This window comes from Lupinus angustifolius, chromosome LG05 (genome assembly GCF_001865875.1).
Source record: "Lupinus angustifolius cultivar Tanjil chromosome LG05, LupAngTanjil_v1.0, whole genome shotgun sequence".
Taxonomy (NCBI): Eukaryota; Viridiplantae; Streptophyta; class Magnoliopsida; order Fabales; family Fabaceae; genus Lupinus; species Lupinus angustifolius.
Window position 1 is genome coordinate 22,719,841 of NC_032013.1, and position 144,179 is coordinate 22,864,019.

The 144,179-nt window shown below is 32.0% G+C and overlaps 14 protein-coding genes, 1 non-coding gene and 1 pseudogene across 22 annotated transcripts in view; 7 read left to right on the forward strand and 9 right to left on the reverse strand.

Moving 5' to 3' along the window:
* The window catches only part of LOC109348173 (probable ADP-ribosylation factor GTPase-activating protein AGD5), a 4,915-nt gene extending 1,199 nt beyond the window's left edge, over nt 1-3,716 (forward strand). Inside the window, exons 4-11 of one of the 2 annotated variants that reach the window (XM_019588440.1) lie at nt 536-590; nt 702-792; nt 885-1,110; nt 1,492-1,717; nt 1,878-2,056; nt 2,285-2,518; nt 2,607-2,665; nt 3,353-3,716. In XM_019588440.1, the coding sequence (XP_019443985.1) occupies nt 536-590; nt 702-792; nt 885-1,110; nt 1,492-1,717; nt 1,878-2,056; nt 2,285-2,518; nt 2,607-2,665; nt 3,353-3,506 (1,224 nt within the window). In that variant the 3' untranslated portion in view covers nt 3,507-3,716. The remainder of the gene's footprint in view (nt 1-535; nt 591-701; nt 793-884; nt 1,111-1,491; nt 1,718-1,877; nt 2,057-2,284; nt 2,519-2,606; nt 2,666-3,352) is intronic. The other variant, XM_019588441.1, reaches the window with a different exon arrangement.
* On the forward strand, nt 10,012-11,722 carry LOC109348174. 2 transcript variants are annotated; one of them, XM_019588443.1, is made up of 4 exons: nt 10,012-10,767; nt 11,026-11,475; nt 11,512-11,525; nt 11,560-11,722. In XM_019588443.1, the coding sequence occupies exons 1-2, from the start codon at nt 10,086-10,088 to the stop codon at nt 11,445-11,447; spliced, it is 1,104 nt and encodes a 367-aa protein (XP_019443988.1). In that variant the 5' UTR covers nt 10,012-10,085; the 3' UTR covers nt 11,448-11,475; nt 11,512-11,525; nt 11,560-11,722. The 2 variants fall into 2 exon arrangements, with proteins under 2 accessions (XP_019443988.1, XP_019443987.1); XM_019588442.1 differs by having other exon boundaries at nt 11,026-11,722.
* On the reverse strand, nt 13,478-32,752 carry LOC109348176. Of its 2 annotated transcripts, XM_019588445.1 has the most exons (6): nt 32,748-32,752; nt 23,581-23,586; nt 15,709-15,826; nt 15,525-15,579; nt 13,635-13,822; nt 13,487-13,594 (listed from the first exon to the last, which is right to left on the reverse strand). In XM_019588445.1, the coding sequence occupies exons 3-5, from the start codon at nt 15,791-15,793 to the stop codon at nt 13,660-13,662; spliced, it is 303 nt and encodes a 100-aa protein (XP_019443990.1). In that variant the 5' UTR covers nt 15,794-15,826; nt 23,581-23,586; nt 32,748-32,752; the 3' UTR covers nt 13,487-13,594; nt 13,635-13,659. The 2 variants fall into 2 exon arrangements, with proteins under 2 accessions (XP_019443989.1, XP_019443990.1); XM_019588444.1 differs by having other exon boundaries at nt 13,478-13,822.
* Nucleotides 24,873-26,889, reverse strand: LOC109347088 (LRR receptor-like serine/threonine-protein kinase GSO1). Its single transcript, XM_019586817.1, has 3 exons — nt 26,292-26,889; nt 25,812-25,930; nt 24,873-25,148 (listed from the first exon to the last, which is right to left on the reverse strand). The coding sequence occupies exons 1-3, from the start codon at nt 26,887-26,889 to the stop codon at nt 24,873-24,875; spliced, it is 993 nt and encodes a 330-aa protein (XP_019442362.1).
* Nucleotides 44,627-55,342, forward strand: LOC109348177 (myosin-2-like). Of its 2 annotated transcripts, none has more exons than XM_019588446.1 (24): nt 44,627-45,807; nt 46,514-46,615; nt 46,704-46,847; nt 46,931-47,081; nt 47,182-47,209; nt 47,358-47,526; nt 47,717-47,780; nt 47,910-47,923; nt 48,016-48,100; nt 49,086-49,189; nt 49,283-49,421; nt 49,729-49,847; nt 49,931-50,083; nt 50,166-50,255; nt 50,352-50,429; nt 50,628-50,786; nt 51,420-51,617; nt 51,854-52,059; nt 52,134-52,269; nt 52,557-52,686; nt 52,906-53,016; nt 53,103-53,215; nt 53,808-54,011; nt 54,501-55,342. In XM_019588446.1, exons 1-24 carry the CDS (start codon nt 45,424-45,426, stop codon nt 54,999-55,001), a joined length of 3,582 nt encoding a protein of 1,193 aa, XP_019443991.1. In that variant the 5' UTR covers nt 44,627-45,423; the 3' UTR covers nt 55,002-55,342. The 2 variants fall into 2 exon arrangements, with proteins under 2 accessions (XP_019443991.1, XP_019443992.1); XM_019588447.1 differs by having other exon boundaries at nt 44,628-45,807; nt 53,811-54,011; nt 54,501-55,341.
* Nucleotides 56,312-56,741, reverse strand: LOC109347089 (annotated as a pseudogene).
* Nucleotides 57,460-57,532, reverse strand: TRNAF-GAA. Its single transcript has one exon. It is a non-coding gene; the product is annotated as a tRNA-Phe (tRNA).
* Nucleotides 58,260-66,999, reverse strand: LOC109348178 (double-strand break repair protein MRE11). Of its 2 annotated transcripts, none has more exons than XM_019588449.1 (20): nt 66,579-66,999; nt 65,746-65,836; nt 64,427-64,546; nt 64,208-64,276; nt 64,030-64,121; nt 63,732-63,834; nt 63,545-63,652; nt 63,385-63,447; nt 63,153-63,224; nt 62,767-62,844; nt 62,199-62,261; nt 62,043-62,103; nt 61,046-61,128; nt 60,515-60,628; nt 60,241-60,318; nt 59,881-59,952; nt 59,545-59,759; nt 59,107-59,203; nt 58,698-58,889; nt 58,260-58,580 (listed from the first exon to the last, which is right to left on the reverse strand). In XM_019588449.1, exons 1-20 carry the CDS (start codon nt 66,887-66,889, stop codon nt 58,548-58,550), a joined length of 2,115 nt encoding a protein of 704 aa, XP_019443994.1. In that variant the 5' UTR covers nt 66,890-66,999; the 3' UTR covers nt 58,260-58,547. The 2 variants fall into 2 exon arrangements, with proteins under 2 accessions (XP_019443994.1, XP_019443993.1); XM_019588448.1 differs by having other exon boundaries at nt 59,545-59,768.
* On the forward strand, nt 79,782-86,931 carry LOC109347090 (cyclic nucleotide-gated ion channel 4-like). The gene is made up of 7 exons (XM_019586818.1): nt 79,782-80,279; nt 82,763-82,978; nt 84,315-84,628; nt 85,075-85,183; nt 85,376-85,612; nt 85,751-85,837; nt 86,388-86,931. Exons 1-7 carry the CDS (start codon nt 79,782-79,784, stop codon nt 86,913-86,915), a joined length of 1,989 nt encoding a protein of 662 aa, XP_019442363.1. The 3' UTR covers nt 86,916-86,931.
* On the forward strand, nt 88,877-90,993 carry LOC109347091. Its single transcript, XM_019586819.1, has 2 exons — nt 88,877-89,314; nt 90,448-90,993. The coding sequence occupies exons 1-2, from the start codon at nt 88,985-88,987 to the stop codon at nt 90,991-90,993; spliced, it is 876 nt and encodes a 291-aa protein (XP_019442364.1). The 5' UTR covers nt 88,877-88,984.
* Nucleotides 100,695-103,387, forward strand: LOC109348179. The gene is made up of 3 exons (XM_019588450.1): nt 100,695-101,639; nt 102,499-102,699; nt 103,000-103,387. The coding sequence occupies exons 1-3, from the start codon at nt 100,956-100,958 to the stop codon at nt 103,207-103,209; spliced, it is 1,095 nt and encodes a 364-aa protein (XP_019443995.1). The 5' UTR covers nt 100,695-100,955; the 3' UTR covers nt 103,210-103,387.
* LOC109348180 (50S ribosomal protein L19-1, chloroplastic-like) lies at nt 108,761-112,519 on the forward strand. 2 transcript variants are annotated; one of them, XR_002107708.1, is made up of 6 exons: nt 108,761-108,992; nt 110,382-110,633; nt 110,709-110,795; nt 110,890-111,023; nt 111,204-111,513; nt 112,493-112,519. XR_002107708.1 is itself a non-coding variant. In XM_019588451.1 (5 exons), the coding sequence occupies exons 1-5, from the start codon at nt 108,867-108,869 to the stop codon at nt 111,307-111,309; spliced, it is 705 nt and encodes a 234-aa protein (XP_019443996.1). In that variant the 5' UTR covers nt 108,761-108,866; the 3' UTR covers nt 111,310-111,611. The 2 variants fall into 2 exon arrangements, 1 of the variants encoding a protein (XP_019443996.1); XM_019588451.1 differs by lacking the exon at nt 112,493-112,519 and having other exon boundaries at nt 111,204-111,611.
* Nucleotides 113,102-115,072, reverse strand: LOC109348182 (cyclin-D1-1-like). The gene is made up of 6 exons (XM_019588453.1): nt 114,922-115,072; nt 114,686-114,778; nt 114,515-114,598; nt 114,251-114,440; nt 114,032-114,138; nt 113,102-113,871 (listed from the first exon to the last, which is right to left on the reverse strand). Exons 1-6 carry the CDS (start codon nt 115,066-115,068, stop codon nt 113,482-113,484), a joined length of 1,011 nt encoding a protein of 336 aa, XP_019443998.1. The 5' UTR covers nt 115,069-115,072; the 3' UTR covers nt 113,102-113,481.
* Nucleotides 121,451-128,274, reverse strand: LOC109348184. Of its 2 annotated transcripts, XM_019588454.1 has the most exons (5): nt 128,025-128,274; nt 127,138-127,459; nt 126,837-127,017; nt 126,642-126,733; nt 126,397-126,548 (listed from the first exon to the last, which is right to left on the reverse strand). In XM_019588454.1, the coding sequence occupies exons 2-5, from the start codon at nt 127,165-127,167 to the stop codon at nt 126,465-126,467; spliced, it is 387 nt and encodes a 128-aa protein (XP_019443999.1). In that variant the 5' UTR covers nt 127,168-127,459; nt 128,025-128,274; the 3' UTR covers nt 126,397-126,464. The 2 variants fall into 2 exon arrangements, with proteins under 2 accessions (XP_019444000.1, XP_019443999.1); XM_019588455.1 differs by lacking the exons at nt 126,397-126,548; nt 126,642-126,733 and adding an exon at nt 121,451-121,796.
* LOC109348181 (cystathionine beta-lyase, chloroplastic-like) lies at nt 128,962-134,472 on the reverse strand. The gene is made up of 13 exons (XM_019588452.1): nt 134,306-134,472; nt 133,771-133,939; nt 133,553-133,680; nt 133,287-133,357; nt 133,096-133,187; nt 132,438-132,525; nt 132,189-132,300; nt 131,834-131,930; nt 131,325-131,406; nt 130,613-130,730; nt 130,100-130,207; nt 129,910-130,012; nt 128,962-129,303 (listed from the first exon to the last, which is right to left on the reverse strand). Exons 1-13 carry the CDS (start codon nt 134,369-134,371, stop codon nt 129,128-129,130), a joined length of 1,410 nt encoding a protein of 469 aa, XP_019443997.1. The 5' UTR covers nt 134,372-134,472; the 3' UTR covers nt 128,962-129,127.
* LOC109347093 (cystathionine beta-lyase, chloroplastic-like) lies at nt 139,207-141,859 on the reverse strand. Its single transcript, XM_019586820.1, has 8 exons — nt 141,681-141,859; nt 141,146-141,314; nt 140,928-141,055; nt 140,662-140,732; nt 140,471-140,562; nt 139,813-139,900; nt 139,564-139,675; nt 139,207-139,305 (listed from the first exon to the last, which is right to left on the reverse strand). The coding sequence occupies exons 1-8, from the start codon at nt 141,744-141,746 to the stop codon at nt 139,207-139,209; spliced, it is 825 nt and encodes a 274-aa protein (XP_019442365.1). The 5' UTR covers nt 141,747-141,859.

Genomic DNA, 144,179 nt, shown 5'->3' on the forward strand with positions numbered 1-144,179 from the left:
TTTTTCTAGCTAATAACAAACAGAAGGTTTCTAAATGAGTATCATCGATATATTCCTTCTTTATATTGAAAGTTGCATCTACGTTTAGTTAGTCTCTCTCTCAGTCTTGCTCTTTTAAGATTGTATATTTTATAGCCAATCCCAAATAGTAAGAGAAGGCTTTTGTTATTGTTTTATATTTATATGTGCACACTGCTGCTATAAGGCATTTATTTCTCAAATAATAGTTGGACTGTTGTAATTTTTACACTGTAGCTTGGCCGTGTTAATGGAGATTAATTTTTACTGTGAATAGCGATAAGCTGATAAATACTTATTTTGCTCACAAAGAGTTTCAATATGGTTTTTTACTCTAATATTTAAAAAATCTCAAATATTCATACTTGCTCAATAATATGTGGGATTTGGTAATAACTGAATATGGCTCCTAAGCCCTAAATATTGTTTTTTTTACAATAATTAATGTTTGTTTATTAAAATTCAATCACTTGTGTCTATATTTTATCATATATTTACATAATTGCTTTTCTTGCAGGTTCGTTCTGCAACTCTGGACACTTGGCTTCCAGATCAAGTTGCATTCATTCAATGTAAGGGAGTATGAACAGTATCATGAGCTACTAGTTGATTTGAATTTTTTATGTGCATTAATTATATGCTCTACTCATGAAATTGGAATTTCTTGTTTTGGTCCTATATAGCATTGGGAAATGAGAAAGCAAATAGTTATTGGGAAGCAGAATTACCTCCACATTATGATAGAGTTGGAACTGAGAATTTTATTCGTGCGAAGTATGTCTGATGTTAAACATCTTGATTCTGGCTAAATTTTTATATGCATCTTCTTTTGTGCACCATGTTTCAATCACTGCTTTTATTTAAAGGTATGAAGAGAAGAGATGGGTTTCACGGGATGGGAAACCAAAATCACCTTCTAGACTGCAGGAAGAGAAAACCCATTCACATTGGCAAAGGCCTGTGGAAAGAAGTGGTCATGGTTATGTAGCTGCTTCTGAGAATACTTTTGAGGAAAGGAAGAAAATCCAACCATCAAATACAATTTCAGCTACAAGAGTTTGTGTTCCTGCTCCTCCCAAAGGACCTGATCATGTAATCATTTTTATTATCCCTATGTTATTTCTATTTTGTATGTTATCCTCCTTTTCCCTTATTATTTTCCCTCTTACGTCATATTGCATGTGGCATTGCAGTAGCAATTTCTTTTCTTCTGCGGTCAGTGTATTTTCTGGCAAAAAAAGGAACAATAGAAAGGGAAATGCATATAGTCTTATATAAAAAAGTTAACATGATATGCATTTGCAATAAATGATAAGTTATGATGTTCCGACTTATGGGGCTATTGACGTAGTGATTCCAGATTTTACAACTGTTTTGGTGATAAGGAAATCAAAACCAATTTTCTTCTTTATATTTGGAAATTATTACTGCTTTTGTAGTGGTATCTGTATGAAATGATCAACTTGTGAACAGGCAACTCCTGTTACCAAACCTCAGCATGTTGAGAAAGTGGAACAAGTAGCGCCACAACCACCAGCTGAAACTTCAAATCAGGCTACAGATACTGCTCAAAATACTCCTCCAAAAGTTGACTATGCTGTGGACCTTTTCAACATGTTGTCTATGGATAGCCCTAGTGTAAATGGCTCGCAGGCAGCTGCTGCTACTGCTGATGATAATAACTGGGCTGGTTTTCAGTGTATGTTTTGAGTGTCCTTTTTCTATTTGAAATTTTAAATACACTGTGGAACCTCAACAGAAAGTGTAGCTAGACATTTTATTTTGGAAGATTTGAAGATGCTTATCATGATTATGTTGCTTAACTCAGATTATAATTTTATTGCTTCAATCTTTTTCAGCTGCTCCAGAGGCATCAACAACTGAGAAGTCTAATCCGATAAAAGTATTTGAGAGTATTCCCCAGTCCGCATCTGGAATTGAGGATCTATTTAAAGATTCACCTTTAGTGACACCAAGTTTAGCACCAGCAAAACCAGATAAAGATGTAAAAAATGATATTATGAGCCTCTTTGAGAAGGTAATACTTATTGCGTCAATAGGTTTGATAAGCTTAGTCTAACTTGTTGAATATGTAAATTCTTTTGTTGTTATTTGAGCAATTGTTCTCCTTTTGTCCTGTGTGTGAGCTACTAACCAAGGACAATATTTCAGAAAGTGAATATATTTATTGCCTTTCATTTCAGACCTTTTATTTTGGGGGTATTTGAACATGCTTTTACCTGACCAGTAAATTGGATATCTGCAGAGCAATATGGTTTCTCCATTTTCTATGCATCAACAGCAGCTTGCCATGTTAGCACAGCAACAGTCTCTTCTAATGGCTGCTGCAGCTAAATCTACTGTTGGAGATCCCAAGTATACTGCTAATCCACAACAACCTAGATCCAATGTTCCTGGTCAGAGTTGGCCACCTGCGGGATACCCAGTTTCTGGATCAATGCCCATGGTTGGTCAGGGAGATCTGCAGAACCTTATGCAGGTAATAACTCAATTAAAGCCCAAAGTTAACTGATCAATGATTCTTTTCTGTGTCCAACAACTTATTTTTCTTCTTCTGTCTGGGTCAGACTAGGAACATGACTCCAGGACATCCACCACCGAGCTCTGTTTTGTATCCTTCGTCTGGGTATGTCATAAGTTGGTGTATTTCAAGCAAAGTTAATTTCAGTTTGGTTAATTACCTGTTGTTGCTCCATAGAACATATGATTAATAACAGGTTGATATTGGTGCCAATCAACTTTGGCTGCATAAGCCAAAATTAACGAGTTACTTGTAGACTGTTGTACCATAAGGATATTTTAGGTTTCCATTCCAACCATTATGACTTTCAATAGATCTCTGTATTTTCATTTCATAGTTTAGGCTGGTGCCATTAGCATTGGATTTCTTTTCACATAAATCAAATGCTAGTTTTGTTGCTGTATGTGCTGCTTTGATTTTGAATGTGAAGGCATACTATCCATCCTGAAATGGCACAGCAATCAGATATTATTTTAAAATCCCAACCAGATATCGATGTAGATCATGTTACAAATCAATCATTGATCAACAAACCACTTAATAAATGTCTTATATTTCATAAACTTAAAGCAAACTTTTATATATAGGCTATACTGTGTATTACTATATACTTAATCTTCAATGCCCTTATTCATCAAATAAACATACAAACATGTCTCTCACTCTTCATTCCTTTTATTCTTTTCTATACTTGTCCCTTTATCATGTTACCTCCCTCATACATCAAATCTACTACATTTGTTGTCAATCACATCTTTTAGATTGTGTTAACCAAGTTGCTATTTGTTGCAGTTTCTATCCTATGGGGCAAGTTGCTCCAGTTAATGGTACGATAACAACGGGAGAGAGTAAACCTCGGTCTGCTCCAGTGTCATCGACCACATTACAATCTGCGAAAGATTATGATTTTTCCTCCTTAACACAAGGGATGTTTGCCAAACAATGATTGGTCTCTTGTTGGACAATTTTGGCAACATCATATACCATAGAAGATTAGTTGAAATTACAGGTAAGTGCACTTTCTTTTTCAATTTTCCCCATGATCTGGGTTGTAAACCAATTGTAGAGCTAGTTCAGTTTTTACCTCTCATTATTTCTAGTGATTGCTTAACTTTTTTACTATTCAGTACTTGCAGTAAAAGTGATATTAATTATATATTCCTGATTTTGCTTCTATATTTTATTTGGTTGTGTGGAGAAATATTAAAATTTTAATATTGTATTTCAACTTCCTAATGTTTTGGAAAGTTTAAGTTTCTTAAGATGCCATTCGAAATTGTACTGAATCAGATTACTTATAAATGAAGCTTGTTAGTGCAGTTATGATTGTAATTGTTAATGGCATTGACATTACTACACCAATTCTGTACAAAGAAAAAACACTGATGTGAAAAACAATGCAACAATGTACAAATATATAGCAAAATAATCACTTTTGAGTGCAGAATGTGGAGATTAATGTTTACGCTGAAGAAGCTGTTCAGTAACTTGTGCATGTCATTTCTTAACTCATGACATTTTATCTTCAGAAGTTGGTGCATTATGGACAACCATAACCATTCTATATACTTTCAACTCTTAAATACTATATATCAAACAGTGGATTTGTATTAAAATATAAGAGTGTAATATCGATGTACTAATAATATAAAGATTTATATATAATCAGTGTATCACCTATCATTAATGATTGGAAATGAATGATTGATGATCCGGCGACAGTGTAAATAACTCTTTGCATTTTCCCTATCTTTTATGAATATCACTTTAGTTCATTTATTTTTACTTTATGACATTTAGTCATCTAACTTTCTAATTTGTGCTATGTAAATCCTCATATCCTTGTTTGGTCAAGTCATAGAACTTATTTATGTTGATAATGCTTGTATTATGTGGTTTAAGATGAGTGAAATAATTAATGGTGCAAAAGTTGAAATTCATAAATGGGGTGACAAAAGTCGACAATCTAAAAAAATGAGCGGCCAAAAGTGCAATTAAACCTAAGATGTTTTTTTAGAGATTAGTGTATCAACGACTTCACAAGTCACAACTCTACATATTTGAAGCATATTATAAGATTTTATGGGGGAGGACTATACACATTTAATATTCAACATAGTATTTTTTTTTTTTGGGTATTACCAAGGTATTCCCCCACCCTTTAGGGTAAGAAATTAATTACTTTCGGGTTGTATGACTACCATTCTCAACAAGTGTTGCTCCTAATAATTGAATTATTAATTTTTTAGTTATTTTGAAAATCTAGCAACATCTTACCCCATATACTGAACTTAGAATGTAAGTATTGGCTACCCAACAGTTATTAGTGGTCAAGGGTTTTTGGGTGGTGGGTTAGCTTTGGGTAAATAAAGTTGCTTGCAAGTATACAATGCAATTGGAAATAAGGCTGCAAGTCAAGCAGAAGCATCTGGCATCTTTCTATCCACATTTGGCCTCTCTTTTTTCACCCAAATAAAAAAATTAGTCAACTAACATAGCTCATAAATATATGGGTGGTTTGAGTAGGAATGAACTCAAGTAAGAACAATCAGAAATATGAATCATTCAATCTTATTATAAGAATTAACCTTTTTATGTCATTATGTGATCATTTACCTGCAATAAGATTCTGCCTCTTGGACATTTTTTTCTAAAAGAAAATGCAACTTTTCATACAATGTATGGATGGAGAAAAGGTGAGGGAAAAAAAATATAAATTCCACTTTTCATACAATGAGTTTAATTGGTTTGAACTTTAGTGTAAATTCATCAAATTATTTATCATTCAACTATATTATTTCTACTTAAAGACATTGATCATTAACACAAGAATGATAGATGATGTAATTATGGTATAAAAAAATACAATTTTAGTGTCAATATGTTTTCTTTGTCTTCAATGAATTTTAAAAAAATAATATTATGAAATAATTATTTGAAAAATTTATTCCTATTATATAAATATTTTAAAGTTCTAATGGGCAATATAAAAATATTCTAATATTCAAACAATAGAAAATACTAGATGTACCCTTGGTATCTCATTCCATTCCCTTTTCTATCCTCATTTCTTTTGATCCATTTCCTCTCAACTAAGTCTTCTTCAATTACATGGTTTTGCATTTTATTGACTAACATCATAAGTACCAATAATCTTTCTGCCCTCATTAAAATATAACATCAAGACATATCTCACATACTTATACATTGATTAGCAATGAAACCATCAAACATATGAATATGGAAAAAAGTTTAGTTTAAATTGTCATCATCATTACTATGTCTTGTTAGGCTAATAAATGATCCCATGCAATATAATTTCTGAATTAGAAAAAGACTCGTGTCGATACATATTTATGTAGAGACAATTAATAAAATCTTGACAACACAATAAAAATATAATTTTAATTAGATTTAATCCCAAATGATAATACTAAAAAAATATAAATATGTTTATCTCTAAATATATTTTTCTTTCAAGTACATTCTCCACGACAAGGTGAAATGTCTTTCATTGTATGACACTTGTCAAAAAAATAACCACTGGACGGTGCCATCTCAAGGAACAATTATATGGTACCCCATCTTGTTTGAATCATTGAGATGACAGCTTCTACCAACCAATGCTCATATTTTCATCATTGATCAACCAAATGGGTCCATATAATCTGCTCCTCTTGTAGGGTACCATAGTGCAAGTGAATGAACATGCCTCTAATTACAATAAAATATTGTGATATCATTTAAAATTTCAATTCACATTTAACATATCTAAGAAATTGATAAATTAACTGTGAAATTTTAAATGATATGACAATATTTTATTGAACGAGATAGAATTAGAGACATCAATATGGAATAGGTGCTCTTTATTAAGTGCAAGTGGAAAAATTATCATGCTCCTTGCCACTATAGCAGCATGTTGCTATCAAAAATTTGTTTCATTTTCCATTTGTTAATATGTTCTTAGTTCACATTTTCAATTGACTTTAGTATCTATATATTGAAACTTTGATAATAGTATAAGAATTTCTTACATTGTTGATATATTATTAACTAATCATTTATTAATTATAGTTGATTCTTACATAAAGTAATATACATAAATTTACCAATTATGTATAGTTTTTTGTACCGTATATAAATATTAAACTTTTTCAATTGTCTAAATCAATACCATAACAATATATGACTTTATGTATTAGAAATCAAATTCACAACCATAAAGTGATGATTGTGGACTTGTGGTGTTTGAGCTCCTACACTTGACTTTGGGTTATTTGAGTTCATTAGATTTTAATTATCTGGTTGTGGTTGGTGTTTGAATGTTGATTGATACCAAATTTATTGCAGCCACACATATATGAAGTGTGCCTATATATTACGCATTTGATAAAGTTGATCATTGTCTTGTTTTTGGTAGTGCATATTTAGTCACGGGTCCTGCATTATTTTTCTTTGGTAGAACATTCATGAACCAAAATGGGTACCTATATACTGTACCATTTTACTCAATGTGCACAATTTTCTTGCAATGGATAAGATTAGGAATGGTTTTGGTCGTCAACACAATTGTGTGTTCCAAAACTATGTCGATAGGTACTTTTTTTTTTAATATAAGTGTAAAATTTATGCATTGACATGTAAAGATTTATATATGGAAGAGAAGTTATTTATATTCATTATTTATTTGTATTATTTTTATTTAAGAATCAATGATGATTCAAAATAAATATGAATAATTCAATAATAGTGTAAAAACTCTTACATGGATGCATTTTTTTTTTCTCTTTTAATATATGGAAGAGAAGTTAAATTCTTGAGGCTAACAACTAAGTGATAAGCATAAAAAGCATAAGAGAGTTTATCAATGTGCATCATGAATGACGTCCTTATATTATATTGATTCATGGGATCGATATTTATTGGGAGAGATAATTACAAAATTCAAAATGGATTAATTCCTTACTGAAAAGTGATAGAACACCATTAGCAGTATAAAAAAAATATCAATCACATCCTTACTAATTAAATCAATTTTAGTTAATTTAATTAGGAAAATAAACTAAAATTATATGCATTGTCCACACAAAAATGTTTGCTATGTGGGTGGTGGTGAGAGCATTATTCGTTTTGCTATCATTAGTTGTGAAAAACAATATTTCATTCACTTAGATAATAAAAATTCATTTCAAAATATTTATCGACTTGTAAATTAATATATTATTAAATGTTTATTTTTCAATAATACCTTGAGGTAAAAATAAATGATAAAATACAATAACAATTTAAATGATAAAATAAGAAACCATATAAATTTAATAAAATTAATTGAATATCTTAATTTGTTCTTCTCCTTTCTCTACACAATTTTTTTTGTTTCTCATAGATGTCTTCACACATGAGACAATTCTGTTCGAGTTGAGAACATTTACAAGTATGTAAGACTAACTTTCTAATGAATATTTTTTCCATTCACACTATTCGAACCCAAGACTCTCTGCACAATTATTTTGAAATCAATGGATGTAAATTGTTGGGAAATGTTATTTAAATGTCAACTTGAACATATATTCTATAACACAAATAGTCAAAAAAAATTTAATAGTTATACTTTTAATTTAAATGTATTTTCTTTAATTAATCATAACTCATAATATATGGAGCGAACGATACACTATATTATCTATCCCATTCATTTATAATATTTTTCCCGGAAGAGTCAATAATAATTAAACATATATAATGAATGGTACCATACAATATATAAAACTTTTACATTTGGGATATGTTTTTTTTTCTTCTCTTTATTCGTTACTAGTGTTAATAGGCACTTCGTGTCTGCCGAACAATATCGCGTGATATTATATATTTCACTTTTTATAATTAAAATATATTTGTTCAGTGTATTTTATATTATAATTTTTGTGTGTTTATGATAATGTATAGTTTAAGGAGATCATGTGGTTAATTATTATGTTAGTGATGAATAATTAGGATTATATGGTTTTTTTATAAAAATTAAATAATGTGAATGGCAAAATAGAAATATATAAATTATGCCATGGTGGTGGTTACCCCATGTTTTGGCTGTAGTACAGAAGTATATATATATATATATATATATATCATGTAGTGTGGGAGTGGTCAAAAATATATGTGACGGTGGACCAATGTCTTAGGCATGTGGGAAATCCCCCAATAGTGGGATCCATATCTTCCACAATCGCCACCGCTCCGGGTTTAACGGTCATATATTTTTTAGCCGTTGAGCTTTCTCTATGCATTTAATTATCCCCCACTCAAATCACTCACACTAACTCTCTTTCAAAACCAATATAATTTCATTTTTCCAGCTAAACAAACATAGTAAAGAGAAAATAATCTATCCATCAGCGACCTAAAGGTTTTTTATTTAAATAACTCAAAATCTTTATTATTGAATATATATTAATAGATTTTAAAATTTATGTAATATCAATGCAAGTATTTTTTAAACTATTAGTATATCCTCTATGATTTTCGAAGTTAATTGCAAAGTTACAAAGTTAGTACAAGTTACAAAAACAGTGACGGCCTACAATAACACCCTTCCATGCATTGCCGACTTTGATTTCATACTCTTTTGTCGACCTTCAATTAGATATACTTTTCAACATACCACGTTTTCTTTTTTGTGAGATTTAAAATATTAAAAGTTTCTATTCTCTGTGTTACATATCCTTTCATCCTTGCCTTATCAAATATGTCACTTCATTTATCAATTATAATTTGTTAAAATAACTAAAGTAACCTATAAAACTAAATTTCTTAATCTAAAAAAAATAAATTGAAAAATAACATTAGTACCGAATACATAATTTCATCCGATCACAAATAAATAAAAAATGTAAAGTTAATATATATTTAATAAGAATCTTATTTCTCTACCCGAAACATAGACTACATGAAATAGTACAAAGATAGAATAATTACCGGAACAAAAATCATATCTATATCTATACTATATATAAAGCTAAAACATTGTGTAATTTTCACCATTGCGTACTTCCACTATTGTGTAGTTTTCACTTTCTATTTTGCCCTTCACATTATTTAAATTTTTACAAAAAAAAACCATATAATCCTACTTAATCACCACCAACCCATTAATTAATCACATCTCTCACCTTAAACTATACATTATCATAAACATACAAAAATTATAATATAAAGTATACTAAATGCAACATATTTCAACAAATATATTCTAATTATGAAAAATGAATATATAATATCATGCAATATTAATCGACAGATACAAAAAAATATCTCTACACACTAGTTGATAAGGAATAATATACTTAATTCGATTTTTTGATTGGGATGGGAGATGTTAACTCCTTCAAGTATGCACCCTTAGATGAGCTTATATATATATAAATACCCTCTCTCTTTCTCTCATTTCCCCTCTCTGAGAAAGAGTTCCTATGCTCTAACACACTTATACACACAGAACTGAGCCATATTCATATCAGAACAAAAAATGGGTTTTTTGAATATGAAAACAATTTTAATCTCAACCGGAATTCTATCTATGGCAATGGGATTAAAGCTTTCTTTCCCAATAATCACTCATTTCATAATCTCTGAATTAGTTCCTTCAATCTCATCATTTTTCTACACTTCCTTAACTCCTCCTTATCTTTATATACTTCTCAACTTCATCATTCTCACTATCCTCGCTTCCTCAAAATTTCACACCGAACCGGTTCTCTATACCACAACGGTTCAACCCGAACCGGTCAAAATCACACAAATAGATTATAATAACAACGTCTATAACGGCGTCGTTTCTGATGCGCCATTTTATAATTCAGAAACGACGCCGTTGAGCATCGATACGGTAGTAAATGTTAACGGTAATGATCGTTACGTTTATGACGTGGACTTACCGGAGGAAACGACGGTTAACAACGTCGTTTCCGGTTCTGAGGCTTATCAACCGGAAACGGCGCCGTTGAGGGATGATGCAGTGATGAATAGTGATGGTTACCTTTACGATGGGCACGCGCCGGTGGAAACGACGGTTGCAAGCGGAAACGACGCCGTTGCCACTCCGTATTTGCATAAAAAGGAGCCGTTGAAGTTTTCGAATGATGAGAATGAGAAACCTCCGTTTTCCGCTAGGTTCAGCCAAAGGAAAGCCGTTAGAACCACTCCAGAAGGTTCTACACCTATTCTCTCTCTTTTTAACGGTTATTTTCGTTTTCTCTCTCTATTGATTTTTGAAAATTAAAATTCTCTTATAATTAAAAGTGATATTCTCTAAGTTTTTGTAGCAGTAGTGTTTCTATGAGTAGTAATTAAAATATAATTTTGTTATAATTTGAAGGATAAATATATAATTAAAAATTGTATTCCCTTAGAGTTTTTCTTTTCGTTAATGTAGATGATCTTAACTCGGAAATTTCGATATATTGCAGGAGGGAAGGTAGTTGCGTTGGGAGTAGCAAAATCGAAGAAGCAGGATACGCTAGAGAGCACATGGAAGACGATAACTGAGGGGAGAGCCATGCCTCTGACGAGGCACCTGAAGAAGTCAGAAACATGGGAGCAGCAGAATCGCCGGAATGCAACTCCGTTCACGGATTTGAACGGCGGAGATGGCGGTGGAGGAAAGGCGGTGATGAAGAAATCTGAGACGTTTAGTGGAAGGGAGAATAAGAATACGGTGTCGTCGTCGCCGGGTTCAGGTGGGAAGTTGAGGAAAGAATCGTCGCTGAGTCAGGACGAGTTGCACCGGCGAGTTGAAGCGTTTATAAAGAAATTCAACACGGAGATGAGATTGCAGAGGCAAGAATCGTTGAGACAGTACAGTAATATGATCGATAGTGGGGCCCAATGAACAACGCTTGTTTTTTTGTTATAATACTTCGTTTTGCTTCTTTTGCTCTATAAATTTGGGGAAAACTATGGTTTTGTTTTGGAAGGTTGGTCAAATTTCAATAGTTTAAGTGAAGTTAAATCAGGTTTTGTAAAGGAAAGTTTTGTTATATTGCTTTGTTTGTTGTCAATACTTGGAACTGTTTGTGATATTACATTTATATGATCAAAATCTTAGTTTAGTGGGCATGATTCAGAAAATGTTGTGGGATATTCTTAATTTCATCGATTCCATTAGTATTTTGGTTTTATTAATTTTAACTGTGTAATGCTAAATAATATTTCGAAGTGTGGTGGAGATAGCATGAATACCTTGGAAGCAGACTGGTAACTATTGAGATTTCAAACCGTGACAGTCATTATCAACAAAGTGTTAGTTTAACGGTGTAAAGTTTCATTAAATTTCTATAATGGTCAAAATGTTAAATTCGATTTTTGATAGCAATATTGTTAGGATGAGTAATCATGTTTAGCTCCTTTCCCAAAATCGTGAGTAGATAAGTACAAAAAAACTATTCGCCTCGTTTGTTTAATATAATGCATTAATTAATAGGTGATAGAACTAATAACGTTACTTAGTAGAAGTGGACTTCGACTACTAACGGTAATATTTTTAATTTTCAAGCAAAGACATGGATTAAATGATATAGGGTTGTAGTGGATCATCCTATTGAGTGTAGAAGATGACATTAAAAATAAGGAATTTTTTTGTAGTTCATTGTCTCCCTTGAAGAATATGTATACTTTACTCTGGAAAACTCTTGTATTGGTGTATTTAATTGCTAAACAAATTTACTTTATAATAATTGACTTAAATCACTATTATACATAATTTACTTACAACTTTTAGAAAATAGGATTGATTTAGTGGACCAAGCTAAAATTCATGAGGCAAAAGTTAATACTCAGTCCCTAATCAAGCTATGTGGTCAAGAAGTGCAACCTCAAAATATTATAACAAGGATAAGAGTAAACATCACACTATCTTACATTTTTTAAAATGTTAAAATGAATTGTCTGATTCACTTCTTAGGTTATTCCGGTTTAACTAGATTTAAATAATCAGACCAAATTTTTTCAGTTCAAAGCGCTTCAATTACTCGATTAATTAAGAATACAAAAAACCGGAGTCATTTTCAAACCTGATTAACGAATAACCGGCTGGTCCAGTTCGGTTCTAACGAGTAACAACAGTAGTAACACTTCATCTAAATAGCGAGATAGGTAGACAATAAAACAAACAACATGCATCAAACTTAAACATTTTTAATGATTTTATTGAAAAATAATGTGAAATATGCACTTGTGACTATCATCTCCTTCTGATAAGGATGATATAACAATGGAAGATAGATACAACAATTTTGGATATTGGATAGTGTTGAAAATTAATGAAGCCTGGTTTAGACAAGATGTAAAGCGGTTACACAAAAACACAAGCAGGTACCGCTTCCTTTGTGTGAGATTAAAGAACATTCCACATTATTCCACTATATGAATCATTCTCATTAGTCAAAATTGTCATCACAGAACACCCACAACATTATTATGTCACATCATTCCACTATGGAAATTGAGAATTTGGGTTGGCAATAATGTGATCTTATCTACAGCTACACCTTTCAAGGAGTTTGGTTACTAACATTCTGAGTTCAACCGAATGGATCCAATTCTTGCATTTATTGAAGAATCCCAACTATCATTTTCACATAGGAAGATATATCATTACTTACTAATTCGAATTAGGTTAAAAGAAAGGGCAAAAATTCGATCTCTTCCATATAATTAATTAGCTTTATTTAATTACATTGTAAGATAAATGTCTCATAATACTTCATCATAGATCATTTTCGTTGACAAAACATTTATATCTAATCTGTCCTAATCATTTCCCCTATGATTTTCACATCCTACTTTTTCTACAAATTAGACTAACATCAATATGATAGTGGATTAGTGGTCGAGTTGATGCAGAGAGTGAAAAAAAGAACAAGCTCAAAAATCATAATTGCCATAAGGATGCAAAAAAATGGAGCTTCATTCTTACAAAACACTTGGCCTATATAATAATTGAATTTAGCTTAAACTAGATGACAAAACACACATATATTCAGTGCTTACAACATAAATTATCAAAAATAAGTTAAGTAATGATATGAGCTATAAGCTATTAGCTATTCATAAAGTGTTTTGGCAGATTGAACTCTTGTTTTCTTGTTTTCATTCTTGGATATTTTCTCAACAGATTTCTCATTTGCTGATATAGCTTTTTCTATTGCCTTCATTTTTCTGACATTTTTTGTTCTCTTCATAGGCCTTCCTTTCTGCTTCACTTTCCTGTTTCAGAGGAGGTGCATAATTAGAGGTGCTAGTGTAGAACAAGTAAAGAAATAAGATTAAAAGACCAAGCAGATGAATTTGAAAAAACAAATAGAACATTGTCTTAATGATCTAGGAGTAATTTTAACATAACTTATTGGCTTATAAGTGTGGGATGGTAGAAATTTAAGCATAAAAGTTTGCATAAGGCGCTTAGTCTACTCCAAGATTATTGTGTCACGAACTCGCGATGTTAAATAAACTATTACAACAACAACAACCAAAGCCTTTTCCCGGAACTTAGACAAACTAATTTGAAGGGAGGGAGCACTCATTGGGTGCCTTACCTAAAGGAAAGGGGCACAAAGATCATCCCCTATAACACATTGTGAATAAGTGTGTCATCATATTCAAGAGGAAATTTGAATTGTTTGCACTGCTAGAAGGATGAATGTAAATGATTTGATGCTGAAACTGAAAATTATCACACCCTAACAAGCCTAGGTTATTTCCTACCACCAACTCTCTATGTAAAAACCGGCATACTGGATCACGAGGAGAGAAATTGTAATTAAAAGATCCAGGGTGCTCTGATTATAGAAAGAAAAAACATGACTAAACCCTCCTCTTTGGTTATTTTACCAAAAGCGGAGAGGGAGAAAGTTGTATTTTAAGATTAATACTTTTTCATTCAGTAAGTATCCATGATTTTGTTCTAAAATTCTGAAATATTTCATATCTAAAGTAATCTACTGTGACTGATTCTTAGATTAAACACAAAATGTACTCCAAAATGTACTCCAACTTTATAAACCAACAACCATAAAAAAGGAACTCTGCATTATGCAACTGAAGATGCTATTGCTTTGCCTATCTAGAACAAAATCAATTATCATCAAAATGCTACCAAATCCAGAAATTCCTAAACCAGCATTTGCATCATTGCTAGACAATAGAATCAGTAATAACATGTTCTTCAACCCAATTCACCAGTTGAATGCAAAGTGAGTGGAAGTGAAGGACTGATAAAATTGAAACACTGTGTATGTGTGCGTCTTCTCGATTAGCTTATTGTGTTAAAAACTTCAAAATAATTTATAATCAAAATCTAAACATGCATCATGTTGTTCAAAACCTTATATGATGTAAAATGCAATAATTTAGGGAAAATGTGGACAATATTGACAAGGTTCGTCAAAATAAAGCCATTTTTGGGTATAATATGATTAAATAACAAAAAAGCTATTTCAAGCTTATTTAAAAACCTTTTAGATTATTTTGAAACCAAGCACATTTTTTTCCATTCACCCCTCCAAAATTAAGTACCAAACAAGTATTACTAATTAATAAAAACAACCTCATACCCTTTTTCCTAATTCACCGAATAAAAACAATTTTTTCTAACACAATCATAACAAAATAGGTTGTCTACTTGTCTTAGAACCACTCATACTCTATATTAACACTATAATCGATCATCAATAATAGATAGAACAATCGATTATTGAAATAATCTAATTTTCATACCTATCCCAAACAATGTATCTGGCATGACCCTCAAATGAGTTACATACAAACCAACAAGGTGTTGGTCTAGTGGTTTAAGGCACTGTTATTTCTCATTCGATTTCTGTGAGTGACACTTGTAAGAAGATAGCCACGCTTTTCGGGATTATTTCGGGGATACTTTTGACAGTACAAAAAAAAATGAGTTACTTACAAATTAGTGGCAGAAGCAACCCTGTTTTGAGTTCCTGATTCTGATGTGTCCATTGCTGCAATTAATCAAACCCAATATCAATTTTCAGATCTAAAAAAGAATAATAAGAATTATTATTGTTTACACTTTGATTCCTTAATATAAGATGAAATAAATAAAGGGTAACGTAGTAAAACAAATGTACCTTGAGGTGTTTCGGAAACTAATGGTTCGGCTGTATCCATTGAAACGACACCGTTTTTGTTCTTCTTGTTCCTATTTTTCGCCATAGTCACTGGGTAGAGAAGAATGTTGTGGCGGCGCTTACTCGACCTTGTTTGGTTTATGATTATTCTTTTGGGTTTTTTATTTTTTTTATTAAAAATAAAAAACTGATTTGTTTTTTTTATACTTCATTTCTAATCTATTGCAGATTTAATGATTTTTTTATTTTGTTATAAATCATATCAACTCTGCTAAGTGGACCTTACATAATCTGTATCCAAAATATTTATCTTGGTAGATTAATGGCAACTTAATTAATTCACAAATAGCTCCTACCATCATCAAATAACATAGAAGGACAAACATGATTCTATAAAAAAAATTATAACTAATTGTCTTTTAGAGATGAAAAAATTATCCATAATCCAGAACTCATCTAAATTAAAATCATTTAAGTTCATCTATTAGAACTTGTGAATTTAAATGGATATAATCTAATAGATGATATTGATAATGAATGAATTCAAATCTATCAATTCTATTTAATAGTCATACATATATCAATTTGGATAAATACTCAATTTATTAAAAAAAACAAAAATTCAAAAATATCTTTCAATTTCATTTTATATTCGAGAAAACTAAATTCAAACAAATTCATCTACGATTTTCACACACTTTTAATATTTTTTATCAAAAATTATATTAATTATAGGACATGTGTATATAGTTAATATTAAAAGTTTATTCTTAAATACATAAAATATATATAAGTATGAGAAAAATATATACACCGATAATATATGAGTTTTATATAATATCACTATATCATCCACCAATTATATTTAAACAACATTGAGTCTTCAAAAAAGTAATTCAAATGAATGATGAATGAAACAATGATTATGTAGAAATCTTGTAGAATATTTAATTTTTAATTATAAAAGTTCAGAAAATCACTTTTAAAGAAAATGATTTTTAAAATATTTTTTAAATGATTTTAAAAGTGTTTTTATAAAAAGTGATTTAAAAAAACATTTTATTGAGATTATAGTTTTTAAAATAATAATTTTCTTCATTAAAGTTTTTAGTTTTAATTAAAAAAAGCAAATGAATTGGATATTTATATATCCAAATTCATGAAAATATAGTCATAAATGAGTTGGAACACATCAATTAAGTTTGATTATAAAGAAATTATATAACTTAAAATATAGTTTAAATGAATTAATATAGATTGATGAATGACTTTTCATTCATATGTTAGCATTCAAGTCTAGTCATTTGTCACCCTGCTCATAAACTTAGCCTAAGTTGTGATAGTTAATGTTTTTAATAGAGTAATAAAATCATCAATTATATATGTGAAAATGTTTCAACAAACTCTTACTCTATGTTTGGAGACCTTCTAAAATTATATTTTAATGTTGAAAATAATGTAAATCTTCTTATTATTTTGAAGTTAAAACAAAGGTGAAAGTTTTTGTAGCATATAGTTGTCAAACCAATCTATGCAAATAAAAGCCTCAATACTTAGCAATAAGTTCTATCAAGTATCAAACATACTTAGTATACTAATAATGTGTTTATCTAGTTGGGAGGGATAATCATATACTGTCTGGGAAAAAAATAATTTTGTATTCATTCATATGGTGAAAGAATATATTTAGTAGTACAAAAAAACACACTCAAGGTAAATAATTAAATAATCAATTAGAAAACATATTACATCTTGTTTGTATAGCCTTATTTTTTTATAACTTTCAAGAACAACCATTTTTCTATTGACTCACTATCCCTATTATCGCGCATCGATTTAGGCTACGCTACCTCTTAGAGTCGCCACTACATTTTATAGTTAAAAATGTAGAATTTTTTTAAAGCCCAATCACATTGGGCTTTTGGATTTTTGATATCCAGTTTTGAGAGTCGATCACGAATTGGGGAAGATATTAACACCTTGTTTGCCTGTAATAAAATTGTACCCTAACTAATTGCATAAATTGAATACCCTTACTTTATTTAAATTAGATTGTTTAAACAAAATATTTATTTTTTTATTTTTATTTGTGTCTGGCAAGTTCATATTGCTCCTACGTATCTCTGAGTACAATAGGGAAATCAAGACTTCGTAGTTTTGTTTTAAGAAAAAATGTAATTCGATTGGATTTAAAAAGAAAGTTAAAAATTGTTTGAATTTACTCGAAGTTGAACTAATAGGCGAATAGTCAACGTTGATTGCTTACCATTTTTCTCACTTCGATAGATAGTAGAAGTAGTACAAATGACTGTGACCGGTTCTCGCTCAAAGTGAGGAGAAAGATGCAATACGAATTGAAACATCGCTATTGAATCCCAAAATAATTAAAACTTATTATTATTATTCTTATTTTTTAAAATAGAGTTTAGAAATTTATTTGAGTTTAATTGGAGTGGAATTAATAGATGAAGAATCAACATTGATTAGTTACCCTCTTTCTACTTCGATAGATAGCAGAAGCAGTACAAATAATTGCGACCAGTTCTTATCTCGAAATCTGGAGAAAAATGCATTGTGAGTTGTAACCTCAATAATTAAGCTTCCAAAAAAGTTTGTGATTAACGTTAACTATTAGTAAAAAAAATTATTACTGTTGTTTGCAATGAGATTATTCTTATTAATTCACTAAGGCACTTCAAATGCTTAATAATAATTATTATTGGAGACGATAACTTTGTTACTCCTTTTCTATGGGTTAGCACTACTAATTCTGGAGTATAAATATTAGTAAGTATCCATATGATTAACAAGCAAACAACAACTAATGCATATTACTACTTCCATTTAGCATTTAAAATTTGTATATAGCATATACACCAATAGTATAACACTGAATAATAATTTTCTCTCTATTTATGGCTGTTAGTGTTATTATAGGATGAATATCATTGATATATGATACATGGTAGTGTATTATAATTAGTATGAATGAAATACACACTACTAATTTGAATTCGCTTACTGCAATAATTATGTGTCGGTAACTGCACTATGATTTTCTTCTCTGTGCGCTGACGCCCCGAAAAATACTTCTTAAAAACATTGCGAAAAAATGGGTACTTTTTTTTTAAATGAGTTATATAAAATTGCCTCATTTTCAAACCTTCCTTTTCCGGGACATCACTTTAAGTAACTCGAATGCAGAAAATCAACCTATCGTTATCGAATGATAACTTAACCTGATTCACAATTTCCTGAATAACATCATGCATATAATTGGTTAAGTCATAATTAATTCATACAAACTAAGTCAACAAAGACGGAAACTACCCCGCCACTAACATATACAAAATCAAAATAAACACAGCCCCCCATCAAAAACAAAAAGGGGACATCAACGACCACAAACTGACTCAAAAGATTCCAAGAATACTGGACCCCTCACTCGGGTCCTCCTCCTCTTCCGAGTTAGACACGAGGTTGATCACCTCTACCGAGCTCTCTACATTTACGAGCTCAACGACCTCGTCCTCCTCCTCCTCTTCCTCCACTTCGTTATACCATAACCCATCGGCATAATTCGGAGGGGATGACATTCTCAACACCGGAGTCTTCTTGCAGGGACCTCCTCCAAGAACCCGGCTCCTCGTGGCTCTACTGGATGACGGAGCACCCAAAATCCTCCGACCGTGGGAAGGAACAGCGCCATCACACCTGACTGGCGGGTATCGAAATCCAAACTCCGGAGACATCGGCCTCTTTGGCGGCAGGGGGAAGGAAGCATCAATGTAGGTGTCAGGTTGAGGAATCATCGTCGATGACCCGTTGCACATCATGTGCAACGACAGGCCGCAGGGGCCTGTGTATGTGTATCGTACCCATCACTATTCCATTATCCCATCGGGGACATGGTGAAGTGATAACCTCGAACGTGATTGTTGCTGCTGGACATCTGCATAGCGAATATACACAAACAAGAACAATACAACAGAGAGAGTAAGACATTTAATGAACATAAATTCATTGACAGCGTGAACTTACTCAGAATATCACCCTCAGACATAAAATACATTTAAACATATAATTCATCATTTATCATTGACATCATGAAGAATTCATAACTTACCATTTATTCCAATATTACCAAGATATCAAATAAGATGATCAACATTTTACTCATAACCATATCACATGTACAAACGTAGGAATACACAATATTTGTAGCTCACATGTGGGAATTCACATCCACAATAATGATGTATACATGATATGTCATGATTATCCACCTTACACCAATATCCATCCAACATCCTGATCGGAAATAATCGAGAGTACATGTCCCATACCAAGCCGCTTTGTACGCACCCGAAATAACATATCCTCGCAAGGAAGTAAAAATAGATCGATCGGTTCCCTTAGGAACAGTCCTACTCAGACCTAGGTCGTACAAACGCTTTATGGGCATCCCTCTAATCAATCTCGAATGCAATCCCGGGGTTGTCAGAGAGTGCCTAGTTTGGCCTGTGAGAATTGTCCGATCCAACAGGGTACCTCCCCAGGAATACAAGGGACTCGTCTCACCCAGACTCTCCCTCAAGACATTGTTGGCGAATCACCGTCCAATCAGTGCCGTNCATCACGGTGCTCTAAGTCGTCATGTCATTTCCTCTCCACTACTTCATGGTCACAATGCAATGCATTCCTAATCAGAATCAAATGCAAATGTATTAATCAAACACATGATCGACCCATCCTTAAGCCATCTCCCGACAATGAATGCTTCTCGTGGGACCCGATAGTACGTCAACCGTACATGTTCAAGGTAACATCTCAATCACAACAACCCATCACCGAATACTCCTGGACGGTCACATGACCAAGCCTCTTCCGGTCGGTCGATCGTTGTTCAGTGATATTGTGTATCCTTACTAGAGTACCCCCTTGTTCACGACCTCAAGTCGGATACTCGCCCAACAAGGCATAAACACAAACAATGCTTTCATACTTTGGTGGAGACATGCTTCTCATCTAAGCTATGATCTCATTCCACAACCTTTATATCATAATACACCCTACCCGGGTTCATCACATTGTTCACAACATCATTTCATTTCAATCTTTTCACCCTGTCCCTCGCCAAAGCAGGGACTAGTCGTTCAAGCGACAATTCATCTTTAAATCTCAAATAAACTGAAGCTTTCCTCGCCCAGGAGAAGGTACTATCGCCTAAGCGAGACCTCTTCTTGCTCAAGCGAGACATTTCTCGCCCAAGCGAGAGAGTTCCAAAGGCTTCTTAAAATCCTGGGATTTATCGCCCAAGCGAGGTCCTTATTCGCCCAAGCGAGGTCCTTATTCGCCCAAGCGAGACCTCTTCTCGCTCAAGCGAGACATCTTCACGCTCAAGCGAGAAAGTTACATAAACTCATGAAAATCCTGGGCGTTCTCGCCCAAGCGAGGCCCTTGCTCGCCCATGCGAGATTTTTTTGCTCGAGCGAGGGAGTTCCAGAACCAAAACTTCCCATCGCCCAGGCGAGAGTTTCTCGCCCAATCGACAGGGACTTGGACCGAATACCAGTTTTGCCCTTTTCGACAACCGAAACCCATTTAAATATGGTTTTTCAAACACCTGCACTCAGAAAAGTTCCCAACAACATTCATATACAATATTCAACACATTTCATCAACAATCATATATATTCAAAAGCATTCAAACATAAAAATATTGGGTTTCTTAAAACCCAAGTTAACTCCAAAACAAACACTTCCTAAAGGTTCCTTTGATTTTATCATCATCCCCTTTGGCTAAAACAACAAAAAGTATGTAATACAACATTATAACAACTCTATGAACACAAGTTGTTCATGGTTTCAACAAAATATTTTCATGAGTTCAAGAACAACACCATTTTCGGTTTTGAAGAGAAAATGAGTTAGAAAGCGTTTTAGAAAATTTCAACGGTTGAATATGTTCTTGACATGCTCATGAACAACATACTTAAATCTCATCAACATCCATCGGTTGAATGTTGAGATATCAAGGATTGAAGATGGAAGAAACAAGGAGAAATAAGAGAAAAAGATGAAGAGAGGATCTTTACCTTGTTTTGAAAATTTTGCAAATGAGAGAGTGTGAGAGTGAAGTGTGAAGTGTGAAGTGTGAGGGTTTAAGGAGACAAGGAAATCAAATTTCTCTCTAGGCAATGATGAAAAATCTCCTAGGGTGGCTAATGATGATCTCATAAGAGATTTGAGAAAGTGATGTGAGGTTTGCTTTATGGAAAGTCAAATCTCACATCCCAATGCGAAATGATCACCTCGCGGACACGTGTGATAAACATGCTCGAGTATTATTAGCCAATACTCAATCGGGTATTATAAATCCTCCGATCCTAATATCCGATTAGAATTTCGGATTTCGGCATTCCGAGTGAAAAATATTTAGAAAATAGGTATGGATGTACTCAGGATCTATAATGACTCGAAATGAAATTACAAAGCCAACGATGCAATCAGAATTCGATTCCGAGTTACAGAACTCAAAAATCACTTTTTGAGCCGTACCGGGTGAGATTCGGCCTTGACAGTGGTCCGAAACCGACTGTCTCCAAAAATTATGAAAATTTACCACCAAATTGGAAATAGAATTTCAAGACTAAAACTCTACTAGAGTTTCATCTAATTCTTTACCGAAAATTCCCAAAAATTCATTTTCGAAAATTATAATTAATAACAATATTAATAAAATCTTCTAATTTAAAATCGTAAAATTTGCGGTGTTACATGCGCGAGTTCCCCCTTAATTATATTTTTTGTTTGGATGTATTGGTGTTTTTTTGTTACTATTCCAGCCCCCTTTTGTGAAAACCTTCTTCTTTACTTAAAGCCAAAAAAACCCAAAAAATGTCTTTCCCTAAAAACTGGGTAACAACTCCTCACTTTCACAATCTGGTTCACCACTTCAGGCATTATCTTCCATTCAAATCAGTTTATTGTTTCAATGTAAACTTTTTTATATTTTCGGATTAAATATTTATATATATATATATATATATATAATATAATAGAAATCAGTTTATGTGTATTTACAATGACTTTTATTGCAATTCATAATAAATAAACAAAAAAGACTATATGTATATGAACAATGAAATGACTAAAAAAATGAAGAATTGATGATTAAATTTAAAGGCCTAAGCTCTAGCCCATCAAACTTTTTTTTCAAACAATGTTTAATATGATAAGCTATATACAAATTTTAATATCATACCTTGCAATATTTCACAAAGTAATTCTAACCTTAGGACACATTAAAGTTTTTATTTTAATAAATGTTAAACAGTGGAGCGGACAAAAATGACTATTCACACCTATATATAAGAAAATGGCTATGGTGATGCTATAACTTTTTTATATAGCAATATTTAAAAACTATTAAAATGAGACTCGAATAATTTTCATTCTTAATATTCTGTAAAAAAAACTAGAACATCAATGAAAATGTAATTATTTTTTAAAAACTATTTTAGTTGAAAAAATAAACAGTCATTTCAAAATAAATGCACTTGCCATCCATTGATCAAAATAAGCTAAAGAAATATAAAACAACTTCAAAATAGATTTTATTCATAAAAAATAGAGTACTAAAATTTAAAATAAGAATAACAACGCTGAATGAAGTTGCAAATTCACCAAATATAAAAATAAAGTACCTAATTTTAAAATAAGAACAAGAACAATAAATACAATACCAAATATAAAGAGAATCAGTAGAATAAGATGTTGGAACATAGTTTGTTGAAAACCATGAGTGAGTACTTTTGGGTGTAAAATATAAAAAACACTCAAGTCCCACATAGAAGAGTTTGAAAAAACAACTCTCTAAGTCCCACATGGAAGAGTTTTGAAAAAATAAAAATTAAGTTCCCAAGTCCCACATTGGAGAAATGAGGAACATGAGAAAAATTTCATGTTATAAATATAGGCTTTCTCCCTTCATTTTAATTTGCACCAAGTTGAAGGCGTTTCCTCTCAACTTTTCTTTCTCCCCCCTAATATTCCGCCGACGCATTTCTGGCAAACTTCTCCCCCTTTCTTTTTGTGGCACTAAGAAATGACACAAACAGTCATATTGTGAGAATTTCGAGAACTAACACTGCTAATCAGTATTGTGGAAAAGAATTGGCACAAATAGTCATATTCTGAAAATTTCGAGAACTGACATTGGTAGTCAGTATTGGGGGAAAGAATTGGCACAGGTAGCCATATTCTTAAGAATTCGATAACAGAGATCTGGACTGTTTTATCATGGGGACGACATGGTTGATAGTCTGCTTGCACATTTTGGGAAGTGCCACGAAATGTCTTAAAGAGAGCGACCTGATCGTGACTCAGCCACTAAGTATTATTTCGTGTCATTTAGAATTGCTGCAAGCTACGATAACAGCATAAGAAGAAGAAAAAAAGAATGCTAAATACAGTATAACAACACCTTTTGTTAAAAAAAATATCTAAAAAATTTGAAGACATACAGCAGGAAGTGTACGTGTGAACCTTATGTGGATCTACTTTATTTGAGAAGGAAACTTTATTAATTCCGAGATATAGAATAATATCTTACCTCTTGCTACATTCTTTTATGATTTGTTTGTGACTTGATTTTTATAGGGGGTAAAGAGAAATAGAAAGCTTAAAAATCGTGTATTCCATAGCTTCAAAGTCTATTCCTTCTCTTCCAAAAAAACAACTTATAAATAGAGTACCAGACGTTACTCATTATTAGTGTGCTTTCCATTATCTTACAATTCAAGGATATGAAACACTACTTTTTCCTTATCTATTTGTTATGTTGTCATTGTTCAATATAATAGTGAACTCACATACTTTTTCCTTAAACACGTAGAAGACATTGATAACAAATGGATAGAAATTGATGTATTGCTCTAGTATTATGATTAAATTGCAGTCCTACAATAGTAACATGCATTTATTTCAAGAAGTCTATCCCATTTTTTTGTAACCAATTACATAACATGAAATTATTAAATTCATAAATAACAAACTAGATTCCACACAACACAGAAATGATAAGAAGAAAGAAAATACAAGATGTAGCATAAACCACAGAAACATTCAAAAAATGGGAGACAAGAAAAGAAATAATATAATCAACCTTGAACATGGTTTTTCACCAACCACTTCTTTATCCTTGCCACTTTTATCACTACTTCCACATAAACCATGTCTGTTGCATCTTCCACCCATCTGAAGCAAGCATGCCTAAAACTCTTCTTGAGCACTAAAACCACAATAATTCCCCAAAACCCAGTTGCAAAGCCAGCTGCAATAACATAGTAGAATAACAAATTTTCCAACCTATCTTCTTTTTCATCATCTTCTTCAAATCCTCTTCCAGAAACATCATGAGAATCATCATTAGGACACTTAAGTAGTGGAGGACCACAAAGATTGGGTTGTCAGCATAAACATATGGATCATAAGTCTGAAAATTGGTAACCCTCAGTTATTGCATGACAAGTTCAAATGACTCATTGAAGTTAAAGAAATCATGTTATTTGGTATGTGGCCTGAAAGTTCGTTATGAGAGATGTCAAAGGATTCAAGTGATTTCATATCCCCTATCATCTTAGGGATTTCTCCTTCCAAGCAATTGTGTGATAAATTCAAGCCATGCAATCCAGTTAGCAATGTTATTCCGTTAGGAATTGTTGGAACATGGTTTGTTGAAAACCATTAGTGGAAACTTTTGGGTATTAAATCTAAAAAAATCTCAAGTCCCACATAGAAAAGTTAAAAAAAAACAACTTTCGAGTTCCACATTGGAGAGATGAGGAATATGGAAAAAAATCATATGTTATAAATAGAGTTTTTTTCCACTCATTATAACTCATCCCAAGTTGAATGCGCTTTCATTCAACTTTTTCTTTCTCTATCATATTTTTTGCCGATGCATTTTCGGCATTCTTCTATGACACTAAGAAATGGCATAGTTAGCCATATGAATCCAACCAATTGTTTTCTGACAAGTCCATGTTTACTAAAAACTTTAGGATTTTGAGGTAGTCAAATTCCCTTCCATTCATTACTTGTTTCACATCCTCATTTGACCATTCAGTGAATGAAGCATTAAACCCTAACAATTCAGGATCCAAATCGGATAATGACTTATTATTTGATTTGTCAATACTCATTCCCCTAAGATTACCTATGCACTTAGGTATTAAACCAACTAAATTGTTACATGAAAGGTCCAAAATTTTCAGTAATGCAAGTTGGCATAGTTGTGAAGTAATGCTACCACTCAACTTGTTTTTCACCAATCTAAGAATATGTAGTAAAGTGAAGATTGTTGTTGTTCAAATGTAACCATAACAATGAGGAAAGATTCCCAAATGAGGTTGGAAAAACACCTGATAAGTTGTTGGATGACAAATTTATTTCTTCCCAAAATGGATTATTCTTCCAGCAATTAGGAATTACGCAAGATATTTTTTTCTTTGAAAGATCAAGATTGTGCAACTCAGTTAGGCACAATGAGTTTGGTATTGAACTATTTATTAGGTTACTTCCAAGAAGCAAATACTCCAAGTGGGGCATTTTATTTCCAATGTTTTTAGGAAGTGAACCATTGATGTGGTTATAGGAGAGATTCATAAAGGACAATTCAGCCATTTCTAGAATCATTCCATCCAACTTGTTTAAAGAAAGATCCAAGTAATAAAGATGCACAAGATGATAAAAATTATCTGGAATGTTCCCATGTAATTGGTTTCTAGAAATGTGTGGGTAATTCAGATTGGTGAGTTGACCAAAACTTTGAGGAATGAATCCACCCAAATGGTTATTTGAAAGATTAAGATATTCCAAATTTACAAGTTTCCCAAGAGTTGGAGGAATTTTGTTATTCAAATTGTTATTTGAAAGATCAAGACGTTCCAAATTTACAAGTTCCCCAAGAGTTTGATGAATTTTGCCATTCAAATGGTTATTTGAAAGATCAAGATATTCCAAATTAACAAGTTTCCCAAGACTATGTGGAACAACACCATAAAATTTATTAAAAAAAACATCTAATACAGTTAGATTGGTAAGTTGTTCGATATTATTGGGAAGGTTACCATCCAACATATTGCTACCAAGATTTAATATCTCCAACTTGGACATCTTGCCTAGAGAAGAAGGTATAAACCCATAGAGAAAATTTGATTGAAGATCAAGTTAAATTAGATTTTCAAGTCTCCCCAACCAAGTTGGGAAGTGGCCGCTAAATTTGTTAGTGCTCAAATCTAGCACCTGAAAATCATATGTAATGCATCCAGATAATTTTGTGTCTCCTATTGGTTCTTTTCCTAGCTTGTTGTTTGAGAAATATAAGGTTTTAAGCTGACACAAGTTTGTTAAAATTATTGGTAGAGAACATTCCATAAGGGTGAAGTCATTCTAGGAAGATCAAGGTGTACAAGTCTCTTTAACTCACCAAACGAACATGGATCTGAAGTCAAATAGTTGTTAGAGAGATCAAGGAATTGGATGGAAGTCATGTTTCTGAAAACATCATGAATTGGACCATGAAGCGCGTTGTAAGAAAGATCAAGTTCAGCAAGTTTCTCAATGTTATCAAGCCGTAATGGAATGGGAGAAATTGTTGCGAGAAAGATAGAGGAATTGGATGGAAGTCATGCATCTGAAAACATCAGGAATTGGACCATGAAGACCATTTGATGAGAGATCAAGATACTTAATCTTATTAAAATTACTTAGCCATGACAGAACTAAATTAAGATAGTTGAGAGAAAGATCAAGATGCATAAGAGATGTCATGTTTTGGAAAGCATCAAAAATTGAATTTGTGAGCTTATTTCCTTTAAGATGGAGGAATTGAAGTTGTGGAGTACTTGTAAGGTTAACAAATGGAAATTTCATGTTACCAAGTTCACAATAATTCATGTAAATAGTTGACAAATAAGGAAGCATGCTAAGTATTCCATCAAGGTATTCCATCGATTGAGGTTGAGAAATCCAGATGATGTTATTGATATTTAGATGTATATAATAATTGGAACGAAGATTAAGATGACGCAGGTTCGTGAGGTTCCTGATAGTACTAGGAATCGTCCCACAAAATGAACCACAAGAGAGAGAGATAACTCAACTTTCCTATAGAACCAATGAACATATGTATTAGAGTGTAATTGAAATGATTTTCACTCAAGTCCAAATAACTTAAATATTCCAACCGCGAAAGAGATGGGTCCAGATTTTGAGCTTTCAAGGGAAATAAAATATCACCATATGCAACACTTTCCAAACATGGAATACTAATAAGATCAAGCTTGACAACATGTGAAGTAACATTGTCACATGTTATGCCTTCCCAGTGGCAACAATGGTTGTCTTTCCAAGAGGAAAGCCTGTTGAATGGGTCATCAAAGCTTGCTTTGAATTTTATAAGAGCTTTTCTCTCTCTATCTATGCATGGCTTGCTTGAATTTTCACACATGGATATTTCAGCCAACATGAAAAGGACTGCAAATGCATTACTTAGATATATTCTCATGTTTGTTAAAAAGAAATGTGGATTGCTATTTATGCCGAAGATGACAGGGTTCCTCCAGGAACAACATTTGTCCAGGGAGTCGGCGAGGGGTGAGGCGCAAAGTCCTCCGTCGCTACTGGTCGGGTGGATGATGCATCGACTGTTTTGATAGAATTTCTCATGATTTTCTCAACACATTTATTCTGTTTTTTGACTATGCATTTCAGTGTAAATCTTTTGCATATTTATTGAAAAGTTGGATTCCAAATGTGGTCCATTTTCTGTACATATTAAACCTATTATCTTAGTACGAGTTACGAAACGGTTATGTGGAGAGAAAAACTTGCACTCCCACTATCCATGACTTGTTCCACTCTGATGACCTTTATGATGGATAAAAGTCTATAAATTAGAACAAATTGCTCTTTGTTTGGGTCACTAATCCTACTCCTCTGTTCAGAAACAAATATCATCGAGTTGGGAGTGAGGAAAGGTTTAGAAAACCAAACTCAGAATTTATTACTGTAATCATAGTGTTTGATTGCAGGTCAAAGTGTTCATGAAAGACAATTGAGAATCAATTAGCAATGGCTGGAGGTTGGTATTCTTGATCTATTTTAGTTTCCGCTGCATATTGATCTAAATATGTTGTTTAATTAATTGTATAACATGTTTAGATAATTACAAAGATCTAACATTTGGTATCAGAGCCATGCTTTTGCCTTTGCCTTGCTTAATTGATTGAGAATGTATGAACTGAATATGCAATGCAATTTACACACTGTTAGTTAATTTATAACATCACATTTGGCATGAATTTATGTGTTGGTTAATGATTCAGTTTTACAATATATGTTATATGAGAATGATTCAGTTGTGCAATATGATTTATCGGAATGGCTTGCTAAATTGAAAACATTGCCTCATCATTTTCCCGTATGCACGCATGCTTCATGTTTGATAAAATGTCTATATGGGCTTGTGTTAAGCCATTACCAATATTGTTGTCAAAACCAAATTGGAGGATTAAAATTATTAGTAACCAGATGTGTAATACATCAATATGGATCATATGAATATTGGCTTATTGAGAAGCATATACATGTATTAGAATATTAAAGGTATTAACTTATATGTAAAACAACATTGAACTCGTTAATGTTTAATTGTGCATTGAGTTTTACAGCATACAAAACATATCAAAGCTTTCTTTCCAATTGAGGATATGCTACAGGTTATATGTTAGTGTGGTTTAAGTTCCAATCACATATGAGTTATATATTCTGTGTTGTTAATGTTTGAGTATGTTATACATTGATATTTTATGCAATGTCATTAAATGATTATATGTTTTATGATTAACTCATATATGTTTGTATATTATATATGGAGTGTTATTAAATGAATTTTCATTATTCAGATAATTATGCAAATGTTTAGTTTTTTATTAAGTGATTAATTATTCAGATAATTATTCTGATAATTATGCAAATGATATTAAGTGATTTATATAATTTTGATTAATTAGGGAGAAGCCACAACATCTTTAATTAATTACGATTATATATTAAGTTTTAAAATCACATTAAAATATTAATTGTAACTAATCATATGTAATGTAATAAGATCCACCCACAAGAATTTTATTATATTTGTATGATTAATTATGATAAAATGTTAAATTATATTTCTTAATATACCCACAGGAAGTAAAAAAAAAGGACATAATTTAATAGTTTTATCATGCAGTTAAATTATGAATTTGATCGAGTAGAACTTTAGCCCACAGGTAAATTTTATGTCACTAGATTCATATATTAAAAATGTTTTGCATTGGTAAAGCATTAACTTTATTTGTCTCAATTTTTTTTAATGAGTATGTATGTTTAAATTTGCAGTTATTCAACCTGCGAATATTTCTGATATTAAGTGTGATGTTCCTGAGTTGAGAGGTGACAACTATAAGGTTTGGAGGGAGAGAATCCTTCTCCATTTGGGTTGGATGGACGTCGACTATGCCATAAGGAAAGATGAACCAATGGCTATTACTGAAACTAGTCTTCCGGATGTTGTTGACCTTTATGAAAAATGGGAGAGATCTAACCGACTCTTTGTGATGTTCATAAAGACAAAAATTTCTGATAGTATTCGTGGTTCTATTGATAGGCATACTAAAGTTAAAGATCTACTGAAAGTCATTGATGCACAGTTTGTCACGTCTGATAAGGCACTTGCTAGCACCTTAATTATGCAATTCTCATCCATAAGGCTCACGGGGATAAGAGGTGTGTGTGATCACATCATGCACATGAGGGATATAGCGGCTCAGTTGACAACCTTAGAGGTTACTATGTCAGACTCTTACCTGGTTCACTATATTATGTGCTCTCTGCCTCACCAATATGCACCTTTTAAGATCTCTTATAACACATACAAGGATAAATGGTCAATCAATGAATTGTTGACTATGTGTGTTCAACAGGAGGAAAGATTGGTGATGGAAGAGGGAGAGAGAGTGAAATTGACCTTTGATGGAAAGAAGAATAAGGATTATGCCAAAAACAAGGACAATAATGCTCCCAAGCCAGTCATAAAGAAGGATTCAAAGTATTTCTTCTGCAAGAAGCCTGTACACATGAAGAAAGATTGCGCTAAGTTTAAGAATTGGCTCGACAAGAAAGGGATTCAAACTGCATTTGTTTGCTATGAATCTAATATGATTAATGTTAATCATAACACATGGTGGATTGACTCTGGTTTTACAATCCATGTTTCCAATACCTTGTAGGGTATAGAAAATCTAAGGAAGTCGATGGGAAGTGAACGATACATCTATTCAGGTGGAAAGTTAAGTTCACATGTGGAGGCTATTGGGACATGTAGTTTGGTTTTAAGCAGCAACTTTATTTTACGTTGAGAAAAGACATTTTATGTACCTAGTTTTTCTAAGAATTTAATTTCAGTTTCAAGACTTGAACCTTTGGGATTCACCTTTAATTTTTTAGGCTCTACTTTTTCATTATCAAATAAAACTGACATTGTTGGTTATGATGAATTGTGTGATGGTCTTTACAATATTAAATTACAAAATGATGCTCCTTATAACTCTATGCATGTAACTGCTGGTTTAAAAAGATGTATTGTGAATGAGGAATCCTCTATGTTGTGACATTGGAGATTAGGACACATCTCCATTAAGAGAATTAAACGATTAGTAAATGAAGGAGTACTCAATACTTTGGACTTTGCTAATTTTGAGACCTATGTTAGTTGTATTAAGGGTAAACAAACTAACAAGTCTAAAAAGGATGTCAAGATGTGCTAAAAAATATTAGAAATAATACATACAAATATTTGTTGTCCAGACATGGGCACAAGTAGTCCTAAGTACTTTATCACCTTCATAGATGATTATACACGATATATGCATCTCTACTTACTTCGTTCTAAGGATGAAGCTTTGAACCCCTTTAATATTTTTAAGGCTGAAGTAGAGAAACAATGTGAAAAACAAATTAAAATCGTGAGATCTGATAGGGGTGGGGAGTACTATGGTAGATACACGGAGAATGGACAAGCACCTGGTCCATTTGCGAAGTTGCTCAAGAAAATAATGATGCAACATTAAGAAGATCTACTAGAGTTAAAAGGTCAGCAATCCCTAGTGACTTTGTAGTGTATCTAAAAGAATCAGACTATAATGTATGAGCCGAAAATGATCTTGAGATGTTTTCACAAGCCATGAGTTGTAAGGAATCAAACTTATGGATCAATGCCATGAAAGTTGAGATGGATTCAATGACATCTAACAAAGTCTGGAATCTCGTTGACTTGCCTGATGGTGTTAAAGCCATTGGATGTAAATGGGTTTTTAAACTAGGAAAGACTCACAAGGAAACATTGAGAGACATAAGACAAGACTTGTTGCAAAAGGATTCACTCAAAGAGAAGGAATCGATTACAATGAGACTTTTTCTCCTGTGTCTAAAAATGATTCTCTTCGAATAATTTTGGCATTAGTAGCTCATTTTGACTTTGAGTTACATCAAATGGATGTGAAAACGACTTTCCTGAATGGTGATCTAGAGGAAAAGGTTTACATGAAACAACCTGAAGGATTCTCCTCTAGTGATGGTGAGCATTTAGTTTGCAAGCTTAATAAATTCATCTATGGATTAAAACAAGCCTCCCGCCAATGGTATTTTAAGTTCCATGAGGTCATCACCTCATTTGGTTTTGAAGAGAACATCAAGGATGAATGTATATACCAAAATGTTAGTGGGAGTAAGATTTGTTTTCGTGTGCTATATGTGGATGATATTTTGCTTGCAACTAATGATCAGGGTATGCTATATGAGGTGAAACAATTTCTCTCGATTTTTTTTATATGAAAGATATGGGAGAGGCATCTTATGTCATTGGCATTAAGATCCATAGAGAAAGATCTATAGGCATTTTGGGCTTGTCTCAAGAGACCTATATCAACAATGTTTTAGAGAGATTTAACATGAAGGATTGTTCACAAAGTGTAGCTCCCATTATGAAGGGAAACAAACTTGATTTGAGTCAGTGCCCCAAAAATGATTTTAAGCAGGAAAAGATGAAAAATATCTCATATGCTTCAGTTGTTGGAAGCCTTATGTATGCTCAGGTTTGCATCAGACCTGACATAGCATATGCTATTGGAGTTTTGGGAAGATATCAGATTAATCCAAGCATTGACCATTGGGGAGCTGCAAAGAAGGTAATGAGATACCTTCAAGGAACAAAGAACTTCATGATCATGTACAAACGAACTGATAATCTGGAAGTAATTGGCTACTCTGATTCAGACTATGCTGGCTACATTGATACCCGGGAATCAACATTCGATTATATTTTTATGCTAGCTGATGGAGTTGTGTCTTGGTCAAGTGTAAAGCAGACATTGACTGCTACTTCCACTATGGAAGCCGAGTTTGTTTCTTGTTTTGAGGCTACCTTGCATAGTGTATGGTTGAAAAGTTTCATATTTGGGCTTAGAATTGTGAACTCTATTTCTAGGCCATTGAAGATGTATGTATTATGACAAATCAATTGCGGTCTTTATGGCTAAAAACGATAAGAGTGGAAGTTGAAGTAAGCACATCGACATTAAATATCTAGCCATAAGAGAGCGTGTGAAGGAAAAGAAAGTGGTTATTGAACACTTAGTACTGAGTTGATGATTGCAGGTCTTTTGACTAAAGGCATGCCACCAAAGAATTTTAAGGATCATGTAGCACGAATGGGACTTGGTTCCATGATGTAATTTTCATTGTACGTACATTTATTGTTTTCAATGAAACTTTTATTGAGTTTGATGTTTTCTCATATGTTTTTGTGCACATATCTGTTTATTTTGAGAAATGTCATTTAGTTTTGACCTAGAATAAACATATGGTTTATTCATGAAGTAAAGAGCATATATTGAAATACTTGATATATTGTGATACATGATAGATAATACTCGTTATTAGAGGACTTATTGTCATGATTCATGTATTGTGTTTCTTGTTATAATTGATGGTGGGTTAAATGGACCAAGTGGGAGAATGATAGAATTTCTCATGATTTTCTCAACAGATTTATTCTGTTTTTTGAATATGCATTTCAGTATAAATCCTTTGCATATTTATTGGAAAATATGGTCCAAATGTGGTCCATTTTTTGTACATATTAAACTCATTATCTTAGTACCAGTTACAAAACGATTATGTGGAGGAAAAAAACTTGCACTCTCACTATTCATGACCTGTTCCACTCTGATGACCTTTATGATGGATAAAGGTCTATAAATTAGAACATGTTGCTCTCTGTTTGGGTCACTAATCCTACCCCTCTGTTCAGAAACAAACATCATCGCGTTGGGAGTGAGTAAAGGTTTAGAAAATCAAACTCATAATTTACTCATTGTAATCACAGTGTTTGATTGCAAGTCAAAGTGTTCGTGAAAGACAATTGAGAATCAATTAGCAATGGCTGAAGGTTGGTATTATTGATCTATTTTAGTTTCCACTGCATATTGATCTAAATATGTTGTTTAATTAATTGTATAACATGTTTAGATGATTACAAAGATATAACATGTTTAAATTGGATTGGGATAATCTATCACACTGGTGTCTCATTTCATGTCCCAAACTATTCATTTTTTGTTATTTTTTATTTTTAAAATTTTCCTTTTATTCCTATGTCAAAATGTGATAGGCTTGGAATATAAGATACGGTTGGGGACAAATTATTCTTTTCAATTTAAATCTTTATTGTCTCAATGTATCTATATTACACTCTTATAGGATTTCAAATGCAATGGTTAAAATACTTATTGAAATAGATAAATGGGAATGTTCAAATGGATAGAGGGTGGATGTATTGTTTTTCGTTACTTGAAATGGATTAGAGGATGATGACCCCCTTTTGATTGTTTCTCTGCCTTCTCTCTTTCCTTGTTCGATTACCCTTCTTTACAACTTTTTGCACCCACAACTCTTTACAACTATTAATTAAAATGACTCATACAAACTAGTGTTCGTTCAAGTAAGGATTCTCTCTATTATTAAAGAGAAAGTAACACATGATAATACTTTTATCCTTTTGTTTATCATCAAATTATATTTTTGTCATTAGAAATATGTGTAAAAGTAATCACTTACCTCTCTATAGTGGAGAGGATCCTTGTTCGTTCACATAATATAACTAAAGTTAACTCTTTATCATTTATCTTACAAATATATAAATAAATAAGGAAATATTTTTTTTGAAGTATATGATTGTTAATATTAATGAGTGTCATTCATACGAGTCTATTTCATATTATTATATTAAAAGTGATAAAAGTGCATATAACATAAAGTTATCATTATTGATTAATAGTGAAAGAGGAGATTCTTGTGTGGTCCAATAGTTTGATGGGTTACAAACACATCACGCCCAAGTCATATAAGCCTGTAATATAGCCCAGTGTTCACAATAAAAATATAGGTAGATTAATTCCTTTGAAATATTCATTATGAACCATCACCATATTTCCACAGTTCAAGTTCCATGTAATAATCAACCTGTATTATTTATATATTTATTCATTTGATGAACTAATCTACCTTTATTGTCGCAACCTCGATCATTCACCAAATGTATATGACACTTCATCCTAAAAGGTAGACAATATCCATAGGTCTATCGTTCAATCATGTCCCAAGATTACAATCACATGTGATTATTAGGCTATATACTTTAATGGTTTTTTTGTAATGGAAAGAGGAAACAAGCCTAAAAAATAAAAACAAAAACTAATCACAAACTATTTGTGGTATGACAACCCCAACTAAATAATCCATAGGTAGAAACTATATTCTAACTATAATTTACTAGTGTGATTCAAGCTTTGGTGTATCAACTAATTTTGAGACAAAGGTCATCATATATTTATATAGTGACGACTAACTTGTGAATTGTTAGTTCGCTTTTAAATAAACTTTCTTTTTAGTTGTTGGATCAAATAATCTACAATCTTATCTGTCAAATTTGTGATCGGCTACCATTGTTGTTTAGAAGTCGTGATATTAAAGTATGACTTCTGTGAGACTTTTGGTTATAGTTCATAAGTCGTGTTAACAAATTACGACTTCATTTCAGAAGTCATTATATACCATTGTGGTTTCTATACTGACTAGAAGTTGTATTACTCCATCTCGACTTCCATCTAGAAGTTGTTATATGTCATCATGACTTATATACTTAATAGAAGTTGTATTTCTCTATCATGACTTCCATGTAGAAGTCGTTATATGTCATCACGACTTCTATACTGACCAGAAGTTGTACTACTCCATCACAACTTCTATTAAGAAGTTGTTGTATGTCATCATGATTGTTTTACTGACCATAAATTGTATAACTCCATCACGACTTCTATACTGACTGTTACCACGACTTCTAAAAGGTACATAAAACAATAACCAATAACTAAATTTTTTCATCCAACAACTACAAAGCAGTTCGCAAACTATATGCACCTGACCTATTCATATTGTCTATTTTTCTTGAGGTTGTTTTTTATTTTATAAAAAAAGTTGGAATTCCGCATCAACTGAATAACATAAAGTCATGTAAGTTAGTGACCAAGGCTCTAGCTTAAGGCACTAGAGCAGTTGGAACTAGCAGCTGGGCCATGTTTAGGCGTAGGTTCATTTTCCACATTAGTACTTAAAGTAGATCTCTTAACAACCAAAACTTTTCAATATTTAATGGCCAGTCTAAAAAAATATATATGGAGCAAAATCAAAATACAATGAACTTTATCATATAACACATACTCGTATCACTTTAGACACATGTGACATTTTGTTAACCACGTAAATATTTAATGGATAATCTTTAACAATGTACAAAAATGAGGGGAGATCAAATCACTATATGTTTGGTTTTCAAGAGAAAAGTTAAGGAAAGAAAAGTCAAAGAGAGAAAAAATGTGATAATTTTTTAGTTGTTTGATGTAAGAGAAAATAGAAAGAAAAAATTTAGTTATTTTAATAATGACATTCACACCATTGTATTTTGTTTTTTTTTTAAATTTAGGGAATTAGTGAAACTTAGTTAATAGAAAATTCGATTTTTTTAATTATATAGGAAGTTATCGACGAGAAAATTTATCGTTAATCTTCTCCAATTAAGTTTTCATCTCAATATTGGAGAAAAACAAAAAGGTGTGAATCCCACCATTTTTTTTCTTTGCTTCCCTATATTCATCACAACCGAACATCTAAAAAAATTACTTTTCTTCATTTTTCATTCCTCTCACTTTCATTCTTTTGATTTTTCATTCCTTTTACTTTCATTCCCTACTGCCCTCTTGTCATGTGGTGAGATGTCTTCATCATCTAGATTTCTGAGACATGAAACTTCTGAATTGTCTCATAATGACATGGTTTTTTCCCTTCACACTTCCTTTACTTGTCTTTACTATTTGTAACGTAGAATTCCAAAGTGGTTGGCACTTAGCGTTGTGACTTAGCAACGAAGATGTGATTATTAAAGAGAAAAGGAGGTACGTATTCAACACACTCTAAGATTCACATATCATTTTTACACCAAGTATAAAAATTTATACACTTGCATTTGTATTATTATTTTGAAGAGTCAAAATTTCAATTTTCAAGACACTTACTGAAATAAAAGAAAATATCGAAGAACAATGTTGATTCATTTAGGGTATGTTTATAAATTGGATTTTAAAGGGGAAGAATAGAAAGGAAAAAAAAATGTTTGAGAGACATGAAATACACTTATGAGATGATTATGAAGTTTTCATTTTCTCTTCATTCTCCTCTAAAACTCAACTCGCGAATAAACTCATTGATATATGTATATTTCTTTATGGGCATGCTACCCCATATTCCTTGTTTGAGGCTTAATCTTAATAAGTAGATCTTGGACTATTTCTGATAGAAATATAGGGTTATAAGTAAAACTTGCATATATGACTCAGTAATAGGCTTATATCTTGATTAACAATAGCAGTTTTTGATATTTCTAATGATATGACCTAATAAGGGTAAGTAACCTCCATGCTACTGTAAGTAGGAGAAATTTCAATCAACATTCCTTAGATTTGTCACAACGATATAAGTTCACATATTTTACATTTTTTAAATGCATCATATTTATTTTGTCATCTATACTGTTAAAAATCAAAGAAAAATAAATTTATAGCATGGGTGTTATTGAGAGAGAAAAGAATGAGAGAAATAAATAATATTTTTAATTAAAATAGTTAATTACACTGACATCTCTGAGTTTTAGTGAAATTACACAAATCAATCTCATTTTTTCTACACATACACAAACCTTCCCTAATTTTTATACTTTCCTTACACTGCTCTGCATGAGAAATAAGTGTAATATTTTAAACAAAAAATATGATAATTGCAACTAAGTTAAACAAAACATGATATATTGTGAAGAAAAATCCAAATAATATACAAATTAATGTATCTTTATTATTTTTTGTTACAAAATGTATCAACAATTCTAAAAAGATATGGAAAATTTAGAATGCGTTGGTTTTTTAAATTAGAGATTTATATTTGATAGTTGATCTATTATGGACTATGGAAAATATTCACATAACTCCCACCCAAACTAGATGATACTATCGCTAATTGTATGAGCTAATTTTTATACCCTAAAATTGTTTGTTTATATTTATTTATAAACAAAAACATCTTTTTTATTTTTGTGTCTTACAATATTTGATTTTGCTCTTAGTTATCCTAATGAGTAATAGAAAATCAAAACTATATAATTAGAGATAGAAAATAATTGTTATCCCTATTATTGAAAAGATGAATTAAGGCAAACAAGTTAATATTGATGACACTTTCTCCTTGAATGATTTTTTACATTTTATTAATTAAGAAAATATTGATGTTTATGTTTTTTTAATATTTTATTGATTATTACAAATCCCTAATACATTATTTATATGTAGAAAAGTTATTATTTAATATTTTTTTTATAACTACATTTAATTAATAGAATTGGCATAATATGATAATTCTAAGAAGATATGCAGAAAAGAAGTGAAATCACCATCATTCATGTACCTTTATTTTAATTTATTTTTTAGATTTATATTCAGATTTGATTATTTTATTTTTTGAATACGATCATTTATTATAATTATAAAAAGTATAATTCCTACCATATTTTCTTTTACTAATTTAATCATTATTTTAACATTGTTTTTTATTATTAAAAGATGAATTAAAAGAGTATGGGTGCTAACACACACTATATCCTAATACGACTGAGGTTGCATCGCATTAATGAGCGGTAGAGACAGAATGGGACATTCTCGTGCTTCTTAGTGCCTTCTCAACTAAAGACAAAATTGTATATTCTTAAAAATATATCCACAATATTTTTAAGTGGCTGGATTTATTTCTTTAAAAAAATACCATGATATTAATTATTACCATGTAGGATTTATTTATATAAAAATTCAACTAATAATATTTATTATCTTGTGTAATTTAAAAAATGATCTTTTATTGAATATTTTTTATTTTTTATTTATTTTGGATCAAATAAAATTAGGCATTCACCCTAAGTCATAGACCTACATACTATTTCACTTTGTGTGTCACTTAGTAATTTATATTCTTGAAAAACTATTGTTATTAAGAAATTAGATTATGTTACTGTTTATATTTTCTACTAGTAAAAAATGGAACAATCATTATTATAGTGTGAGTTAGGGGTGAGCATGGATCGAATGAGATAAGATTTATATCTTATCTGACTTTAAATGTTTATCACTTTATTTTTTGAATCCACACTGAATCATATACCTGAAGCTAATTCGACTCCAATTGTTGACCGAGTAATCTTTAATCTCGACCCCGACCTAGACCAGATTAAATATAATGCATACTTTTTCATATAAAGTCTTGTAAATATTATTTATTATTATGAATACGTAATTTGACATGTGAAAAAATATATGTATATACATTGTTAATCATGTATATAATGAAAAACAATTAGAAATCAATGATATTCTCGACCAAAGATATGTTATTATTTTATACTCAATTAAATAGTCTCACAAATATGATGAATTAGTGACTGTGAGACAGTTAATGTCATGATTGTCCCTTACCTTACCCTAAACATTGATTGAGTCTAATTTTTGAACTCATGGAAAATTTAGAATGCGTTGGTTTTTTAAATTAGAGATTTATATTTGATAGTTGATCTATTATGGACTATGGAAAATATTCACATAACTCCCACCCAAACTAGATGATACTATCGCTAATTGTATGAGCTAATTTTTATACCCTAAAATTGTTTGTTTATATTTATTTATAAACAAAAACATCTTTTTTATTTTTGTGTCTTACAATATTTGATTTTGCTCTTAGTTATCCTAATGAGTAATAGAAAATCAAAACTATATAATTAGAGATAGAAAATAATTGTTATCCCTATTATTGAAAAGATGAATTAAGGCAAACAAGTTAATATTGATGACACTTTCTCCTTGAATGATTTTTTACATTTTATTAATTAAGAAAATATTGATGTTTATGTTTTTTTAATATTTTATTGATTATTACAAATCCCTAATACATTATTTATATGTAGAAAAGTTATTATTTAATATTTTTTTTATAACTACATTTAATTAATAGAATTGGCATAATATGATAATTCTAAGAAGATATGCAGAAAAGAAGTGAAATCACCATCATTCATGTACCTTTATTTTAATTTATTTTTTAGATTTATATTCAGATTTGATTATTTTATTTTTTGAATACGATCATTTATTATAATTATAAAAAGTATAATTCCTACCATATTTTCTTTTACTAATTTAATCATTATTTTAACATTGTTTTTTATTATTAAAAGATGAATTAAAAGAGTATGGGTGCTAACACACACTATATCCTAATACGACTGAGGTTGCATCGCATTAATGAGCGGTAGAGACAGAATGGGACATTCTCGTGCTTCTTAGTGCCTTCTCAACTAAAGACAAAATTGTATATTCTTAAAAATATATCCACAATATTTTTAAGTGGCTGGATTTATTTCTTTAAAAAAATACCATGATATTAATTATTACCATGTAGGATTTATTTATATAAAAATTCAACTAATAATATTTATTATCTTGTGTAATTTAAAAAATGATCTTTTATTGAATATTTTTTATTTTTTATTTATTTTGGATCAAATAAAATTAGGCATTCACCCTAAGTCATAGACCTACATACTATTTCACTTTGTGTGTCACTTAGTAATTTATATTCTTGAAAAACTATTGTTATTAAGAAATTAGATTATGTTACTGTTTATATTTTCTACTAGTAAAAAATGGAACAATCATTATTATAGTGTGAGTTAGGGGTGAGCATGGATCGAATGAGATAAGATTTATATCTTATCTGACTTTAAATGTTTATCACTTTATTTTTTGAATCCACACTGAATCATATACCTGAAGCTAATTCGACTCCAATTGTTGACCGAGTAATCTTTAATCTCGACCCCGACCTAGACCAGATTAAATATAATGCATACTTTTTCATATAAAGTCTTGTAAATATTATTTATTATTATGAATACGTAATTTGACATGTGAAAAAATATATGTATATACATTGTTAATCATGTATATAATGAAAAACAATTAGAAATCAATGATATTCTCGACCAAAGATATGTTATTATTTTATACTCAATTAAATAGTCTCACAAATATGATGAATTAGTGACTGTGAGACAGTTAATGTCATGATTGTCCCTTACCTTACCCTAAACATTGATTGAGTCTAATTTTTGAACTCATATCAATTTATACCAATAAAACTTAACCATATTCGGATTCGATCATGATCAGGCCAAATCAGATAAACAAGTATGATCATGGATATGGATGATAATGAAGTGGGGTGAACCCGAATGGTGTTTACCAATATTCATACCTATACCCATAGTATATGTAAGTACATATGCATGTCCTAGGTATTCATAAGTATCTAACTAGTTTTTAAGTTTAAATATATTTTTTAATAATCAATAAATAAATATATATATATATATATAAATTAATTATTACATGAATAATAATTTATCCACATGTTAAATTTAAAGTTTAGTTCAATCATTAAAACTCACTACATAAATAATAATAAAATAAATAATAATATATATTAAATAAAAAATATATAGAAATTAAACATTTAGTCAAAAAGTAATACTTTAAATATAAAGTATTCGTGTGACAAATATGGTGATACCCATCACCACCTATAAGCTGTAATTATATTAAATACTTTAAATATAAAGTATAAAAAAATAAAAATATAGAAATTAAACATTTAGTCAAAAGTTATACTTTAAATATAAAGTATCCCGGTGACAAATATGGTGATACCTATTACCACCTATAAGCTATAATTATAAATACATATATCATATATTTTTGTGAGTACTCACAAGTAAAATATTTTTATTGTTCCTAATTGTGGATTAAGAATTCAAGGAAGCGCCAAAAAAGAAAGAATTCAATGATGGTATTTATTTTGTTGACGACATTTGTTTCATAAATAAAGATAAATGAGTAGAAAAAGAAATTGTGAAAATTTCCTTTATATTTATTTCCATAATCATGTTTGTTGACGACATTCATTTCATATATTAAGATAAATGACTAGAAAAGGAATTTGCTAAAATTTCCTTTTATTTTTTCACAATAGAAATTTTGGACATTTATTATATAATTCAATAAGTAATTATTCTTGATTCCAATTTAGATATAATTTAATAAAGTATCTAGATTTATCATGAATGATTTATTATATTATCAACGAACGTTATTTCAAGTGATACATGCTTGATTTTCCTTAAATAAGGTCTCAGGTTCGAGTCTTGTGGATGAAAAAATGTTCGCTGTCAAAGTAAGCCCCACATATTTATGAATATTTCCGATTCGGACATAATTGTCTCCAATACAATGATACCTGTAGAAAACAAAAAAAAATGATTTATTATATTACTTTTTAATCCAAACAAGAAGCAAATAATATTCATAGTCTAGATATTAAAACTTAAAAGTCATACATATAAGATGGCACTATATACACAATCAAGTGATATATTAAGAGAGAAAAGATGTACATATTAATAATATAATAATTTTATATACTGTCAGAAATTTTCACACAAAAAGTATATTAAAAGGAGAGTCTTTAAAAATATTGTTTACATCTTACACATTATTTTATGGTTAGACTACTTTTATATCACAATAAATATTAATATCCTAATATCATAATTAATATATTCAATTATCTCCTAATTAGGTTATAGTATAATTATAAATAACTTAGCAATTTGGCATGGTGATTAGTTCCAATAAGAATATGATCTTTATTATACAAGTACATTATAACAATTATATCGTACATCCAAATAAATCGCTTAAAATTGTATCGTATTATACATGTCAAAATTAGTTCGCACATGATTTTTTTTCATATTTTTCAAAATGACATATTAAAAGGATTATAATGTTTCTTTGTAACATGGTTAGTCATTGAATTATTTAAATAAATGAATTATGTTTTAATAATAATATTTACATTATAAATTTATCACATATATTATAATATATAACTTAACCAATATTCAATATAATTAATGATCATACGGTACTTATTAAAATCAGTTTGCACATGTTTTTTCTTCATATTTTCCAATATGACATATTAAGGATTCAAAATGAGTAGGCGATTATTATTTTTCACGTGGTTAGTCATTCAACAATTGAGTTATATTATAAAATATAATATTATATCATAAATTTATATTATATCCATTATAATATATATAAAAACTGGTATACAATACAATTATTGAACCAAATGTTAAAGCATCATACTAGTAATTTCACCGATATAATTACCACTAAAGTATTAATAATGTCAAGTTATATATTTTTTTGTTGTTAATTAACGAGTGTATTCTCTTATCCTTTTTAAGTAAGGAAGATGTGATAAACTAAGTTTGGTAAGTATGATAGTATCAACAAAATAATAATATCTAACATGACATTATTGATACGTTAGTGATGTTGAGTTATATACTATTATTTTTTAGTGTAATACGTGACATTTAAAGACTTATATATAATTTATATATTATTTTTATTTAAAAATTATTGATAATTAAAAATAAATGATGAATGATGTAACGTTATTGCGAAAAACTATTATATTATCATTATTTTTGAAATATTCAATTACATCCCAAATGTTAATTTGATTTTGCTTTTGTATACAGTAAATCATTTATACTTATAAAAACCTTTTAATTATATTTGTGAGGGTCAAATTAATTAATATATAAAGTCAGGGTCAAATTGATTAACAATACTAACCTTACAAACTAAATAATGAAAAAAAAATATAAACTAATAGAGTAAAATATTTTTTTTATTTTATGTTAATCAACTTTTATTTAAATTAACTTGGTAACTTCTTCATTATGATTATGAGATGGAAACAGTTTCCTCAAACGTTTTTGTAGTGTTGAAAGTGTTATTGATGTTGTTACTTGCCAACTCACCAAATAAAGTTGAATTTATGGGCCAAAAAATGATGAGTGTGTCCCACATTTTATATCAATCATTGATTAGTTAAAAAACTTATTTAAATTAAAATTGTAATTATTATTATTATTTTTAAAATATATCATGGTATAATACATAGAGTGATACAAAGGAAATGAATGATACAACATATGTGTACCAAAAAAATCATATGCAAAAACCAGCGTCACCATCAACAACAAAATCAAATTTTTTATTCTGAGCATTGTTTGTTTTGAGGAAACAACATAGAGAAGAAGGAAAATTTGGTCTTTAGAAAAAACAGAGCATTGAAAAAACAGAACATTGTTTGCAACAAATATTTTTCATTCCAAATTGTTTGGTTTTCTGTTACCATTTCTCTCTCTGTGTCTTTGAGGGGGTTTGTTTTTTTGTGACAACCTCAACCTCCTCGGTTATTCTAAAACCTCGTATCTTTCCCTTTCTGGAATTCAGTTGTGAAAATTGTGTTGATTGTTGCAACGAGGAAAATAAATGATTTTTCAATATTTTCTAACCATTTTTTTCCACCCTTCAAGCTTATCCTACCCATAATACCATTTTTTAGCATTTTGCACGTTGAATCTCAAAGGGGGTCCTGGATTTCGGTATTTTCTGGAACGCTCTTGTGGAATCAGAAAATGGGGTGGTGAAATTTCGAGGTGGGTTTGAAAATTTGAGGAAAAAGTTGTGGAATTTGTAGTTGGGTTTGAGAATTTGTGAGAGAAGTTTTGAATATTTAGTGTATAAGAATTTGTGCGAAAAGTTGTGAAATTTGTAGCTGGGCATGAGAATTTAGGGGAAAAGGTGTGAATTTTGTAGTTGGGTATGAGATTTTGAGGGAAAAGGTGTGAATTTTGGAGTTGCTTTTGAAATTTTGAAGAAAATAAAAAAAGTTGTGAAACCTCTCCAAAGTTTAGTTTTGTGTTGTTTTGGGTGGAAGTAGCATCTGTTAGAATTTATTTCTAACAGCATCATGACGTTAACAGCTACGAAGAGCTCTCTAGAAGAGATGCTTGATTCCCTTCGCCGGAGGGATGGAGAGAAGCCGAAGGACTTACCACCATCATTGCCAACTCGGCCTACATCGAAGGCTCGGCTTCCCCGGGCCAGAAGGACATTGCCTGATAATTTAAAGGTTGCTGATGTGAATGTTAAGGGGCACAGGCGGAAAGGTAGTTTTGGGAACAAGAAGATGAAGATGGATGTGGAATCACCTTATATTGTCAAATCAGAAGAGAAAATAATGAGTGAAGAATTACCACAAGGTCCAGTTCCAAAATCTGCTAATTCTACTGCTTCAGTAACTCCTCCACCCGGAGAATTGGAAGATGACAATGTTGCTTATTACATCAAAAAGGTAAGTGTCGACTCGAAAAGTGTTATGATGTCTGTTAATTACCTGTTGGTATTTTGAATTTTTGACATATGATATTTTAATGATAAGGCTGTTTATGATTGAAGTTTTACAGTGTTTCTTAGTCTTTGAATCTCTCAGCTAAGTTTCATTTAACAGTTAGCTTAAATTTGGGGCGAAGTTATACAAATAAGCAATTATGTAGAATAAAATATCGAAGTTGCTGTTAAAATATTATAGTTGCACCACTAACCATTTCATAATTGATAATAAAGATAAACTCTATCCCTCTTAGTTAAATTAAAAAAATGTTTGGTTATTTTAATTCAAATTTTAAAGATGTCAGAATTCCTGTTATTTAATGTATGAAGCATCCATTATGGGTTTTTGTTTGATGTTTGATACCGACACCATGTTTTGGTAAATTGTCTGTGGCATGCGTACTTTCTGTTCCATTTTTTCGTTTTTGTTGCTTTCCCTGCGACTCATTATTGGTTGATCATATAAAATGCTATGTGATTGAAAGATATCAAAGCTTTTTAACATCTCACTCTAGAAGAACTTTTGTGTGTGGTTTTTTTATCTATTGAACTATATATCAGCCTATATTTGTCTGTTAATAATTGCCATAGCCCGAGAATTGAGACATTGTTAATGTCATGTGCATTTCTGTTAAAAGTTTCCTTTCTGTTTTTTACTGTTTCAACAGAAACTTAACGTTTGGTGTCGGCAACCAAAAGGGAAGTGGGAACGAGGAACGATACAGTCAACTTCAGGAGAAAAAGCATCCGTTTCACTCTTAAATGGAAACGTAAATTTCTAAGGCTTTTGTTTAAGATAATATCCAATATTGAGAATGCAAGGTAACATATTATTTGCGAATTGTGATGTTATTGCAGGTTATGAAAGTTTCCAGATTAGAACTCCTACCTGCTAATCCTGATATTTTAGAGGGTGTGGATGATCTTATACATCTCAGTTATTTAAACGAGCCCTCCGTTCTTCACAATCTTCAGTTTAGATATTCTCAAGATATAATTTATGTATGTTTGCTGTTACGGCTCGTTCTTCTAAATATTTGATAATCTATGTACTCTCATATGCTACTTCTGCTTTCTGTATTCAGAGTAAAGCAGGGCCAATTTTAATTGCACTCAATCCCTTCAAAGATGTTCATGTTTATGGAAATGATTTACTCTCAGCTTATAGGCAGAGAACTATCGATAGTCCTCATGTTTATGCTATGGCAGATGCGGCTTATAATGAGATGATAAGAGGTGAATAAAACTTTCCTTTCTTTCTCCTCCTTCAAAATCTTGTGCCGTAGTTACATGATATATTTGTGATGGTTCTCTGTTTACAAATTTTACATTGCAGATGAAGTAAATCAGTCCATTATCATAAGGTCAGCACTCAATACATTAGGGGCTCTCCCTTTGTGCATGACTTTTAATATCGGTTCCTGAACATAATAGCATTGAATTGTTATATTAGTAATAAGATAAAATCGTTAGTATACTTGTTAATAATAACTGATAGAAATTTGTTTACAGTGGTGAGAGTGGATCTGGGAAGACAGAAACAGCAAAAATTGCTATGCAATACTTAGCTGCTCTTGGAGGTGGCAGTTGCGGGATCGAAAATGAAGTTCTTCAAACGAATTTTATATTAGAAGCTTTTGGAAATGCAAAAACGTCTCGGAATGACAACTCTAGCAGATTTGTGAGTTTGAGTTTCTTTTCATTATAATGAAGCTTACTCCGCCTATTGTTCTTCCAGATTTCTATAGCTCTATAGGCTCTTTGTGAAATGTGTTTGTAAACTATCCCTTTTAATATTCCGAGGGCTGTGCAGCATGTTTGTATTTAACGACTACGCAGTTAATTGATATACGTTTTTTATTTTGGTGCAGGGGAAGTTGATTGAAATTCATTTCAGCACATTGGGAAAAATTTGTGGTGCTAAAATTCAAACCTGTAAGCATGTTCAATCATTTGCTCTTACTTGACATCCAAATATCCAATTCTCTTGCAATTTACTGACTTGACTTATTCTTATGGCCTTTTCTTTCTCATATGCCAATTCTCGTATGCTAACTCAAACAGTTCTGTTAGAAAAGGTAACCTGTGACACCATATTTGAACATAATTGTGGATAGGAATATTAATCTTTCTCCACATTCTGAAACGTTCTCGTCTCTCATGTGTGCAGTCAAGAGTTGTTCAACTGGCCAATGGCGAGAGGTCTTATCACATATTTTATCAACTATGTGCTGGATCTTCAGCTGATCTTAGAGGTATATTTTCTACGCAATTTATCTTTTTTTTTTTTTGAATATTTAAATATTTTTTTATGTTTCTTGTCTAATGTGTCGAAATGGCAATGTTCAGTGTTAACTTTAAGAGCTAAGCAGTCCACTATTTTGTTCGTTCTGAAATAACTAAGCATTTTGATGTTCTCAACTTGTAGTATCGTATTTTTTACAATAAAGAAACTTACTCTTATGTTACAATTGAAGCAGATGGCATGCCCATGTGATAAATTTGACACACCGTTAGATTTATTCTGTTTAGACATTGTCAACAACCAAAAGCTTTATCCCGTTAGGTAGGGTTGGTAACATAAATTATTGAGAAACTGAAATCTTAGTAAAACCATTTAGATAAAGGACTTTTTAAATAGTTGCTTTCTCGTAAGTCTTTGTAGGTTTTACTCTACATTTTTTTAATGCGACTATATTCCATTTAATCCAGCTTTCTCGCTAGAACTTTTATTGCTCTTCTCATACGACAAAGCAGTTTTTAAGTGAATTTTCATCACCTAATGCACAATAAGTGCTCGTACAATTTTTCTGACATACATTGGCTCTAAGTGTTATATTTTCCTGTATGGCCACTCACCCAGCATAGCGTTCTTATCATTATCATACTTTTTTTGCTCTTGTTGGCACTTCTCAGCCTAACAAATGTCAGAACTAGTTCAATTTGTTGGCCATCATGTCACTGTTTTGGGACAATTGAATCTCTTAAATGCCATCTTTAGATAACTCATTTTAAATATGAGTATTGAGTATGATGCTCCCCGTATCATTTCTATAGATCTCCCCGGCCCTTTAATCTTATTTACAAAATTTTAGTGCACATCTTGATTTTCTTTGCAAATTCATTGACACTGATTTCTGCATGTGAAGTTATATCTTACCTTCACATTGTCATTTCTTCATCAGCTTTATTGAGCTAGTAAATATTTTTACCGATTTTTATTTGTATCTTGTTGTGCAGAGAGATTGAATCTTAGAGTGGCCAGCGAATATAAATATCTTAATCAGAGTGACTGCATGACAATTGATGGCGTTGACGATGCTAAAAACTTTCACCAGCTGATGGTATATTATTTGACAGTTCATTCGTTGAACTAAACCTTCTATAAGTTTGTTTACGGACTCCTAATATCTTTTGGCATCTGTGTTTTCCCTCAGAAAGCGTTGGATGTTGTTCGAATGAGCATAGAGGATCAAAAACATGTCTTCAAGATGCTTGCTGCAATATTATGGCTGGGAAATATCTCATTCAACGCTGCTGACAATGAAAATCACATTGAAGTGGTGAAGGATGAAGGTAAGATTCATAGCTTATGCATGATTTCCTTTTGATGAGCTACTTAAATGGTACCATGTTTTGTGTTTGCCAAGTCTGTAACATTGAATTCTTAAAGATAGCTGGGACTCCAGTCGGATTCTTTTCAATGACATGTTCGGTACAGAAACAAATGTATCGTTTTAGTTGTGTAGAATTGGTCTGTTTAGTGGTTCATAATTCATATCGATTTTGCCTAACATAGTAGTAATACGAATTTATGAGGGTATATATGTAATTTCAGTTAGACCTTAATGGTGACTCTTATTTATATATTTTCTTCTGACAGCTGTAACCACCGCTGCCTTGCTGATGGGCTGCAGTTCCCAGGAGTTAATGACAGCATTATCTACCCGTAAAATCCAAGCCGGCAAGGATACTATTGCCAAAATGTTGACACTGCGGCAGGTCTGTTTATTACTTCAATATTTCAATCAATCGACTTTTTACAGCTCTTAAATGTATCTTATTCAAACTTTTGTTCTGTTCAGGCCATTGATACGAGAGATGCATTAGCAAAATTTATCTACGCAAACTTGTTTGACTGGCTTGTAGAACAAGTTAACAAGTCCCTTGAAGTGGGTAAACGACGTACTGGGAGATCCATTAGTATCCTTGATATTTACGGGTTTGAGTCTTTCCAGGTACACCATTTGTATTAATATGTTTAATTATGCTTCATAGACTCTGCATACGTTCTAATTGTTTCTTGCTTTTCTTTTCTAGAAAAATAGCTTTGAACAGTTTTGTATAAATTATGCCAACGAGAGGCTTCAACAACATTTCAATCGGCATCTGTTTAAACTTGAGCAGGAGGTTAGCACTTGAACGTGTGATACAATTCAAAGCATGTGTATTGTATATGCTTTTTATGCATGACAGTAACATTGCAATTTATATATATTGTTTCAGGACTACGAATTAGATGGCGTTGATTGGACCAAAGTAGATTTTGATGACAATCAAGAGTGTCTGGATCTCTTTGAGAAGGTACTCATGGTTTAAGCTTTCTAAACTCTTTTGAGCTATTCCTCTTCTGCCGGAAACTGGCCTATTATTTTGATTACCAATACATTAATTTTTTATCATTGTTTTTCTATAAAGTAGATTTTTTAACATTAGTATTTTGGTCAACATTATTCTTAGTGACTCGTATAATTATTATGCAATTTGTTGCATAATGTGCAGAAACCTCTAGGACTACTCTCTTTGTTGGACGAGGAATCGAATTTTCCCAGGGCCAGTGATCTAACACTTGCCAACAAACTTAAGCAGCACCTGAATGCTAATCCTTGCTTTAAAGAGGAAATGGGCAGGGCTTTCAGTGTTCGTCATTATGCCGGAGAGGTTAGTAGTTCCACAGTATTTAAGGAGCTCTGAAAGTTAGTTACTCCAAAATCTATTTCTTTGTAGTTCTTAAAGTCAAATTGATTTTAGAGTTGAATTAATCCTCAAAACTCGGTTTTATTTTTTTGGTAAACGAAACTCCTATGATTTTGATTTTAAGCTACTTTGAACACAAAATAAGCCAATTCAAGAACATGCTTTCTTGTTTTAGCTTTGCATTCATTTCCATAGTAGTGTTTTGTGTCTTGTATGAACTGTGATATGATCTTATACAGCATATGTTTTGAAAAGTCCCAAGTTTCTTAATATCATGATTTAGTTATTCCTAAACATGAAAGTATCTTTTTTCTTCCTACCTCCTAATTTATTTAAGAACCTTGCTTATTTAACTAAAATGTTGAGGTGTTCTTATATACACTAGAGACATTATGACATTAATAGCATTTTGATGTTAAACTTGAAATTTGGCTAACGGAAATGTTTTCGCTGGAGTTTTTATTTCTTAGTAACTATGAGAAATTCCTGCTTTCTACTTTGTTTTTATGAACCTTTAGGTATATCTAGAATTCGTACTATGGACGTCAAGTTCTTACTTTATGTTTGAGATTCTACTAACATCTAGTCCCGAATCAGGTTTTGTATGATACAAACGGATTTCTAGAAAAGAACAGAGATCCACTTCCTTCCGATTCCATTCAACTGCTGTCCTCATGTACTTGTGAACTGCTGCGGTTGTTCTCCAAAACACTTAACCACTCTCAGAAGCAATCAAATTCCTTCCATGCAGGTTCTCTGGACTCAAAGAAGCAGAGTGTTGGCACAAAGTTCAAGGTATTCTTGTAACGATACTTGAGCAGTTTCGGTTTTGGTTTCGACTTTAATATTTGTAAAGAAATAATTATGTTATGACATAATGAGTACTAGTGATGATTGTGGATAAGGAACTCTTGAAATTGACAATGATATGATATGGTAACATAGCACAGGGATTTTTGGAATATATTGAGAATAAGTAAAATGCATAATTTGTGGGATATAAGTGTAACGAGTCTCGTGCTTTCTTTTAGGGTCAATTGTTTAAGTTGATGAATCAGTTGGAGAGTACGACACCACACTTTATTCGCTGTATAAAGCCAAATACTAAGCAACTTCCTGGCATATATGATGAAGATCTTGTTCTTCAACAGCTTAAGTGTTGTGGAGTTTTGGAGGTTGTTAGGATTTCAAGGGCCGGATATCCTACTCGAATGATGCATCAAGAGTTTGCCAGAAGGTAGTGGAGAAACCTCCTACAGTTTTTAGATTATCTTTAATAATGGGTCGACTTATGTTCCTGCATATTTTTAGGTACGGGTTTCTTCTTTCTGAGGTCAACACATCTCAGGATCCATTGAGCATCTCAGTTTCTGTTTTGCAACAATTTAATATTCCTCCTGAAATGTACCAAGTTGGTTTCACCAAACTGTATCTTCGAACCGGACAGGTATGCTTAGTAATTTCGTACTTTCACTTCTCAAATCTGCTGTTGAGCATATATGTAGACTACTTATCGTGTTAAAAGGTAGAAAAAAAAGCCATAATATTAGGATTTCCGTTGTGGTTGACTTGTCATGAATGTTAATGTTCAGAAAATTATCAACTATTTGTTTTACTAAATTAGTATTTTGTTTCTGAAACATGACTTTATGTCTTGTTTGAGCATGATTTTGTATTAATTCATGTAACGGTTTCTGTGGTTTGATTACTTCCATGCTCTGGTTGGTTTTGTAGATTGGTGCACTGGAGGATAAAAGAAAACAGTTTTTGCGCGGAATTGTGGGGATTCAGAAATGCTTTCGTGGTCATCGAGCTCGCAGTTGTTACCATGAACTTAAGAATGGAGTGAAAACTATACAATCATGTAAGGCCAGGTTATAAATGTTGTTATTTTTAGATAACCAGGCTATTTATATTATCTTTTAGATAATTAGTCTATCAATATCATTTAGTTATTCTGTGCTTTATGCATTTTTCCCTTCACTTCTTTACAGATTTTTCTAGTAATTTTTGTTTGTGATTCTTCATAACCTTGGTTATTGTTTTTACCTGAGTCTTAATTGCTTGCTTGGTCATATTGTAGTTATTCGCGGAGAAATTGATAGAAGGAATTACGGTGTTATGGTGAAGTCTTCTATAACTATTTCTTCTGAAAAAATCGAGGAGATTAATGCAGTCATAGTATTACAATCTGGTTAGTGTCTTCTCCATATTGTCTAGTTTACCCCGGGGAGGGACATTGCTTATGATTTTTTTATTATTCATTTCCTTTTAATGTAGTAATTCGTGGGTGGCTGGTTCTAAGGCATATTAAAGGCAAAGATGGGTTTAAGATATATCCCGAAAATGCAAGACCTAGGCGTAAGTCACGTTCAAAGATTCCAGAAGTGAAGGTAATTTACTATACACATCTAATTTTTGAGATATTTGCTAAACTCGTGTCTTATTTTCTCAAAGTTTTAATTTGATAACTCATTGATTTGTTTTTTTAGTTTTTTATATATATCTAAGTATTAAAATAGTATTCTTCCTATTACTTTTTCTATCCAAGTAAAAATCGTGCAATATATATCTAAGTATAAAAAAGTTTCTTCGTACAATATTTTTAATAAAAAAACATTTTTTTGTTTGGGTTCTCTGGTGCAACCCTTGAGCTGCGATTGGACACTGACCCGGTGGCCCAGTCTTTTGACCGAGTCGACCTCTAGCCTGGGTTATACAACTGCGGTTATACTAATCATTATGGCTGCCTCTGGGCAGAAACGCTACCGAGTAACTATTTGCATGAAGGTGTGGACATGAACTTAAATCTGTCTACACCTTAAGCATGCTGTATTGCCTTCTTCTGAAGCATTCAGCGCATACGTCTTTCCATATTTACCTTTTGAATGAGTTTTAACTGCGGAGATATAAAGTTGAGCTTCATGATTTCGTAAAAGTTCCCAACTACTCAAGATGATATAAATGTCGTATTTTTTGGTTCAGCAGGATGTGGCACAGAACCTGCCTTCAGCTATATCAGAACTCCAAAGGCGGGTTATCAAGGCTGAAGCGACTGTAGAGCAAAAGGAAGGAGAAAATGCCGAGTTAAGGGAACAACTAAAACAATTTGAGAGAAGGTGGATTGAATATGAGACAAAGATGAAGTCAATGGAGGAAATGTGGCAAAAACAGATGTCGTCTTTGCAAGTAAGTTTTCATCAATCAGAGAATAGATCATCAACCCTTGACATACATCTGAATGTTATTGTAATGGATGCTAAATGTCTTACTTTTTCGATTCATGTGATCAAACCAAATTACTGCACTTGTGTCAGTTTTTTTGAAGAATTAGTAGAGAAGCTGTTATAATGGGCTAGTTTCATATTGATATGGATTTTAATAAGAAAAAAAATGATGCTGAGAAAACTAAATGATTAGTTGTGTTGATACTTGATTCTGTGTGTCACCATGAGTTTGTTGCAACATTATTCACTAAGTTCAACGCGGGTTCGTTCGCGAGTTAGGTTTTGGAGGGAAAAGGAAGGCTTTACAGACATTCTACAAGTATATTTCATGGCATCAAAGCCTTCTTTTACCTTTTCTTCCCCTCCCAAACTCAATTCGCAAACAAACCCTTATGGGTTTTAAATCAAATTCAAAATTCTATAGAAGATTCTAATTGCAATTTCAATTCAGATGAGCCTTGCTGCTGCTAGAAAGAGCCTTGCTTCGGATAATGGCACTAGTCACCCGATACGACATGAAGCTGCGTCACCTTCATGGTATGATTCTGAAGATAATACTTCCTTAGGATCACGAACACCTGGCCTGAACACACCAATGAAGTATACTAACAGTCCTTCAGTTGGAGCATGGAGGCAGCAGTCTAATGTTTCTTTCAATTCTTCCTTAAGCACTCTACTGAAGGAATTTGAGCACCGGAGACATACGTTTGATATCGATGCAAGATCTCTGGCTGATGTTAGACCAGCACAATCCGGTAGAACGAATCCCATTGAAGAATATCGAAAACTTAAACATAGGTTTGAGGCGTGGAAGAAAGAATACAAGGTTAGATTAAGGATGGCAAAAGCAACACTTCATAGAATAGGGAACTCAGAAGTGGAAAAAAGTTGGCGAACATGGTGGGAAAAGTTAAGTTCAAGAGCACTAGAGCAAAAAAAAAGTACTAGCTGAAGTGTATAAAAGCTGAAGTTTATGCAAAAAATGACAAGATTATTGTTTGTCATATACTTTTTGCTTCTTCTATAAACACATGCCACTGTTGTACTAGTTGGTGCATGGGAAAAAATTGTATATGAACCAATTTTGTTGCATGGTGGAAGTTGTGCATGTAGTTGTATCTAGATTTCTAGGATTGGATAGTTGTATTGACTAGTATAGTTTGGTCATTTATATTCTGTCACTGATGTAATATAAAACAAGGCCCCAAAGGTATTAATTAGAAACTTTTAATATCTCCAATGTAAGGAAAAAAAATCCTTATCTTTTTGTAGTATTTTGGTAAGTTTATGACCAAGTTCTTAAATATATAAAAGCTGCATTTGATTGAGGATTGTGACAGAAAAAAAAAACTCTGAATGAAGTTAGAAACTTGGGATGTGGTAGAGATATGTGACAATGCCATCATGCAGAAAACAAGCTAGAAACAATTACTATAATGAAATATTAAAAACTTATAGTGATGTTTGTGTTATTATATGTACTCATTTATGAATGTTCAAAACAATAATTAATTTAAATAATAGCTCCTATTTTTGTGGCATTGAGATGGACCAGAAGCACCAATAGTTACTGTGATGAATGGTGACAGTGGTAGTTGAATTGTAGATTAGTTGAAAGATTATGAAACAACAGACTATAGCCAAGCATATTTCTCTAAAATATTAGTTTGCTTCTCTGCTTTGATATTGGCATAAGTGATTGAGAATGTGACTATGTTAAATATAACCCATACAAAAACTTTGTAGCTTTTGTGGTCTTGCTTGACTCAATTTTGTATTAGTATTTTGGTGTCTCCATAGTAGGGCTGTAGAGGACTTAAACCGAGTTAAATCAAGGCTTAGTTTAATAAAGATTTGTTTGACTTAAAAGTTAGCTTGTTCAAAATGAACTATGTTTCCTGCTTGATTTCGGCTCGTTTATTTAATAAACTTAATTTTTAACTTAAGTTTAACTGATTTAGTTTATGAATAAGTTTATCAAGTTAAATAATAAATCAAATTTTAATCTAATATCAAGTTAAGTTTAGTTTAGTACCAGTTATATTCAAGAGTAATAGCTTGGTTAAAAAAATTAGATTTATAATCATATGATCACACACAGAAATATGATAGAGGACTACTCTCAATGATTTTTTTGTCTGCAATGATGTCTCTTCATACACATGAACTTTGAAATCGAACTCCTTATATTGTAACCATCACTTGGTGTGAAAAACAAGCCTTAGTCCTTCAGAATTACACTAATTAGGCAATTATCATAATCTACATATAAATCACAAGTCTCATCATATTTAAGAACCATGCACAAACTTGGTGGCATAAAGGGTTGTCAAAGTGGTCCAAAAGGTTCTCTAAGGGCCCTTTGCCAGTGATAATGGCTTGAACAAAGAAACCAAACATGGAGAACATAACCACCCTTCCATTCTTGATCTCCTTCACCTTAAGCTCAGCAAAAAGTATCTGGGTCATTAGCAAGACCAAGAGGGTCAAAGTAATCACCCTCTGGGTATAGATTATTACCCTCTCCCACACCATCAAGCCCATTGATGAGAAAGCCTTCAACAAGGCCCATTTGAGAATATTTGGGCTCCAGCTTTGAACCAAATTGGCTCTTTGAAGTCCAATCTGACCCATTCTGAAGTACTTCTGGGGTGATGCAACCCAGTGCTCCAAGCATGGCCCAACGCCCATGGATCACCTTTTCCACATAATTTAATCTCATTATGATAGATTCAGATTAAGTAGAACATATTATATATGCCTAATAATTTTAAGGGTAGATATATACTTTCTTACTTTATACTCAAACTCTATCTAAAGACTAATGTGTGTTGGTTCAAGTGGTACATGCTTGATTCTCCTTAAGCAAGAACCGGAGTTCGAGTCTTGTGGATGGAAAAAGTGCTCGTTGGGAGAGTTAGCCCCACATACCTGTGGATGTTCCCGGCTCGGACAGGATTACCTCCGAGGATACATGTGGGAAACCAAAAAAAAAAAAATGAATGATTTAATGTGGCATGTATTCAATAGTATAAAGTAAGAGACTTTTCCATTACAGGGGCACCTTATAATTTGTAGTAGTAAAATTTGTTAGAAGATAGAACCTTGTGTAAAATGTAGATGTCTATAATTATTTACATACTAAAACAGTTTGATGAATGTTTGGCAGCGAAAACCAGAAAAGCTTAGCAATTTGGCTTATGATGACTGAAATATTTTGATAAAAAATAATCTGAAAAGTCGATGATGATTGAAAATGAATGATAGATAATAGACTAACAATATATAAAACTTCTACAATGTTACTGCAATACGTATTTTTTCTCTTATAGTTTAAGCATAAAGAAGTAACCTGAAGACCCCTATTATTATTACATGCATCCTTTAATTGAAAATAAAAACAATGAAATTGCGGTGAACGTGGATCGAACACGTGACCTTCAGATCTTCAGTCTGACGCTCTCCCAACTGAGCTATCCCCGCTTGGTGATACCATTGTCCTGTTTTGTTCTCACGTAATCTTAAGCAAGAAGCTTCTATAATGGAAAGGTAAGACAGACAGGGCTCAATAAACAAACGGCAATGAGATGGTCAATATTTTTATGATATAATACAAACAATAAAAAATTGAAAATATGTTGTTTCTTTGCCACTACATTAATGGTAAAATCATGATAAAAAATGAATGTACCACTCCACAATCTGATATTTTATGGTCAACTGTTTCTTTGCCACTAGATTAATATTCCAATCATAATCTACTGACTGTATAAATCTTTACTTTAATAATGTATAGATATTACACTCAAAATTCATTGTTTATTATTTTAAAGGTAGTTATATTTATTTGTATTATTATAGTATAAGTCTCTTACAACATAAGAGTGATAAATAATACTACATTTTTAAATGTTAACTCTGAAAGTTCATGAATTAGCAACCATGCCTTCTTTTTAGCTTGATAATGATTATGATTATGATAGGTTGCTGTAAAACAATATTAACGTTGTAAAATTGTTTACCACTCCAGGTATAACTTGTTCTTATGTTAAAACTTGAGAGTATTGTTTTCATCAAGCAAGCAATTCCAAAATGTTGAAAATAACAACCCAAAAAGAGTGCTATTGCTGATGCAATAGAAGAAACACGATAGTGCTTGGCCACATCAGAGATATATGGTGTCAAGTTTCAACCATGTGTCTAGAAAAGGTTTGAAACAAAAACCAAAACTTTTGGGTTCAATAATAAACAAACAAACAATTCAAAAGAGCATGACATATCCTAATTCCTAAGTCTCAAATAACAAGGTTCTTTTGTCATGTACAAGGGTTAATGTCCTGGCCATAACTTACTCACTCTGCTGAAAGAGACATTAACTAAACTAGTGGAAACTGGAAAGAGTCATCCACTATTTATTTTGTACAAGGTAAAGCAGCTAATGTTCATACTAAAACAGATTTGCCATTGAGGGATGCGTTGATTTCATACAACCGAGTTGTCACCTTCTTAGAGCTCCATAGTTTTTAGTCACCTAACAAGGAAAGGGTAAAAATTAGTCTCCGGAAATCACATGATTCTAAAGAACACCACTTGAATGGAAATGGTAACATATCCTATCAGAATGAAGAAATGAGTAAGGGACACAAACCCGAGTTTGAGGCTTATTTAATCTCTTCCTGACATTATCATCGTCGTCGTCATCATCATCATCATTGTTCATGAGCATTCTATGGATTGAAGAGTTCTCTGATTTCCTCCCACGTTTAGAAGCCTGTGTAGATCCTCTACCTCTTCCCCTTGAAGCAGCTCTTTTCCGTCCTGGTAGCTTCGATTCATTTTCCTACGTAATATGAGATGCAGTAGATTCAAATTAATCATTGGGCATGTCAGAGATGATTCATCAACAAATTACAATACAAAGCACACATAAAATTGCCTGTCAGGTGGCAAGTACAAGACTGGCAAGCACTGAATTCAAGAACCATACAGACACTTCAAATTTACAAGTACTGCAAATTAAGGAAAGTGATCAATGAGGAATTGATGTTTGTCCATACCGAATTGTCATCAACGTCATCATCTGAGGCAGCACCCAAATTATCCTCAACATCAGCACCACTTCTGATTGCAGTTGCTGCAGCAACGGATGCAGACCTGCATTAAATCAATGAAGCATTCCAATCATGTTGAATATCTATTAGAATTAAGGTTCAAGGCACCATCAGTGGAAAATAAAATAAGTACACGGCATTTTTCTGTCATAATGACCCCTCGGTCCTAGGATGTCCATTGCCCACCAAGTCATAAAAAAAAGGATTGTTTCACTTTGAAGACAAAATTCCGATTACTTCCAAATTAATTAAAGCCAACGTATCTTTCTGGGGCAGGGGTGTTAAGTTTGATTCATCAACATTTTCAATGTCCCCTCAGGATTTATTTTGCTACACAAAATCCAAAAAAGCTACTAAAATGATTTATTTAACAGCAAAAGCAACCTCTGAGAACTGTGAAATGCTCCATCAAGAGTTGTCTGCTTCAAGCTACTGGAATCTTTGCCTCTGCCCCTGCCCCGGCCTCTTCCTCTTCCTTGAGTCTGAGATGCACCAGACGTCCCTTTACGACCTCTCGTTGGCTTTGAGGCAGAGATTGGCATGGCATCTTCATCATCACTAAAGGAAACTGCACTTTCAGTTCTTGCAGCACTTCCGCCCTGGAAGTCCTATATGACATTAGAGAATGAAGCAGTAATGGAGGTCATGAATAATATTGTCTGCCAAAAACACTGCTCTCCCAACATATTGCACTAATTTCACGTCATATGTTAGGTTTACCTCCAATGACTGAGCACTAGCAGTGAACTGTGTGGGTTCCTTAGAACGAGTGGATCTTTCCTTGACACGTTCCTTTAAGAAAAGAAAGAAACAAGAGTCATTAATGGCAATTGATGTATGTTGATTCATCAAACCATTCTGATCACATAGCAACAGTTATAACAAATATTCGAACAAAATTGTGATTGACGAAGGTCTCGCAGAGACAGACAATTGTTTTGCCTAGATTATCTGCAACTTGCTATAATGCTGTTTTTTTAAATTCCCTGTAATAAGTAAGCTTTGCCACAAAAAACAAAAATTCACTGAAGGTAAACTGATTCTTGAATTAAAGAAAAACATTGATCATGCTTTTCTGACCTCCAAGACTTCTCCAACTTTAACAATTAAATCTTCCTCATCAAGCTTCATGGTGTCCGAATCCTTAGCAATTTTATTCTGTGCAAGGACAAAAGTAAGTCATCAATGAGAAGAGAAAGGGATATGGTATTCACACAAACACATACAAGAATATGACGTAGAGACAGTGTGCTAAGTCGTAGTGAATAGGCTGTTGAGTACAACAAAGGACAGATGCTCCAATACAACAGTAGGAAAAGGCATACAGCAGATAAATGCAATATAGAATACTCACTCGAGTTTCGTCAATATTGTATTGTATACAAGAGTAAAATGCCATTTTGTCATCCTTGTTCACAAAATTGTGTAATGCAATATCCAAATCATTGACTGGAAGAATCTCCATTTTCTGAAAAACCAGTAAGGGTTAGAAGCATTACAAAGATAAACTTGCATTCAGCACTGCTAGATACCACATTTTTAATAGGGGCTGTTCGTAATTTGGTTTTTGGAAGGAGGGGGGGTTAAAAACCCTTTTTTACATGAAGTTGCAAATAACATGGAGAAATATGCAGAGAGATTACAGTGATCTATTGTTTCTAACAATTATATTTTATTTCCTCATTCTACCTGCCATTGAAGGAGGAGTTCTTATCCTTTGAATATTCCCAGCAAAGTTCGATAAAATTAGATAGCTAATATATAATACACAGTAAACAGACAGTGACTCGTATACAGCTATTTGTTCATTGTTGAAATAGGAAATATCTATAAAAGGCATATATGGAAGTACCCAACGGACTTGAGTGAGCAATGATTAAAATACCAGATTACTTTCAGCAACCAAAGCCTCTATGTTCTGTTGATTTAATTCTTCTGGACGAAGACGTTCTGAATCATCAATTTTGCCTACAAAAGAAAAGTTTACAAGTAACTGACCATATTCCCACATATTTTTTAGTTGAAAATGAGTCAAACGACTTTATCATCGTTTTTAAAATCACATCACTTGACAATACCCATAAAAAACTTAACTAAGAAAAGCCACCACTTGTGATTTTTTTGTTACAAGTTTATAGTGTAGAATGAAAATGGCCAGCAAAAGATTCTGAATATGTCTTACAATCCAAAACAACAATTCTTTCAATTTTTCCCTGACGTTGATTCAAAATTTCTAAGCAAAATAAATGCAACAGAAAGGAGGAGTAACTTGGGTAAATCAAACTAACGTATATGTTTGAATGTACATAGATACTATAGTGCCTGACAACAATAGATATCATAATAGGTGGGTTTGTTTTCCTCTCCATTGCTTTCGTTAGAATCAAAATTACAACAAATAGAGGATTTCAATATGATAGGTAACCCCCTTAGCGAGTTAGTTAGAATAATTATTAGGGTTTGTTAGTGTGTTAGTTTGTTGGAAATAAGGCATGCTGCCTATAAATAATATGCATGTGCAACTGCAAAGTGCAAACCATTAAAAGTTTTCTTTTACAGAAGTGGAAGCGGGGCTGACTGAATTATAAATATTAGATAGAACAGAAGGGACCAAGTGAAACATGATAAGTAACAATGACAGAAGGGACAAGATCAAACTGAGTATTTAGAAAAAAGCTAGATAAACCTGAAAATATATGTATATTGCAACATTTTGTAAGTAGACTTCTTGAAGATTCGGTTGTAGAATTAATTGTTTTGGATAAAATCAATAATAGAACTAACAAAAGATGTCTGTCATGGATATTATAACTAGCACATACTATATTGTTGATATCACAAGAGCCAGTAATGGAAAGTTAAATAAAAACAATTCAAATTACCTTCACCCTTCGCTCTTTTTGAAACCTTTGAGAATATAAGAATGTCTTGGGGGTTTGCAACCTAATACAAGGATGACTGATCAACAATAAAAGACAATCCTCAAGCAAAGTCAGCATTAGCACACTGGTTCCGAAAGAGTGACAGATAGAAAGTACCTTTCCTACATATTTCTGCCCAAATCTTTGGGGATTTATGGTCATAAATCCAGAATAATCAACCTACAAATTACAATGTAGTGTAGAAGTTAAGAATTCCAAGACACAAATGTAATATTAATGCAATTAGATGTCCATCATAGTCTCCTGTAGAATCTGATCCATTTTCTAATTTTATGAGGTATGCAATAAATCAGATTGATTTTTCGATCAAAAGTACATGTGAAATCTTTGGTTTTCCCTTGGGAGGTAAGGGATCGGGAAGGAATTGCAATGTAATAATATCGATTCATAGACTGGACAAAAGTTTAAATAAAAATTCATAATAAAATCTGGCTTTTGAGGGATTTGTGAATCCAACTCCATGCAATAAGAATGGAGTTAAATTGCCTTCATATCATGAATATTACTATCTTTTCCAGAAAAAAGTGGAACATCAAAACCAGTATAGTCATATAAGTAATGAACTGCAGATCAATCTTCCAAGCTAGGTTAAAATCAACATAGGAGGAAGTGCCCTTAAATCTATAAGTGGTCTTCAGAAGTCATGATACAGTATAGAAATTACCTTGATACGTATTAGTGGAAGCTTAAGTTCTGCCCTGTTGACAGCTTTCTTACTAGATTTTTCTAGCAACTTCCCAACCTGAATAATCTTCTATTGTCAAATTACAGTTGCTACACATATGACCCCCGGTCCACAAAACAAAAACAATTTGGAAAAACTCAAGTTAAGCTCCTTTCACAAATTGTTCCTTTATGGTTCGTAGAGATTATATAGCATGGTAACCAAACTTTACGCAACAGATAAAGTAACAACTGTGAAGAACCAGAGAGGAAAGCTTGTCAAAGGAACCTAGGTGGTTGGGCCTCTCCCACGAAAAAACTTTTTACTGTAAGCAACCAAAAGGGTACAGCAAATTATATGACAAAGAAAACCAAGAAGTCATGTACCACTTTGTCGAGGTGCTCAAGAATTGAATGTTGATCATTGGGATCAATATCAGGCTCATCTTTTAGTATTATCTGCATTAGAAAGATGTCAATGATTAAAGAGGGAAATAGTTTCAAATCACAAGCACTTAATCAATTGAATATTTGCTTCAAATAGCAGTGACAAATGCAAATTTTATACTTAATTAATAATCACATAAGAAAACAAAATAATGGCAGTATTTCACCTCACCTCTGTATACTCGAAAGGCCTCACAGACATCAAAGGTATCTTAGTTGGACGATACTGATTCCCCTGCAAGAACCATTAATTCCAGTACTTAATAAGAAATAAAAAATTAAAGTGACTGCTTCAATGTAAGTGGCTTTTAGATGCTCATCATATGCACAACCTTAATTTCTAGAAGAAGTACGTGCTTTGGCTTTGATTCCCCATCAATAAGCGATGTTGCAACTGATGACCCAGGTTGTGAAATGTGAAATCCCATCCCTGGAACTTCCTGAAGAAAATTAAAATCCAAATTAAATTTGAAGAAAAAGAAAACATGTCTGTGTTGGTCCACTTCAACAGATATTTACCTGTGGGTCAACCAAACATTCATGTTCATGCCCCCACACAATGAAGTCTAGGAAGCGTGGCAAGAAGTGCTCATTTATTGCATTTTTTGGATTTGTTTTCACTCTGCATACCAATTGAAAATAAGATCAATCATCAAGTAGATTAAACTCAAACACAGTAGACCATATACAAATATATGAACTAGTTATTTCAAAGTCAAATACTCAAAAGTAGATTTCAAATTATCCACACATTTACATTGATGGGCAATAGTAAATGCAGTCCATTAAAATAAGGAAGGTACAAAGTAAACATAACCTGTTCTGGTGGAGTACCAGAATATTGAACCAATCAGACACTTGACACCCTTCCTGAGATTCAGGACGCATCCACTGCACAGCATGTGGTGTCTGAAAAAGAAATAAATGATGTACCAAATCCATAACCAAACACTTAAAATAAAAGATGAACTGCTTGACAGCTATCAGTAGCATACTTGAAACATCCTATTAAGCCGTTCATCTCTAATGTTCCCCAGACCATATAGAGCTACAGCTGTTGAACCCTGCAATTCGTAACAATGCAGCTCAGGACAGAATGAGACTCATAATTTATAATAGTCCTGCAGTACTCCCACTTTTATCTTCTTTAAAACACAAAAATGAAAAAGTTAGCCTTTTTATAAACCAACTTATAACACTAGGCAACAACAAACCTTTTTGATAAGAATAGGGTGGAGAGTGATTTGACCAACACCAGAACCCCCAAGAACTGTTTTCCCAAAGTAGTTGAGTAGATTGCATGCTGAGAGAATATCAACTGCAGAAAGGTTGTCCTGTCACAATCATTGAGTGATGAATATATATTTCTTGCAGTTATGACTTAAGAATAGGTGTAAACACACTACAGTTATGTTGATAAAATATCAACAAAAAAGGCGGCCCAGTTCACGAGGCTCCCACCTAGTGGGTCTGGGACTCTATGGAGGGTAGATATGTACAATCTTGCCTACACAAGCGAAGATGTTGTTTCCAGGATTTGAACCCATGACCTCCAAGTCACAAGGCAACAAACCTTACCATTGTAGGCTCACCCTTCAGCATTTCTTATGACTTGCTCTAGAAATGAAAATAAGGACTTTCTATAACAGGCATTTTGCTAAAATGATTTGTGAGTTTAAACAACTAGCCAAAATATTTCTCAATCTTATTCAGAATTTATCTTGCCCCCATGCAAACTACAAGGATAACAGCTTAAATCATAATGAAACTCGAAAACAGAATTCGAAGGCAAGTACTAGCAACATATTAATCTGACGTCATTTTATAGCTAAAAATAAATGGTGAAATGAATGAGAGCTTATCCAGATGATTGTATTTATTGCTTTCACAAAGCTATAACCAGCCAAAAAGCACTTGTACCATCCATGTCCACTTGGGAAATCAGTAAACCCTTTTCATGATTATGATCTCTCGCACATACCCAACCCCATAAAAAATAAATACAAAACATCATGGCTTTCACCTCTTTTATGCGCTCTCCAAGCCCTCAGTTTTTAATATGTCTCTCTTCAAACTATATCTTAATCAGCTATAGTTCAGGACCATGACTAGGTAATGCCATAACTGCTACATGTAAAATGCATTGCAATGATCAAATTTTACCCTAAAGCATGTGGTATGTTTGAATTTGGCTGTGAGAAGTACCGAGGGGATCATTTCCAATAATCACACAGAAACTCTCCAGATAATATATATTTGCCTACCTTCTCTCCTTGATTGACCATTTTTATATGCAGCAATTTACTGACCACATGAAGGCATAAACATCTAACAGGTTATAGTTGTTTACAAAGACTACCAGTAACAAAGTTTATTAGCAAACTGCAAGGATTTTATGTTTCAGATATACGGACACCAGATGGAACAAACTTGAAGCAAAACACCATTAACAGTAAGCTTGACAACCATAGTAAGCAAACATGAGTCAAATTAAACATAATACAAACTAATTATAATACCAAATGGCTCATACCACGCCTGCCGGATCATCATGATTTCCATGAATGGTAAAGACAGGCAAACCAACATTGAAGTGAGGATCTTCATAATTTACATGACCAAATCTGTTGATCAAGAAGACTAATTTTCAGTTCATGATATAAATAAAACGAACAACATTACCTTAACAAAAACAAAACAAACAAACAAACAAGAAGAAGGGAGAACCATATCTTTAAAGAACTGTACTCCTTCCACAGAAATGGGAACCAACTATCCCAAACACTTAAGCTAGACTCAAGCGTAAAGAGTTTCTGATATTATATCTAACAGCCATTTCATGTAAGGGCAACCGGGGTTTGAAGCATGAACAATGCACAGGTCCATCTCACCTACATTGTGCTAAAACTCGACTTTCTTATTTAGAAAAATAGGGATGGACTCCTATCCCAAATCACTTCACCATCAAGGCCTCAAAACCATGTTAAAGTCAAACTATCCCAAAAGCTTAAGCTATTAAGCAAATACTCACTCCATAAATGATTTTTCTAACCTAACAATACGATTGCACAATCAGCGGCATATGTATACAAACTTTTTATAGTAAGAAAACCTCAGTATCCGAATATCACATTCGACTCTGACAAATCCAGATCGAGCCGAAACAATCCATGTAACAAGGCAAAGCTCTCCGCCCCCTATTTTTTTAAATCCACAAACCTAATAACTTGCTTAACATCAACACTTGGTAAAGCTCATATCTACTAAACTAAACATGCACAACTTTTTTTTTAAGCCATTTTAAATAACAAGAAACAATTACAACAATAAAAGCGATCACAAAATTAAGTTATATAGAGAACTAACACATTCTGAAAATTAACGGTTTGGTCGCTAACAACTTGAAACGGAACAGGACGATCGTTAAGGCAATGACGACGTAGAATCTCGATAACCTTGACTAACGTTGACCTTGAAGGCTTATTCTCATGGAAGAGATCACCGGCGAGGAGCATGAAGTCAACGTGTTTGTCAACGGCGATGGAACAAATCTCATCGAACGCTTGAAATGAATCGTGACGGCGTATCTCGTCTTTCTCCATGTAGCCGAGGTGGCAGTCCGTGGCTACAAGTACTCGAAGCGTGTTTGGTGCACCGTCGTGGTCTGTGTCAGCCATTGATGAAGGAGGAGACGGTGGTGAAAGGGTTAAGAGAGAATTTGAAATGTGGAGAAATGGTGTTTGATTTGGAAAGAAACGTCGTCGCTTGGTAATGGGCTCAACCAAAGAGTAGACAGAACCTTGGTACACAAATTCTGAGTTCTCATTCCATTATGTTATTAACTGTGATTAGTTAAAAAAATAATTAATTATTAAAATTTTAATTTAAGTATATTTTTTCAATCAATCATAAATCGTATTACATGAAGTGACACATTTTGTGGATTCTTCTAACAAATTGTTCCAAATAATCAAATTTTTTAATAGATCCGTGTTACTCTAATATTTATGTGTTTTTTATAATTAATTTTGTATGGAAATATTTGAAGGAAAAAATGGAAATTAAACTTTACATTGTGGGAGGGTTGGTCCAATAATGTAATGCACCGTTAGATTCCTAAAATGACCAAATGATTAATGTTCAATTCCTCACTCTCACACTTATTAAAAAAAGCAGTCACAAGTATTATATTTTCTATTCATATTTAGAATAACAATGAATAAGTAAATAGGAGTCGAGAGATGAACTTTATATAGGATGATTCAATAGAATCATAATAACAAATAGCTCTCAAGAAGACAAGAACATTAGATAATTCCAAATAAAAATTAAGTATAACATTACCCTGTCCATTAAAAGGTTTTACTTACTAATTTGGTTCTGAAATTTTGACAACTATACATTTTTCATATAGATTTTATAAGAGAAAAATATGTATGTAGTGATAGTATATGACTTTTATACATCGTTATTGTATCATTGACCAATGATATTTAATTATGATTGAATTTTCAAAAAAAAATCCAAATAAATTATGAGTTGAGTTGAGAGTCCAACTAATTAAAGAGATGAGTTGAGAGTCCAACTAATTAAAGAGATGAGTTGAGAGTCCAACTAATTAAAGAGATGAGTTGAGAGTCCAACTAATTAAAGAGATGAGTTGAGAGTCCAACTAATTAAAGAGATGAGTTGAGAGTCCAACTAATTAAACATTTTTTATTCATAATAAGTATTGAAGGTTAGAAGCCCCTCTCTCATGGATTTTTGTAGATTGTTATCCCATGTTGTTACATTTTTTACCCTGTCTTTTCAACACTCATAAATTCCTTCTTCTCTTTCTTTCATTTTTTTAATAAGGCCATGCCTTTTTTTCGTCTTCCTTTTATTTTTGAGGGGGTAGAATAATTCAAAAATGAGTATATTAATATAACATCAATTCATCGTAAATGCAAATATTATTTCCATTATTGTTGGGGTGGTACGGTGTTGCAAGATGAATGATCACCTTGTTAAAACAAAGCTGAAAAATAACCATCAAGTTGTTAGAATCTTTACCCGGAATTAGTCTTTACTAAAAATATATATCTTTAGTTTGGTTGTTTTTATGATGTTTTGAGAGAAAAAAGAATGTATGTATTAACAATGTATGAATTTTATATACTGTCATTCCATAATCTATCACTCATGTATAATTATCATTGACTTTTCAAATAAAATAATACAAATGAATAGTTGATAATAAACTATCTATGTATAAATACCGCATAAATGTTACATTCAGAAGTAGCTAAAGACATAAACAATGCTCAAAGTGTGATGCAAGGAGAAAAGAGAAAGATTATTAGCTACTATTAATCTATTATTGCCTTGTTTGTTGTGATGATTTGTCAATCTCAAAGAAAAATAGGATTGATTTTTCATTAGTTCACTAGAGGAAAAGAGACACACAAAGAAGAAAGAGTTCCTAGGACGTTTCTGTGACTTCTGTAATTCAGGTTTGGAGTTTCAGATTTTTTGTCATCATTGTTTCTTTGTTTTTTTAAAATTGTTTTACAATATTGATGAGGCTGGCCTAGTTCCAATGAACAAGTCATTGTGCAGTCCCACTCATCCTAGTCCCAAAGAAAAATGGAGTCTGGAGGATGTGCATTGATTGTCGAGCTATGAATAACATCACGGTGAAGTATCGACACCTCATTCCTAGATTGGATGATCTATTGGAAGAATTACATGGGGATTACATTTTTTCAAAAATTGATCTAAAGAGCAGGTACCATCAAATTCGAATCCAAGAAGGGGATGAGTGGAAAATGGCCTTCAAAACTAAATATGACGTGTACAAGTGGTTAGTAATGCCTTTTGGCTTAACTAATGCACCAAGCACATGTATAAGGCTCATTTTTTATTCATAATAAGTATTGAAGGTTAGAAGCCCCTCTCTCATGGATTTTTGTAGATTGTTATCCCATGTTGTTACATTTTTTACCCTGTCTTTTCAACACTCATAAATTCCTTCTTCTCTTTCTTTCATTTTTTTAATAAGGCCATGCCTTTTTTTCGTCTTCCTTTTATTTTTGAGGGGGTAGAATAATTCAAAAATGAGTATATTAATATAACATCAATTCATCGTAAATGCAAATATTATTTCCATTATTGTTGGGGTGGTACGGTGTTGCAAGATGAATGATCACCTTGTTAAAACAAAGCTGAAAAATAACCATCAAGTTGTTAGAATCTTTACCCGGAATTAGTCTTTACTAAAAATATATATCTTTAGTTTGGTTGTTTTTATGATGTTTTGAGAGAAAAAAGAATGTATGTATTAACAATGTATGAATTTTATATACTGTCATTCCATAATCTATCACTCATGTATAATTATCATTGACTTTTCAAATAAAATAATACAAATGAATAGTTGATAATAAACTATCTATGTATAAATACCGCATAAATGTTACATTCAGAAGTAGCTAAAGACATAAACAATGCTCAAAGTGTGATGCAAGGAGAAAAGAGAAAGATTATTAGCTACTATTAATCTATTATTGCCTTGTTTGTTGTGATGATTTGTCAATCTCAAAGAAAAATAGGATTGATTTTTCATTAGTTCACTAGAGGAAAAGAGACACACAAAGAAGAAAGAGTTCCTAGGACGTTTCTGTGACTTCTGTAATTCAGGTTTGGAGTTTCAGATTTTTTGTCATCATTGTTTCTTTGTTTTTTTAAAATTGTTTTACAATATTGATGAGGCTGGCCTAGTTCCAATGAACAAGTCATTGTGCAGTCCCACTCATCCTAGTCCCAAAGAAAAATGGAGTCTGGAGGATGTGCATTGATTGTCGAGCTATGAATAACATCACGGTGAAGTATCGACACCTCATTCCTAGATTGGATGATCTATTGGAAGAATTACATGGGGATTACATTTTTTCAAAAATTGATCTAAAGAGCAGGTACCATCAAATTCGAATCCAAGAAGGGGATGAGTGGAAAATGGCCTTCAAAACTAAATATGACGTGTACAAGTGGTTAGTAATGCCTTTTGGCTTAACTAATGCACCAAGCACATGTATAAGGCTGATGAACCACGTTCTAAGAGAATTTCTTGGGGAATTCGTTGTGGCATACTTCGATGATATCCTTATATATAAGAAGAATATTAATGAACAGTATGAACCCTTGAGAAGTGTTTTGCTTGTATTAAGGAAAAATAAGTTATATGCCAATTTTGAGAAGTGTAGCTTTTGTGTTGATCACGTGATATTTCTTGGCTTCATTATTAGTGCCAATAGAGTTCATGTAGATCCTGAAAAGATTAAGGCTATCCAAGAATGGCCCACCCCTAAGACCACCACAGATATGAGAAGCTTTCATGGCTTAACCAGCTTCTATAGGAGGGTCGTCAAGGATTTCAGTACATTGGTAGCACCTCTCAATGAAGTGGTCAAAAAGAATGTGGGATTTCATTGAGTGAAAAACAAGAAGAAGCCTTTCAGAGGCTTAAGGAAAAGCTGACCCACATACCTATACTTAAGCTACCAAACTTTTCAAAATCTTTTGAAATAGAGTGTGATGCTTTGAATGTGGGTATTAGGACTGTTCTAATGCAAGATGGACATTCGATTGTCTATTTTAGTGAGAAGTTAGGGGAACATGCCATTAACTATTCCACTTTTGATAAAGAGTTTTGCATTAGTAAGAGCCCTACAAACTTGGCAACATTACCTCATGCCAAAGGAGTTTGTCATTCATAGTGACCATGATTCACTCAAATATTTGAAAGGGTGAGGCAAGCTCAATAAGAGGCATCACAAATGGGTTCTGGAGTAAGTTCCCTATATGGTCAAACACAAAAAGGGGAAGGCTAATGTAGTGATTGATGCCTTATCTAGAAGGCATGCCCTAATTGCTACCCTAGAGACCAAGCTGATGGGTCTCGAATGTGTGAAGGGCTTGTATGAACATAACCCTGATTTTGTTGGGCCTTATGCCAAGTGTATTACTTCCGCTCATGAGGGTTACTTAAGGGATGAGGGGTTCTTCTTTAAGGACAAAAGACTTTGTGTGCCTATAAGCTCTGTAAGGGAGTTACTTGTGAGGGAAGCCCATGGAGAGGGGTTGATGGGTCATTTTGGTTCCCAAAAGACCCTTAATATATTGCATGATCATTTTTATTGGCCTCACATGAGGTGTGATATCCAAAACTTTTGTGAAAAGTGCATCATTTGTAAATGGGCTAAGTCCAAGGCCATGTCTCATGGACTTTATTCTCATTTGCTTGTCCCTGACTCACCCTGGATGGATTTATCCATGGATTTCGTGGTTGCTTTAACACGAACAAAATGACAAGGATTCGATTTTTGTTATAGTGGACCGATTTCAAAAAATGGCCCATTTTATACCCTCCAAAAAAATTGATGATGTTTGCCACATGGCAAATTTGTTTTTCAAAGAAGTGGTACAACTATATGGCCTACCTAAAAGCATTATAAGTGATAGGAACACCAAGTTCCTAAGTCACATTTGGAGAACCCTATAGGGGAAGCTTGGAATAAAGCTTCTCTTTTCCAGCACATGCCATCCTCAAACGGATAGGCAAACTGTAGTGGTGAATATGACCCTCTCAACCATATTGAGGGTCGTGCTGAAAAAGAATTTGAAGGTTTAGGAAGAGTATCTCCCTCATGTAGAGTTTTCCTATTACAGGGTCATTCGCAGTGACACCAAGTATTCACCTTTTGAAATTGCTTATGTTCTAAACTCACTAACCCCACTTGATTTATTGTCTTTGTTAGGTATCAGTGACTAAATACACCTAGAAGAGGGTTGAATAGGTGTCACAGTTCTCACTTACCGCTATTCGCACCAAAGCCCTATTCTGGAAAATCACCCAGTTAATCGATTAAAGCAATGACTTAATCGATTAAGTCGCACAAAATTAGCAGTTGATGAATGACTCAATTACACAACCAACTATAAAGTATACAGAAATGATATAGCAGATATATTTGAACAGAAATTATCTTTATTTGGCAGTAACACTATATCCAAAATATCATCTACAATAGGCAATTAAAAACTACTTAAAACAGTAAAGAGATAAGGGAAAGAAACAACCTGCAACAAGGTTTTTATATTGGTTCGTTTTGCAGTCCACAACAAAACTACATCCAGTCCTCCCCACTGATCTCGGAGATTTTCTTCACTAAAAATTGAAGCCAATGTATCTTACATACACACTTCCAATTACAAGATCTTGAACGCTACCTTCTTGAATTCCCAGAACATCTACCTTGGTTCGAACTTACCCAATCGCCTAGGAAAACCTTTCCTACGATCCGGCCCCAGCCAAGAGTGTGTTCTAAACTCAAGACCTTCAAGTCTTGGTGAAGACTCTCTGATCTCGTTGGTGGTACGACACCAAGAGATGACTTTCCTTGTTACACAAATAACACAAAAAACAGAGTAATGTGAAGCACTAAAATAGCTCAAATATTATAAGAAAGAACAAGCTATAAACTCTACACAAATCTCACAATTACCAAGAATATGTATAAGATCATAATCATGAAGAACATGTAATTTCTACCCTTCAGAAATCTCTAAACAGTAATGAAAGAATCATGCGAGAACAAGATAGAATGATGAACACATTTGATCATATGCAATGGATGATATGTTAATCTCTAAGCATAATACTATCTCACTCCAATCTCACATGCAATTCTCTTTGCCTATATGACATACAAAGAATATGAAAATATGCAACTTAGCAATTCTAAAATGAATGAAGGAATGTAGGAAACATGGTATAAAAACACAGTTTATATAGAAAAATTATTTTGCACCCAGTTAATCGATTATGTTGTCTGTTAATCGATTAACGGGCTGTTAGAGAGTAAGTGAATTTTGTTTTTCAGTTATCTGTTGAAACTGTTAAAAACTTTTTTCACGTTAATCGATTAACTAACACATTTTCACTTAAGATGTTAATTGGTAAACTACCTATATGTTATGCTTATCAACTATACATGTTTTACCTTTATGTTATGCCTAAAATGCACAAATAACATGTATGATTAATGCATGAAATGATATGATAGTTTTTAGAACTTGTGAGATTTGCATCTAGGTTTACCTAACCTAGACTCAATAACTAAGACACATCTGAGATTCTAGTTTAGACATGAAGCTCTTGAATCTTTGGCATGTTGATTTGTTGAATTATCTTTAAGCTTTCACTAAGTCCTTTGTCTTCATATAAACATAGGCAAGCCAAGTGCTATCTTGACACATTGCACTTTCTGCTTTTTCCTAGTTCATTATTGTTAAAGCATAAGGATGGAAAGGCCAAGGCGGAGTATGTGAGAAAGCTGCATGAAAATGTGAAAGAGCAAATTGAAAAGAGGACAGAGAGCTATGCTAGATCAGCCAACAAGGGCAGAAATGAAGTAATCTTTGAACCAGGCGACTGAGTCTGGGTTCATATGAGAAAGGAGAGGTTCCCCTCTCAAAGAACTCCAACCTAGAGGGGATGACCTATTTCAAGTATTAGAAAAGATCAGCAACAATGCCTACAAGTTGGACCTTCCAGGTGAGTATGGTAATATCAGTGCTACTTTCAATGTAGATGAGTTGACCTTTTTTGATACAGGTGATGAAAATGCTCATTCGAGGTCGAATTCTCTCGAAGAAGGGGGAATGATGTAAACCCAGTGGGCTAACATCAATGAAGAGTCCATACGTAGCTTAGGAGGACCAATGTCAAGAAGGCACAAGAAGTGCTTAGGCAACTTGTGTATGTCATCATGGATTCAAGTCCTAATTGGGCCAAGGAATGACACAAGGCCTTAAATTGCATCATTCAAGTTGAAGAACTTAAAAAGGACACGACTTGGTGGAGGATCCACCATGACAACATTTTTCATTATACCTAAATAAGTGGGAAGTTGTCTTAACCCACAAGTAGTTAGGAATTTAATTATTAATTATGTTATTTTTCTTGTATTGATTTGATTTTAATTAGTAACTTTTTAATTAATTAATTTTTTATGTTCACATTAGGAATACACGACTATGAGGAACAAAATGAAGTTCAAATCACAATTGGAAGAAGTCAAGCACATCTAGATTTCAAATAGAAGTTGTTGCGAAGATTGAAGAATATATGGATAAGGTAAGGAAATGGCATACGGTTCAAGGCTTGAGGAAGCTTGGAGATAATGTGAAGGATTTAATTACAACCAACTCATAATTGACCACATGATCTAAGGGCTTGAAGATAATGTTACAAAATTCCAGTCACCATCAATTCGGCCATGAAGATCAATCACCCTGTCATTCAAATTCAAATCCACAAATTCAAGAACAACTTTGGTGTGTTGACTCACAAGATTAGCCCTAAGGGGTTTCGGCCAAACAAGAAATAAAAGATTCAAACACTCATTCAAATTTTCAAACACTTGGTCAAAACACAAATGCTTGATTTCGGCCAACAACATCAACATCCCAATCGAAATGACCAAGTCAAGATTAATTTACCATGTTTACTTAGGATTTCTTTTTGAATTCAAAATTTTTATTTGCTCATCTTTTCCTAGCCTAAGTATTTTCCTATATGTAATTGTGTTCTTCACTGAATAAAGTAAGTTGATTTTTTATTGCCATTATTTCCTTGTTAGTGTGTTTTATTTCTCTTAGTTTCTTGGCTGAGCCAAGCTATTATTCTTATCAAGAGAATCATTCTCTTCTAACGAACCTCACAAGGTTTATCAAACATTTTATGTTTGTGGTGCCATTATACCTTAGATCCCCCATCCATATTCTTAACACTCACATATATCAACTTCGCCAAAATTCATACACAATCCACAAACCGTGATCAATTTCCAAACCACCCATACACCCCCAATCCATGAGCCCTAGGCCTTAACACTTCCCTAATCCGCGACCAATTCTCAACCCTAAACACATACCTTAAAAGCGTGAGCCAAAACACAACCTACATCAATCCCTAAACTATCTAAACGCTAAATCCCCAAACTCCAACCGAGATCACTATATGCCTAAACATTAAATCCCTTCAACTGAATCAAAAGAAAGTTGAAACTACCACAAGAAACGATCTTACAAAGACAACTCACCTAAAGGTTGTCATCAGATGAATCTTGTAATGAATATATAAAGCAAACTAAAGAGTAAAATCTTGAGGTATAAATAAATCCCTCCTTCAGTGTTAGAATGTCTTGTAAGTATTTAAGAGTCTAGTATTGAAATATTTGAAAAAACAATGAGAGGTTTGCTTCATAAATAACTTAAAATTTGAAGTATTTAAAGCTTATTTATGTTTCATATTATCGTGATCCGATACTCGATTGATTATTACTTATACTACTTAGGGGAAGAGACGAATGAGATTGCTCTCTCTCCCAATTAACTTGGAGTTGTCATTATATTTTTTTGTGGTCAAAATATAAAACAAATTCTTTTATGCCAATTTGAAAAAATGTGGTCATAAAACCAAAATTTTGAGATTAAAGGTTTTTACGAATCGAGAAAGGTAATAACATACCTTATAACCATATTAAAATGGTAGATATCTTTTGTCCTAAAACAATGTATCACTCTATGTGTCACTGCTTGTGATTGGTCATAAAAATGATTAATTATTAAAATTTTAATTTAACTATATTTTTTCAACCAATCATAATTACTTACACATGGAGTGGTACACATTGTGAGATAACAGATGTGCTCTCATATTAAAATAGTACAATCTCCAATGGAATGGACCAAATTATACCCTCAATTTACTTGACTAAAAATGTAATTATGAAAACAAAAGGTAAGAAAATATTTTTTTATTGTGTCTAACTTCAGTTTATATTGTTCATACTTATCCATATGTTGTAAAGGAAAATCAAAATTACATAAGTCTAGGTTGAAAATTAATATGTTGATTCTATATTTTATGAATTTGGTAGGAAGATAAGAAGCATATTATAAATATATATTACGATTGTCAATTTTATATATATATATATATATATATATATATATATATTAAATTTTCATTAAAAGAATTACTAAATTGATTGAAAGATAATTAATAAGAGTAAAGATCTTGCATTGGTCATTAACCGTCTTCCCACATCAATATATAACTTATACATTACTAATGTATGCGACCAGTTCTTAACTTCGGTCACTAAGTAAGATACAACACGACCAATAAACTTAGTGTTAAATTTTCAAATTAATTTCATTAATTATGCAAATAAAAACTGTATATTATTTTTCATTAAATAAATTATTTTATTTAACTGAAAAGTAATTAATAGTAAAGAGATTGTATTGGTTGTTAACCACATTCATGCTTCAAGAGATATCAGAAACAATACTAGTGATCACATTCATTTCTCAACTCGAAGAGAAAGTGAAATACAACAGGCATCGTAATTTTAAAATTAAATTTCCAAATTAATTTTATTAATTATGCAACTAAAAAATTATATTAATATTTATTTTTATTAAATAAATTATTTTATTTAATATAAAGAGAATTTATGAAAAAGAGATCATATTGATTGTTAATCATCTTCTCATTACAAAACAAAGACATTATTAATGATTATTTATAGACGATAAATCGTTCAATTTTCATCACCTTATATTTAAGCTGATAATATATTTACTTGGTATCACCAATGTGGTGATAATGATATGTGCATGAAGGATTCCAAGTAGAAGCTCTCCTTAGCATTATTATCTTAGTTCAATTGGTGAATATGAATCAAAATCTTGTTTTGGCTTGTAAATTGTAGCCAAATTGAGTGCCTTTAAAGGGATATGAATTTTCATATACACGAAGATTATATATGTGATTATCTCACCCTTAGTTGATTTTTGTGAAATGGAAAATAAGAACACAACTTACTTGTAATATATAGTTTCTATATTTATATCTTAGCCTATGAACTCAATCAGCATATCTTAAACATTTTTCCATAACGTCTTCACATACTTCCCACTTGTGTATATCTTCCTATGTTTTTATATACTCACAATCCCACAAACATTATATACATTCATGACTTAATTATTATTATATAAAAAGAAATCTCAGCAACACATTTTCTTCAATATTCTGTTTAACTTGGATTGGGCTCTCTATATTAATTTGATCTCTAAAGAATGAAAAAAATCCAAATTATTTAGTAAAAATATCCAATGTAAGTTAAAATAGTTTCTAAAATTCAAATAGTGCACATATTAAAGTATAGATTGAAAATACATGCCTGAAATGCATTTACGTTCATCCCCATTCCTTATGTTATTGCTACGTGGAAACAAATTTAATAAATTTTTTATCCATATCTACTTGAGAGAAATGTCAGTGAAATTATGTCTCAACAAATAATATTATAATTTTTTGTGTCAAATAAGTCTATTAAAATATTTATAAGCTCCATGAAAATGTTATCTAACACCACTCATTAGCACTTATTCATGAACTAATCAAGTAGCTTCACTAAACACTTTCAATTCATTCATCTAAATTGTTGATAAGAGTACAAATAATACACAGAAATTTGATAACTAGTATCACACCTAAAGGAGAAATATGCACAAGGAAATAAACTAAAATTTGGTATAGGTCATAGCCTCAGACATAATATTTCTAAAGGAAGTAACTATTTATATTTAATAGTATAATGTATTATTAACTTTATAGTCAACTATGAAGATTGAGTTTTTACACATATTTTAAGAAATATTTAATAATTTCCTGAATATTAAAGGAAATTAGGTATTGACTTTGTAGGGACGAATAATCTAAATTAATCAAACCGAATATATTCGTTTCCTGAATATTCTAAATTTATATTCTAATTTCCTGAATATTCTAAATTATATTAACTTTTTTATTGTAAATAATTTTTTAACTTAAAATAAAATTAATCAAGCCAACTATTAGATTTTATATCCTAAACTTTACAAAACAATCGGCATTATTATCAAGTAATACACATATACATCAAAATTAATGTAATATATAACTTCAAAATATATGAAAATTGAAACTATTTGATTATATATATATATATATATAAATATATTTATTGATGTTCAAATTTTCACAAATTTAAGACAAATTATCTAGATGATATATAAATTTCTATTAACTAATTTATATTTTATAAAAAGCCATTAATGATGTGTAATAGTTTATATCATTTAACTTGGTATAATCATACAACTCTTCATTATATTATGCAATAAAGAGAGATTTGTTTATAGCAAATTAAATCACATCAGTTTTACATTGATAATAATTTGTTATACAAAATAAATTTAATGAAGCCAATGAGTGGATTGAAAGTCCCTATTTATATTTTATAAAAAATAATATTAACTTTATAAAAGTTTACATACTTTAACATGATGTAAAGTTCTTCTCGATTAGAATATATTATGCAATAAGGGGAGTGATCTATTTACAATAATTCAAATAACGTCAACTCATAGATCACCAATTAATTTCTATATAAAATAAATTTAATCAAATCAACAAAAGAATTGAAAGTTCTCATCTTATAAATTAGTGATGATAAAACGGGTAATGCTTATAGACCCGCTTGCATAACTCACAACTTTTTTGGGACACAAAATTCAATTATAGTCTTTTTACTTATTTTGCCTAACCCATTTGCTTGCTACGCCAAAGGGCATTCCCATTATGAAATGTGTCGGGGCTTGAATGCTTAATACTTAAAAAGATGCTAAAATTCAAATAATATAATTTTCAAATTTTTATATAATGTGATTTGTTTAACTTTCTATAACATATCAATATTTTTATTTAACTTTTTATATTTATTTTTATTATTATTTGTCAATACTAGTATAATGCATATTAACCTATTTTAAAATTGGCTTAACGTGAAAATTTGTCCAAAAACTTTAAACTTACTTTTTCGTGCCTACATTTGATTTACGCGCACATTGCATGTCGGAATTAAATATGTTGGGTGGCACATTTTGCCATTACATCGATTAAATATCATTTACAACATTTCACAAAAATTCAGCATTTTTAGTAATTCATTTATATATCTAGATGAATGTAACATACATCTTTCAGAAAATGAAATTATTTGACTAAATTTATTTGATGTTCAAACTTGAAATAAATGATCTAAATGATATACTTATATTATATATAAAATAAAATATAGTATATAAAAATTAACTATTTAATAAAAATATATTTAATAACATAAAATAATAATAGGGTCGATAGACATTCTATGCTTTTTGACAGTTAAGTAGTAAATAATGAGTAGATTTAATCTTGATTTAATAAAAAAATATTAATTTAAAAGTGTAAACAAAACTAATTAGAATATTATATAATTAGTAAACGGATTAAAATATACTATTCAATTATTCCATTAATATTCCATATTGTTAAACTTTTCTCTTTTCTCTTATTAAATAAATCTTCAAACTCATTTCAAAACTTCACTTCTCACAAATTCAGTGTACCTTTCTTCTCTCTCCTCCATGGCTAGACCTGAAACCATCACTCAGAGAAACATCCACCGCCACCGCCACCACACCACCACCCCCACCATCGACGAAGAAGAAAGCTACGACGACGATGACATTAGCAGCAAGGATGGTGAAATATACAACAGAAACAGCGTCTTAGGTGGTTCCGAACAACGTAACAATCCTTCGTCGAAAAAGAAACGTGTTTCGGACGCTAAATGGGTTGAAGAATGGAACAGAATATACCTTATGGTGTGTGCAGCATCGTTATTCGTGGACCCGTTGTTCGCGTACCCGTTATCGATAAGCATGTCGAATATATGCTTGTTCATTGATGGGTGGTTCGCCGTCACCGTCACGGTGTTGCGGTGCATGACGGACATGTTTCATTTCTTGAACATGTTTCTGCAGAAAAGAACGTTTAGTAACCGTGGCAGTTACAACACTAAACGTGGTTCTCGTATCAGAGGTTTCATCCTTAATCTCCTTGTTACCCTTCCTATGCCACAGGTTAGATCATAATAACTTTACTTATCTTGTTATACAGAATAAATGAATTAATGGAAAAGAAAAGACATATGAGTTTTTTTGCACACGGTCACCCTATCATGCATGTTCGAGAAGATTTTTTATGGGAAAGTTAGTATGTTAATAATTGTTGTGGCAAAAATATTTTTTTTATTTTTTTGATCGAAAAATATTAGTATATTAGTAATTGTTGTGAGCGAGATTCAAATTTTTAACATTTTTTACTCTAGCTCTTCTCCCTTAGAATCAAACTACATATGAGACCCAAATTCAAATCTCCTTTACTTCATTCCTTAAACTTATTATCTTAATCATCTTACCAACTTATGACTCCCTCGATCAGAAGAATAATAGAGATTTATTATTTCAAACTTGTCTTATATATTGTTCTAAGAGCCTGTAAAAATATATATTTACTATTATTCGTGTTTTTATTTCATTATCATCCATTAAGAAATTTGAGACAACGATAATGTCTCTTATTATCACCCTTCAATAATACAAAATGAATATGAAATATCAGCATGTTTTGTTTCTATTATTGGATGTAAAAGCTAACTGTTTACTATATAAATCTTTTGTAGTATTCAAATCTAAATTATTTTGCTTCTGTTCAAATTGTTTGCTATAAAATCTATTTAGTATTCATATGATCTCAAATATTGATGAGACAGAATTTGGAGGAATGGTGGTCAATACTTAATGAATTTTAGTAATGGTAGAGAATAAAATCAAAAATAAATTATATATAGTTGTCATTTTATGAATGAGATGTCAACTTTTAACTATTTTAATAAATTTGATATCTCAAACTACTTTTGTAAGCTTTTTTTAATCAATTCCATTATTTATACATGTTAGATAATGTTATATACATGTTTCTTTATATTTTATCTGTTTTTATTTATTAAAATATATCACCTACCTTTAAACTTATTTATATACATTTTTCTCTAAATACATTAAAATATTAGAAATCTTATTCTATAATTAGCATGTTGACCGACATTTTATTTTTTCTAATATAAAATGTATTATATTCATATTATATTATTTAAGAAAAAATAATTTAAATATAAGGAATGTAATATATAAACTCAATAGAGATTAAATATTTAAGAAGATAACTTTTAGTAATTGATATGATATAGATAAAATTTATGCAAATTCTCATTTTGTGCCTCTAATAATTATTAAATAGTTGAATGTTTTTTGCATTATTGTGTATTCTTCTTCGGTTGAGAAATAGAGAAGATATAAATAAGAGAATATCTGAAAGAGTGATGATATATTAATATAAAAAAGGAAAACAATTAAAACAATATGTGGAAGTTTACATCAGTTATTAAAGAGAGATATTACAAAATGGTAAATTTAAAATATAAAAATTAAGTCATGGTGGTGATTATTACTTGTTTTAGCTTTATTAATAGTTTAAATATAAATATCTATAATTATATATGAAAGAATACTCTATTTATCATTCTCATTTCTTTAGTTTAATACTTTAATATTCCATTGTTTATTTATTTTCCCTTAACTCCAGCTGTAAAGTATCCTCTGAAGTTTGTGCCATTGTCATTTATTTATGGGCAAACGTACCATTTTAATGAGTTAGACTCAATGGAGAGGCAAGTTAAGAGAAAATATATTAAAAACTCAATAAATAATGATGTTTATAACCTTTACTTTTTATTGAAATTGCAATTTTAGCCTTAAAAATATACTATAAAGTATAACTAGCAGAGTCTTACTCCATTTTAATCTATCATAAGTTATTTTAAAAAAATAAAATGTTAATGTAAGATGAGGAAGTTGAAAGTTTGAACACTATAATAATCACAACAAACTAGTGAAGGAGGAGACGAGAAAGTGCATGACACTTCTTGCTTTTATCTTCTCCTTAAATATTTGTTAATATATTAATATTTATTGTAAATTTATTTTGTATAAAACTTGAATCCTCAATTTTCTTTATTCTATTTCTTTAATCATTTACCTTAACCATCACATCACCTTATAACTTTATTTGAACTTGAAGATAATATCTTGAATTATATTCATATATTAGAAAATGAAGTCATTTTTACGGGAAAAAGACCTAATTAATTCATATATTATATTTATTCATATTAAATCTTGGATATCACTTTCTAATTTAGTTTGTGTAAAATCAGTTTCTTTTGCACAATGGTGTATCATACCTTCTTCTTATATTGAACTATTATGTAACCTTTACCAGAGTTAACACTTCTTATATCCTTTATAATACTTTTGCTTACCCAAAAAAATTAGAGAATGTGATGTAGTTTGCTTTTAAACATGGATCATGTTAATATCATAAAGAATGTGTATTTCTGTTAAAAAATATATTATTTATACTTATAGACATATGAATAGAAGAGTTCATTTAAAAAATAATGAAGGTAAAATTGATATTTGAACATTCATTTTCTATTTTGCAGATTGCACTATGGGTGGTAATACCAGTTTTGTTGGAGAAAGGATTAATTACATTGGCGTTGATAATATACTTCATTGTTTTCATCGTTCAATACATTCCCAAAGTTTATCATGCAGCATGCGTCATGCGTAGGATGCATAATCTCAATGACTACATTTTTGGAACCGTTTGGTGGGGTTCTGCCCTTAACTTGATCGGATTATTTCTTGTTTCCCATGTAAGTCACTTTTCTTTTCATCATGGATATCTATCTCCCTATATATATATATATATAAACTGGATTATCTCCCACGCTAGGTCAATCTTAAACCTGAACTTAACGGGATTTGAAATATTAATGTCATCTTCGAATCAGTTGGGTTTTGGGTAACCCGAATCCAACAAAAAAACCTGACTAAGATAACTAAATGTGGCAATTCAGTATAAAAAAATTCATCATTGTTGTAGTAAATACATTCTAATCCGGGGATAACATATATCATTACTCTAATTTTAAACCATTGTTTAAAGTGTAAACATTTAACTGAAAAGGGCATAAATAAATTATTTATTAAGATTTAGCATGATGATATACATTGTCTTACATTTTTATTGTGGCAGCATGGTAATATACATCTTAGCTTAGTAGAAAGGAAAAAAGAAGAAGACATATATTCAGCACCTACCCTATTTAAAAGGAACATATATAGATTAGATACCTTGAAGCGTGATACTTAACTATATGTTAAAAGTTTGATTGAGGATAATAGTTGTAGCCACAGAAAGTAGATAGTCCACAAGGAGTGACTGTAGCTCCACATAAGCATATAATCCACCTATTCTTTTCAGCATGAGAGATGAGACATTGAGTGTTTGACTGTCCCACACTCACTATTTCTAATTTATAATGAGTTCGGGTTAGAATATCAATTATCCAAACCTAAAAATTAGGACTAGATTTTACTCAAACATAATTAAAGTAGAGTTTCTCTACTAAATTTGGGTTGAATTTAGACAAATACTTATCTAAAACTAAAGATAGTTAAATATTGAAATATAATATAAAATATATATACAAAAATAATTAAATAAGCTAAGTAAAAAAATGTCATATAAAGTTAACATGATATTTTAATATACACAATTTTGTGGAATTCATATCATATATTAAAAGTTACACTTACAAACAAAGAGCCAAGTTCGTCTTCAGTATGGGAATATATTGCAAATGTTTTTTTCATTTATTTTATTAAAAAATAAGTTAAAATTAGAATTGTTAGATATTTTTGTGCCACATGCTCTTATCTTAGTCCAATACTGGACTCTCTAATAGTAGAGATGATCTGACAAACAAAAGTGTCAGCAAGAGACTAATATTTACGCAGTCAGAATAATTACATATTTAAACGAATAAAAATCATATGTTCATGTTCGAATTTCGTATATTAAAGTGTCCTAAAACTATTGGCTAGATAATGAGACACCGTTTTTTTATAGATATATTTATACATGCAAAATTTCACTATCTGTGAAGTGGTATTAAAGAATGCAATTTTGTGTGTATGCTGAAACAGATTGTAGGGGCATTTTGGTATTTATTAGGATTGGAAAGAGTGATGGAGTGTCTTGGTGAGAAGTGTGGTGACAAAAGTGGTTGTGGGCCAAAAATACTAAGTTGTAAACAACCTCTATACTTTGGAATCAATAATATGTTGAAAGACCAAACAAGGATGGCATGGTCTCTGAATACTGAAGCAAGGTCTACATGCTTAGAAGATGGAAAGAGCTATACTTATGGTTTTTATGCATGGGTTGTGCAACTTGTAACTGATGAAAACCGCTTGGAAAAGAGTCTTTTCTCTCTCTTCTGGGGTATCATGACTCTCTGGTATGGTGTTATTAATCATTGTATCATTCATCGTTCATTTCTGAATACACTTCAATATTTATTTTGTTTTATTGAGATTTCAAAATGTCCAAATCAATGTTGTATATAATCTCATGGCTTGTTTGCGAGTTGGTTTTTAAATGGGAATGAAGGAAAAATGAATATTTGAGAATTATATTTTATATCACTAAAACTCATCCATTTTCTTTTATTCCCCTCTAATCACCAACCCTCGAAGAAACCCTACCTTAGACTTTGTTTGCGAGTTGGATATTGGAGGGGAATGAAAGAAAATGAAAGTCTTGAGAGTGATGAAATACATTTGTGAGTTAATTTTCAAACTTTATCATTTCATTCATTCTCCTCCAAAATTTAACTGCAAATAGACCCTTAGACTTTTAAGTACTAGTGGTTGATCTATATGTGATTCTTTGTGATGTGCACAGCACTTTTGGCAACCTACAGAGCTCACCCCATTGGCTAGAAGTGGTTTTCAACATTGTTGTGTTGACTTGTGGGCTATTTCTAGTTACCATGTTGATCGGAAACATAAAGGTAGATTAAGTTGTTATCATTCTTATTTTGATCATATAATAATGCTTAATTCCACTCGATAAGGCGAGCTAATGAATGATTGACCTGTAATACGTAATTTCAGTGACATGTGATATGATTTGATATTTTTTTTTGTTTGTTAAACTTTCGATTTATATATTTCGTCTTATATCTTGCTTCATTCACTTGTAGGTGTTTTTGAATACTATAACATCGAAGCCGCAAGCAATGAAATTGAGGATGATGAGCATTGACGTGTGGATGAGGAAAAAACGTTTGCCAAAAGAGATCAGAGAGCGTGTTCGCAGCTTCGAGCGGCAGCGTTGGGCTGCTACGCGTGGTGTCGAAGAATCCGAGTTGATAAACGATCTCCCTGAAGGGTTGAGAAAGGACATCAAGTATCATCTTTGCTGGGATTTAGTGAGACAGGTAATATTAATGTTCAAAAGTCATCAACATCTTTTTACATGTTTCTGATTTTGCTCAATTTTGTGGTAGTATCAATATGGTTTACCTTAATATATACAATATGGTCTTGAATGTTAATACCTTAATATTTTTGTTCAGGTGCCCTTATTTCAGCATATGGATGATCAAGTCCTAGAGCACATTTGTGACCGTGTGAAGTCCGTTGCATTCACAAAGGGAGAAACAGTAAGCTCTATTTTCCTCTTTGCATTGCAACATCTACAAATATCTCTCCCACATATGTCTCATATGTTAGCTCACATCAATAAAAACATGACATGTTAATTAAAAATATTAAACTTTTATTATTATTATTATTATTTTTGTTTCATTATCATTTATACGAGACATCATACGAGACATGGGATAACAAATCTTTATACTTGCTAGCATGCACATATATACAACAAAAATGTTTCAAGTATATCTATGTTGTACAACTTTCAAATAACTTATATTTTAATAATAATCAGAAAGTTGTCAAACATTAATTTACAAACCAACCTTCCTTATGAAAACTCTTAGAATGAATTATAAGTATAAAGATTTATACATATTCGTGTATCATCCATCATTCATTTCTATTACTTTTTTTGAAGGATTAATGATGATTATACTTAAATGATAGATGATATAATAAGAATGTATGAAACTCATATACTGTCGGTGCATATATTTTTCCTCATTATCTAAACTCTAAATAATAAAATATTGCATATGGTTAATGGTGATGTAGATATCTAGAGAGGGAGACTCAGTTCAAAGAATGATATTTGTGGTAAGGGGTCACCTTCAAAGCAGTCAAGAACTACATGATGGGGTGAAAAGTTACTGCATGTTAGGTCCTGGAAACTTCAGTGGTGATGAACTTCTATCATGGTGTTTAAGAAGGCCATTTATTGAAAGACTTCCACCATCTTCATCAACTTTGGTCACACTTGAAACAACAGAAGCATTTGTGCTTGAAGCATGGGATGTAAAATATGTAACACAACATTTTAGTTACACTTTTGTGAAGGAAAAGGTTATGAGAAGTGCAAGGTATTACTCACCAGGGTGGAGAACTTGGGCTGCTGTTGCAATTCAATTGGGTTGGAGAAGGTATAAGGATAGAAATAATAGCACTTTGAATACTTCTTTGTCTATTAAGAAGCCTGATAAACGCATGCCAACACCATCAATGGGAGAAGATAAACTTCGCTTCTATGCTGCTATGTTGAACTCACAAAAGCCTGGGCAAAATGACTTTGACTTCTTTGATTAGGGTATGTATATGGATGTGTATTTAATGCCTAAAGAGCATGTATGTTGTTTTCAAGCCATACTAAAGTTATGTATAAAATAAGGCTAAAAGGAAAATGAGATAACAATTATATCTTTTTACTTATATTTTATAATGATATTCTTATTCTTGAAATTAAGTGTTAAAATATGACTTTACTCTTCAAAAGATTTTACTCATTGTTTTCCATAAAGTCTAAGTTTGGATATTTATGATTCATCACTTGTCATATGAGTGAGTGGTGATTTGATGCTACCTCTCTTTTCAATGTTGATTTATTAAATAGTTTTTTTTCTTTCTGTATGTCCCTTCCAAAAAAATAACCTTTAATCCTTGACATAAAATATATGAGGAATCGGGAGAACCTTATAAAATATAATGATTATTGTATGCAATATTGTACTGTCATTTTAGACAATCCCAACCTATCTATCCTTTTTTCTCTATTATTACAATTTGGAGTAGAAAGCTACCACATTTTACGTATTTTAAATATTTAATCCATATTGTATTATTTTTCAACATGTGTTTATTAATTTGTTAATTAGTTAGTTAGCTAGTTAGTTTACACTATAAATAAGGTTTTTCATGTTTTGATCAATTCAATGAGAAAATTCACAATAATTATCTTTCTCTTCTATGATTCAACAATGAATCATCGTCAACAATTCAACATGTTACAGTGGAAAGAAGCTGCACATTTGAAGAAGCTGAAGGGATACCAAAAATTGTGTTTTCATTGTCTCGTTTATCCTTCCATCTAATTTTGAAGAGGTGGCAACTAGAGTACTGAATGTGGAAAACTCCTAATGATCAGATTGGTTCACCTAATAAAATCTTCCACCAATTTTTGCAATTATGTTTTCTCATTGCACTCAATTCAAGAAGAGGAAGAAGAAGAAGACCGAATACAACAAGAACACCACCAACGACAAGATCAACAACAAGATCAACAAAGATCAACAACAACAAGAAGATCAAGTGATTGAGAAAATCCGATCACGTTAGGATCGAGATTCCGATCCATTACATTGTCATAATATCAAATTAAATTATCAAGCTGGAGTCAATTGACGTTTACCCCTCCAGCTTGATGGGGCTATTGGAGAAGAAAGCTACCACATTTACACATTTTGAATTGTTTTTCAACATGTGTTTATTAATTTGTTAGCTAGTTAGTTTACACTATAAATCAAGAAGGTTTTTTATGCCTTAATCAATTTAACGAGAAAATTCACAATATTCATTTTATTTTATGCTTCCGTCAATCTTGTTGTTATCATGGCTGCCCCACCACCCACTATTCCCACCAAAGCGGCTGTCTCCACCACCCCCCCTAACTACAAATCACCCCCTCCCTTTTCCACTCCCTATTTCTACCACCCTTGCCCAAAAACACCACATTCATTAACAAGGTCATCATCATCTTCAATAGCTGGTGAAAATTTTGATGAAATAACATTACAGGTTGCCTTGTGTAAAAATGTGTATGCACTTATATAGAGATATGTGGTGCATATATAAAAAGATACAAGTATCGCTCACAGAAATCGAACCATCGACCTTGGAAATCCAACGAGACATTACATTACTAAACTAAAACCTTGTTGGTTAGCTATACTTGGCATAACTAAATCTATATCTTTTTTTTTGCCTCAATTCATTAATTCATGTCCAACTCAATTTCACAATGTTTTATTTATTTGCAAGCTATTAAATCCCAATCTTCATTGATACAGATTAATTATGTAACTAATAGAAAATCCAATAACAAAAAACAATATTTTCAGGGTTTACACGTAAGAAATGAAAGATTTTCTTTAGATTAGAGAGAGAAAAGAAACATGACTTCATAGGTTTAGAAAACTTGACTAATTCCCCAAGTTTCACGGGATTTATTATCCTTATTTTCTCTCTTTTCAGAAATTCTTCGTTGTCTTCTTTGTAAATGTAATTCATATATTACAATAGATATATAAACCCTTCCTCATTGGACTCAACGTAAGATTTTTAATTTCTTTCTTTTTCTCATGCATGCATAGACTTTGATCATGGACACCAAGACAAGGAACAACAAAGGCAAAAAATCTTCGTTGTTAATGTGTTTCAAACCCGTTGTTGCCAAAGACAAATCCTTCAAATCAAAAATAAGAAAAGACCAATCAACCAACCAAGTTGCTACATATGTTAAGGTTGATGATGAAAGGGGTGGTGATGTGTCGCTGGAATTCTCCTCGGGGTTCGAAGCGGCGGATAATGGTGGTGGAAGTCGTCGGAGAGAAAATAGTAAAGATATATGGCAGACCCTTAGAGCGGCTTTGAATCAAACATCATTGGTTAGTTTGTTTTTTGTTTTTAAAATGAGATTTCTAAGTTCTTTTGTTAGTATTTGTTATAATCTTAACGTTAATCATAAACAAATATATTTATGGGCCTCCAAAAAAGAATCTGGAACTTAACAAGATCATAATTTATAGATTTATAATGGTTTAGGCAAGAACAACTAATCTCAATTTATTTATCGAGTATTATTAAGAGTATTTTTTACTTTTTTTTGGGTATTTTAGGAAAGAAATTAATTCTTTTCAGGTTCATGATTACTCCTATCAATAAGTATTTTATCGATTGTATATGATTTTTGGTTATAGCGTTTTCTTGATTTGGTTTTTTTGTCTGTTTTTTTTTCCCTCCAACATGTTTTTCTTTCCTAATTATACTTTTTCTTATCACTAGTCGTTTATGTGAGATTGATTTGTTTGAATTTTAAGTAGCAACATCAATATCTTGTCATATGTAGATTTCTTCTTGGTTTATCAACTTTTTTGGTCAACATATTTTTTTCTTCAAATTAGTTAATATATATGAAGGGTAAATGAGTAGACAGAGAACTCTAATCAACTTTCTATCTTAAACATATTGCAGCATTTTACACACACAAAATCAAATGGGTCTCATATATACTAATTTTATTCATCATTCGTATAAAAAATGGATCCTCTCCATTACTGGAAGGTTATGACACGTGGTTTTAAAAAGATTTAAATGGTGTAGATTTCAAAGTATTTTTTAATAAAAAATATTATAAATGTTGAAATTAAATCTGGGCCTCACATTTCAGTACTTGACCCTCCAGTACGGGAGAGGATCCCAGCCCATTCGTATATTGAATATTATTAATTTTAACTAAAAGACATATTAATTAAGAGCGTTAAATCTATGCACGGTAAAGATGTATACACAATCAACATATTTTTTCATTATTCATTTGGATTACTTTTTTTTTTTGAAAAGTCAATGATGATTGAAAATGAACGGTAGATGATACAGTAATAGTGTAAAAAACTCTTACACTATACATCTTTTTTCTCATTAATTAATAGTGGATGATGATTCAATAATATAACAAACTTTACATAATTGTTAAACACTTTTAAACTCATTTTTCAAAACAAGTTTATGAACAATTTTTTTATATTCTAGATATCTAACCCTTTTTTGGTCATTCTTACATAAGAACAAGATAAACAACAAAAGGAAAGCAAGTAAAGATAATTCGGTCAGATCAAACAGAAGCTTAGAAAATGGAACTGAGAAGACAAATCAAAAGCATTATGATGTTGAAGGTAAAATCTCAAAGTCACAAAGTAATAGTACCCACCGAACCAATTCAAACATTTCATCAAGTTATGGTGCTTCATCTGCATTTACTTCTTCACCTTCTCTAACTTCAAGTAGTTCATCACGTTCTGATCAAACTTCGGGCTCTTTGGATTCCTCTAATGAAAATGGAACAAAGGTAACAAATCAAAAGCAAAATGGTGTTCAAGATAAGAGGTGGAAATCATGTTATGGTTCATACATATCTATGTGTATGTTTTTTATTAGCCTACTAGTTTTGATTATGTGGGGTAAGATTTTTGCTACACTATATACTATAATTTGGTTCTATGTCATGCCTCCTGGCCCAACAAGACCATGCAATGAGAGAGATCTTAGCGAAGATCAAAGATTTGGTCCAGTTCGATTCAGCATAAGAAGGAAAAAAGGTTCATTCAAATGAGTTTGAGTATAAAGTAAATAAGTAAGAGTTTATCTATCGTTAATTAGTTAAAGTGTTAATATGTACCAAAATTTTGAGACACTTCAACTTATTAAGAATTTATAGACTTTACTTAATTTACAATTTACTCATTATGGAAAGGCCCTTATGAGATCAAAAATGCTTCTACCTTCCAAGAGCAATTATTGCTAAATATGAGAATTGTACATAGCCATATACATAATGGGTTATTCAGATTTTATTTGTGGATGAATATGCTTCCCGGAATATGTAAGAACTCGAAATTTTGGTCCAATTATTGCTCTTCATAGATAAATAAAAATTCTCACATTTCAAGAATAAATTTACAAGGATTATTAATTAGTAAGTATTTTAAATTGCATTATATGACCATACTTGTGATCACATAGATCACATTTTCCACAATGATGATAAATACAATGTAATCACAATCACAATTTCAAACATTATATGTAATCTTTAATGTACAAACCAACCATTAAATTGTTCTATCAATAATCCCACAAATCCTTGAGAGAGTAGTACACATTTATGGCCTACCACATAGATTAGTCTCAACTGAATGCATGACATGTGACAATAACTAGTGACCATTCTCTCGTGTAGATTCCTTCCCAAAATCTAGTGAGTTAGGATTCTATTAATTAATAGAAAGTCGGATGCTTCAAAAATAAAGGAAAATACAACTTTCACTAACATATTTATCCTTTTAATTACAATAAAATTACATTTTTTCGATCCTAGTTCAAATCTAGCCGTGAAAGACCATATGGGAATTTATGTTTCTGAGAAAACAAATTTAAGACCTTGAGTAATAAATTACTGTGCAAATAGTATATCCTGAAGCAACAAATTAATGTTTATGCTGAAAGAGCTTTATTTCTATTACCCATTCACATCCATCCCATGTTGGAATTCCAAAAGTGGTAAGATATTCCCACCCCATTTCATTAATTAATCATGACATTATGTGTTGTGTGCATATTTCTTTAGGGTCTTAGATTTCGACCGTACGAATTACTCGAAATTTTACTTTGCTCTTAGGCTAATGTATGCAACATCAGTTTCCCTATACTACATTATATTTGATTTTTTCCTAGTATAATCATATGTAAACCTTGCATTAAAGATAAACATTTTACTAAAGACATTATGATGCAGAGAATAACAATTGTGCTGTTAGAGGTTGTTGTTAACTAAGAAATTCTAAAATACCACTTGAACAAGAATTGGGGGAGTTGTTTTTGTTTTTAAGGTAAAAATATATCTTATAGTTAATAAAAAGATAAAATTGTACAAATAATATTGTTTTTATTATTTTATCATATTAGAAAATGGATGTTATGCTCATTATTCATCTTTCCATATTTGTGTTGTATTTGCAAAAACTGAAGTTGATACCTATGTAGTTTGTAGATCATCATTTATTGATCCTATAAAAAAAGTTTATTATTTTGAAATCAATTATATTTTTTCATTTACCCCGTATATAAAAGTATCAAATTAAAGAAATATAAAAATGGTTTTTATATATTCAACCCAAATTAAGAGCTCATCTTAACCTCTTTTTTTAACCAAATACATTCAAATTCAATATATAAAAGTTGATTCGATTATATTTAATTATAACGATAATTAATTTTCACCTTTGAATTTGAAGAGAGTGAAGTGAAATATCTTGTAATTCCTGAATTAAATCCAGTTAGAAATTGCTCTACATACTTTCTTTTCTAGTATTGGTGACACTGACACACTACTTGTTCGGTTCTCTTTGTGCACTACATCTCTCATGTGCTGTGATATAATGCTTAATTCTTTGGTATTCATTTTAATTTGAGTTTTTGTATATCCTCTCACAATATATTCTTAATAATAATCTTCGTAAATAATAATCATCCATTTAACACTATAAAAAATGTTACAAAAAAAATACTACATTACCACATTTCTTATTTGTTTGGTCTTCCATTTTTTGTTTGAGTAAGGAATTCAGCTCCACTTTCATACATACCATACTACATTACCACATTTAAGAGACAAAAAAAATGATGCATATATAGGTAAATATATATTAGACCAGTCAATAGTTTGATGAACACTTTAGCTTGCTAGTGCTTTGCATTAACAAATTAGAAAAATTTAAGGATTTAGTGGATATGAATACTACTTATTTTCTTAATTTTTTTTATCTCTATATTAATAAATCTTATTGGCTGATAAAAAAACAAATAAGAAATTGAAAGAGAGTATTACTTAAATAATTAATCTTCTTATTTACCATAAGTATATGTATCATATTCATGATATTGTATCACATATTCACTTCATCATAATTCATAAAAGAGTTTATTATAAAGTCAATGTTAAAAATGACAAACTATCTCCTAAGATGTAGATTCTTTGTCCTAAACTTTATCTCATTTCAATCACCTTTAAACAAGTAATATAAAGATCTAACATTTTATTTTTAAAATTTTTCTATTTATTTATATGTCAATTTTTAATTGGTGGAGATAGAGAATTGAGATAGGTGATTCATGTTCAATATCATGTGATGAACCTACTTGTTACCCATATCATATTCTTTAATAAAATTTTCACTAGAAGTGTATAGAATGAAGGGTCTCTTATCATTACACTTAAAGGTGTATATATACATATTATATGATTTGTTAAAACTTAAAGGGGAAAATTTGTATAGGTAATAAAGTACCCCTCAATTTTTTGGTTAAAAGTACATATATTATATTAGAGATGGTCCCAGCTATAAAAGGTGGTAATGATAGTCTCATTTCACCACTGGGTGTTACAGCTGAGAGTCCTCCCAGTGGGTGTGACCTGTGGGTTTTATTTACTGGGAGTGTAGGACATGTCCCAGACACCTTGTGCTTTTATGTCTCCCCTTTTTGTTTTCTAATTGTTTTCCTTTTGGTAGGACCAACACAACTACCAGGTGATAATGACCCTTTCATGCATCCAAAAACAACCCTCTCCCTCTCTCTTCTACATTTAATGATTCCTCTCTCTACCCCCACACACAAATTCAATTACCTACTCGTACCGGAGACACAAATACATCACAAACAACATGAAAAAACCGAAGAATATGACTATTTTATCTTTTAAATGTAATGATATGAGGGAGTCATAAGGTAATTTTATGGATAGAATTAACGGTTTAAGGAATGAAGTGAGGTTGTGAGTTCGAATCTTATCCTAATAAATTTAAAATTAAATAAAAGGAACTCTAAGTGGTTTGGTGATTCGAGTGAAGGATTGAAGTGAAAAAGGTTGAAGGTTCGAGTCTCAACCACAAATAGTAACATACTAACATTTGCTGATAAAAAAGATATAATGATATGACACTTTTAACTTTCAGTGCAAGTACGAAAACAATAATATGTATTTCCAGTATTGACGATATTCTCTTCTCCCTCCCATACACACCTAATGACCCCTTTGTTTGATCCTTCCTTACATGATGTTCCTTTCATCAAAATCTTGTGTGATACATGTACTACAATATATTAAAATGTATCCTTATATACTATGTAGATTGTCCCTGCCTAGTATGTAATTTGAGGGAGAAATGTGTCTATTCAAGATGGTAGGTGAGGGTATAATTGTAAAATGAGAAGGGTGAAGGCAGAGAAAATCTCAGTTGAGATTGAGATCTAAATAATGATCTGGGGGTAGTGTGGTCCTTCTTTAAGATTGTCTTATTAGTATGTGGATATGTAGTGTGGTCCTTATTTGATCCTCTCTCCCTCATTAAACCAACCCTTTATGCTGCTACAAAACAACATAGGGTATCCCTTATTTCAGGGTGGATTCCTCTATATTTATGAAATATTACTAGTAGTATGGTTATATGTCTAGGGCATATTGATAACACCACTTTGTGGGGTGTGTCGCTTTTGTTTTTCATCTTTATTCATTTCTTCAAATCAATTCCAAATCAATGCTTCCTTTCTTAGTCTATACTTGTCACATATTAACAACCAAACATATATCTATGTAGGAGAAAATGATAGGTGATTATAGGACTTGTAGATTTTAGATGAAAGAGTGATTTTCAATTCTCATTATTATTAATTATTTATAACTATTAAAATAGCATACTTGAGTAATTGAGTATGAGAAAAAGATGTAAATGTCAAAAGTGATCGAGTCTTTTACATTGTCATTGTGTTATTTAATTATCATTAAATTTTAAATATAAATAATAGAAATTAATGATAAAGACATAGTGATTATATACAATATTTTATATCAACAAAAGTACATGGATATTACCCTAACAAGATATGCTCAAAATAATAAACAATATTTTTCGTATGGGCAAAGATGTCTAGCTACTGTATAAAATTAGTGTACTTTAAATTACGAGTACAATTAATTAAACAACTAGATTATCAACAATAATTTCAATGCATATGTGAATAATGTGGATGAAGATCATTGGCATATATCCTCAACTTTTTCTTACCCAATAATATAGTGCAACATAATATTATATTTTGTTTCAGCAAATATAATAAAAGGACACATAAGAATGAGTATTTTTAATGGCATATGTAACATTATATTATTGGATGAGATAGAGTTTGGGACATCAACTTGGGACAGATGATCTTTATAGGATTTATCACATGATATAGATGATAAAAGTATAATGGTTTCAAAGGCTGAAAAAAACGCTTATTGAACTTAACTAACAAGTAACAACCCCAAACTAGAATAGAAATATTGGTCAAACTAAAAGCTAAAACTGGCTTTTATTGGCTCTATCATATGAATACCTATGACTTACTAACCGGATAATAGTTCAGAATGAGAAAACCAAAAAGGGTCGTTAATTTAAGCTATTCCTCAACGAGTATAAAGTTGTATTTGGTGTTCGTCTTTATAATAAGTAGGCACATAATATTTAAGAGTGTAATATATGTGTAAAGATTTATACATAGTTAGTGTATCGTTTACTGTTCATTTATATTATTTTTATTTAAAAGTCAATAATAAATAAAAACAAATGATAGATGATGTATTGATAATGTAAAAACTATTATTCTGTCATTGCGTATATTTTTCGTCATAATTTAATAACATATTTAGTTGTTTTAATTAAGCTCTTTGGTTATTTGAGAATTAGGACCGATACATATAACAATCGAACTTTACTTCCATTAAGTGTATAATTGGATATATGGATTTAATGATATTATAATATTTTATCATAAATTATGTTTATTGACCAAATTGATAATCTACTTGATCTCTAATTTTCTACTGGTTTTGTCTATCATTTTCTCTTACATCCTCTACCTCTAGAAATTGTACTAACCTCTATTTGATTTTTCATACTAGGGCTTCTAACAATCTCATCCAAATTCAAATCACTTTAATACATGATTCTACCATGTTTTCTATAATAAGAGATACCATAATATTTTCCCTAATGAATTCATTCATAATTTTATTTTGTCTAGTATGTTTACTCATACAATACAATATTTTTATCTCTGCTACATTGATTTTATTTTCTTGTTGATATTTTATCTCTTAATATTCAGCCTCATATAACATTATGAGTATATAGTTGTGCATACAGTAAAAAATTTCCTTCAGCATGATTGACACATTTCTATAGTATATGACACCTAAAACACTTCATCATTTCATCCATCATCTTGAATATCATGTTTACATTTCCAACAATTCTCCATTATCTTATATGATTGACCCAAAATACTTAAATCTAGTGACTTGTGATATGATATAATATTTAATTTTTACCTCTTTATTCGCCTATTGCTAAATTTACACCTTATATTCTCTGTTTTACTTTTACTTATATGAAATTTATTTACTTTTAAAGTTTGTCTTTATATTTTTAGCTTCTAATATAATTCTTCTCTCGAATTTATAACTATGACATGTTATCCTCAAAAAACATTCATTGTACCATCAACTCTTGGATATGCTCATTAATGTTTTGTTTGGTTTAGAGAAGAAAATAGGATGAGAGAAGATAAAAAGAAAGAATATAAGTAGAAAGAAAGAAATGTGAAAATGAGTTGATTATAAGAGTTGTTTGGTAGAAAAGAATTAGAAGAGACATAAAATATATTTTTATTAGAAATACAATTTTATCCTTATAAATAAGGATGAACGTTTGATAAAGCTAAAGACATTATAGTAAATATAAAAAAACTCTTTCACTTTACCATTTCTTAGAAGGATGAGAGAAGAAAACAAAAATTGGTAGATCCCACCATTTTTATTTTCTTTCTCTCAATACTTTCTCCTACCAAATGAGAGGAAGAATTATGCTCTCCTTCAACTCGCTCTCTTTCCCTTCTCTTTCTTTACTAATTCTCTCCAACCAAAAGAAACATAAATATATGTAAACACATAGAGGCTTAAAAGTTGACCAATGGTATGACAATAAATAAATCTTCTGATACCACATCATATGTTTTCGTAGTAGAGGCATAAGTTGAGTGTTTAAATATAGATAACCAAAGCTCATTTATTATCAAGAGCTTTCTACAAACCTTATCATAAATATTTCCCTTTACTATTATAAATATAAATTAAAATATTTCTTCTCACCTCATCTTATATCTTATTAGACTTTATAATCTTATTAAACAATTTTACCAACCAATTAATATGTTCTTGAACCTTGCTCAAAAGTATAACAAATTAATATCCATTAATTTATTTTGAGTAACAACTTCCAAGGGCTATGTTTTCCCTAAAGACCAGTACATGGAGACATGTAGTAGGATAATTTCTTAAATTAGTTAAATAACTAATAAGAAAATGTTATTAATTTTAATTTTCTAGGTTGAAAGAGAGAGAGAGAGAGTTGTTACCATATTAGAAGGCACCACATGGGTTCAGCTTTTTCTCGTTACCAAATAAGAAGAATGGAAGATGGAGAAAGCCATCATTACAAGCCTATTCTAATCTTCAGATTCTCATAATTCACCACCAAATCTCACTACATATGATTGTCGAACCTCCCTTTTCTAATTTCTTTAAATACACATTTAATAACATACACATATTAATTCATTGTTGTCCAATAATATTAAATATGGTGTACATACCAACTCTTCATAATCCTGGTACTTTTTTTTAGTATAAATAGTGATATTCTTTAATTTTACTATATGGATAAAAATTAATCTATTTTTAGGTATGTGTTATCTTCTCAATAAATGTTCTTCGCATGAATCAAACATTTGACTTAATACCATATTTGAAAATCCAATAAGACATTGTACTATTATATCAATATTTCGTTAGTCAATTCTACTTATTTTGAATTATTTCTACATATATCCCTTCAAAAAATTAAGCATTATTTTGGTACTCCTAATATTTTTACTATAAAGTGTGGTATTTATAATTTTTTATAAATATTATTGGTTATGAATTTATGATTCCAAAAAAAATGTTATTGGTTATCATTTATTATTTATATTTTTATAAAACTTTAAATTTATTACAAAATCAGTAATTTATTAACAAATACATAATAGCATAACCATATACAATGCACATTAATTGTATTATCAATAAGCAAAACAATATAGTAGGTTTTCCAAAAATGAATAATGTAAAGCCTAATGATTCGTTAATAATTTGGTTAAAACTAACACTGCCCCTCTACAAATTAAATTCTTTAGGTACAATATAGCCATAGGGATTGGAGATAATTCTTTGATATTTACATTGGTCCACACCTTCATAGAATAGCACGTGTCACAACAACTAAAAATCTCACTTCAGTAAATCAGAGCTTGCCTTTCACCCGATAACAAAATATATATAGAGTCATTCACATGTGATGAGATTTTGAAATATAATAACCAATCTTCACTTAGCATAAAGTAGAAAAAGACAAAGAAGGTATGTGTAAGAAGCAAGAAATATTTGTGTTTTACCTAAGTTGTGTAGACTACAATCAATAATTCACATCATACTTTTAACTCTCTGAAATTTATTCCAAGTATAAGCTACATTAGTCTTCCATTCTAAAATTAAAATCTAACATTTAAATAATTCTCAATAATATATAAATTTATTTCTTGGATAATGTAATTTTTGTTTATAATTTTTAAACTAATGTAACTAGTCTGTATTATTTCAAAACCAAAAATGCTGATTTTGTAAATTGAGAGACTAAAATGGGGGTCCATTATGACACATGAATGTATATACTTGGTAAAGAGTAATAATAGTAGGAGTAAGTATAGGCCGGGTTGGGACGGGTTAAAGCTTGTCCATATTCGACCCTAAATATTGGTAGGGTCACTTTTTTGAATCCGGACCCAACCCTAGATTCGTAGCTAACCCGACCCTAAATAGCGACCGGGTCGGCCTTTAAACCCGACCTTAGACCCGATTAAATATAATGCATACTCATTTTAGATAAAGACTTCACAATATTATTTATTAATATGAATATGCAGTTTGATATATAAAATGATATATGTATATATATATTAAGGAAAAATTAAAGAATAAATGATATTTTCGACCAAAATCATATCATTACTCTATACACATTTGAATAGAAACATATACAAACATGATGAGCGAGTAACCCTGCGATGGGACAGGCTAAGTCATGCTTGGTCTCTACCCGACTCTAAATATTGACTGAGTCTATTTTTGGAACTCAAACCTGACCCTAGACCCGATCGGACCCGGCCCTATTTAGACCCAATCATGATCGGGTCATGTCGGGTGAGTGGGTAGGGTCGGTTCCTACTTACCCCTAAATAAGAGTATATTTTTTTAATAGATTCCGGATTAAAAACAAAGTTTTGACAAATAATTTGTTGCAATTTTAAGTTTATATCTTTTATTTTTTATATTTATTTTTTAAGACAATATAAAGATTAAAAAGAAGAAAAGTAAACAACAGATAGAGATAATTTAATTTGTTATGTGAGAAGTTTTTTTTTTTTGTAGTATTAAGAATATCTTTTTAGTTATATGAGAAGTTATAAAATAACACTATTTGTTATGTGACAAGTTATCAAATAACACTATTTTTTAAAATTAAAACTCTTTTTTTATAACCTTTCACTCTTTTTTGTAACGGTATCCATCGGATGAGGATCACATGTCCCAATTCATGTTCCACTTGGTGTACCAAGCCAATCATTGAGCTTCATTTATTTAAAAAGAAAAATAATAAAAACAGAAATTAATATTTTAATATTATTTTGTGATATTTGATTGGACCGGGACAGGGAGGCAGAAAAATTATGGGACATGTGATCCTTGTCCATCATCACCTCACTCACAATGGGTAACGAAGTAACCCTTTTCGGGAGAAATGAATTTTTGACCTTTTTGGTGTTTCTGAAGATTTAGTAGGATTTTCCATCACTAGATCAACGTCTTGTAGGTAAACTTATCTCTTACCCTATGGCTAACGAAGTAATATTGTATTGGGTGTGTGAAATCTTTCATCTTTTTGACTTATATGTTAATCTAGTTACTCTTTCAAGTCAGAATTTGTAAACCTCAAGCAATATTAACACCAGGTTAAAGGATTAATTGAGTGAGCATTTGTGATAAATATTTTCTTGGAATTGGAAAAAGCCTAAACAAGAGGAGTGAATAGAAGTAGCAAAAGACATGAAGAAAAGAAGAAGACAGAATCACACTAATACAACACTCCCATAACAGCACACGTATTTGTCTTATGTTCTTTTCACCATTTCACACAAACACTTTCTGTTTTGTTTTTGTTTCACTCAACTCTTCTCTCTCTATATATCTCAAATCCTAAACCACCTTCCTTAACCCAAACCAAAATTTCATTTTGTCACCACCCCATTTTCTCTTCGTCTATCACTCTCTCTAAAAAACCTTTTTTTTCTTCTTTTGTATTACCTTTTCCGCTTTTCACCATGGCCACTTCACTTCTCTTCAAGGCCTTATCTGACCAAAACAGCAACCATGGTGATGATCAGAACATGAAAATGAAACCCCTTTGTGAAGACACAAAGGTTCATGAAGTTGTAAGAAGCAGTGGTAGAGGAAGAAAAACTCAAGGGAAAGGTCCAAAGAAACAACCTCAAAGAGGGTTAGGTGTGGAACAGTTAGAACGTCTTAGGATGCAAGAGTCACTGATGAAGATGAATGAAACATGTTCAGGATTTCCAGTTATTCCAAATTTCCCTGATCATCATCATCATCCAGTGTTTCCTTCCTTCACTAGTGTTCAAGACCCCTTTAATGGCAGCACTAGTAGTAATGTTCCAGTGAGGTATGGTGCACCAAACCATGTCCAAGGTGTGTTTCAGTGTTCCCCTCAACAAGTTCTTAATGGAAATAGTATTGGTGTGTGGGATCAGGGTGGTACTTTCATAGGAAATAATAGAAGTGGAGGTGTTGTTGGTGCTAGTTCTGGTATTTGTGGTGTGGGATTTGTGGTGCCTAATCAACTTAATAGGGCTAGTTCTTATGGATTTGGGGCTCCAAATTTGAGTCCTAATTTGGTTGGAAGCCCTTTGGAGACCTCCAAAGAGCTCTCTTCAATGCCAAATCTGCATTTTGCTGAACCTCAATGTTTTGATGTTTGCCTCAACAAGGTACCAATCCTTTTTCATTGAGTGCATATCCTCTCCTTTTCTTTTTATTAAATAATTGTAAAACTTCGTAAAATTTTCCTCATATTCCAGTATTGGAGAGTCAAGTACTGGATTGTGTTTCATTTTCATTTCATGGTATAAATAAAAGTGATCATTAATTTTCTTTTGATATAGTTCAAGTGTGTAATAAATCATTTTCATTAATGGTTTATCACTAAAATGTTTTACTATCCTTTCTGTTGATTGATGGTGAATTAACTGTGTTCATTAATTCATTATTTTGATGTCCAAAATGTTATGAAGTTCATTAATGATTTATCATTAAAAATGTTTTGTCCCCCCACTTTATTTTTTCCCTTTCTGTAGATCTTGTTGATTTATGGTAAATAGTTTTCTTCATTGTTTGTGAAGTAAGTATCTATGATTCTATCCATGTAATAGCATTGTCATTTGTCTCAGAAATCATGTTTGATTGAGGTTAATGTAAAAAATGTGAAACAAATCATGAAGTTCATTAATGGCTTGTCATCAAAAATGTTTTGTCCTCCCACTTTCCATTCCCCTTTCTAGTGATTTCTGTTGATTGATGATGAATAATTGTGTTCATTGTTTGTTAAGTGTTTATCTGTGTAATATTGAAATAATAACAAGGTAACCCCTTTTCAATGTGCTTCATTTTCATTTCATGGTATAAATATTAAAGTAATGATCATTAGTTTTTCTAAAATGTTCAACAGATCTTGAAGCTCATTAATGGCTTGTCAATAACAATGTTTTATCATTGATGGTGAATAATTATTGTTTGTTAAGTATCTATGGTTCTATTCTATCATTATAATATTGTTCACATTTGTCTCAGAAATCACGTTTCAATGAGGTCAGTGTAAAAGGATCATATGCAAGAAAAGACATGACTTTTGAGATATGGCCAAATTGCAGTGGCCCTGAATTTCTTGGACTTATTCCTCAAGCAGAAGCCCCAAATCTTGTTGGAGAAACCAGTAATTTCTATAACAAACATGACAGGAATGATGTTGCTTCTGCTACAAATATTGATGAGGTAATTTCACACAATAATACCTATTTATTTATATCATATGATAGTTGCATACTTTCAATATAATATATAGTTAAAAAGGGTCTACACCGTTTGGAAGATTATAACTTGATTTGGTGTTTTTTTGTTATGTTAGAGTGTAGAGATTGTTGCAGTTTCTAATGTATCTATCTATCTATCTATTAATTATTTCATGATGGTTGCATTTGCATATACTTAATGTAATAGACTAATAGTAAAAAAGAGTTAACAAAGTTTGGAAGATTATAACTTACACTGATTTGGTGCTATTTGTTTTGTTAGAGTGTAGAGATTGTTGCAGTTCACAGGAAGGGAAACTCAAGAGTTTTCATGGAATATGAGTTCTTCCCAGGAAAATATGACTTAGGCACTACTTCCAAGGTTCTGGAATTGGCCACAAATATAGGTGCTGCTGAAGCTTCTCCTATTACTGCTGCACCCTATGGAGATTCTGCTTCTAATATTGATTTATCTTTGAAGCTTTCCAACTAGGATCAGAAAAAAGTGTTCCTTTTTTGTTGTGTGCTGCTTCAAAGTACAACTTTTCAGCTTAATTTCCTTTTGTTGTTAGACTAATACCTAGATAAACAGTTTCTATGTATGCCCTTCTAAGGAAAATCGCCACTCTATATGTATCCACTATAAGATTATGACATTTAATGTTTCTATAATACATGCTTAGTTTATATATACTTTATAATATATGGTAACATTTATATTAATGTTTATATTCTATTTGCAAGTATGTGCACATTAATGTATGGTAAATTTGAAGTGCATTGTAACAAAGTATAAAGAAGTAACAGACAGAATATAATGAACAAAACAACCTTGTTAGTTCTGGGCTCAAAACCCTAGTTACTGTTCTATACTGTTTAAATGTTAAATCTTTTCAGGCTTTCTGTTCTAGAGTTAGTTTTACATCTTTTATGAGCTGAAACACATGGTTGGTATCTCTGTCATGCCCTTTATGGGAGTCAAGTAATGCCTTAAGAGAATGCTCCAAAAAATGTGAAAATTTGTTTTTTATCTGCCACCTATGTTATGGACAAAAAAGGTGGAAACTATATTTAGGGTTACCCTCCCTAATGGCATTGAGGGTACTAACTAAAGAAGTTAAAATAAGAAATTTTGAATGAAAACAAAGCATACAATATATTATTAAGTTAATAATACTTGATAGTTAACTTGGGAGAGATAAAATAAGAAAACTTGGTTTCAAAATATTCTATAAGCTATTTAAAATAAGCCTTTTTAATATTTCTAAATCATTTAACTACCAACAAGATGTTGGTCTAGTGATAAAAGAACACATTCTAAGGATGACCAAAAGATCAATGATTCAATTCCTGTGAGCGATACTAGTTGGAAGGAGTAGTCATATACCCCGAAAGAGATTAATTCCTTAACTATAAAGTGAGGGATATCGGTACAGAAAAAATCACTAAACCCATAAATTAAAATTTCTTTCTTTAACATCATTTCAGCTAAAACTACTTAACCAAATACACATTATCACCAACATATATACCCAAAAAATGGCATTTTAATTCTAAAAATGCTAAAATCCTATCATATGAGCATGCTATAGAGATTATATAGAATGAAACACTTTTGTTTCTTTTTGCCATAGTAGTGAAGTAGTGGCTGCTGATAAATAGTGAGAGTGGTACTGTGTTATATGCAGACTATGTTTGAGGCTAATATGAGTACAAGTTTGTGATGAGTATAAATATGCTTAGGCAAGAAGGGTAGTGATGAGTGTCAGTATTAGTAAGAATGTGGAAGCTTTTTCTCTGCTTATTTTATTTATTGGGTGCTTTTTCATATTGTCTTGTAAATACTCAGCTTTTCATTTTCTCAATTCCCTCTTCATTGCTATTGTATTTTTGGTAATGTTGCTCAGTGCCTCTTCACTTCTCTCTCTTACTCTTAGTTCAAACATCTCTTCCTTTTTCTCAGTTTTGAGTTTTTGTGTGTATCTTTGAGGTACAGTATATTTAAGAATTAAGATAAATAATTTACATTCAACACCTATGTATGTATGTGTAGTATATAAGGTGCATAAGTTGTTCAGGGTAGAGGTTAGGTAATAAAAGTTGTGCCTTTTGTTAAAAGTTGTGGCATAATATCACTTTTGTCTAACAATGTCTCATTCTGAGTTGTAACTAATAAGATGATACTTTTTATTAGTTTTTGTTTTTAAAAAATTTCTCTTATTTATATGTCAATATATCATTAGTCTGAGATAGAAAATGTGACACATTAGGGATAGATGATCCCTATCCGGCCTAATCTAATTATAATATATTTTGGGAGCACATCTCGTATCCCACGGTTTTGTGTCACTTCATGTATGATTGGTCAAAAAAGTATTTAATAATACAATTTTAACTTAAATAATTTTTTTATAATCAATCAAAATTAATTGTATACGGAATGGTACAAAAAATGGGACAGATGATATGTTTCCTATATTTAGGTGAAAGCATGTTACAATTAATATATATATATATATATTTATTTATTTATTTATTTATTTATTGTACTTCATGTAAAATATATGTCGGTGATAATTGATAAAACTTGAAGTTGGTTTACTTCATTCCTTCTTTGGTTAAATAACTAAAATGGTCATATATGATATTATTTATCATCTAAATGAGTTAGAATGAAATGTGAAATTGATGGAATTGTTGCATAACGTTGCTACATTTTGCAGGCAGTTATGAGAGAAAATAGAGGCATGAGAATGTGATTATGATGAGGTTGTCTCAAATTTAAAATGATTTTATTCATTTCAAACAATGATGAATTGGAACTATCATATATTATGGAACTGATCCCGAAGTCCTTAGAGCAAGTAAGAAAATAATGAATAAATGTCACACTAATCACTTATGTAAGGAAAGAGAGTCTATAAGTTTCAGCTAAATATATGGTAAGTAGTAACCTAAAGAAATGAAAATCTTTGCAACATTTTTAGATAATATTAAGATAACATTCCCCTAATAACAATTAATTTTTTATATATCCAATCATATATCATCATCCTATTAAATAAGGAAATAATTATTTATTTTTTCGGGAGTGTGTGATTGTCTTTTCAAACAAATGTTATTAATAGGAATCAAACTATTAACTTTCGACCGGTACAATATTTGAGATGCAATGAATCCTATATTATTGAACTAATGTCTTGTTGACTTTTTAGATAAAGTATAATTGTATATGTAAAGTTATTAAGAAGGGAATGGATTTACTTACTCAAAGAGTAAGTTTTTTAGGGAAATCCAATGATTTGAATTAGTGAGTAAATTTAAATTATTAGATATTTATAGAATTAATGGCTAGAATGAAGAGTAGGACCAATGATTTGAATTAGTGAGTAGATTTAAATTATTAAATATTTATAGAATTAATGGCTAGAATGAAGAGTAAGAGTAAGTGAATCCCTACTCAGTTATTAATATCAAATATTGATAAAAAAAATAGTAAGATAGGGATAAAAGTGTGAAAGGTTTGATTTATACCCACCATTAACCCCATCCAAAGTTTAACATGGACAATTTTCAGAACTTCTGGGGTTCATATTCATATATTGTGGCTAAATAAAGGGGTTAAAAAAATACTTGTTAACACTTAAAAATCATGAATTAGAATCAATAGTTGATGGACGCGTATGGTGAAAATGAAGAAATGGTGGAGAGTTCACAAATTATGATATAGTGGTTTTTTTAGGCTTGGAATAGGTTACATCAACCAGAAAATTAGGTAAGAAACCACAGAAGAATCATTTGATGCCTATAAATAAGTATCATATCTTTTGCATTGACCATCATTTTCTTCTTCAAAAATTTGGCAATAAGTCAATAACAACCTTAGCTATGTGTATTTTATGCATAGAATTATCAAATGGGTAGTCAAAGAATAAAACAAATAAAAATCACAGCTACTAAATCATTAATGTATTTAAATATAAAAAAATTCAATGCAAGATTTCTATAATTAAAAAAATTCTTTAGAACGCTAGTAAATGTTCCTCTTCAGTATTAATACATAAAAACTGTTTAAAACTTTAAATCAAAAGCCTCAATCTAGTGTAGTGTTGTCAAAATGAGCAATTGTTCTCGTCTTATACATATTCACACAATGTTTACCAAAACTAAGATAAACAACAGCATTATTACTTATAAAAATTTAGGAATAATCCCCAAAAAATACTAAAATTAATTAAGAAATAATTTTGAACTGCCATAAGAATATAGATAAGATCATAAACTAGAAAGGATAACTAGTTATATTATGTGCATAATAATTCTATTATTTAATTTTAACCATTTACATGTATTCCTTTTTGTAATTTAATTTTTATGTTCCTAAGAGGCCACATGACCCGTTAGCCCAAATAGACTAGCCTAAATATACAAGCACGTGTCGAGTGGATCAGAGAGGGTAGGGTCATATACGTTCTGATCGCCAACTCATATTAGATTAAGTTCGATTTTATTGGAATTGGTAGAATAAATAACCCAAGCAAATGAAAATGAATTTGACTTTACTTTTTTTGTTTCCAAAATAACTTTCATCAACTAGCACACTATTTTCAAGCAGCCCAAATATTTATAAATATTTAAATGTTATAATTGTCCAAAACTTTAGGAGAATGAGAGAATTTGAAGGTCTAATTCTTAGCACACACCACTACAACATCAACCTTTAACAAACAAAGATCACCCGCTAACACAAACACTTGGATTAACATTTCTGAGTATACACAAAACAAAACCAAACAGAAAATAAAATGTAGAAGCTGGTCTATTCAGACACTGAGCTCCCTCAAATTAAAACCCACCACCATATAAGTTGGATAAGACAATCAATAAGAGTGACACATGGAGTAACATACTTTATGAGACAACAAATATGCTCCCCTTTAGGCAAATGACTTTAGATCTCGGATGTTTAAATATTTTCTTATTGATAAGTAAAATCTATATCACAAATAAATATATAAATGTGAAATTAGAAAATTTTAATGTTAAAATTATAAAATTTTAGTTTTACTCGAATTTAATTTCAATTTTGAATTTGTCTAAGTTTGAATGACTTTTGATGGGAATATTTAACCAACCAATTTTAAATAACTCAGCTCATTTACCTCATGTTACATTCCCTTATAAGTTTGCACCAATAGCTTCAACCTGTTAATTTAGTTTTTTTTACCTGAAAAAAAGTGGATCATAATTCTGAGCTTTATATTTTGAGTTTAATATATATATATTACCAATGAAATTTTGTTTACAGTATCATTATTTTGTTCACTATTTTTTTGTATATAATGAGGAAAAGAATCATCTTTATTATTTTGGAAAGACAAATTTTTAATTTTGTATTTGCATGTCATTTCATTATATCTCAAAAATAAAAATGTGAGATTATATTATTATTTTGGATGTACATATCTCTTTAAGAAGATTCATAATTTGTATAACCAATGATATTTTTCATATTTATAAGTAACAAACTAATCCATTTATGGATGTGTATATCAATTTATGTCTAATTGTTACACATATAGTTTCTCTAATCATATTTTCTAAACGAACGAGAGCTAACCCAAATTGATCTTGTAAGAGATTTGCTACATAAGGAATCAGTTTGTTTTTCACATGATTCATATTGTCAAGTGTACTCATTCCAAATTTCATTCCAATCAAATGATCCGCAATTGTCAATATATCTCGCAATAACAAAAAAATATTCATTTTTCATTTCAATAAATGTCACTCACTAGAATCGATTTATTAAACTTTGATCTAATACCATGTGTTAGAGATATAGTGAAACCTTATCCCACTAAACTAACACATTATTAGTATATCATTCATCATATTTATGTATATATTTAATTTATTTAAGAGAATAAATAATAGATGAATATGGATTTGAGTCCATCATTTAGAATCTTGCATAAAATTTGAAAGCTATACACTTGCATAAAATATTATTAGTCTCAAAATTGGTAAAAAAAAAATGCGAAGGTGGAATAGAACGCGTGACGGTTAACCGAAGGTTGAAACCCATTTTGTAGTAACAATAACATAATAACATCATAAACCCTAAACACCCTTTGCCTCTCGCCTCCGATGGCTTCACGCAGCAGCAGCAGCCTCTTATCCTCTCTTCTCCGATCATCCCTCCGTCGTTCTCTGCCGCAATCCAAACTTCCGATTTCCTCTCCGAACATTTCCTCTCGTCCTTCTCCTCCTACCGTAAGCATCGCTTCATTTCATTCATTCGATTTTGTTTATTTACCTTTTATCTCAATTTCATAAGTTTTTTAAGGTTTTTTTAGCAATGGAGTTGTTTAGTTATGCATATAGACTTATAGAGTTTACTGTGTTTTATTACGTTCCTATTTTCCATCGTTCGATTTCAATCCCAACCTAGCATAGCATTATTGTGTGATTTGGTTGGAATGAAAAACTAAGAAGCATGGTCACTTCACAAAGTCACTATGTCATTCATTCGCTATTTGTTCATGCCTTTCAATTTAATATTTGTGTTTTTATGTTGATTTCATATCTTGTATTGTTGCCGTGTCATGTTCCTATAATTTTTCTAATTTATTGTATCCCTGTGTCTGTTATCGAATCCAAGCTTCCTTTGTGAATAAGAAGATGAATTGAAGTGATAGGATTAGTAGATTACATCACTCTAGGTTCTACTAGTATCCAAGTTTTAGTTTAGGAGTTGAAGGGGGTCGCGGTTCACGGATTTGACTCATCAAAATAGAACTTGTGGCTAAATGAGATTGATATGATCCTAATTTGAGAAATTGCAGATACATTTGATTCACACAAGCAGCAGCTAAAAGAAGTATAAGATTTATGTATATTCATTCCAATCTTTCTGAAACATTATATAGTATGAGTTTTGTGAGACATTTGAGGGAGCCGGTCCTCAATACACTAATAGAAGATAAGAGAAGGGGGGAAGAGGTTTCAAACTCATAGAATAGAGCTGGCGTGAAGAGAGTTGCAGGGAATGGAAAGATATATCAAATATTCCACACCCTCCTTTTCTATTGATTATCCTCTTATATCTCTCTCTCTCTCCCTTTTGTCTCCTTTCCGATTGTATCAGCTTCCACGCTTCTTATTCCCGATTTCTTATTCTCACAAAAAGCTGCACCTCACTTTTGTTGCCTCATCACACAGATCAGCTGCTACGTGTCTCAGCTTCTCATGCCTTCCTGTTATAGTTGTTGGTGATGTGACAGATTTTTAGTTTCACACGTAATGTGCATGGGTTACCTTGTAAGATGTTTTTAAAAGAAGAAATATATGATGTATCATGTTATTATATTATACCAATTGATTTCATGTAGTCCTGAAGTGCGAAAAGAAGCTTGTTTCTTTAAGGATAAATATTTTGCACACAGTTATATGATAAGCTCTGTTATCTCATTTTTGTTAATATGTGTGATCAAATAAATGAATTAAGGGTGACAGAAGTATTTAGAGCCCATCTAGTGTAACATTGTTTCATGCTTCTATTTTTTCAGTTTAATTTTGTAATTGTGACCTTGCTTCTAGACTTTGTCTGTATGGGATTTAAGCTCTTATGGGTATATGCTTTTGTTGGGATTTATTCTACAGACTAGGATATTCCCTCAGACTGAGGTATTCAAAAGATTTGAGTCCAGTCATGGTTTAGCATCAGTTCTTGGATGTTCTAGACTGGCTTCGTTTCAGCAGGCTGCTCTAGTACCTTCTTTCTGCAGCAGGTTTATGTCAACACAGACAAATTCTGATGATTCTTCTTCTCAAGACAGTTTCAGTCCTGGGCCTAATGCACCTCCTCGAATCAAAGTTAAGAGATTAGATAAAACTGCCAGGCACATTATGCAGGTATATGACTATCCTTTTTATTTTACTAAGGGCATTTTTTATCATTGTAAAAATTGTTGGTTTTATATCATTTAGATTTTAGACAAAGAAGCTGTTGAGGAGGTGAAAGCGCAGAGAGAGATGCCTGAGATAAAGCCTGGTTATATTGTGCAACTCAAAGTGGTATGGAGAAGATTTACTCATATTTGTGTTTTGCTTGTCTATTTTGTTCGATATTAGCATGTTCTTTTAATTACTATTGCATCTGACATAACAGGAAGTGCCTGAGAACAAGAGGCGTGTTTCTATTATAAAAGGCATTGTTATTGCAAAGCGTAATGCTGGTCTCAATTCTACATTCAGAATAAGGAGGCTGGTGGCTGGGGTTGGCATTGAGTCTCTATTCCCATTGTAAGTACTAACTTCACGTTTTAAAAGTGGATCTGTTGCAGACATGCTGTTTTGAGATGGTAAAACAGCATCCCGTCTTCTTTTTTGGCATCTAAGCAGAGTCTTTTTAATGAATAGCTGATTGTGTTTTGTAGTCATATTATATGATAGTTTGCTCAGGCTCTGTTCAATGTGTGATAGGTATTCACCTAACATAAAGGAGATAAAGGTGCTTGACAAGAAGAAAGTGAGGAGGGCCAAACTCTACTACCTGAGGGACAAAATGAATGCACTTAAAAAGCATTAGTGACTTCATCCTGGTGGAAACGATTTATGCTTCATAATTTTGTTACATGTGCATTCATAGTCAAACTAGATTTTTGGTCCGATGTGGGGTATTATAACATTATGTAGGTTGATTTCAATTGTTAGAGCCTGTCGTGTTTTGGAAAGGCCGTAATCATAAGTCAGAACAACACAAGCCTCAAATGTTAAAGTTTCTCAGAGGTATGTTATGATCCTTCCCCTGTTGTATCGAGTTGGCTAGCATTCTAGCTGCCTTTTTTCCAATATGATAAAACATGAAACCAGCAGGGCCTTATGCTGTTCGGAATTTTTATCATCTGATTGAAACAACATTCGGGGAATGGTTGTAGTAGTTGCCCCATTTCATGTTGAGGGCTACAATAGTGAAATTAGAAACTAACAAACTCAGTGGTTCAAAAAGCCACTAGGATAGATCTGGTGGTGTGTTGTATTGAAAGGATCATAGCTTCAAATCTTAATACAATATATTTCTATAGAAAAAGTGGTTGACAATGTGAGCTGTGAGAAACCATTGCCCATGCCTAAGGAATCTGCCTTTTATCCACACCAATTTTGCTCTTCATTAGGTAAAAGCTTCTCTTCCTTTTTGTTCCTTCCTTGATTGTTTCTAGTTTTCTCTGTATCTTGGTTCAACTTGAACCCATTGAAAGACTTAATATAATAACCATCATCATTGAAAATTAAAAAGAAAGTATAATGAGAGACTCGGATTAATTATGAGTGTAATATATTTAACAAGTGTAAAAAACTATGCCCAAATACAACCTATTTTAGTAATTTATACTAGTAATGTCATTGAAACGTAGCCAAGTTTAATACAACAGAACCAAATCATTCAGTTCCAAATGCTCCTATTCAATCTCTTCCCTCAGCATTAATATCTACTTTCTTTTTAAGTGTTTAACTTCAAGTCTGACTTTTATATCCTTATAATCGATTTCTTATATTACTACATACTCCTACAGAATCAACAATCACTTACAAACAGCTTTAAATTTCTTGTAAACGGGCTCGGATTTTCTTTAAATGGCATCAACCGGATACAAAATTGGCTATTTGTTGAAACCATAGCATCACTCTGTATTCTGCTGCAGGATCAATCTCTGAAAAGAATACAGGGAGTTTCTCCTCCTCCTCCTCCTCTACCTGTTTTCAATTGTCAGAGGAAGATATTCCTGAGTTAGCATGTTCTATATTAACATCCTTCTTAATGCAAACATATACTATTCGGCGACGCTTTCGCATAACTTTAAATCTAATCAATAATGAATACCTAGTTAACAACATCGTATTTTTTTTCCTTTTCTATTCCATATACCTGTTTGGGAATTGAGGCAATCATTAAGGGATATGCAATGTGGGTAGCAGCAAGAAAACGTAAATATGCAAGCTGAGAAGGCTTATATTCAATGAACTCATCCTCCGCAGAACAAAAGGAGAAAAATAAAATTCTCTAATCGAACCAATTTTCTGTGCATCATTATTGGAAAATAACACATAATTAAACATATGAGTTTATGTCCTTGAGGATGAACACTGAAATTCTCTCCTTTAATTAACATAGTGGAGATTAAACACGATAATGAACACTGAAATTCTGTCCTTTTTTTCCTGAGAAACCAAACAAAGGCGTCAGGAAAAATACTTTACAATTGGTGCTCAACACCTCTCCTTCATGATTGTTGGCAAACTTTAGATGAGTCCACAACGTTAATTTTGTCAAATGATAACTAACACCACTGAAACAATCTTAGCTAGAACAATTATCAATATCATAAGGTCTGAGAATCAATCAATGATATAGAACTAACACCACTGAAACAGAATTCTAGGAACCACACTTTATTGTCTAATGCAACCAACAGCAACAATTCAATCAGCATATGCAACTACCAGAATATTTTGAGAAGTAAAAAAGTCCAGAACCAATTTCTGGAACTCAACCAAATGAAATGAACTAAAACTATGTGATCTATGTAACAGGAAGTTCTGCAGAATGTTTGATCTTCCTTTGGTCTCAACATTTATAGTACTACTACTAGCTATGTCGATTCCATGCGGCCGGGCAAATTGGGAATTCGGAGGTATGTTTGTCATCACCATCATCATTATCTTCACTTCAATGTGTTACAGATTGATTGCTAGTCATGCTTCAATCTTGTATCTGCTTCTTTACCACCAAGGGATCATCTCTTGGCCAGAGCAGCAAAAAATCCATTAGATAGTCTGGGCAATGCTTCAAGGGATCATCCGAAGACTTGTCTTTCTTCTCTTCCTTCTTCTTCTCGGGCTCGACCATCACGGCCTTGCCCTTATCCTTTCTTTTTCTGTCTGACTCAGATGCCTCTGCCACTTCCTTGCCTGGTCTTCGTTGAACCAGCTCAATCTCAGTCTTAGCAGGTTCAATTTCTTCAGGTTTCTCTCGGATTATAGGCCGAGGTACACTTGAAGTTGGAGCTGTTCTATAACCAACATTTTCTATCACAATCCCGTTCCTCTTGCAAAGATCAATCAACTTGTCATCACAACGGGTCAGACTATCCTAGAATACATAAATAACAGCAATCAAAACTTAATTCCACTACGCGGAGTCGATTACATGGACGATATCATAATACTCTATCATCAATAATTTATAAATCAAAATAATCATGAATAACAAGTTAATGATGGTGCAACTTTTATTTTCCTATTTCAAATACCGGCTTGTCAATTAAGCAGAGGTCTATTCTGGGATATAAAATGCGGGTAGCAGTAAGAAAACTGGAAAATGCAATATCAGAATACTTGCAATCAACAAAGTCATTCTCTGCAAAACCAGAAAACAATTAACAAGTTAAATTCTGTAAATGATTAAACTTTCTAAGCATCACTGTTGGAAAAAAAATTAACACAGAATCCACAAAACATGATTTTTCTACCTCCTTGAGCTTGAATTATGATCCAATTGATAGTACGGCGCTTGAACTCTCCGAATATTTTGAAGTTTGGATAATAGAATTCCAGAAAGCAAAAGGGTGTTACAGGTCTTATAAAATAAGAAATTATTTTTTGAACCTCCTTTGCCATTGCCACTATTGCCTCAGGTTTGAAATCATCATATACGTGCTTCTATGAAACGAATCAATGAAGAGAATTAAACACAACATGGTTCCGTAACAAAATGTGATGCAGAAGAATCTTACCAGAAAAACTCTCCATGAGAAATTCCTCATCTTTGCAGCCAAAAACAGGCAAGTGATTGCAATCAAACGAACTTCATCAATATCCTTAGACAAAAAGAAGAGAGTAAAGATAGAAACTTTATGAAATAAGAGATATATAGAAACCAAAATAGGAAGAGATAGATATATTACTAGAAAAGGGTCATGTGATTGTGATGCAAAGTTATCAAAATAGGTCATGGCAAGATAAGGAACAAATGCATCAACTTCAAGAACCCTCCAGTACTGAAAACAAGAGTGTGAAAACAAGAGTGTTCAAAAAGAAACTATTGAATGAAGTTATGTGATCATATAATTAAAAATGACGAATTGTATTCGATCTGGGTATCGGTATCGTAAACCATGTAACTATGAAATTAAAGAGTTACCTTGGAGATAACAGAAACAGCAAGCTTACGAATGTTGAGATTATAGGGATCATGATAGTAGTTCTTTGTGGGCAAGTAATCTATCTCAGATTCAAGGTATCTCTTTATTTCTTTCTCACTAGTCACACGATTCCATTCAGATTCCATGCTGAAGAAAAAATGGAAATGGAACAAACAAAAACAGATTTATGACTGAGCTATTGACAGTTATTCGTTATTAACAGAAATGGAAGTCAACAAAAAAACCCGCCAGTTTTATTTACAGCGGTTTGATTAGTTGTACATAAGAAAAAGAAAAAGAAAGGTTTCAATCATAATATTATTTAATTATATAACATAAAATATCACACATGATTGAAAAGATGATATAAATATAGGTTTCATCTTACACAAATAAGTATAAACATAGTAAGGTTTGATAACACTGCTATGAATTTTCATTTCATTTTGACTCTGCAATTTGATTGGTCTTGCAACTATGTCGATCATGTGTAAACAAACTGTGCCACTGAAGAAGGAGAGTTGATTTATAAGTCAATCAACTCAGTCTTTGCTGCTGCAAATTCTTCAGGTTATATTTGGGAGTCTTCGATGATTTTGGAAAGTGTCTTTTGTTTCGGAGTTGGGTGAAAGAGAATGAGAAATTTTGAAGGTTTTCTAATCATTGGATTTTCTTAGAATTGATACTTAAGATGTGTAGTATATTTTTCCAACTTACTCCGGTAGTAAGTGGATCCTCTCCCATTTTCATATTATCATCTATTTACGATTTTTCTAAAGAGAACTATGTCGATTTTATAATCACATCATTCTTGTATTATTTTTGTCTGATTCTTGTTGTTAATTAGATTTTTAAAATGAGTGTAAAACAATATGATTGTACTATCATTACTTTACATTCCCAAACATGGTAGAAATTTAGCTTTATTTACCTTCTTTTCTCCTTCCCTTCCTCCCATCCTTACCCTTTGATTCACCTCCTTTCCTTTCCCCGGAAACTCCGAGACACAGCAGTTGGAATTGGAGAGATAGAGAGCCTCAAATCTCAGGGAGAGATGGGGATGGAGATTGAACGATTTTGAGTGATTGGAAGTTGGGAGTGATGATCAAGAGTGAAGAGCATTGAAGAACCAATGATTATTTTTCAGAAATTTGAAGAATCCATAGTGCAGGAGTTTAAAGATGCTGTTTTGGTGCACAAGGGTAAGACATCATCAACACTTATCAAGATCCTGAAAACTCTCCAAAGGTTACTAATGAACACTAATAATTTAAAGTTTCCAAATGAAACTTCTCTGGTATATATAACTATTTTTGGTATAAAATTACTCAAGCAAAAACAATTATTTGATTTTTTCAGTAAAACCTTCCTTTCTTCTTTGACCTCCTTACTACCTCCACTCTTTATTCATCTTGAACCCATTGAGAGCCATCAATCTTATAAACTATATAGATCAATATTGTGTACTACTAATAAAGAAGCATTCGGGGTTTGGAATTCTGAAACCACATCTATATACATTGGATTTATTTGACTAATTGGGAGATCAATATTTGACTCAGTAGAATTAACACAACTCTAGGAACTATGCTTATGGTCTAGTGGCAAAACAACTACTACAATGGTCTAGTTGTGTAGAATGTTGGATCATCCTTTAGTGGTCTGTGGAATTTATAAAACGAGCTAGAACTTACCAAAGCAGCAGCAAGAATTTTTGTCACGAACAGGTTCAGTTACAGGTGTTTCAGGTAGGACACAAGCCATGCTGGACTCATTGGGATCATCCATCAGCCATAGCAGCTTAAAATTCATTAGTCTCTTTGGGCAATACCTCAAGGGATCGTATGGACTCTTCTCTTCCACTATCTCAGCCACTGCCTTGCCCTTTACCCGCCTTTGTTTCGCAGACTCTGTCTCACTCTCGGATGTTGCAACTTCTTCAAGTTCCTCTTCGGGTATTTCCACATTTGCAATTAAAGAGGGAACTACTTCTTCAATCTCGCATGTTGAAACTTCTTGAGGTTGTTCTTCGAGTATTTCCACATTTGCTATTAAAGAGGGAACTACTTCTTCAATCTCGGATGTTGTAACTTGTTCAGGTTGCTCTTTGGGTATTTCCACATTTTCAATTAAAGAGGGAATTACTTCTTCAATCTCGGATGTTGCAACTTCTTTAGGTTGCTCTTTGGATATTTCCTCGGTTGCAAGTAAAGAGCGAATTACTTCTTCCATCTCGGATGTTGCAACTTCTTCTTCAATCGTGGATAATGTATCTTGTTCAGGTAGCTCTTTGGGTATTTTCACATTTGCAATTAAAGAGGGAATTATTTCTTCAATCTCGGATGTTGCAACTTCTTTAGGTTGCTCTTTGGATATTTCCACGGTTGCAATTAAAGAGCGAATTACTTCTTCAAACTCGGATGTTGCAACTTCTTCAATCTCGGATGTTGTAACTTCTTCAATCTCGGATGTTGCAACTTCTTCAGGTTGCCCTTTGAGTATTTCCACAGTTGCAATTAAAGAGGGAGTTGCTTCTTCAATCTTTGTCTCAATCTTGGATGTTGCAGCTTCTTTAGGTTGCTCTTTGGGTATTTCCACGGTTGCAATTAAAGAGGGAGGTGCTTCTGACATAGAAATTTCTACCCTAATCCCTTTCTTATGGTAAAGATGATACAACTCCTCATCACAACGGTTCAGCCCATCCTGGAATCACAATGATCAATATATAAACTCTTAGGCATAATTTGTAAATCTAAATCTATCATGAAAAATAACAAATTAATAGCACAGTACACTTTCTTTTCTATTTCATAAATACCGGCAGTTTAACTGAGCCAATAGCTATTAAGGGATTTGCAATGCGGGTAGCAGCCAGAAAACTGGAAAATGCAATATCAGAAGGCTTGTATCCAATGAAGTCCTCCTCTGCAGAATGAGAAAAAAAATAAACAACTTAAAAATTCTCTTAATATCGTTTTCTTAGCATCGATGTTGGAAAATAAGATAGAATTAACAACATGAGAGTTTACCTCCTTGAGCTTGGATTATGATCTCGTCGATGCAACAGCGCTTAATATTTCTGAAAGCGGGATAATAGTAGTTCACAAAGCAAAAGGGAGTTACAGGTTGCTTTAGCCTCTCACCTTTCTCGCGAAACCAAAACTCCATTGCCTTGATTTCCCGAGTATAAAATCCCTCAAAGATATCCTCCTGTGAAAATGTATTGAACACAATGTTGCTTAAAAAAATTTCATTTACAAATTTGATGTTCTAGTTTACAACAAAATGTCATGCAGAAGAAGTATACCGGGAAATTTTCGGTGGGGGTTTCCCTAATCCTTGCAGCAATAGTAAGGCAAGCGATTGCAACCCTAGGAGCTTCCGTAACACTCTTAACAACAAAAACCAGAGAGTTAAGACAGAATGTTTATGAAATGAAAATATTTGGAAACCAAAAAGGGAGAGATATATTACTAGTTTCATGTAGATATGTGATACAAAGTTATCGAAATAGTTCATGGCAAGATAGGGAACAAATGCATCATCTACTGAAAGCATCATCCACTTCTGTATATAGAAAAGTGTGGACAAAAATCAGCACAACAATGATAAGATGCACTAAACAGAATCAACACATTCCTTTTCTGAGAACTAGAGAAGCACAAAGTCAATTTTTTTAGAGTCAAATCCAAAAGAAAATCTGAAAATTCAACATTATGTAAACTAAACTCAATAATGAGTGTAAGGAATGTTTAAAACACTGTGCAAAAAGAGACTAATCAATGAAGTTAAGTGATCATATAGGTCTAGAAATTTATTTGAATTTCTTATCACTGCAGAAACTCATACAAAATCATCTCCATCTCTGGTTTAGTACATTATATTGAAATATCAACAATAAGCAAAAAGAAATTATCTCATTGACAAAGATATTCTTGCTCATTTTTTCTTCAGCAAACAAACATTTCCTGCATATATTTAAATTTCATATACTAAGTTAGATTCTCTGAACGAAATTTAAGGAAGTGCATAAATTCAACAACAAAAGGAGAAAATATAAAACACATTCCAAAAATCACTGCATACTACCAAGGTTTTAAATAATGGTTTCGTCAGCAGTATCAGAAATTTAATAAAAACCTTAATATTTAGGATAATTGCATGCATTTACATTCAATGAGGTTACAATTGCAGTCGAGATACGATTTCGACTAGACAACCACTACCAAACCCTTGACATATCAGTGTTTGTAGCAGTCTGATCGTATATAAAACCTCGACATATCAGTGTCTATAGCAGTTTGATATGATCAGATTAAAAACCTTGACATATCAGTGTCTGTAGCGGTCCGATGAGATTTAAAAAAGGAATAGAGTTACCTTGGCGATTTCAGTAACAGCAAGCTTGCGCAAATTGAGATTGATAGGATCTTTATAGTGCTTCTTTGTGGGCATATAATCTGTCTCAGTTTCACGGTATGTCTTTATTTCATCATCTGTAGGAACGGGATTCCATTGAGATTCCATTCTATGAATCAATGAATGAATGAGAAAGAGAGAATGGAAATGGAAGAAATGTTATTCGTTAATCGTTTCTCTCTCTAAACTGTTATTCGTTACTAACGGAAATGGGATTGAAGAAAAAAGCCCGCCACTTTTTTCACTTTTGGATTTTATCGTTGCACGTGCGGTATATGGCAACTACCTCGTGCTGTGGTTGATTTCATTTGAGACTCTAAATTGTTTGATATATGAGAATATAATATCTAACTTAAGTTATATCTTACAATTATTAAAATTATAATATATATTTTATTTTAATTATTTTTTTAAAAATATTTTTAATTTACTAGTAGAATGAAATAAATTATTTTATGATATAAGAATATATTTATATCATATAATGTCCCACATATAACCCATTTGATAATAATTTTAAAAAAACCGTTATTTGAATTATAATAATAATGGAGCGTAAAATCTATATACTGACAATTTAAAGATTTGTACACATATTCTCCATCATCTACCATTTATTTAGATTTTTTATTTTTTTTTAAAAATCAACAATAATTAAATATTAATGATGAGTAATACACTAATAGTATATAAAACTGACATCGGAACATACATCTTTTTCTCATAATAATAAATGATAAAGATTACGTCACCTTCAATAAAAATATGTTAAACATGGTTAAAAACTTCATGTGTTCTACCTCAATGACTAAAATTACATTGTGCTTCAACTGACCTCTTTATAATTATTTTGATCCTCCTACATTGGATGAGACTAATATCTTTATAATTATTTTAATCCTGACAAAAAATGTGGTCCTACTAATTAATTAAAAGAATTTTAATTAAGTGAAATTTTAACACTTAAGTTTGAACTAAATTGAAGGATGGTGTCTGTATTGTGAATCAATAAATTTTGAGATGCCTCTATACAAAATGCAATTGCATTATGTAAAAACTTCCTATGCTAAGACTCACCATAGACTTAAGTCAACTATTGGAACCTTCTTAGAAGGTAGGTCAATGGTTCATGTTCCCTTTCCTATTCTCATCTCCTAAACTTGGTTAGTTTACTAGTGCTTAATATCATGGTCTTCTAAAGAACATTGCATTGATTTACTATCTCCAACTTGGAATGAGGATCCTCTGTCACATTGCTTCTGTCCCAACCAATCAAGTTTTAACAACTCATTTTAATGTGCCACCTCAACCTTTGTCCAACTTCATCTTTTCATCTTCTTCTTACAGTTGCCCGAATCGCTGTTGTTGGAACCATCAACAACCCAGCAAGCCCTATTTCCTCTTCAAGATCACATTATGAGGGAGAAGATGAAATGTAGTTGAGGAATGAAGTGGGTTGATGTCGCTGAAACTTTGAAGGCATGAAGGGGGAGATTAGAAATCTATTATTAATTTTGAGTAATAATTAAAATAGTTAAATTAATGGGTTATCATAATTATCTAACTTGCCTATTTGATTGGGTGGGAAAATAATGAGTTGTCATAATTATCTCCATCCTCCAACTTCCCATTATTACTTACAACTACATTCAAAAAATTAGCCACATATAGTGTAGATCTATTTGACTGATTGGGGGATCATTATTTGACTCGCTAGCTTTATAAGCATACCAAAAGAGTGAAACAAAACAAACAGAATAATCTTGGCTGGACAACTATCAATATTATAGCAGTCTGAATATCAATCAATCAATTATAGAGAACTAACGCTATTCAAACAGCAGGGTTATTGGAACCACACATATTGCCTAATGCCAAAACAACAACGACACTTCCTTATATGAATTCAAACAATGGCTACCCTCCTCTTCTATGGGCTATCTCCGTTGGCCACTGCAGGAAAATATTCATCAGTGACTTCGGTGCTTCTATTCTAAACATCTCCAAGTTCGGGCGCTCCTCCTCCTCCTCTTCCTCATATTCCGCCATCTTTGCCTTGCCCTTGTCCTTGCCCTTGCCCTTGCCCTTGCCCTTGCCCTTACCCTTGCCCTTTCCCTTTCCCTTGCCCTTGGCTGCTGCACGGTGGGGCATTGCCACAGTTGCACTTTCAGAGGAAGCACTTTCTATCTTAATATTCTTCTCAGAGCAAAGTTCAACCAGCTTCGTAACACAAAGGGCCATCATCCCCATACGAATACCCTCCCCCACATCCTGGAATCAGAATAGTATATAAAAGGCTTTGCCATAATTTTCGAAACTAATTAATCATGAATAGCATTTTTTTCTTTCTATTCCATATATACCGGTATTTGAATTGTGGGATATATAATGTCTGCAGCAGCAGCTAAACTGGAAAATGCAATATGAGAAGGCTCGTATGTCATGAAGTCTTCCTCTGCAGAACAAGAACAGAAATTAGCATATTAAATTCTCTGTATGACTAAGTTTTCTAAATATCAGTGGTGGGAAAAAACACAGAATTAACTTTGTGAGTTTACCTCCTTGAGATTGGACTATGATCTCATTTATTCCACGACGCCTGAAACCTCCAGTTTCTTCGAATGGGGGATAATAGTAGTCCAGAAAGCAAAAGGGAGTTACAGGGTATGCTTCCCATGGAAGTGTATTCTCAATCAGAAGCACCATCTCATCTACATCGAAATCTGCGTGTATGGTATCCTGTGAAATGAATCAGTGAAGCATAAATTTTAATGTTTAATTAGCTATCATTGATTCATTGTTAAGAAAATTGATGTGGTTTTAGATTCACAAATCACAACAAAGGTTTATGCAGAAGAAGTGTACCATGAAAAAAGCAACTGAGCCCTCCCTCGTTTTTGCAGCAATTATCAAGCAAGTGGTTGCAACCTTAGAAACTTCCTCAACATCGGTCAAGTCCAACTTAAATTTTTCGGGACTTTCATCATCAAGATTATCTGTGTAACTATCCATCTAACAAAACCAGAGAGTTAAGACATATAGTTTATGAAATACAAATATATGGAAACAAAAAACTGGTTGCAACCTTAGAAACTTCCTCAACATTGGTCAAGTCCAACTTTTGTTTTTTGGGATTTACTCCATCAAGATTATCTGTGTAGCTATCCAACTAACAAAACCAAAGAGTTAAGAGATATAGTTTATGAAATACAAATATATGGAAACAAAAAAGTGGTTGCAACCTTAGAAACTTCCTCAACATTGGTCAAGTCCAACCCATGTTTTTTGGGATTTACTTCAAGATTATCTGTGAAACTATCCAACTAAAAAACCAGAGAATTAAGAGAGATGGTTTATGAAATAAAAGTGTATGGAAACAAAAAAAGGAAGAGATGTATATTACTGAATCAGGCTTCTTTTTATGCCTTGAGAAAAAACAATCGAAATACTTCATGGCTATATACGGAACAAATGCATCAATTTCTACACCCTTGCAGTGCTGTATCAAAATTTGTAGAAAAAACCAACACATAAATGTCAAGATTAACAACATCAACAAATTCCTTTACCGGAAAAAGGAACTAAACATTGATAGATTATTGCACTAATGAAATCTAATCAGTTTTGCTTCTATATTTCCCGAGAAGGCAACTATGAACTATTCAATGAAGTAACGAAATCACAAAGGAGTGGAGTGATAAAGAGGTTGAGATTTCAAATCTCATCCAACACAAAATACTAACATTTGCCAATAAAAAAACGAAATCACAAAGGAGTTGAAGGTTTTCTTAATTTTCGAATTTAGATTTCTAATTTCTTAAAATCATTGTAATGTAATTTAAACACATGAATAACGAATCACTCAGTTTGCTTTCATATCGTTAGAAACTGAAAAGTGCAAGGTTCTGGATTTGACTAAAACGTATCAAGAATTCAACATTTGTAGCATAAGTTTATAAAAAATGCATAAATACAAGAACTAAATCAGAAATTGTAAAACAGAAAGTAGAACTAGAATTAAACATTTGTATAAAATTGACTTACAGTGGCGATTGTGGAAACTGCAACCTTGCGGAGTTCGAGATTGACATAGTTATTGTAGAAATCCTTTTCGGGCATCCACTCTGTCTCGATTTCAAATTTGGATTCTACGTCTTTGAGTTCCTCTTCAGTAAGATCCTTAAACTCTGGTTCCATGGTTGAGAGAGAGAGAGAGAGAGAGAGAGAGAGAATGGAGATTGAAGAAAACAATGGTGTTGTGAGCTCAAAGTGACGGTTATTTGTTAGTTATGGAAATGGGACTAAAGAAAAAGCCCGCGAGTTTTTTTAACTGTGATATGATTTGTCTACAACGACGTCGTATTGTGAGTCTAAGTAAACGGAATTTGGAATGGAACTACGTTGCTGCGGTTAATTCATTATTGCATTTTCTCTAAGAAATTAAGATCACCTGATTTAATATGACTCACATCAAATTTCATCAAAATGATAAAGAATTATTATAAAGATTTTAGTACTTATACAATAGTTTAATACATATACAAATAATATATGTAGATTAAAGCATTAATAATAATTAATGTGTTCATATTAAACTCTTATAAGACCCGCTAGATGTCCAGAATGATTAAAAAGTTAAATATTCAATTTTTGTGAGCTACACTTGTTGTTGAGAGAAACAAACACACATCCTAAAACAAATTAATTTATTACTAAAAGGTGAGAATATATCGGTTGTACAAAAATTACCCCACTTCCCCTCAAACCAACACAAATTGGTAACCTCATCAATATATGAGATGCATCAAGTTATGAAATAGATATCACAGCTGTGAGGGGTTCAGCTTTTTTGACATTGTTTTTTTTATTGCCATGCCTTTTTACAGGAAAAAAAACTCAAAGGCTTCAACTGAAACTTGTGATATGGCTAAGTTTTATGGTTTTACCTCTCAAATTCATCTTTGTTCCATGTAGTTTTAAGATCTAAATCCTACATGGTAGCAATATGTTGTAAATGCCTGTGACAATTCATGTCCAATATTGTCTTCCCGAAGACAAATACTTCAACTAGTTAGTGCCTACATTGGAAGTTTTTATCAGAAGACAATGGTATTTAAATCCAAAATGGTGAAGGGTTTAGTTCATGACCTTGAAGAAAAGATCTGATATACAAGCTAGTAGACACAAATAGACCCATCCCGAGTTCCATTCAGATTACTTCTCAATATAATTCCCTTCTCTTATATGGATGCGTCATTTGAGCATCGGAAGATAGTTCTTAGTCTAGTTTCACAGACGACGACAACAACAGTATCACATCATTAATTAATATCATACTTGTCTAAACAATCTTCACCTTTTAACATATGAAGAAGAATCTTTCTTTTAGTTTGCTAGTGAAGACAAGTGTAGTGATAAATAAGACAGAATATGATTAATTAGCTTCGCTAAAAAACATTGATTTTGCATAGAGGAATTACATTGAGTAGTAATTACCTTGGCTACATAAATAACAATGAGAACAGGTGAGTGTCTCTCCCACAAAGATAACTTGATGGATTTATTTCCTTATTCATAGACAGTATACAGAAGGAGATCCACACTCATTAGCATAATGCAAAACACATTGCAGTGAGACAAATAAGTGATACAAGTGAAGTGTTTTTTTAGCTTGAATTAAGTTTTGAGCACAGAACAGGATTTTGATTTGAGATTGGTGTTTAAGGCTTAAAACTATTGCTAACATTACAATTTACAAGTGAAGTATCATCTAAAGAAGATTTATTAAAGTTGTAGACAGAAAAGAATGTGTTGTTTAAGTTTTCATGTGAAACCAAAGTGCCTAATCAAACTAGTGAGGATCTGTGAACAAAAATTAATTGGTTTTTCAACTTTCAACACTCAAGCTAAGACTTATTTACTTGGATAAAGTAGACAAATTGAGACTCTTTCTTAGAGGTTTAGGGTGGGAGGATTATTACCAAAACTGACGGTAATGCTGAAGTACGCCATTTTTCCGACAATATGCTTAGAGAGTGCCAGTGAACCGGTTAAAAAGCTAAGCACGGATCCTGCACCCTTTGCCTGCAAAAAATGGGGACCATATGAATATGTAATAACCAATCCTCATTAGTAGTCTTATAACATACAACTATATTCAAACTTCAGAAGATGATGAGCCAAATAATTAGTCTCTTAATGTGCAAACTGACTCTCATTGTATGACATATGAATCTGATCCTGCATGCCTATGTGTTGCCAAATGAAACTTATCTCAGATTACAAGGCTCCCACCATGTGTGACTTGGGGAAGCTAGATATACACAGCCTTACTCTTGCAAGTGAAGAAGTTGTTTCCGAGATTTGAACCAATGACCTCCAAGTAAGTAAAGGAGAAAAAAATATTAGATTTTTTCAGTAAAAGCCTCCTTTCTTCTTTGACTCCTTACTTTTTATTTTATAGTTTACTGTGTATCTGCCTTTGTTCAGCTTGAAAATTATAAGGGAAGAGCCAAGAGAGGCTCAGCCAGTGTATAGAATTAGCTAATAGTGGACTGATAAAGAAGCAATTGGAATTTGGAATTCCTGAAACCACATATAGTGTAGATCTATTTGACTAATTGGGGGATCATTATTTGATTCGCTAGATTTATAAGCATACCAAAAGAGTGAAACAAAACAAACAGAATAATCTTGGCTGGACAATCATCAATATTATAGCAGTCTGAAAATCAATCAATTATAGAGAACTAACGCTATCCAAACAGGGTTATTGGAACCACACATTTTGCCTAATGCCAAAACAACAATGACACTTCTTTATATGAAACCGAAGTGCCCAATCAAACTAGTGAGGATTTGAATTCAAAACAATGGCTACCCTCAGGGGAAAAACTTGAGTTTCACTTGCCATGTGGGACTCGTCTATGGGCTATCTCCGTTGGCCACTACAGGTAAAAATTCATCAGTGACTTTGGTGCTTCTGATCTAAACATCTCCTCCTCCTCTTCCTCATGTATCTGGTCCAGTTCTGACATCTTTGCCTTGCCCTTGCCCTTGCCCTTGCACTTGGTTGCTGCATGGTAGGGCGTTGCCACAGCTACACTTGAAGAGGATGCACTTTCTATCTTAATATTCTTGTCAAAGCAAAGTTCAACCAGATTCGTAACCAAAGGGCTAGCCCCGTAGCAATACGCTCTGTCACACCCTGGAATCAGAATAGCATATAAAAGGCTTTGCCATAATTTTCAAATCTAATTAATCATGAATACCAATCTTTTCCTTTCTATTCCATATATACCGGTATTTCAATTGTGGGATATATAATGTCTGCAGCAGCAGCTAAACTGGAAAATGCAATATGAGAAGGCTTGTATGTAATGAACTCTTCATCTGCAAAACAAGAACAAAAATTAGCATATTAAATTTTCTATATGATCAAGTTTTCTAACTATCACTGGTAGGAAAAAATACAGAATTAACATTGTGAGTGTACCTGCTTGAGCTTGGACTATGATCTCATTGATTCCACGACGCCTGAAACCTCCAGTTTCTTCCAATGGGGGATAAAAGTAGTCCAGAAAGTAAAAGGGAGTTAGAGGGTATGTTTCCCATGGAAGTTGATTCTCAATCTGAAGCTCCTTCTCCTCTATATCGAAATCTACAGGTACGGAATCCTGTGAAATGAATCAGTGAAGCATAAATTTTAATGTTTTTTCGAACTATCATTAATTCATTGTTAAGAAATTTGATGTGGTTTTAGATTCACAACAAAGATTTATGCAGAAGAAGTTTACCATGAAAAAATCAACAGAGCCCCCCCTCATTCTTGCAGCAATTATCAAACAAGTGGTTGCAACCTTAGAAACTTCCTCAACATTGGTCAAGTCCGACCCAAGTTTTTCTGGATTTAGTCCATCAAGATTATCTGTGTAACTATCCAACTAAAAAACCAGAGAATTAAGGAAGATGGTTTATGAAATAAAAGTGTATGGAAACAAAAAAGGAAGAGATATATATTACTGAATCATGCTTCTTTTTTTGCCGTGAGAAAAAGCAATCGAAATACTTCATGGCCATATAGGGAACAAATGCATCAACTTCTACACCCTTGCAATGCTATATCAAAATTTGTAGAAAAAAACCAACACAACAATGTCAAGATTAACAACATCATCAAAAAATTCCTTTGATTGATTATTGCACTAATGAAATCTAATCAGTTTTGCTTCTGTTTCCTGAGAAGCCAACTACGAACTATTCAATGAAGTAACGAAATCACAAAGGAGTTGAAGTTTTTCTTAATTTCCAAATTTAGATTTCATAAAATCATTGTAATGTAATTTAAACACATGAATAACGAATCACTAAGTTTGCTTTCATATATTAGAAACTGAAAAGTGCGAGATTCAGGATTTCACTTTAACATATCCGGAATTCAACATGTCTGGCATTAGTTTACAAAAAGAGTGTAATATCTAGGTATGTTCAGTGTAAAAATTTATACATAGTCATCATCATCCACCATTTATTTGTATTACTTTTTTGAATAATCAATGATGATTAAATATGAACGGTGGACGATACAGTGATACATTGTCGGTACATAAATAGAACAATTAAAGCATAAATTGTAAAACAGAAAGGAGAACTAGAACAGAACATTTGTATGAAATTGACTTACAGTGGCGATTTTGGAAAGCGCAACCTGGCGGAGTTGGAGATTGGCAGGGTCATTGTAGAAGCTCTTTTCGGGCATGAACTCTGACTCGATTTCAAATTTGGATTCAACTTCTTTCTTTTCAGCTTCAGTGAGATGTTTAAACTCTGCTTTACAATCCATGGTGGATAAGAGAGAGAGAGAGAGAATGGAGATTGAAGAAAACAATAGTGTTTGAGCTCAAAGTGACGGTTATTTGTTAGTTACAGAAATGGTACTCTAGAAAAAGCCCGCGAGTTTTTTTAACTGCGTTATGATTGGTTGCACACGAGGTCGACTAACGACGTCGTACTATGTGCATAGGTAAATGGAATCGGGAAGAAACGACGTCGCTGCTGTTGAATTCATTGTTGCATTTTCTCTAAGAATATAGATCACGTGATTTAATATGACTCGCATGAAATTTCATCAATGATAAAGAATTATTATGAAAAGTTTATTCTTTATGCAATTATTTAATACACAAATAATATGCATTTAATTTAGGAATCAATAATGATTAAATATTTATATTAAGTTATAAGAAAAATATGTATACATCGATAATGTATTAATTTTATATACGGTATACATCATTCATTTTCAATCATCATTGATTCTTCAGAAAAAGTAATATAAATATATATTATACTTTAAAATTAAAGGGAAATTTGCATATCATCTCCATAAACTTTGTTTTTTTGTACAATTTGTTCTTTTTAATTAGCCCTTAAATTTATTTGTCAGTGACATTAGTCTATCTATAAAAATAATGTTACAAGGCAACAAGTAAATTGATGACATTAGACTCAAAACAGTGCATGTTAAACAGAACAACTTTTAATCCTTTTTATGTTGACTTGCACAAAATATATTTCAGGTTTTACAATTGCATAATATTTTTGATCTTTTAATAGTGAAATTGCTGCAACAAGATTACAGGAAATATGTATATTGTAACATTTTCCTAGTTCCAAAAACATAGGATAACCATGCTTCCAAATCCTCAACATACTTAATCAAAACAAAAGAACATAGTGTTAATCAAACTTCTCAAGGTTGAATATTTATTATTAGAAGATATCAAATTACAAAGGCCCTGTTCTAAGTGCAATTTCTAGATCAGCAATGAGATCATCAACATCTTCAATTCCCACAGATATTCTAACAAGATCTTCAGTTAAACCTCTTGCTTCACGAACTGTGGCAGGAATGCTTGCATGGGACATAAAGCATGGCATGCTAATGAGGGACTTTACACTCCCTGACAACAGGAAAATTAACAAACTGTCACATAACGATATTATTTTATGAGAAAAAGATGTATACACTGATAGTGTAAGAGTTTTATATACTATCAGTTCATCATCCACCATTCATTTTTAATCAAACTGTCACCAGATATGCAATCAAAAGTGTGTAGTTGCATAATGGAGCTTTTTTCAATAGACAAGTTAAAAAATGGTTTGATTATAAAAAAGAGCCCAATGCACGAGACTCCCATTTAGTGGATCTGGGAGGATAAATGTATGCAGCCTTTCTCTGCAACCAGAGACTGAGAGGCGGTTTCCAGGATTTGAACTAGTGACATCATGGTAAATATGAATTTTTCCATTCCGTTTTTAGAGTCCTGGCTCTGCCATTGGTGCCACACTTCAACACTAACAAATGCATAGGACATGGTATTTGTAAAATCAAATAGAAGACAAAAAACTAATGTTTTCATATTTACAGAATTGTTGAACTTCGTACAAATTTGTATTGTCATTAACAGGCTTATTTCAACATGAACCTATGAAATATAATTATAGTATTTCATTATTACCAAATGAAACTCTTTATTAGAGGTTTGGGGTGGGAGGATTATTACCAAAACTGACGGTTATGCTGAAGTACTTCGTTTTTTCGACAATATGCTTAGAGAGTGCCAGTGAACCTGTTAAAAAGCTAAGCACGGATCCTGCACCCTTTGCCTGCAAAAAATGGGGACCGAATGAATATGTAATAACAAATCCAAGACAATAGCAACAACAGCCTTTCAATTTATCTACCATGCATACCTGAGAATAGTGTAAATCATGTCCAGGATGAACAAGCAGACCAGGATAGTTTACTTTTGTCACTCGAGGATGGGAAGCAAGGAACTCGGCAATCTTCTGTGCGTTATCCTACACGAGATTAACTCAAGTTAGTTTTTTTGATAACGAAGATGGTTACTATCAAAGTGGGACATGAACATTGGACCAGGAACCTAAAAATGGGGACATAACTTATCAAATTAGATTTTGAGAGACGACCATCAATTTTTGGTAGGAGAGTTGCTAAGCTAATCTTATCGATTTACAACATGAGCTACAACAGATTCTCGGGTTTAAAAGAAAACAGCCATGTTATTTTTTGGTCATAAAGTATTTCAGCCAGTTGTGTTTATTTGTTCACTATATACAATCATTAAAAACCTTCAGATTAATGTTCACACTCCAAAGTAATTTAGTTAGAAACAGAAATGACTAATGCCATGCCATTAGATGCAAGCACTTCAAGTTTAGAGAATGTTTAAAGTAGAACCGAACCTGCTGCTTCTCAACTCGAAGGGACATTGTCTTGATTCCTCGCAAGCAGAGCCAACAGTCGAACGGGGCTAAGCCTGAACCCTCAGCATTTTGGAAGAAATATAATTCTTTTCCTAATCTTCAGAGGATGATGAAAAGAGGTAAACATTTTGGAAGGAGATGTCGAATAAGTATTGATCCACAGTAATTTAACAACATAAACAGAAAACAAATATTTGACTAAGTACAGCAGTAATTAAAAATGAAAGCTCTATCACAAATAAAATTGCAAGTAGCTTATGAAAAAATGACATCTTTAACAGCTCAACCGGGACTTAAATGAGAACAAAAAAGGGAGCAATAATTTTAGAGATAAAACACGAAAAGTATCACTTTTTCCCCCTTCAGTTTGTAGTAAGACGGGAATTTATTTTTTTATCAAAAAAACCATATCATAATCTAGCACCTGAATTAGAGACAGACTTGTGGACTTATTTTCTAACAAATTTATGAAATTAATCATGTAGATGACCTTGTAAAAATTCCTTGCCCAAATTGATATATTAAAAGATAAAAGCATGACACTGTTCACAAACAAAAAAGTTGTCATCTCATTGAAATTTAAATTACGGCATTCGTGCAGATAAAATACAGACCAACAAGTTCGAACAACAAATATAAATTAATATCCTTAGCATCTGAATGTCTGAGAAAAAAGGAAAAGAGTAACTACCTTTCACCTTTCACAGCAAGCACACCAGCCATAATATCACTGTGACCAGCAATAAATTTTGTAGCTGAGTGCATGACAATATCTGCAAGAAAAAAAGTACAAGTCACAACTGTGTAAACTTCAGGTATAAAAATGGCATGTTAGGGTGTTCTTAATCATACATAAAAAATATATAACAGAGTAAAAATTGGAGTTAACATTTCATCTTACCCTGTACAAATATTCCTACTCAAATGACAACAGAGTAAATATTAGAGTGAAAATATAGTACCAAATGAATATACAAATTGGCACATGATTTTGCTAACAGACGCATTAGGCACAGTGAAAAAGTATATTACATCACTTTTTCATTCTTAGCAAGTGAGGAAATTAAAGTGATTTACGTTGTTTCACTTATCTAAAACTCCAGCCTCATTTTTCATCCGGCTCAATTTTTAGTACATGTTAGCAACCACGATTTTAAGTAGTAGATCTGTTTAAATTTTATTGGCTTGTAATGTCTATACCTGCTCCAAGTTCCAATGGCTGGGACAACACAGGTGACATTATACTATTGTCGACCAACACAAGAGCACCATGTGCATGAGCCAACTCTGCTATTTTCTGGACAAGAATGAAGGGGAAAAAAGAAATTATACATTATTAAGGATATAACCATTTAAGAATATCATCAAAAGTTCAAAGGTTACACCATTTCCCGATTACAAAGATCCAACATTTCCCTTGAACCTAACATTCCAAATCCGGATACCATTGACAAAAAGTTACTATTAGTTTTTTATGTGTACAAAATTACAACAACCACAGAAAGATGTAGTCAACATTATTAACACTTCAAAACTACAAATTACAACACCTTACCCGAATATCTGAAATTTGTAGCCGAGGGTTGGTTGGACTCTCAAGCCACACAAGCTTAGTCTGGGGTCCAATAGCAGATGCAACTTCATTTAGATCACTTGTATTTACCCGTCTGCACATACGAGAATTAAAGTATTTATCACTAATGGACTTGGGCTTAACGGAGTCAATAAACTTGGCTGGTTTGTTTATATAAAATTAATTATTCATAATAGAGAAATTAAATAAGCACAACTAATTCATACTAACTTCACCACAACTCCAGACTTCGGAAGCACTTGGGACAGCAACCTATCTGATCCACCATACAGATCATCTCCAGCAACAATTTCCTCGCCTATATGTGAATTATCCGGAACAAATAACAAGAAACTATCATGTTATAAGTTATAACAAAAAACAATGATCCAGGAAAAATAGCCGGAGTAAGGACATGTAAACAATTGAAACCCTGCACTGAGGGGAAATGCCGCACATGGTCATAAATACAGTGTGTGTGAGTGCAGCAGAAAGGCTCCAAAGAATAAACTACGTTTCTTAGTCTAGTGCTTCTCTAGTGCATTTACAACAACAACAACAACCAAGCCTTTATCTCATTAGGTGGAGTCGGCTACATGGATCAAATGACATCATAATGTTCTATCAAAAATCATGTTCGTTAACAAAACATTGATCTCTAAGTCTTTCTTTATCATTTCCCCTATGGTTTTTCTTGGACTCCCTCTTCCTCTAAGAACTGGACTAGCTTCTCTAGTGCATTTAATTTAATGAAATTGAAATATGGCACAAATATTTGATAAAACTGATACTAGACTTTAAAAGTACTTTTAATCACAATTTTAATCTAAGTTCACATAACTAGTCATGAAAAATATCAGATTTTATCATAATGAAGATAGAAAAGCACCATTGCTAACAAGATGAGAGACAGCACTTAAAGCAGACATTCCACTGGTGAAGCAAAGGGCTCTATCTGCTTTGTCGAGTTTTGCCAGCAAACTGTGAACGCAAAACAAGCAAAGTCAAAGAGGATGTACAAAGAAACATTATACGAAATGTTTGCAATACACAAAAACAAGCCAACGGGTAGCATCAAACCTTTCTAAAGCATCTCGAGTAGGATTTCCGCTTCTGGTATAGTCATAGGGACCATTTTCTATTGCAGAAGGCTGCATGAAGAAGAGTACAGAAACATAAAATAGAATTAAATTAATTAGAAGAGAAATTTCAATAGGTATACCGAATAGTGAATACACATAATACTCATGAGTTCATCATGCACTTAACAAAGATGCCAAAGACACAAATGAACAATACTGTCAATGAGGACTTTTGTTACATAATGTACAAAATCAAAGGTTCACCTGCTTAAAAGTTGCAGTTTGATAAAGTGGAGTACTGACAGCTCCATAAGGATCAAACTTATTCTCGAAATTCAAAACCATTGTCGAAATATCAGGCTCCCTTACCTCCTCTTCTACAAGCACCTCTTCTACAAACAGAAAGATTTAGTATTTACAATTTACACACAAAAACATAAACCATATATATCTGGTGTCAGCATAGATAACATTGCAAATACCATTTAATAACTCGGCGGCGCCATCTACCAAAGATGATGTACCTATATCCATCTCTCTACCAAGCAAGCAATTCAACTTGAACCCCTTTGCGAACAACACTGAGTTTGTAGTGAAATTTGATGACTTGTTAAACACCAAGCTCTCCCACTTAACTGTACCAATTGTGCTCTAAAAACACACAACAACAATTAGAGTATTAGAAACATTATCCAAAATGGGGTATCAAAATTGGGCGAAAATTTTGATTTTGAAACCTTATCTGAGCTATTTAAATTGAAGGTATCATGAAATCAAGTTTCCTAACATCAAGACTGAATTTTTATTTTATTTTTGCAACTTAGTCATGTGGCAGTGTTTTGCATTTGAACCCTATTGGTTAAATAAGGTTAGAAAGTATAAAAGTCCATTTTTTTGTCGAAATATAGGTAATTACACGTCTAAAGATTTATATACCGTCAATATATTACTATTACATATTTTGAACATTTAATGGTAATTAAATATGAATGACAGAAAATAAAAAAAGGGTTTTACCTGAAGGTGGTGATCAATGAGAAGGGAATGAAGGAAGGGTTTGAGAGAGATTGTAGAAGAAAACATGATTGAAAGAAATTAAGGGTTTGAAGTTGTTGTGTAACACTATACTATGATGTTGTTGTTGTTGTTGTCTTTGTATGTAGTCACCATTGTGAATGAGTTACATTGTAAGAAGGTTTTAAGTAAAGACGGATCAGCCATACACACTGAAGATCGGAGGGTGGAGAAATATCCAAGTCTTATACTGAGAAATGAGGGACTGTGATTTCCCAGTTTTTTTTTGCAAGATTAGAAGGGAATCCAAAATATAGAAAAAATAAATAGTAAGAAACTTTTAACTTACAAACAGAGATGTATAGTTAGATATAGTTGGAGACAACTAATAAAATTTTGTTAACAGATTAAGAAATTTATTCTTAAAATTTAGTTATAATTAATATATTTATCTCTAAATGTAATGTGTTATTTTCATTCAAGTTTTTCTATTTTATATGAAGTTTTCCCCTAAAATGTTTTTAAATAATAAAACAAATATGGATATATTTCACTTGATTTTTTGATAAATTTTATGTCATTTTTGTTTTGAAAAAAAATATATTAGATGATATTGTTAAATAATAAAAAATTATAGAGTAAATATTTATTTGGTTTCTTATACATTTTGTCTTACCAATTTAGTTTCTAACAATTTTAATGTTAAATTATGTTAATCTTTTTGTCTCTATTGGCGAGTCTAGCACATTATTCAATGACATATAATTTTTTTACAAAAAAAAAACCTTTGTTAAAACGGTGTCTTATTTTTTTATTTGTATTTTAGCATTTTTTTTTAACATATTAAATTTGGAGTTTTTTTTTTATACAAATAAATTTGTAGATCCTATAGAAAAATGTACCAAGGAGACTAAAATGTTATGCCAACCCATTTTGCCGTTTAAAAGTTTATTTTTTTCCTCATTATATACTCATTAAAATTACTAAACATGTATTTACAAAGAGTATAATATTAATGTACTGACAATGTAAGAATTATACATCATTAATGTATCATCTATCCTTCATTTAAATTACTTTTTCTGAAAAGTTAAACATAATTAAAAATAAAGGGTAAATAATACAGTGATATATAAAAAACTCTTACTCTTGTCTATACATCTTTTTCTCGTTTAGAAATAAGTATGAAAGTTACATAATACACATAGAACATGTGATTGCATTTTCTCCTCTCTTTCCTTGAATGAGTTCCCTTCAACCCTTTCATCAATCTTCATTCCTTCCTTGAACACTTTGTGATTCTCAATGGCAATGACTTTGGATTTGGCCTTTTGGATTGCAAAGATGGTTTGGTTAGCTCTCACTGACTTGATTTCTTCGTGCTTGAATGTTGCTGATGAAGTTGCTTCCTCTCTTCGTTCTGGTGATATTGGTCCTTTCCATGTTGGTTGATCAAATTTTCATCCTTTTTTGGAAGATGAGTATTGGGTATGCATCAAGTTCTGTACTTTACAATTTCCTTTGAAGCTATGATGTTTTTTGATGTGTTGGGTATGTTTGACAATGTTTTCTAAACTTGTAGTTCCTGAGTGAGAAGTGTTTTTATGATATGGGAAATTAATTGAATTGTGTATTTAGGAATGGAATATGTTTTTGTGATGGGAAACTATTTGAACTGAGGAATCAGTTTTTATAGTTTATGTTTCTTATAATTACATTGACCTATGTTGTGAACAATTGCTCAATCGTAAAACGAATTGAATTGAGAGCAAGTCAATCGAATTTTTTTGTACTACCATCAGTATCTCCTTACCTTTTGGCTAAAGAACTAATCCATTCGGGGTGTGTGACTGTCCCTCTCAACAAATATCGCTCATAGGAATCGAAATCTTAACCTTTTGATCTAGCGAGGCCTTGCACCACTAGTCCGTCAATCAATCATGTTCCCGATTCATCCAAGGTTACCAAATGCTAAAGTCACTAAATCCAAGTCCTTTGGCTGCAAATTTGGATTCTCTAGACTCTAATTTTGTATTTGGTAACTTAGGTGACTTTCACCCTTTTCTTGGAAATAATTCTTTCTCTCTTCATATACATACATATATATATTTATATATTAAATAAAAGAAACCTTTTTAAAAAAAAAGGTCGAAGTTATCCGGAATGCATTATCAAAATCTGTTGGTTGCTATCTAGAATGTTTTGTTAGGGGATTTCAGTCCAAGCACAATCAATGAGTTTCCAGTTCTTGTTTGATTAATTGATGATGAACTTTGCCAATCCAATTTGGAGTTTAGGTTCATCCATAGTTGCCATTAGAAAGGTTTGATTTACTAAGTTTCATTCATTTTTATGGCAGGGGTTCACTTATAAGCAGTTTGTTGAATGACAAATATTGTGCAATCATGTATACAACTCAGATGAACATCGAGCTACCGGGTGATTCTTTGGCCAATGAAATGCATGATATGAAAATCTAATAGAAGTTTTTTCTTTTTTCTTTGGTGTTCAACATGTTTTTCTGTACTCTATGTCTCTAACTCTACCAATCCGAGGGTACAGTGTCTGAGATTGAATCTATAATGCAAATTTATGACCAATAACATCATGATATGAATGTTGTGTGGCAATTGTATCAAGTTAGATCACAGGCTATCATAATATACGAATGTTCTGGTGCCACAATTGTATCAGGTTATACCATGGGCTATCACATAGTCACCTGATACGGTTGCAGATACGTAGTACATGGTACGTTACCCTATTAAATATCAGTACGATGGAGGTATATTCATTAGGGTTTCTATAGTTTTCCGTATAGTCGTTTATAGTGTTGCTTCTTGTAGGTTTGAATCAACTTTTGTTTCACCATAGGAGAATTGCCCAAAAGTAGAATTCTTTCTTGTTTGTTGTAACTCATTCATGTAAATGAGTGTATATTATAAATTATTCTTCTTTTCTTTTACTTAAACTGTATGCAGAAATCCGGTTCGTTCCTTAAAGGGAACCAGTTCACAAAAGAACCACAAATTGATACGGAAGAACCAATCCACGGTTCTCTACCAAAATGAGAGAAACTGCAAATTATGTTGAGTTTTGAGGCTAAGTAATCTGCATGTGAACTCACCATGTAAAAAAACAGAGTAAACTGAAATTTGAAGGTGGTACTTTGGATTCTATGTTATTGTCAAAGTATATAAAACACATGAAATTCTGATATGACTTTAATTTAGTTGATGCTTGCTACATTCCAGGTATTGGTGTGCTTTTACATATTTTAATGCTTTGTCTGCAATTTACTTAATCATCAAATGGCTACATCATTTATTTAAAATTGTTATTTGCTGGACTCTATGTACTATTTTCTGTCATTGTGCTGGAACCTATAGTTTTATATTCTCAACTTGGCCTTCATATATTGCATTATATGCGTGAGGAGTGGAATTTTAGTTGGTACACAATTTTAAAGACTTCAAATCAATGTGATTTTATTTTTTAATTAAAACATGAGATTGCTAACAAAATGGCTGATAGAGTGAGAAATGAATATGGCATTTAAATTCCGTTGTTTTTGCTCTTTAATGAATTGATCTATGTTTGTGTTACATTATTGTAATATAATTATTGTATTGATTACCATATTGGTTTAGCTCACTTGTCAAGATTTTGATAAATCTTAAGAGCTGGTTATTGTTTTGATCAGACTCAATGGATTCATAAACTGTGATAAAGAAAACGAGAATCCCATGGATTGTTTTGTTATGTTTTATTACTACTCAGGGGAAGGGAAATAAACAAAGCTTTTGTTAAGAGAATTGGGTGGATGGGAGATTGGTCTAGAATTTGGTTTGAGAAGAGACAGGGCATGGTGGATTCTTGGAAAATGTTGTTTTGAAACAGGGCATGGTGGATTCTTGGTTCAGGCTTGCTGTTAACAGTGGCTTGCACATGGTCAGATCAGCATATCCGGTGTTGCAAAATCAAATGGCAGAGGAAGGTGAAGACCGTTCGATACAAATTACTTCGGAAATCAACGGCTCCTTTGAAAGACCATTGTTTTTAGGTGGAGGGTTTTGATTGAAAAAATTCCAACAAACTTAAATATGGTGAGCAGAATGGTGTTTTCTGCAAGGAGGAGGAGGAAGAGTCCACTTATCATCTATTGTTCTCCTATAAGTTTGCTTGGTTGAAGATTTTCCAATGGATGGTAGACTACACTTTATGCATCATAAACACCTTTCATTATTCGATGAACAAAGAGATGCAGAACTATTGTTCAATTATTTGGAATGAGTGCTGCTACAAGCTCTGACATAGTGGAGAAGATTAAGATTAAAGCTTGTTTGTGGATTAAAGGAAGGTGTAGTAAAATCATCATATCCCTGTATTAATGGCTGGTAGAACCGATAAAATGCTGTTATTTTATTGCTGCTAGCGATTGCAAGTAACTGCAGCGTATCATTTTTACAAGTTTAAACTTTGATTATATAACTAAGTGAGAGTGTGTTGGAGTGGATACAATAGACTGTCAAAAATCATAAAACAGAATTACGTATGTGTTAAGCAGATTTTTTATTTGTGGGAATAAGTTCAAGGAATGGGAAGTTGACCTATTAAGAACAGATGTACACAATCTTAGCCTTGTAAGCGAAAAATGATGTTTTCAGGATTTGAGCTCATGACCTCATTCTTACGGGGTAAACAACTTTACTATTGCGTCGAGATTTATTTCACAAGGCAAACAATCTTATCGTTGACTATTTACTAAATAAACCATGAACACATTGAATTTTGCTCTATTAGCAGGTTGTATGCGGATTCCCAATCTTTTGACACTTCCCTTGGAGTCTAACAATTCCTACTAGTTCTTCTCCCAAAGAGTCAACTCAACCATGCCAAGTATACTACTGATAATTATTCCTTACATATATAACTTTAAGCAGTCTAATCACAAGAAAGACCAACACAAGAGCACCATGTGCATGAGCCAACTCTGCTATTTTCTGGACAAGAATGAAGGGGAAAAAAGAAATTATACATTATTAAGGATATAACCATTTAAGAATATCATCAAAAGTTCAAAGGTTACACCATTTCCCGATTACAAAGATCCAACATTTCCCTTGAACCTAACATTCCAAATCCGGATACCATTGACAAAAAGTTACTATTAGTTTTTTATGTGTACAAAATTACAACAACCACAGAAAGATGTAGTCAACATTATTAACACTTCAAAACTACAAATTACAACACCTTACCCGAATATCTGAAATTTGTAGCCGAGGGTTGGTTGGACTCTCAAGCCACACAAGCTTAGTCTGGGGTCCAATAGCAGATGCAACTTCATTTAGATCACTTGTATTTACCCGTCTGCACATACGAGAATTAAAGTATTTATCACTAATGGACTTGGGCTTAACGGAGTCAATAAACTTGGCTGGTTTGTTTATATAAAATTAATTATTCATAATAGAGAAATTAAATAAGCACAACTAATTCATACTAACTTCACCACAACTCCAGACTTCGGAAGCACTTGGGACAGCAACCTATCTGATCCACCATACAGATCATCTCCAGCAACAATTTCCTCGCCTATATGTGAATTATCCGGAACAAATAACAAGAAACTATCATGTTATAAGTTATAACAAAAAACAATGATCCAGGAAAAATAGCCGGAGTAAGGACATGTAAACAATTGAAACCCTGCACTGAGGGGAAATGCCGCACATGGTCATAAATACAGTGTGTGTGAGTGCAGCAGAAAGGCTCCAAAGAATAAACTACGTTTCTTAGTCTAGTGCTTCTCTAGTGCATTTACAACAACAACAACAACCAAGCCTTTATCTCATTAGGTGGAGTCGGCTACATGGATCAAATGACATCATAATGTTCTATCAAAAATCATGTTCGTTAACAAAACATTGATCTCTAAGTCTTTCTTTATCATTTCCCCTATGGTTTTTCTTGGACTCCCTCTTCCTCTAAGAACTGGACTAGCTTCTCTAGTGCATTTAATTTAATGAAATTGAAATATGGCACAAATATTTGATAAAACTGATACTAGACTTTAAAAGTACTTTTAATCACAATTTTAATCTAAGTTCACATAACTAGTCATGAAAAATATCAGATTTTATCATAATGAAGATAGAAAAGCACCATTGCTAACAAGATGAGAGACAGCACTTAAAGCAGACATTCCACTGGTGAAGCAAAGGGCTCTATCTGCTTTGTCGAGTTTTGCCAGCAAACTGTGAACGCAAAACAAGCAAAGTCAAAGAGGATGTACAAAGAAACATTATACGAAATGTTTGCAATACACAAAAACAAGCCAACGGGTAGCATCAAACCTTTCTAAAGCATCTCGAGTAGGATTTCCGCTTCTGGTATAGTCATAGGGACCATTTTCTATTGCAGAAGGCTGCATGAAGAAGAGTACAGAAACATAAAATAGAATTAAATTAATTAGAAGAGAAATTTCAATAGGTATACCGAATAGTGAATACACATAATACTCATGAGTTCATCATGCACTTAACAAAGATGCCAAAGACACAAATGAACAATACTGTCAATGAGGACTTTTGTTACATAATGTACAAAATCAAAGGTTCACCTGCTTAAAAGTTGCAGTTTGATAAAGTGGAGTACTGACAGCTCCATAAGGATCAAACTTATTCTCGAAATTCAAAACCATTGTCGAAATATCAGGCTCCCTTACCTCCTCTTCTACAAGCACCTCTTCTACAAACAGAAAGATTTAGTATTTACAATTTACACACAAAAACATAAACCATATATATCTGGTGTCAGCATAGATAACATTGCAAATACCATTTAATAACTCGGCGGCGCCATCTACCAAAGATGATGTACCTATATCCATCTCTCTACCAAGCAAGCAATTCAACTTGAACCCCTTTGCGAACAACACTGAGTTTGTAGTGAAATTTGATGACTTGTTAAACACCAAGCTCTCCCACTTAACTGTACCAATTGTGCTCTAAAAACACACAACAACAATTAGAGTATTAGAAACATTATCCAAAATGGGGTATCAAAATTGGGCGAAAATTTTGATTTTGAAACCTTATCTGAGCTATTTAAATTGAAGGTATCATGAAATCAAGTTTCCTAACATCAAGACTGAATTTTTATTTTATTTTTGCAACTTAGTCATGTGGCAGTGTTTTGCATTTGAACCCTATTGGTTAAATAAGGTTAGAAAGTATAAAAGTCCATTTTTTTGTCGAAATATAGGTAATTACACGTCTAAAGATTTATATACCGTCAATATATTACTATTACATATTTTGAACATTTAATGGTAATTAAATATGAATGACAGAAAATAAAAAAAGGGTTTTACCTGAAGGTGGTGATCAATGAGAAGGGAATGAAGGAAGGGTTTGAGAGAGATTGTAGAAGAAAACATGATTGAAAGAAATTAAGGGTTTGAAGTTGTTGTGTAACACTATACTATGATGTTGTTGTTGTTGTTGTCTTTGTATGTAGTCACCATTGTGAATGAGTTACATTGTAAGAAGGTTTTAAGTAAAGACGGATCAGCCATACACACTGAAGATCGGAGGGTGGAGAAATATCCAAGTCTTATACTGAGAAATGAGGGACTGTGATTTCCCAGTTTTTTTTTGCAAGATTAGAAGGGAATCCAAAATATAGAAAAAATAAATAGTAAGAAACTTTTAACTTACAAACAGAGATGTATAGTTAGATATAGTTGGAGACAACTAATAAAATTTTGTTAACAGATTAAGAAATTTATTCTTAAAATTTAGTTATAATTAATATATTTATCTCTAAATGTAATGTGTTATTTTCATTCAAGTTTTTCTATTTTATATGAAGTTTTCCCCTAAAATGTTTTTAAATAATAAAACAAATATGGATATATTTCACTTGATTTTTTGATAAATTTTATGTCATTTTTGTTTTGAAAAAAAATATATTAGATGATATTGTTAAATAATAAAAAATTATAGAGTAAATATTTATTTGGTTTCTTATACATTTTGTCTTACCAATTTAGTTTCTAACAATTTTAATGTTAAATTATGTTAATCTTTTTGTCTCTATTGGCGAGTCTAGCACATTATTCAATGACATATAATTTTTTTACAAAAAAAAAACCTTTGTTAAAACGGTGTCTTATTTTTTTATTTGTATTTTAGCATTTTTTTTTAACATATTAAATTTGGAGTTTTTTTTTTATACAAATAAATTTGTAGATCCTATAGAAAAATGTACCAAGGAGACTAAAATGTTATGCCAACCCATTTTGCCGTTTAAAAGTTTATTTTTTTCCTCATTATATACTCATTAAAATTACTAAACATGTATTTACAAAGAGTATAATATTAATGTACTGACAATGTAAGAATTATACATCATTAATGTATCATCTATCCTTCATTTAAATTACTTTTTCTGAAAAGTTAAACATAATTAAAAATAAAGGGTAAATAATACAGTGATATATAAAAAACTCTTACTCTTGTCTATACATCTTTTTCTCGTTTAGAAATAAGTATGAAAGTTACATAATACACATAGAACATGTGATTGCATTTTCTCCTCTCTTTCCTTGAATGAGTTCCCTTCAACCCTTTCATCAATCTTCATTCCTTCCTTGAACACTTTGTGATTCTCAATGGCAATGACTTTGGATTTGGCCTTTTGGATTGCAAAGATGGTTTGGTTAGCTCTCACTGACTTGATTTCTTCGTGCTTGAATGTTGCTGATGAAGTTGCTTCCTCTCTTCGTTCTGGTGATATTGGTCCTTTCCATGTTGGTTGATCAAATTTTCATCCTTTTTTGGAAGATGAGTATTGGGTATGCATCAAGTTCTGTACTTTACAATTTCCTTTGAAGCTATGATGTTTTTTGATGTGTTGGGTATGTTTGACAATGTTTTCTAAACTTGTAGTTCCTGAGTGAGAAGTGTTTTTATGATATGGGAAATTAATTGAATTGTGTATTTAGGAATGGAATATGTTTTTGTGATGGGAAACTATTTGAACTGAGGAATCAGTTTTTATAGTTTATGTTTCTTATAATTACATTGACCTATGTTGTGAACAATTGCTCAATCGTAAAACGAATTGAATTGAGAGCAAGTCAATCGAATTTTTTTGTACTACCATCAGTATCTCCTTACCTTTTGGCTAAAGAACTAATCCATTCGGGGTGTGTGACTGTCCCTCTCAACAAATATCGCTCATAGGAATCGAAATCTTAACCTTTTGATCTAGCGAGGCCTTGCACCACTAGTCCGTCAATCAATCATGTTCCCGATTCATCCAAGGTTACCAAATGCTAAAGTCACTAAATCCAAGTCCTTTGGCTGCAAATTTGGATTCTCTAGACTCTAATTTTGTATTTGGTAACTTAGGTGACTTTCACCCTTTTCTTGGAAATAATTCTTTCTCTCTTCATATACATACATATATATATTTATATATTAAATAAAAGAAACCTTTTTAAAAAAAAAGGTCGAAGTTATCCGGAATGCATTATCAAAATCTGTTGGTTGCTATCTAGAATGTTTTGTTAGGGGATTTCAGTCCAAGCACAATCAATGAGTTTCCAGTTCTTGTTTGATTAATTGATGATGAACTTTGCCAATCCAATTTGGAGTTTAGGTTCATCCATAGTTGCCATTAGAAAGGTTTGATTTACTAAGTTTCATTCATTTTTATGGCAGGGGTTCACTTATAAGCAGTTTGTTGAATGACAAATATTGTGCAATCATGTATACAACTCAGATGAACATCGAGCTACCGGGTGATTCTTTGGCCAATGAAATGCATGATATGAAAATCTAATAGAAGTTTTTTCTTTTTTCTT

Excerpts from the sequence above, each read along its gene's own strand:
- LOC109348174 (XM_019588442.1), top strand. The coding sequence starts at position 10,086 with ATGGGTTTTTTGAATATGAAAACAATTTTAATCTCAACCGGAATTCTA. Across the intron at positions 10,768-11,025 it reads CGTTAGAACCACTCCAGAAG|GAGGGAAGGTAGTTGCGTTG; the intron begins GTTCTACACCTA and ends GATATATTGCAG.
- LOC109348176 (XM_019588444.1), bottom strand. The coding sequence starts at position 15,793 with ATGGCGAAAAATAGGAACAAGAAGAACAAAAACGGTGTCGTTTCAATG. Across the intron at positions 15,580-15,708 it reads AGTTTCCGAAACACCTCAAG|CAATGGACACATCAGAATCA; the intron begins GTACATTTGTTT and ends GATTAATTGCAG. Across the intron at positions 13,823-15,524 it reads GTTGCTTCTGCCACTAATTT|GAAAGTGAAGCAGAAAGGAA; the intron begins GTAAGTAACTCA and ends CCTCTGAAACAG.
- LOC109347088 (XM_019586817.1), bottom strand. The coding sequence starts at position 26,889 with ATGTCCAAGTTGGAGATATTAAATCTTGGTAGCAATATGTTGGATGGT. Across the intron at positions 25,931-26,291 it reads GGAGTATTTGCTTCTTGGAA|GTAATCTTAGGGGAATGAGT; the intron begins GTAACCTAATAA and ends CTAAGTGCATAG. Across the intron at positions 25,149-25,811 it reads CAAATGAGGATGTGAAACAA|TGTCCTAATGATGATTCTCA; the intron begins GTAATGAATGGA and ends CCACTACTTAAG.
- LOC109348177 (XM_019588446.1), top strand. The coding sequence starts at position 45,424 with ATGACGTTAACAGCTACGAAGAGCTCTCTAGAAGAGATGCTTGATTCC. Across the intron at positions 46,616-46,703 it reads TTTCACTCTTAAATGGAAAC|GTTATGAAAGTTTCCAGATT; the intron begins GTAAATTTCTAA and ends ATGTTATTGCAG. Across the intron at positions 50,787-51,419 it reads TTCGTCATTATGCCGGAGAG|GTTTTGTATGATACAAACGG; the intron begins GTTAGTAGTTCC and ends GTCCCGAATCAG.
- LOC109348178 (XM_019588448.1), bottom strand. The coding sequence starts at position 66,889 with ATGGCTGACACAGACCACGACGGTGCACCAAACACGCTTCGAGTACTT. Across the intron at positions 63,653-63,731 it reads AATGTTTGGTTGACCCACAG|GAAGTTCCAGGGATGGGATT; the intron begins GTAAATATCTGT and ends AATTTTCTTCAG. Across the intron at positions 61,129-62,042 it reads AAAAAGAGCGAAGGGTGAAG|GCAAAATTGATGATTCAGAA; the intron begins GTAATTTGAATT and ends TTTCTTTTGTAG.
- LOC109347090 (XM_019586818.1), top strand. The coding sequence starts at position 79,782 with ATGGCTAGACCTGAAACCATCACTCAGAGAAACATCCACCGCCACCGC. Across the intron at positions 85,184-85,375 it reads TGTTGATCGGAAACATAAAG|GTGTTTTTGAATACTATAAC; the intron begins GTAGATTAAGTT and ends ATTCACTTGTAG. Across the intron at positions 85,613-85,750 it reads GCTGGGATTTAGTGAGACAG|GTGCCCTTATTTCAGCATAT; the intron begins GTAATATTAATG and ends ATTTTTGTTCAG.
- LOC109347091 (XM_019586819.1), top strand. The coding sequence starts at position 88,985 with ATGGACACCAAGACAAGGAACAACAAAGGCAAAAAATCTTCGTTGTTA. Across the intron at positions 89,315-90,447 it reads TGAGATTTCTAAGTTCTTTT|AACAAGATAAACAACAAAAG; the intron begins GTTAGTATTTGT and ends TTCTTACATAAG.
- LOC109348179 (XM_019588450.1), top strand. The coding sequence starts at position 100,956 with ATGGCCACTTCACTTCTCTTCAAGGCCTTATCTGACCAAAACAGCAAC. Across the intron at positions 101,640-102,498 it reads TTGATGTTTGCCTCAACAAG|AAATCACGTTTCAATGAGGT; the intron begins GTACCAATCCTT and ends CATTTGTCTCAG. Across the intron at positions 102,700-102,999 it reads CTGCTACAAATATTGATGAG|AGTGTAGAGATTGTTGCAGT; the intron begins GTAATTTCACAC and ends TTGTTTTGTTAG.
- LOC109348180 (XM_019588451.1), top strand. The coding sequence starts at position 108,867 with ATGGCTTCACGCAGCAGCAGCAGCCTCTTATCCTCTCTTCTCCGATCA. Across the intron at positions 110,634-110,708 it reads CTGCCAGGCACATTATGCAG|ATTTTAGACAAAGAAGCTGT; the intron begins GTATATGACTAT and ends TATATCATTTAG. Across the intron at positions 111,024-111,203 it reads ATTGAGTCTCTATTCCCATT|GTATTCACCTAACATAAAGG; the intron begins GTAAGTACTAAC and ends AATGTGTGATAG.
- LOC109348182 (XM_019588453.1), bottom strand. The coding sequence starts at position 115,068 with ATGGAATCTGAATGGAATCGTGTGACTAGTGAGAAAGAAATAAAGAGA. Across the intron at positions 114,139-114,250 it reads CATAATTCAAGCTCAAGGAG|AGAATGACTTTGTTGATTGC; the intron begins GTAGAAAAATCA and ends CTGGTTTTGCAG. Across the intron at positions 113,872-114,031 it reads TCTGCTTAATTGACAAGCCG|GATAGTCTGACCCGTTGTGA; the intron begins GTATTTGAAATA and ends TATGTATTCTAG.
- LOC109348184 (XM_019588454.1), bottom strand. The coding sequence starts at position 127,167 with ATGAGGGGGGGCTCTGTTGATTTTTTCATG. Across the intron at positions 127,018-127,137 it reads GCTCTGTTGATTTTTTCATG|GATTCCGTACCTGTAGATTT; the intron begins GTAAACTTCTTC and ends TTCATTTCACAG. Across the intron at positions 126,549-126,641 it reads ATCCCACAATTGAAATACCG|GGTGTGACAGAGCGTATTGC; the intron begins GTATATATGGAA and ends TTCTGATTCCAG.
- LOC109348181 (XM_019588452.1), bottom strand. The coding sequence starts at position 134,371 with ATGTTTTCTTCTACAATCTCTCTCAAACCCTTCCTTCATTCCCTTCTC. Across the intron at positions 133,940-134,305 it reads TCATTGATCACCACCTTCAG|AGCACAATTGGTACAGTTAA; the intron begins GTAAAACCCTTT and ends GTGTGTTTTTAG. Across the intron at positions 130,731-131,324 it reads CTTGCTGTGAAAGGTGAAAG|ATTAGGAAAAGAATTATATT; the intron begins GTAGTTACTCTT and ends CATCCTCTGAAG.
- LOC109347093 (XM_019586820.1), bottom strand. The coding sequence starts at position 141,746 with ATGTTTTCTTCTACAATCTCTCTCAAACCCTTCCTTCATTCCCTTCTC. Across the intron at positions 141,056-141,145 it reads CGCCGCCGAGTTATTAAATG|AAGAGGTGCTTGTAGAAGAG; the intron begins GTATTTGCAATG and ends TTCTGTTTGTAG. Across the intron at positions 139,901-140,470 it reads CTCTCATCTTGTTAGCAATG|GCGAGGAAATTGTTGCTGGA; the intron begins GTGCTTTTCTAT and ends ATTCACATATAG.